A 117,005-nucleotide genomic window follows, 5' to 3' on the forward strand; every position below is an offset into this window, starting at 1 on the left:
TGAGAACTCAAGAACCATGTATTCATCTTCTGACCTGCTTTTTCAGGGTCATGGGGGTCTGCTGGCATCCATCCCCAGCTTTCATCTGGCACTAAGCAAAGGGAACACCCTGGAAAGGGCACCGGTCCATTGCAGGGCAAACACAAACAGAAGGACAACTGTAAAGTTGATGTTTTGGTTTATTCAGACAAGGTTTTTCAGGAAATTTTAATCTCCTGACATGTGTCGACTGTCAACTGTCGCCTTTGATGTTCCTTTGAAGTTCCAGCGAGATTGATTTTGTCTTCTTTTTTGAATAGTAAAGTTCAGGTTTTATTTAGACAAGATTCCTCTGAGAAAGACTGGCAGTTGACAGTCGAAACATGTCAGGAGATAAACATTTTCTGAAAATACCTCAACTTTACTACTCAAAAAGAAGACAAAATCAATCTCGCTGGAACTATTAGAAAGACAACTGCTCACACTCCCATAGAAGATTCACAGACTCCATGTAATCTAACAGATGTTTTTGGAGAGAGGGATGAAATTAGAGTGCCTGGACCATGAGGCAGACCACAATGATTCCCCACTCAACATCCAATGAAGCGCAACATAAACTACAGCAGATAATCTAAAGTATTCACAATGAAAATAAACCAAGAACTCCTAGAAAACAACCATGAAAAACTAAAAAAGAGGATGGGTTAAACATCAAAAACACGCTGTGATCAAGCTCACCTTAAATAGTGAGCGTAATCAGAAAATGAGGAACACTTGAGTGGAAACAGGAGGAATGAATAAACCTCTATGTACTTACACACTGACATACAAAAGTTGCAATGCACAATATGTGACAATAGCACATACACAGACATAAAGACTAGACTCTACAATGAAATATCATCAGTAACAAAATCTTAATTGATCAACCTTAGACACACAAACTGACAAAACACAAACAAATCCACCGATCCAAGATCACAAAGCCATATTTCATTTCAATGATTTAAAGGTAAGTTCATGCAACTGATACTGTAATTACTTTTGCTAAAGAATGCTGTCTGTCTTTATTTGCATTGTTAAGTACTCCTCCAAGCCAGTAGGTGTCAGTAGTTAATATAGACTGCAATGTGATAAAAAGAAGAAAAAAAAGCTTTATGCGTTGCCAAACCCACGTTGTGTGGCTTAAGAACCCAGGTCTAAATCAAACAAATAATTATTATTACCTTTATTTGTCATGTTAACTTAACGTGGAAGTGCGCTGCACTTGAGAAAACTGGAGAGTTATAGGGTTTTCTGAGATGGGAGGGAGCTTGTGTTGCACGTGTCGACACAAGCCCATGAGTTGATTTACAAAGTAGATCATTAGTTAGTATTCATTTTTTTTTTAAAAAGTAAGTATTATTAATCAATCCAGCGGACACTCAAGACAGAAAATGTTGACAAGCTACTGTTTCTTGCTCAAACCCTGGAGACTTATGCCTCATGTTCTGAACTTTTCTTCATATGCTGTAATTGTTTTCAGAGAGTTGCACTCTGTAAAAGTGTATTTATAGTTAGCCCATAGTAAATTTTAAAATTTCGGGGTAAATGTTATAGTATTTATCATTATTCTTGTGTAAAGCTTTTCTGTTGCACTCTAAACTGTTCATATACTTTTTTTTTTTTTTTTTTTTTTTTTTAGTTAAATAAAATTACAGATGTTTTTTCTAACATGATGAATAATCATAATTAAAATTTTTTATTCAAATAATTGTGTTGTGGCAACATAGTGCCGCACAAAAGCTGTAAAATGCAGATCTGCAGCAAACAACTATCACTGACTTTAAATGTGATTATTTATGTTGATGTGATTGCACTCGAATAAATGTTGCTCAGGTTTTCTTTCTTACCTGATTGCACACACACAGTGTTTACTGGGGTCAGCCAAGGACAAGAGAGGCAACAACTCTTCCCAGTCTTTGTGCTTCAGGCAGCTCTGCCTCTGCCTTTGTGCAGAGTTTTTCCAAGTTGCTGAGCAATAGGCTCTGCTTAAAGGCTGGAGACAGAAAACTCTTTCCTCCAAGAGAGTTGGATATAATTATTGGTAATTGCTACTAACTGTGCATTTACAAGTCTACACTCGTAGTTCATACCTGTCATTTTCAGCAGCACAGAGTCTACAGTGCAAACCTGTCATTACATGCACAGAGATATTCCAGCAGTCAGTCAGGAGTGCGACCAGAGTGTGTTCAGACCAGAAACCGTCAGCAATAACTGGTGGCTACAATATCTGAGGATAGATGTGGTGTCTTTGCACCTCTAGAAGTAGAACAGGAGGCAGAGCATTCAGCTACCAGGCTCCTCGCCTTTGGAACCAGCTCTCAGTCTTAGTACGAGAGGCTGCTACTCTCTCCAGCTTTAAGGCTAAACTCAAAACCTACTTATTTGCTCAAGCATATACCGTATAATAGCGTTAACCTAAACTAGGAACAAAGCCCTAAACCTAAAAATAGGAACTAAAAACTCAGATTATATAGTAGAACGCAATCCACCATCTACATTCTACACAGTCCTCTAATGCAGTGTTTTACAAATGGGGGTATGTGTACCCCTAGGGGTATGCAATGGCACTACAGGGGGTACTAGAGAGAGAGAGAGAGAGAGAGAGAAAGTACAAATGAAAGCATTAAAAATATGGGGTTTTATAATGTTTATTTTTGGTTAAAAATGATAAACTGACTAAAAATTACCAGCAACACACAAAATGACATCAAAGACACACTAAATGAGAGAAAAAATATACTGAATATTAAAAAAGAACAAACAACAAAACACACAAAATTATGCCAAAAACACACAAAATGACAGGAAATACACACAAAGATGTTTAGAACACGAAGTGAAAATAAAAAAAGTCAGTCTTAGTCCCACACTAGGCGGGAGATGACCGTAAATGATAAAAACTATAAAAAATAAATCTATTCAGGAAGCAATAAATACTGTTGCATACTTATTTACAAAATGAGATGCTTTAAAATGTGTGTTATCACTCATTTATTTCATCATTATGCTCTATAGTATATATATATACTGTAAATATATAATTTTCAGCAAAATGTGTTAGTCGTACAAGGGGGTACTTGGATTCAAACGTTAGAGAAAGGAGGTACTTAAGCCTATAAAGTTTGAGAATCCCTGCTCTAATGGGGTGCAATGGGTACTGTCCAGGCAGACACAGTCGTGCCGGGTTGTAGTTAATCCCCCACTTCTAACCCTCGTTGTATACCCAGCATACTGTCTACACACCATACAACACCATACTCATTCTCATTCCACTAACACAGTCTAGCACCAGGTGTTTCCATGCAAGCACACCTGCTAATACTGTAACATGATTTTCTGCAGTCTGTGCCTTCTCCTCGCCCTTCTCCCTTTTCTGTTTCAGGTGTCTTGAAGCTGGAGCTAACGGTTCCTGATCTGTGGTTCAACTAGTCTGGTCTGGGACACTCTGATGTTCTATCTCTCTATCCTGTTCTGTCCACTAACCCCAACCAGTTGAAGCAGATGGCTGCCACCTCTGAGCCTGGTTCTAATGGAGATTTCTTCCTGTTTAAAAGAAATTTTTTTCCTCACAACTGTAGCTGATGAATGCTCATGTGGGTTTTTGCATAAGAATTTTATATTTTGATAAGTGCTACGAGATGACTATTGTTGCAACTGGCGCTATATAAATAAAGTTGAATTGAGTTGAATTGAATTGAGGCAGCCAGCTGAGAGGCAGAGTCCCTCTGTCGTCACGGCAACATGGTGCCAGGACAATACTGTCCTGTGTCCTCCTCTGGCAGCGACAATAATAATGATGTGATGACAGAACGATGGCGAGAGACAAACAGCTGAGACCATGATGCAGCAGATAAACTGATGAGTAATAACACAGATGTCTAGGGAGGATAACTCAGCTCTTCTTAAAGGTTGATGTTTCTGCACTGGTTTGAAGTGAAGGATGTTTGGTATCTGAGCTGAACTGAACTAATTCTTTGAGGATACATGAAGTGTGAATTGTGCAAACAATGATGGCTCTGTGCTCTGGACTGACGCAGCAACACATTTCTTAGTCAATTCCACTTTCCTCATCTAATCCATGACCAACTATCCTGCAAATTATTTGAAAACTATTTATCCCACTGATATGGATTTGTAGCACAAGCCAGCAGTTTATAAGTCAAGTCTCAACTGGTTTAAGATAATGTTCATATATAAAAAAAAAAAAAAAAAAAAAAAGCTTTGTTCAATTTTCTTCGATTTGGGGTCAAATATATATTTTTGGTCATAGCAGCTGTTGTCAGACAGGTCATCTTGGACTTAAATTGAAGCTTATAAACTTGGGAAGTTTTTCATGTACATTTACGGTGGTGATATGAACAATAAAATGCTTAAAAATGATCACATTGTTGACATTTTGTCAGACGGACAGACATTTTTTTGTCGTTTGGTGTATGTTGAGGGTGATATTTGACAGCAAAAAAGCAGCAATCCCCAGAATCTTTTTCTGCTACTTTCCCCTATGCGTCAGGATACATCATGGAACATTTTAGGGTTATATGAACATTTATGTAGCTGCAGTACCTTAATATTCACAATTAAATTATTTCAACAGATGCTCTTTCCAAAAAAGGTGTTTTTTGACCAAACGGGGCCAAGTTGGGTGTGATCGTTATCAACTCGTAATGTCCCAAGATACGTATATGATAATAGGACATAATAGTGGGGAAAAAAGGTAGCAAAAAACATCCCGAGGAGTGGCCCTGACTCCTAAACAGCTGTCAAAAAACATGACAAACAATTATTTCCATGTCAATTTGATTCTTTTAAATCTTTCTTTAATCTTTTAACAGTTAAAGTAACAATGGTGTGGCTAAAACAAACAACAGTTACATGGGTCCTGTGAATAAAGCAGATATATCTGTGAACTAATTACAGCATTGATAACCTTTAGGGTTATATTAATTTACATCTCATTGACTTAAAAACTGTGAAAGCAGGCGTGAATGTGGATAACTTTAGTTGTCGTACAAAAGATAAATATCTGTGTTGTGTAATCAGCTCGTACAAAAGTTGGAATTTATGTGTCTTGGTTTGATTCATTGGTTTCCAGTTGAATATGTGGAAAATGGTTGCAAAAATGTTCCAGCTCTAACTTTCTACCACCATGTTTACTGGTTTATTTGGCTTTTTAGTGAATGCTGTATAAGTTTGATGTTCCCTTTAATTAACAATATTTTTTTATAAATTTGTTATGGTGAGGTGACAGATTGAAATATATCCAGATTTTCACATCCATAATATAGAACAATATAATAATTTATATGGATATATATTATTTTTTAAAGCTTATCTGTCACTTAGACTCAAAATACGTGTATTTTTGTCATTGTTTTGTGTTTTTGTCATTGTTCTTTGTGTTTTTGTTGTTTTTTTTTTTTTTGTGTGTGTGTGTTTGGATTCAATTTGTGCATTACTTTGGAGCCACAGTGCATATTTTGGTGAATTGTTCGATTAAATTGGTGTCATTGTATTGTATTGTGTGTTTGTTTTTATTTTGTAGTTTTGCCATTCTTTTTTTTTTTTAGTAAGTAGGTATATTTTTCCATGTTGTATATTCTTCTGTAATTTTGTGGGTTTTTAAGTGATTTTGGAGATTTTTGTTGTTTTGTATGATTTTCAAGTCATGTTGAGCATTTTTGCTGAAATGTTTATATTTTTGGAGTAATTTTGTGAATTTCTTTGCTATGTGTATTTCTCTGTCATTTTGTGTCTTTTGGAATCAGCGCGTCATTGCAAAGTTACCCATTAGTGATAGCTGTGTCTGTCCGATGTTTGTTAGAGAATCCTGGAAACCAGTTCTTCCTAAAGGTGGGCGGATCACTAATTCCCAACCAGGGGTACGTGTACCCCTAATACTTGGAAACATAAATCAATCGATTTAAAAAATAATATTAAATTGTTACGAGGCAATTTTTTGGGACATATTGACAACAAACTAACAATATTGCCAAATAAAATACTGACCTTTCTTGTAATTTATCAAAACAGGATTCATTTATGCTGTAGAGGCCATTTAACAGTAGGAGACAATAATTGGTTACTGATGAAGTAATCACATAAAAGTTGCATTATTTGTCCTTAAAAAAAAAATAATAATAATAATTTTAAACGCACTGTATTCTGTTTTTGGATTAGGCCTCAGGAAACAATGTTAGAAACCATGTTAACTCTTTTTAGGGAACCAAATTTAAACATCAAAAACTAACCAAGATATATACGGTCCTAATAGAATTCTTGCATTTCTGTTACACCTTTTGATTTCTGTGTAGTTAAAATGACCAACATCCACATCTGCTTTCATCTTTTGCCAAAGCTGTAACAAACAATAAAGGGTACTCTGTGCACGTTCAGTACAAACCTCTGGTGAGCTAATTTCAAAAAACAACATGACACTGACTCGGTATATCTTATTTAAAAAATGTGTAAACAATGAGCAGATAGACAACAGCACCTTCAGTCTGTCCATCAGTAAACCTTTGACAGTCCTTCAGGATTAATACTATATTTGTACATTTTAGGACATCTTCAGGTCTCAGAGTGAGGTATCAGGAAAACAACTGTCATTTGTGAGGCCAAACGGACTCATGACTCAGCAAAACCTCCGTCAAGTCTAACGGCGTCACTTATCAAAACAAGTGCCGTCAAATGGTACGGCCTTAGGCTTCAAAACAAAAGTCATCAGACTCAATGGCCTCAGGCCTTAAAACACGACATGGCGTTTTATTTTGAAGGAACCAAAAGTACACATGACAAAATAAGATGAAAAGATGTTCTTTCCATTCATTTTTTTAAAAGTAAAGATACATTACCGCATTGTTTGATTAATAAATACTAGGGATGTAACAATTCACTCAACTCCCGATACGATTTGATTCACGATACGATTCTCTCACGATTTATTTTACAAAATGGGACTGTACACAAATGACTGAAAAATATTCCTTTATTTTTTTGGGAAAAAAACTAGAAAATACTGTACTATTTTCCTTTTATTTTTCATTATCAAAAGAATCCCTTGATAAACTATTCAAAACAATGCAATTTAACTAAAAATAAATCTTGAATGAAATAAAATAAAGGAATAATACAAATGAAGAAGAAGCCCATTAATTTTAATTCTGGTTCTATAGTAAACAATGCAAAACTGCATAATAGTTCTTTTTCTTTTTAAAAGTGCAACTGAAAATTTATTTTGTGCCTTAACAACTGGACTTAAAAAAAAAAAAAAAAAAGTCATCGAACTGATTTGCGTCAGATATTTGCTTGGACCAGCAGAGGGCGCTGGTAACCCAGTGGTCGGTTGGCATGCAGATTCTTGCAGTGAAGAAGAAATGCTATGCTAGCAGACAGAGCTAATAGAACGTGACTTTTACAGATATTCAGGTAATATTACAGATGTTTTTTCGGTGCTAAGGAATCATTTATGAACATGTTTATGAGTAGATGGCGGCCAAAAAGAAAGTAGTAGCAGATTCTGCCTGCCGCATACACTGCTGGACAAGAGAAGGGATAAATATATATATATATATATATAGCGCCCTCTGCTGTTTAAAAAAAGTACTGCCGGCAGACACGTCACACGCTGTCAGTGAGACGCTTCTGAGGAAGGCGAGAGACATCGCCGAAATTGTCAAGGAAAAAAGGAAAAGAGCAACATACAACATACTTTTCAATTTAATGTCTGAAAAAAGAACCAAAAAACGTCTATTTTTGTCCCATCATATCCAGTTGTACAATACTCGACTTACTTCAAACTCCAAATTAGTCACTAAGTGTCCTAATGCCAACCATTTACAAATGTCTGTCTTTTTTTGGAGCTTTTAATTTATGGAACAAACTGCCTAGAGATCTGAAAGACACGCATATTTAAAAAATCTTTAAAATCATACTTTTACCAGTCTCAACATCTGTTGGTGTCATGAAAACGTGTCTTGATGTACTGTCTTTAATTTTTTTGTTCTTATATGTACTACTTTTTTTTTCTAAGGACCTAAGGAAGATTATAGCAACCACCACGGTGGAAGCTAATGGGGATCCAATGAACAAATAAACAAATGACCATGAGTCAGTTTGGTGTGACAAATGACAGAGGTTTTCCTACGGTGAAAGCTCACAACACAACACAGAATGAAGAACCCCACAACACAACAAAATACGCCCTGAGAGCTCACAACATAACACAGAATGACGAACGCCCCAACGCAACACAACATGAAAGCAGTCCGGTAAAAATCCACAAAGAAGAATGAGGAAAAGATCAGACCCGTGAAAGGATCGGGCACTGACACCAACGTTAACGTCACTCTTCTTTGTGGATTTTTACCAGACTGCTTTTGTGTTTTGTTGTGAGCTTTTGTGTTGTTTTGTGGGGTTTGTATTTGTGTGCGCTTTTGTTTGTGTTGTGTTGTGAGCTTTTATGGCCACCGTATTTTCCTGATACCTCACTCTGAGACCTGAGGAAGTCTTAAAATGAAATCTTACGGTACTTTTGTCCCTCACACTGACCTCAGCACTGAGTTCCCACAGCAGAGTATGTGACCGGGGTGGGAGCCTCCCTATGGATGGTACAAAAAGGAGACAGCTCCAAGTCAGTGGTGGCACACTCATGCACATCACTGGTGACAACGACAGGAGATTGAGGAGTGCCGCACTCATCGCAGCAGCAGCAGCAGCAGTCCAGGAACGCTCTGCTGAACGGTTGGCACAGGCAGAACAGCAGCACCGGGGTGACGGCGGATTTACAGAACAGCAACAGCTGACTTACCAGCTGCAGAATGTCCATGGTTCTGCGAGGAACCCCAGCTGCCATGTAGGTGCTGATGATGTTGCAGATGTTCTCTGGGATGATGCAGAAGCCGTAGAGGATTGCCAGGGCCACCACGGCACAGTTCATCTGGCTTTCCAGCTGGATTTGCTTCTTGGTCCCACGGATGGAGGATCGCTCTGCGCAGCGGATCTTCCGAGCGGTGACCAACGAACTGAAGATGGTGAACAATGTCGGCAGGCAGAAGTAGCATCCAAAATACCACCAGAGGCGAGCCCCATCGTAGGTGAGCCCCAGGACGTACAACGTGTCTGGGAGATCAGTGGAGATCCGGATCACACAGCGCTCACACGGGGACACACCAGGAGGGTCCCCTTCCTCAGTGACCCGCTGTCGGATCAAGAGCTCGGGCAGCGCCAGCAGCAGAGCTCCCACCCAGATGACAGCCAGCTTGGCTGTGGTCGACACCCAGTTCTCGATCATCTCGTAGTACAGCTGCATGTTGGTGGCAGCACGAACACGATCGATGCACAGTGCGCAGAGCGTAAATGTTGTGACTCCCAGTGATGCCACCTAGTGGAACATAAGAGATAAAGATGTTGGAGAAAGTCTGCCGTTGCAAAACTTTAAGATTTTAGGGAAGTTAGTTAGGGATTACAATAGTAAATGGTCACCTCATTAATTACCACGAGTTTCCAGCTCAGGTAAATATCTTTGATTTTTATTGTTGGATCAAAGCTGTGCAAATTCTTAATATATAAGGCATGTCCAAGCTACTATAATTATAATTTTTTAATTATTATTTTTAACAAGTGCCCGTTGCAAGTATGTATTCATATAGTGGGAGGGGCTGTGGTCAAATCCCAAACTGACAGATTCTGATAATCCCACATATTTAGCGAGTGCAGATGGGTGGTCAATCAGATTAACTCCTAACCTCAGAGACAGGAAACAGGATGCTAATCCAGACTCCACTCTTCACTTTAATGTATACAATACACCAGTCAGGCTTGTATTGTGAGGTGTCAATTATTTTTAGAATCAGTATTTCAGGCCTGGGTTCATTAGCATTTAATTAAAAGTATCGATTTGTATTAATTTAAAATGTAAACAAAGGTAACTAGTATTGATTGATTTAAAAGTGGTGGAAATGACTACTTTAGTGCAGGTTCTGTTGTTTGTTGCACAACACAAGGTTGCTAATCTTGTCAATAAAAGCTGTGAAAACTAGGAATGCACCAAAATGGAAATTTGTGGCCGAAGCCGAACAAAATATAAGCACTTGGCCGAATACCGAATATTGAATGAGGTTGTTAAGTTTTTCATTATTTTTTTAATAGTGCATAAATATCCTAGAATAAGATTTTAGACATGTTTTTTAAAGAAAGTAAATGTTTTTTGAATATTCTGAATATTTTTTAGATATTCCAGTAGCCTTTGCTTTTCAAAAACAGCACAACAAAGTTTTTAATTTATATTAGCCCTTCAAATGAAACAAAACATGCATTCCAAAAAGTGCATTAAAGGGGAGGTATGATGAAAAAAAAAAATCACTTTGTAATAGGTTTGCTACAGTGATATACATCGCTTTAGCCTCATTCAGAGGGACAGAGTTGAAAAAGTTCTGTTTCCTCCCTTGTTATTCCACATTTTGTAAAAAGTCAGCTCCAAACGGGCGAGTTGGATTTTGCCGACGTTGGCAGGTGACGTCACCTAACACGCCTCCTAGAACGTGAGCTCCTCCCTCTCCAACTATCTAACAGCTAAAACAACACTGCTCTTTAATATAGAATATATATTATACTTTATTGCCATATATGTAAATACAAACTGCACTACTTTTTCTGCTGCCAATCGCGTTGGGAGTCATTGCTTGGAGCCACGGACCCATTGGTTACACACATCAGCTGTTAGCACTCTGTGCTAATGCTATACCAGCCTATGCAGCGAGACCCTACATTGCTTGTGAACTGAGGGCGAAAGGATGAGGATGTTTACGGATTCGTGACTCACAGCACTAACAACGGACTTGGTTGTGGAATTGGACAGCTTCCAGCTTTTTATGTGACGAACGACGGAGAGCGGAAAGCAGAAAGGAGACAGTCTGCCTGTGTTTGTGGGCGGAAGGGAGGAGCTGCTGCTGCTCTGGTTCTGCAGCAACGCGCACACACTTTTCCAACTCAAAATCACTGCACGTTGTTTTATTGTGTCATTGCGTCACACGCTACTATTCAGCCTTGCTTTTAACTCACTAAACCGAAGGCCGAATGTGGCTTTTTTTTCCAATTGTTGGCCAAATATATTCGACCACCAAATAATTGATGCATCCCTAGCAAAAACCAAAGAGTGATATGTGTTATAACTAATAATTAGTAAAAAATGGCTTATATTAAGATATATAGCGATTTCTGTTTTGGCGATGTAGAAAATTACAATATTGCCGATATCAATAAATTATTTTATAGCTTATATTGTATTAAAATACTCATTTTAGGAGTCACTGCTTTCATGAAAAGCAGTTTGATGAATTTCTGAGTGTGTCCTAACCCAGACCTTCCCCTGAAAAAGCCACACTACAGAACTCACTCACACATGCTGTCCCTTAGAGCAGAAAAAAAGCCAAAAGTGGCACATATTGTGCAGCTGTTTATTAATAAATGTGCCTGTGTTTCATTTTACAACAGTAAATGTAACAGTCTTTCTGTTAAGACTTTATTGGGTTAAAAATATAGAGATTTGTGTTGTATTTCGCCATTTTTAGAAAAATATATTGAGATATGAGTTTTGATCCATATTGCCCAGCTTAAGATGTTACTAGTTAGCACATCACATGCATGCTCACATAGATTTGTCATCTTGCTGCATTTATTTCACAGTACAAAACAAACAAATAAATAAACTGTGATGTAAACTTTCTGCAACAGTGCAAAATCAGATATTATAATGTTCCTCATTCACCCAGTACATGTTAATCAACTTTAAGAGTAAAGAGTTACACAATGTAAAAAATTAATAATGAGACTGATCTAAATATAACAGTCGAGTTCATATTTGCTAACCACAAAGGGGATGTTTCAACTTTTAGGACCATTAAAGGCCTGCACAGGTTTCACATTCCAGATGTTCAACCATGGACACATGTTCACAGGGGTGGGGCAGCAATTTTAAAAGTGAGGGTGTTCTAAGTGTGGGGCAACTGTCAACTCTTATATTAGTTTATTAAATTAATTTACTGAAACCATGATAAAGTGGTGATGCTCAACATGTGGCTCGTTATCTTTTTGTCTTAATTTTAATTATTATTCCCCCAGAAAACCTTATGAGGAAACTTTTTAACCCCCTTTTTTAAAAAATAAAAAAAAAACTATTTCTTTAGCCATTTTGCAACTGCATTTGTCTTATTTTTGCCCCTTTTCCAAAGAATTTGACATTTTTCACCCCAGATTTTAGCTTCCTTTTACCAATAAATATCCCTTTTTCCTAATTTTGTCCATCTTTTCAAGTTCTTTTTGACACTTATCCAATTTTTGTCTAGTCTTTAACCATTTTTCATCTAAATAAGCTATACCTTTTGCACAATAAATAAAAAGTTTCCTTTAAACCCAACATTTTGCCTCTTTATGTTTCACATTTTTGCCCTTTATCACTATTGTTTGTCACATTTTGCTTATTTAAGCTACCTTTTGCCATACATACCACCTGTTTCCTCTTTTTTTTGGTCAATTTGTCTTGACATTCTTGACAGCTTTAGGCCAGTTTTAGTTACTTTTCACTGTTTTCTTGTCATTTTTTGCCACCTGTTACAATTTCTTTGTCACTTGACGTTTTTATACTAATTACTGTTAACGCTGTTTACCTTCTAAAATGGCTGGTTGTAATCACTCAATCAATCTAACTGGACCAATATGTTTTCAACCATGAATCGTTACATGTATAAAGTGATGGGGAATAACTTTTTGTTTTTCTGTGAGATGCGCCTGTGTCCGTCTCTCTGACCTGAGTCTCCTGGACCCCAATGCTGACTCACCTCCAGGTAGGGGATGATCCTGCAGGAGAACTCTCCCAGGAGCCAGTTCTTGGTCAGCTCGTGGAACACCACGAGCGGCAGGCAGAAGAAGATGATGGTGAAGTCCCACAGCGCGAGGTTGGCCAGCAGAGAGTTGGAGATGCTCCTCATGTAGTAGTTATGACACACGATGCACATGACCGACACGTTTGAAAGGATCCCCACACTGAAGATGATGAGGGCGGTCAGCAGCACCGCGTAGGCCCCGTAGGTCTCCGCGGTCACCGGGTAGAACGGGTTCCTCACCTGTTTGCGGGTGGGCTGCCCGGGGAAGACCGGGGTAGCGTCAGGAAAGTCGGGTAGAGAGTATTCTCCATCGTAGTCACTGACGTTCAGTCCAAACGGAGGTTCGGGGTCCTGTTCCTGCGCCATGGCCACGGACTCGCTGCGCTTTGATCTGCTCCACTCAGGAGTCTCACTTTCATTCTCACTCGTGCGTAAAACTCCCTGATCCTGTCGAAGGCGCTTGTCCCGGTCATCCGTGAGCGCTTGGGAGGACTGAGGCTTTGCACTAACCACCCAAGACCAGGACCAGGACCAGGACCCGGAGGCGGGCGCACTGTCACCGCGCGTCCCTCCATTGTCCTCCCGGAGGACTGCGCGCCGTGCCCGGCTGTGCGCATTCCTGTCAGCGGCGGTGGCTTCATAATGAGGGCTGAAAGTGGTCTTTGTTCGGGGCCAGTGAAGATGAGCTGCTACGGCCTCGACGCACAGCCACACGCACAGCAGCCTGACGGGCGCGCGCAGCATCGTGGTCCTGTTTAAACCCGGAGACGAGAAGGACTTAGAATTATTATCCTGATCGATGGATCCATATCTCCAATGTGTCGCTCACACTCCGGCGCGTCTCTAGAGGCTCCTGCTCAAAGGCATCACGGTACAACCATTAAATACTGATGGATAGTCGAGATTTTTTGGTTGGGATGTGACTTTAGACGAGCCCACTTTAGTCCAGTTTACTTTACGTCCAGGAGTTCCGCCGTAAATCCGCAGAAAGGCTGTGAAATGTGTCCAGAGCTCAAACCAAGCTGCGTCTGAGGCTGAAGTGTGGAGAGGAAGAGCTGAGGATGATGATGAGGAGGAGGAGAAGGAGGAGTGTAGGGGGGGGGGGGGGGGGGGGGGGTCAGTCAAAGCTGCTCTGATCCGATAATGACCCCGACAAATCTCACACACTCCAAAAACTAATTCAGGGGACGTTTAGTCATAACTTAAATATTTATATTGTTGTGAGATAAAAAATCAAGTTCAGAAATAATGTTAGACTTTTTACTTGTAAGTAAGTAAGTAAGTAAGTAAGTAATATTTATTTATATAGCACCTTTTACAGACAGGAGTCACAAAGTGCTTCACAATACATACAGTGCATACAATACAATACAAAATACAGTTACTGTCACAAAAAATATGATGTAATTGTTATCTTATTGAGTTCGGATGACACACAAATTATGCCTATTGATACAATGTACAATCATGACTTTTCTGAGTTTAAAATGATCAGTTAATCAAAAAAATATAAAATTTTAAGTTCATTTGACGTGAAATACAACTTGATGACGTATAAACAGCCGGCAGTTTGCCTCTCAAGCGGACCAGCGCGAGCAGGGTGTAAGGCTCACGGAAGCTGTTGTGAATGGTAAGTAATTTTATTCTTAATCACACATATTTGTATTTGTTCAGAATTCTGTTGGTGAAAGCCTACTGTAAGACAAAGAAGCAATATTCTATCTCTCCGAATGACGGGCGAGACAGACGCTCCGGTTAGCTTGCCCCTGCGTTTATGCGGACCGCAGTCCGGTTGTAAGAAAATCAAAAATCTCCAACTCTCTTAGAACTTTGACTGCTTTGTAGACAGGCACCACCATGGAGGAGCCCACCCACAAGGCAGTCAAGGTTCTAAGAGACAACCACACAACCAAGGTTGGAGGTTTGAGCAACTTAGCCTCCTCGGAAACACAAGAAAATGCCCTTAGAAGTTAGGACAGGGATCAACTTAATTAATAAGTTCCTGTTACTTAGAAATGTGTTTATTGTGACCAAAAAGCTACTTCACCATACTTAAAATATAATGTTGGATCAACTTAAATACTTGCATTCATGTTGACAATTTTTAAGTTCCTGTTACTTAAAAAATTGTTTTATTGTGAGCAAAAAGCTATTTCACCATACTTAAAATATTGCTTTGAATCAATGTAATTCTGCCAGCAGTTGGCTCAACTTAAAAATTCTAGTGGAAACTGTTAACATTTTTTTTTTTGTTGACCCAATGTTTTATTTATTAGAGTGCACTCTGCTGTCACAATGCGTAAATACGAAAGAAAAGACTCCAAACTAGTGCATGTTTCATATGAAGCATTAACACCACAGCCAGCAGCTCTAAACTCAAAGGTGAAAAGAGTGCTGATAAATCCTACTGAAGTAGAAGTACTGTTACTTGATAGAAATTGTACTGAAAAGTAAGTCATACATAAAATACTGAAGTACAAGTAAAATGTGGCTCAATTAGTACTCAAAGTAAAATTTCACCCCCATCTCTAGTTTTGGTAATAAATCTTGCCACGGTTCCCTTGCATAGAGTAAACATCTCATGTATAAACTTAAAAAGGAAGAGATTGCACAATAGGAAGTTAATTAAATTTCCACTAAGGCATCTGTATAAAAAAAAAACTGAGAATACAACCTCCATTCAATGCTGATTTGGCACCGTGCATTACGAATAATATGGTTGATTGGAACTATTAAAATCAAGTTAAACTTTAAAGGAACCATCAAACTTTTTTTCTTACTTGACACTTTTGATTTGTTACGAGTGCTAAATTTAACAGATTTAATTGTTTCCATGTAGCATTTTTCTGTAAGTTCTTAAAGTAAAATTCAATATATGGAATTTGCTGTTTTAAAAACCGTCATATTATTGAAGGGACATTTGTTTTACTTTTTTACTTAAGTACATTTAGTAGCATGTACTTTTTTATTTTAAATTTTACTCAAGTAAGCACGGAAGCTTATTTAATTAATTTGAATGAAAAAAAAGTAAACTTTCTGTTTCTAAGAGTAAAGTTTCTGTTTTTAGGAGTAAAATAAATCCTGTTTTTATGAGTAAAAAGAAGAGCATGGAAAAGAGACGCCACTTTGGAAGGCCTATGCAGAGGGCTCTACATGTCTGCGTACAGCACGAAGTATAAACCAGGCTTCAGAGAGTCAGAGCCACAACAGCGAATTCCAAGAAGAGTGGTAAGCGATGTCGGGATGTACAATTGGGCTTAGTCTGCAAAGCCAGTCGCAAAAATGATGTAACTCTAGCTACTGTTAGCTTAGCTAGCTACTGTTAGCTTAGCTAGCTTACTCGTTGTGGACTTGAGTCGTGCTTGCTCGATAAAGAACTCTCCCATTATCACCACCTTCTACCTAGCGTTGTTAAATGCAATGTAATTAAAGGATATTAGTTCCCAGTTCTGAGACTTGACTGTATCACATGAGAAATGTAACATTCCATTGTTCCTTTAGGGGGTTGCTGTATCGACACCCTGATTAACATGATGGTATAGCCAAAGGGCAAGTGTGAACATCAGCCATCTAATCGCCAGCAATATGCTGGGGTTCGGGGGTGAAAAATCCAAGAAGTTATTTGAACTGAGTCTTCCTAGAGCCTGCAAACTGGCAGCATGGAGAGCAGCATGCTATCCTCAGCCCAGAATCCCCCCAGCTTTCTACCACCTGTGTGTGTAGGGAACGGTTGGTTGTAAGATTTTACTTGTGACTAACTTAGAATTAAAGATAATTAGAAATAATCCTGTCATCTTTCCTTGAAGCTGATCGTCAAAGAACTGGGAAGGTAGAGGTAATAAAAACCCTACATAATGAATTGCACATTTATTTAGCCTGCTTTGTACATTCATCGGTCATAGCGAGTAGTCTGTGGATGACTTGACCGTCTCCCACTGTCAGGTGTCACCAATATTAGGCTGCTTCTAATTTCAGCAAAAAATACCTCCTTTCTTGTTCATCCTTGTCCTTCCTTATGCTTTAAAATGTATAAGACGGAGCAGTTCCAGGTTTGATCAAGTGAAATTTAACACCCCTTTAAGATGTTTTAATGCCACTTGTGCCACAAACGTCAATAAAATGAAAAGGAAGGATGAGGAATGAGGTAGTTTTATGAATTAGGAGGCAACCAACTCTAGCCTATAATTAGTATTTACAGTATTAATGCCATGTAATGTCCCTTAGTGCTGCCGGGGCAAGCCAGCCTAAGTTCATTGGTGTGTTTAAAAATAAAAATCATGTATCAATTATATTATCTTTTATTATGTTATCATTAACAAGATGCCAAAAAAGAAAACAGAGCTGTTCCCGAAGCCACAGCACCCTCTTGTGGTACAATGTTGTGAGAAAATGGACACAAATGGTAACAGAACACAATGAGCAATGACAAAACAGAGCTATTACAATATCACTACCATGATGATGGGCTTCTGATGATATCAATGTAGCCACATTTATTTAACAGCAACCTCACAGCCCAAAAAGTATTAAATATTTTATAACTTTAAGACTAACATAGGATAAGAGAACCTTTATACGTCCCACAGTGGGGAAATGTCAGTGTTGCAGTGCCCATCACAGAACAATAGGAATAGAAGAAGCACTTAAAGCACAATAAACAACTAAATGCTAGAGAATAAGTTAAAACAACAAAGGGCATCAATAAGGCCACACCTGCGTGGAAAACATGAGGTAGCTAATCAGTCAGAAACCAAGCACACAGACATCACTGGGGTGGAGCCACAAGCAGGAATACCTGAAACACAGACAAGAGTTAAACACAAGACTCAAACAGAATAAACAAAGACACAGAATAACTGAAAGAGGACCACAAGGGCTAAATAACAAAACTAAACAGAACCTGACAAAAAGCAATAAGCAAATAATTATTTTGCTAAAAAATCCTGAAATGTTTTTCTTATGAGTTAGTCTTAGTTATTACACTGTGGAAATTTCAAACCGTTCCATCCATACCCTCTCCAAATTCTAGACTTATATATTATACTACAAAAACAGATCTCTTAAACGTGGAAAATCTTCATAATGCATTATAACTACCAATTGTCATCTGTTGAAAAATGTAGTTATTCCATTTAATCACTTTTTATACTTTTTAATGCATTTATACTGTGTGTCTGTGTGTTTTAATAATTAGGCCTTTGTTAATCATTTGTATTTTGCAGATTGAGCAATGGCTACTTCATTTTCCACTCAAGATTAAAATAAGGAGCATTTGTATTCCTGAAGAAAACATAAATAAAATGCAACATGAGTGGGTGAGCTTGTATAATAACTAATAGCCTACTATTTTTGAATACTGTTCAAAACGGATTGACTCTTCGGTTGTTGGGGAGGTGGACGATGGAACATTGGCAAATTATGTTCCAGCATATGGGGATCGAATTGCTTTAAGGCGCTTCTGTGTTGAAAAACAACAAAAAGGTGGTAGTGATACAAGATAAAATGTCCTTGTTGGAAAAATTTAAGAGAAAAATGGAATAAAAAACAAACAGTTATTTAGAATCGGATGAATAGCTATCTCTGCAGCCCGCACCAACACACCTAAAAACAACCAAAAGGGCTTTACAGACAACAAGGAAATAAAGATTGGATGGTTACATGGCAAAAAAAGGGTAAGAAAACGAAATAGTGGAGGAACTAGGGTTATTGACCCTTCTAAGAAAGCAACTGCAAAAGAGATTTTATCACAAGCCAAGACATTATTTCTTCCCAAAAATAAATCAAAGATTGGCATGTGGGAAGAGTTTATTCCCTCCATTGTTGACTTTCAGAAATCACCCCTCAATGAGAATGTTACAGTGTGAGAACTTTATGAAGCACATACATTTAGTATATTACGCTTTTATTTGTTAACTAAGACAAATGCTGATGCCATCTCCCTAGAAACATATTTAACCACCAATGTGCCAGTTAAATATGCTTGAAATGTGGCAAGAAATGAGCAATTAACATGTGCTGACCACATGATCATGTGTTATCAAATTCAAATTACTTTTTGTAGCCTTCCAAATAAAAAAGAATATTCTTTAAATAATATTGTGTTCATGTAAACTGAGATGTGTAAGAATTTGAAGATACAAGATACTGTTTTATTTCTTGATGTCAAATTATTTTATTTTATTTTAAACTGTTTTCAAGTTTCCATTTACATGATCAACAAAAAGCAAATCAAATTAAATCAAACATTATTCCATAGGATTTTAACTGTATAGAATTTAATACACATTGTCTTAATTGAGAAGGTATTTTTTCGGCTCCAGGAGGACTTTAATCCCGGTGAGAAGAGGCAAAATGGTTCCTTTGAGAGTAAAGGTTGCAGACCCCTGACCAGGGGAAAAGGGTTCGGAGACTCCACTATAAAAGCTGGTGCCTCTGAATTTAATTCCATGGGGTGAAGCAATGCTGATGCTAAGTTATGCTACTTGTAGTATTTCCCACATTAATTAATTGAATAACACTGGTTGGAGCGGCCAGGATGGACTGGAGATTCCGGTCAGAGAATCAGGAGGACTGGATGATTTAAGAATGCTTCTTTAATGATTACAGTTGATTGTTCCAGAATGACAGCGTATACTTTCATATAGGTGCATATGTATTTGTGTATGTGTGTGTGGTCTGGAAATACAATAAGAATGTGAGAATGAATTAGCAAGATAATAACAAAGATAAACATAAGAACACAACATTTACCCAGAAGAAACCGAGCTACATTAGCAGCCTGCACATGCACATATATCCATATCTCAGATCACAGCAGACAGGCCTGAATAAACCACTAATTAAAGCAACATGTCTGTCCAAAGAGCAATCAGTGTCAGCAAAATATACATAAACATCAGCAATATATGTTCAAATGTAAATTAAGAACATTTAAACAGTAAGTTAACTTACTTTAGAACAGATGACGCACACATGGTAGCTCTCAGAAAAGGACATGGAACAATGTGCAATACTTACAGAGGCAAGTGTAGAAAAATAAAAAAAAATAAAAAACATGTAACCTGTTGTTATGCTTTGCTGTTATTTAAACATTTTTTGTTAAGTCTTTTAAAATGATACAAAAAAATGACCTGTTATTTGTAGTGGGATACTTACCTGAACCTAAATTATGCACACCTGGCCCTTAACCTAATTGATGATTGACAGCACACCTCACCCTGGGAAAGAAAAAGAAAAAAAAGGCTAAAATTACATGTTTAAAGCCTAATGTGGCGTTTGTATTAATAAAATGAAACCTAATTTAGCCCTAAATTGCAATTGTTTTCTAAATTTGAAGTCTAATTTGACCCTTTTTGCTACTTTTTGTTTTAAAATACTCACCAGAATCTGACTAAACCCTAAAATCTTTAGCCTAAGCACAGGTTCACTTTTGTCAATGTTTTAAACTCAGCACAGGTTCACCTTTGGAAAAGAGGCCCCCTTGTACCCCAATAAACCCAAATAGGGAGGGACAAGACTTTGGGGTAAAGAAAACGAGGCACAATATTATGACAAAAAAGTCAGACAAACAAAGGAAGAAAAACTGAAAAAAGGACAAACAGCAGAAGAAGAAAAACTTAAAGCCAAAAGAGGATAGAAAGGGGAGGAATTGTGGAGGAGAAATGAGAAGAAAAAGTAGCTAGGGAGAAAGAAAAGAGGAGGAGCTAAAATGAAAGCAAACATTGAATGTACACAGAGGAGGTGGACGCACTATAAAAGGGGAGACACACAAGGTTGGACCACAGATGACGGGAAACATCGAGAGGGGAAAGATGGTTTAACACCAGAGGGGAGTCCTATGGGACACAGTGTGTTGAGGGCAAAAACAGCCACACACACTCAGCAGCTAACACACATGGTCAATGGCGTCTGATGAAGGCGAAAACACGCCGAAACGTTACGCAGATGACCACGAAATTAAAAGCGTTTAGCTTAATTTTTTGTACCCCTGCCACCTTCGGGTGGTAGGTTTTTTGGAGTTTTGGGGATCCAGTCCTGGCCCATTATGGACCGTGCACCGCAGGCCCTCACTTTTAGTGGGGGTCTGCACACTCACCTTCACCTAACCCTAACCCTAACCACTGCTTGAAAACTTAATATAGACACAAAAACATTAAAACATTTTGCAAATATCATTCAACTACGGTACGCCGGTTAAGTCAACTATTCATCAGCATGCATGGCTTGAAAAAAAAGGGTGCGACCAAATTCTGTGTTGATGCGACCAACTGAGAAAGTTAGCCGCACCAGTGCCACCACTGGAAAAGTTAGTGTAGAGCCCTGATACACAGCAACGTCCAGCAGGTTAGACTTCTGTTTACGCCTGAACCAACGCATCAACCTGAGATGTCTTCTTAAAGTTGACAAACTGATGATTATCCCATCGAACGTACTCAACGACAGTAAGACTTCCCAGTGCCGTAAGCCCAAGATAAAATAAAAGTGGATTAAATTGAATAATCGAGGCATGGTGCAGCTCTCAGCACCAAGCTGTGATTATACTTTAGTAAGAGGTTGTCATGAAAATAGAACCTTTACTGATAAAAACAAGATTTATTTTACTCATAAAAACAGAAACTTTACTCATAAAAACATGATTCATTTTATTCGTAAAAACAGACACATAAAAACCAAATTTTTTTCTCATAAAAACAGAAACTTTTTTTATTCAAGTGAATGCAATAAGTAAGGGCGCAATTTCAATACTCTTACCAGTCATTTTTTATTCAAGTACCTATACTTTTACTTGAGTACTAAAAACTAGTACTTTTGCCACCTCTGGAATTGAGGACTGTCATGGGAACCAGGCTTTCCTGCTTTATCCGGTCACTATAAAAGTGTCCAAAGGCCATGAGCACGAGTTATCCCAGGATCCTGTGAAGCTGGAGGAGTTCCTCGAGAGTCAGGAGAATGAAGAATCCTTTAGAAATTCGATGCGGGCTGAAGGTGTTCAGATCAATGATGAGAACATTGTAACATAAGCAGTCACGTTGTCAGCTATCCTATTGTTCCCATTTTCATTCATTATGTCCCAATAATTGATAATAATCCTCTAAAGTAAGACGCAGGTGATTACAAGAGAACTAATGTTTTGGTTCCACACTGCTGGTCACGTGACGAATTAGGGAACGCTGTGATTGGGTGAGTGTGTCACGTGACCGCTAAGGTCACCTAAGAAGGGACTTAAATTGGCACATTTAAATATTTGTAGTCTGAGAAATAAAGTAATTGATATTTCAAATATTCTATCAGAAGGTAATTTACATATACTAGGAATCTCTGAGACTCATCTGAATTCTACCTTTGAAGACTCTTCATTATATATACAAGGGTACAGCATATATAGGAAAGACATAAATGCAAGGGGTGGTGGAGTTGCTATCTACTGTATATACAGGAGCAAATACCAGTAAAAATAAGAATGGATCTAACATTAAGCTGGCAGTGAAGCATTATGGCTTCAAGTCCACATTCCATATTTAAAGCAGTTACTGGTTTATTGTTGTTACCGTCCACCCAATGCATGATGCATGATGCTCAGAAATGTGGTCATGTGCTGCTGTAATAAATATAAAAGCTCTACAAACAGTCCAAAACAGAGCGGCTCGTTGTGCACTTCGGTGCTCACTGAGAACTAATGTAAACTGGACGCATAATACACTGTCATGGCTCAAGGTGAAAGAGAGACATACAGCTTCTTTAATGAATTTAACCAGAATTATAATTCCAACTAACCTTCCAAATGCACTGTACAAAGAGTTAAATTTTAGTTCGGATCATTATTATGAAACTAGACATGCCACGGAGGGCAGATTTAAACTGCCCAAAGTGAGAACCAACAATGGAAAAAGTACTGTAATGTATAGAGCCATGTCTGGTTGGAAAACTTTGCCAAGTGACATTATTTATGCAAACAGTAAGTACCAATTTAAAGCCCTTTTGAAAAGGCTTTCAAAAGGGCTCATGTATTAGTTTGATTAGGCCAGTTGTGTGACCAATGGTGGTGTAATTGATTAATTAATTCATTAGACCATTATGCTACTAATGCTGTCATTAGATTCTCTCTCATGTATTCAGTAATAGCAAACACTTGGTCCTTTGTACATTTGAGTGTGTGTGTGGGGTGGGTGGGTGGGGAGGGGCGGTTAACTGTATCACTTGGTGGTGAAAACTGGTGTAAATATTGTTTTGTGAGCAGCATGCTGGATTGACTCCAGAAAGAATAGCTGTACTCGTTACAGCTAATGGAGATCAAAATAAATACAAATACAAAAAATGTGACATCCAATTAAGATGACATGGTTTTTGATGATGGGAAGAAACCTTTATTTTTCTCTTCTCTTCTTCTCTGGCATTCACATCCTTTAACACTTTTTGAAAGGAGTGCATATTTGTGGCGCTTGTGATTGGCTGATTTTTCATGGTGAGTTACATCGTTCCTTCCGCTGTGAGAGACGCTAAAATCTCAGTTACTAATCTTACAGAACGTGTAACTGTGTCCCATCCAGCTGCTCTTTAGGAAGGTAAACTGTCCTATTCAGTCAGTCACTGCACGCCTTGATCCCGGTTACGCACTCTGGGTGGAGCGGCCTTGAAATGTGGGTGTTCCCATTTAATTCTGGCTTCACGTGCATTCTCCTAATTCCTTTGGTCTTTTTTACCACCTGTTTTTCCCAAAAAGAAACTGCCCCTGGTCAGTGCAGGGTGTCAGCCTGGTCAGTCCTAGTGGCAGATTGTGCAATCCTGCTGATTGCTGATGTACATATGAGCTCTGTAGTTTATTCGGCAGATAACATTGTCCCTGAACAGTTTTGAGCTCAGCCTGCTGCTTCATCATCTTCTCAGCTTGATCAACAGCTTTCTGCAGACAAAGCTCGTCCTCGGTTTTCCTGATGTGTTGTTTGAAACTGTATTGGTCCTCGAATTTATCACTCTGAAGTTTGATGCACAAATCTTGAGATATCTTAAGAGCCTCTGTCATTTGATTGAGCAGTTTTTTGTCACAGTTCTCCCTGGTTTCACTTTGCAGTTCAATTTGGAGCTTCTTACTGGTCAGTCGCTCCATTTCCAGTTTGTGTCTTAGTTCCTGTTTTACCGGGGCTTGGAACTTCTCATGTGTTTGCCTCTCAACTGTTTTCTGAAGCTGTGCAATGGTCTCATCTTTCTGAGAGATGATCTCTTTCTTCCTTGTGACCATGTCCTCATGATGCTCCATCAGTGCCTTAACATCTGCGTTTTCTCTCTTCAGAGTTTGCATATTGAGCATCAGTTGCTTAATGTGTTGCCTGTTATCCCGAAGCTTAGCTTTGGCGGCCTTTGTATCATCCAAACTTTTGTTCAAGACCAGTGCCTTCTCATTTAGTTGATGTTCAAGGTCAGTGATTTGTTTGGATGCATTGGAGAAACGAGCTTTTTCCCTCTTAATGGCATCCTTGAGTTGAGATTGAGCATCACGTTCTTCAGTCAGCTGCTTCTTCAGTTCTTCAGTTTGCTCCAATTCAAGTCGGAGAGACTCTTTTTCAGTTGAACGTGCATCCAATTCATTGAGGCAACTCATCAATGTCTTTTCATTGGCTAGGCTTTTCGTAAGAGCTTCAATCTTCTTGGAGAGCTTATCTTCTAGCGTTGCGATGATGTCTTCCAGGGTCTGACAAGTTTGCTCCTTCACACCAAGCTCTGCGGTCAAGCTTTCTACTTGGGAATGGAGTGATGACTCAGCACTGTTCTTGACAACAATCTGACTCTGCAGACGCTGGTGAGAGATGAGCAGATTTTGAAAATCCTTGTTTTTATCCTCAAGGCTTTTCTGAAGTTGAACTATTTTCTCATTGGCCTCAACATTTTGAGCTGAAAGTGTTTTGATTTTAGCTTCATGTGTTCTGCCCAAATGATGGTTCTCCTCCTGCTGTTCGGCAAGCCGCTCCTTCAGAGTCGTAATTTCAGCCGAATTGACTTGTTGGGAGGTCAGCAGCTTGAGAAGTTCTTCATATTTCTCCTGAAGCAATTTCTGAAGTTCAATTATTTTCCTATTGCCTTCAACATTTTGAGCTGAAAGTGTTTTGATTTCAGCTTCATGTGTTCTGCCCAACTGATGATTCTCCTCCTGATGTTCGGCAAGTCGCTCCTTCAGAGTCGTAATTTCAGCCGAATTGACTTGTTGGGAGGTGAGCAGCTTTAAAAGTTTGTCATCTTTCTCCTGAAGCATATTCTGAAGTTCAATTATTTTCCTATTGCCTTCAACATTTTGAGCTGAAAGTGTTTTGATTTCAGCTTCATGTGTTCTGCCCAACTGATGATTCTCCTCCTTCAGAGTCGTAATTTCAGCCGAATTGACTTGTTGGGAGGTGAGCAGCTTTAGAAGTTTGTCATCTTTCTCCTGAAGCATATTCTGAAGTTCAATTATTTTCCTATTGCCTTCAACATTTTGAGCTGAAAGTGTTTTGATTTCAGCTTCATGTGTTCTGCCCAATTGATGATTCTCCTCCTGACGTTCGGCAAGTCGCTCCTTCAGAGTCGTAATTTCAGCCGAATTGACTTGTTGGGAGGTGAGCAGCTTTAGAAGTTCGTCATCTTTCTCCTGAAGCAATTTCTGAATTTCATTTATTTTCCTATTGCCTTCAACATTTTGAGCTGAAAGTGTTTTGATTTCAGCTTCATGTGTTCTTCCCAAATGATGGTTCTCCTCCTGACGTTCGGCAAGCCGCTCTTTCAGAGTCGTAATTTCAGCCGAAGTGACTTGTTGGGAGGTCAGCAGCTTTAAAAGTTTGTCATCTTTCTCCTGAAGCATATTCTGAAATTCAATTATTTTCCTATTGCCTTCAACATTTTGAGCTGAAAGTGTTTTGATTTCAGCTTCATGTGTTCTGCCCAACTGATGATTCTCCTCCTGACGTTCGGCAAGTCGCTCCTTCAGAGTCGTAATTTCAGCCGAATTGACTTGTTGGGAGGTGAGCAGCTTTAGAAGTTTGTCATCTTTCTCCTGAAGCATATTCTGAAGTTCAATTATTTTCCTATTGCCTTCAACATTTTGAGCTGAAAGTGTTTTGATTTCAGCTTCATGTGTTCTTCCCAAATGATGGTTCTCCTCCTGACGTTCGGCAAGCCGCTCTTTCAGAGTCGTAATTTCAGCCGAAGTGACTTGTTGGGAGGTCAGCAGCTTTAAAAGTTTGTCATCTTTCTCCTGAAGCATATTCTGAAGTTCAATTATTTTCCTATTGCCTTCAACATTTTGAGCTGAAAGTGTTTTGATTTCAGCTTCATGTGTTCTGCCCAATTGATGATTCTCCTCCTGATGTTCGGCAAGTCGCTCCTTCAGAGTCGTAATTTCAGCCGAATTGACTTGTTGGGAGGTGAGCAGCTTTAGAAGTTCGTCATCTTTCTCCTGAAGCAATTTCTGAATTTCATTTATTTTCCTATTGCCTTCAACATTTTGAGCTGAAAGTGTTTTGATTTCAGCTTCATGTGTTCTTCCCAAATGATGGTTCTCCTCCTGCTGTTCGGCAAGCCGCTCTTTCAGAGTCGTAATTTCAGCCGAAGTGACTTGTTGGGAGGTCAGCAGCTTTAAAAGTTTGTCATCTTTCTCCTGAAGCATATTCTGAAGTTCAATTATTTTCCTATTGCCTTCAACATTTTGAGCTGAAAGTGTTTTGATTTCAGCTTCATGTGTTCTTCCCAAATGATGGTTCTCCTCCTGCTGTTCGGCAAGTCGCTCTTTCAGAGTCGTAATTTCAGCCGAAGTGACTTGTTGGGAGGTCAGCAGCTTTAAAAGTTTGTCATCTTTCTCCTGAAGCATATTCTGAAGTTCAGTTATTTTCCTATTGCCTTCAACATTTTGAGCTGAAAGTGTTTTGATTTCAGCTTCATGTGTTCTGCCCAACTGATGATTCTCCTCCTGATGTTCGGCAAGTCGCTCCTTCAGAGTCGTAATTTCAGCCGAATTGACTTGTTGGGAGGTGAGCAGCTTTAGAAGTTTGTCATCTTTCTCCTGAAGCATATTCTGAAGTTCAATTATTTTCCTATTGCCTTCAACATTTTGAGCTTCATGCATTCTGCCCAAATGATGGTTTTCCTCCTGCTGTTTGGCAAGCCGCTCCTTCAGAGTCGTAATTTCAGCCGAATTGACTTGTTGGGAGGTCAGCAGCTTTAAAAGTTTGTCATCTTTCTCCTGAAGCATATTCTGAAGTTCAGTTATTTTCCTATTGCCTTCAACATTTTGAGCTTCATGCATTCTGCCCAAATGATGGTTTTCCTCCTGCTGTTTGGCAAGCCGCTCTTTCAGAGTTGTAATTTCAGCCGAATTGACTTGTTGGGAGGTGAGCAGCTTTAGAAGTTCTTCATATTTCTCCTGAAGCAATTTCTGAAGTTGAATTATTTTCCTATTGTCTTCAACATTTTGAGCTGAAAGTTTTTTGAGTTCAGATTTATGTGTGTTGCTCAAATGATGCTTCTCTTCCTGCTGTTCGGCAAGCTGCTTCTTCAGATTCTCATTTTCAGCCGAATTGACTTGTTGGGAGTTGAGCAGCTTTAGAAATTCGTCATCTTTCCCCTGAAGCCTTTTTTGAAGTTCAATTATTTCATTTTTGTTCTCAACATTTTCAGCTGAAAGTTTTTTGAGTTCAGATTCATGTGTCCTACCTAAATGAAGGTTTTCCTCCTGCTGTTCGGCAAGCCGCTCCTTTAGACTCTCATTTTCAGCCAAATTGACTTTTTGGGAAGCGAGCAGCTTTAGAAGTTCATCATCTTTCCCCTGAAGCCTTTTTTGAAGTTCAATTATTTCATTTTTGTCCTCAACATTTTCAGCTGAAAGTTGTTTTATTTCAGATTCATGTGTGCTGCCCAAATGATGGTTCTCCTCCTGCTGTTTGGCAAACAACTCCTTCAGACTTTCATTTTGAGCCAAAGTGACTTGGTCAGAGCAAAGCAGCTGTTGAATTTTACAGATTAACCCTTCTTTTACCAAATCTTTGTCTTTAAGCTTTTTCTGAATTTCAATTACTTTCTTATTTCTTTCAACATCTTGAGCGGAAGGCTTTTTTATTTCAGCCTCATGTGTGCTGCCCAAATGTAGGTTCTCCTGCTGTTCAGCAGGCCATTCCTTCATATTCTCATTTTCAGCCAAAGTCACTTGGTTAGAGAGGAGCGGCTTTTGAAATGTACAGCTTGTCTCTGTGTTCAGTTTATTGTTCTCTTTCCCCAACTTTTCAACGATTTTTTTCCAAGCAACATTTACTTCAGTGTCTGTTGCATTGGCTACAAAGTTGTCCTCCAAAAAGCTCACTAGTTCCTCTTTCACATCCACATGCTCTTCATCACTCGGATCATCCTCAGAATCGTAGATCTGTAAGAGCTCCTCCTCCTCCTCTTCTTCCTCCATCTCCTCCTCTTCCTCCCCCTCCACCCTCTCCTCTTCCTCCTCTTCTTCCCCTTCCACCCACACCTTCTCCTCCTCTTCCTCCTCTTCCTTCTCCTCTTCAGCTTCTTTCTGTTTGTCCATCTCCCACCCACCTAAAGCAACACAGTGATTTGTCTCTTTGCGAGCATTTTCCAATTTGTGTGTCTGACTTTTAATTTCTAAACATGCTTCTTCACAAGCTGCAGATTTGTCCCCCACAGAGCTCACAGGGTTGCCCTTAGGCTTCTCTGCCATCTTACTGTCATTCCCAGTGTCCTTTTTGTCCATTATAAGTGTGCTTTTCTTGTGCATGGATCAATCTAAAAATAGTAGACCCTAAAAAGTAACTTTTGGCTTTCTTTGCAGTGCTACAGAGCCTTGAAATGATTCCACAAATTGACAGAGTTCTATGAGAGACTTGGAAGGCAGAGTTCTTTTTCTCGTGGGCAGAATTGGCCGCATCATCACTATGGCCTTTTTAGAATGCAGTAGTTGCCATGACATTTTGGGCCCTGGGTACAAACAATCTTGTTGGGCTCCTACTGTAAGTTATGTACACTTGTTTTTTTTTGTTTATAAGTAATATATATACTAAGCAAACAAACTTGTAAAAAAGGTTAATAAAAGGTAAATATATACAGAATCTTGGGGACACACTGGCCACCTACTTGAGTTGCTGGCAGCAAAATTTTGTCTTCAAGGAAGTTTTTCTGGAGCCGAAAAAAAAAAAAAAAAACCTTCTCAATGCAAACAACACAGTGTATAAAATTCTATAAAGTTGAAATAATATCAAATAATTTTATGAGTTAATGAATTTAATTTCTTGCAACATATCAAGCAATCTATTTTCTTCCAGAATAGTCTTTTTGTTATCTTACCAGGGATTTCATCACAACTCAAGGTTAGCCACAGGTGCAAGTTATTGCACAATGTGATTTATTTTTAGGTTAACAAATTGTTTTATCCTAATTTTATTTGAAGTTAATGTCATTATTCATCAATACCCTCTGTAAGAAATAATAATTAATTATTTTATTAAGTTTTTGAACGCTATCTAGAGCCATTGCAAAAGAGTCAAAGAGCCACATGTGGCTCCAGAGCCGCAGGTTGCAGACCCCTGCCATAAACGCCTTGTGACTTTATTGTTGTTGAATTCTTTTGACAACTTTTTCCCCAAAGTTTTCTTGGCATCCCTGATGCCGTTTGCACTGCCCTGTCATGCTTTGGTGTACTGCTGAGTATCCCCGGATGTAAATGCAGTACTGCGATGCTGCTGCAGCAGGGAGCTCACATCCACTGTCAGCCATGTCTTCTTGTTTCCAAATACCTTCACAGCTTTTTTCATAGTCACATCACAAATGCATTTACTTACAGTCCCCTCCATAAGTATTGGAATGGCAAGGTCAATTCCTTTGTTTTTGTTGCATACTGAAGACATTTAGGTTTCAGATAGGGAGGAGAGACTCAAGGTAGGAAATGGAAAGGGTGGGGAAGAGTTGATATTTTAAAGTGAAATGTGAAGTTGTAGCTGTGCATATTGTGCTTTTTGTGTTGTGTAATCAAGCCAGTCTGGTGACAAGTGTGAAGCTTAGGCATAATGGTGGTGGCTGTGGACAGAGGGAAGGAGGGAGTGGTAATACCTAAAAGAGGTATTTCTAGCTTTAGTTATTGTTAAAGTCAGCCCCCAATCCCCACCCCCAAAAGCCCAGCCAGCACCGGCATGCAGCCTCGAGGCAACAGAGCTGCAGACCCTGACCTTGCAGGGACCACCCCGCGTTGCACCCGCAGGCATGCAAGGGCGCAGTCCGCACCACCCACCGTGGAAGACCCCTGTCAGGACTGGCCCAGCCAGCCGGCCAAGTTTTCCGGACCCCAAGAGCACCCCCCACATCCCAGCCCACAAACCGGCCACAGTCATTCCCCAATGGAGAGGCACTTCCCTATCCCATGTGAATGTTTGTGTTTAGCGAATGCGCAGGTGTGTCTCTTGAGTCCACTCATCCCTGACTGACTTGCATATTTTACCGACACATGTTTTACAGGCAGTAAAATTGGTGCTAGCACCATTAAACTCCACTCTCGAGAATTTCTGTAACAGTTTCCCCGCCAGTTCCGTGAGCTTAATAGACAAATCATTATTTTTCACTTTGAGCTGCAAATTCAAAACGGAAGCACCGTTGACTTCTGGGCCATGTAGTTCTTTTGACTTGCGTTAACGTGTACGCTTATGGAAAGAAAACTACAAATGGTGGTGCATCAGTCCTAGGTTTTTGTCCTATTGGTTGGTTCCGCTCCCGTGAACTTTCTATCCTGTACCATCCCAATCACGTGATTAATAGTAAAATTGACTCCCAACCCCAAAAAATGTCAGCCTCTAGTGCATATCACATGGGCTTTAAAATCATAATTTATGATCATAATATTACTTGAAATATACCACTTAAGTCATGTCTTTCATCTAGGGGCGACTACTGAAATGATATAATCTCAGGCTCATGGCTTCAACATTTCACATGTTTGTGGTTGTTGAAATTAATTAACTATTCACTATTGACTTTTTAACAGTCACAGTGTGTTGATGGGGGTGCAGACCCAAATGCAGGGACGGAGGTGGAGATCAGGTGCATTATACCAATATTTGTTGTTCTTTTAGGCATGGTCAGGCAAGCAGAGATTCACACAGATGGTCAGTCTAGGGAGGCAGAGGTATTCAAAAACACAAAAAGGCAAAACCAAGAACACCGTGTGAGGGTAAACAAAAAAAATGTCCAAATGCACGGAAAAAAAACACTGGAATACTAAATAAAAAAACACTTGTTTCCAAGAATTACTGGCATGAAACCGAGCCCAGGTAACAAGTGAAAACGTAGTATGTCATAGCATTGAATTGAGACAAAGCCTCCACATTTATACACAGAGCAGTTGGTTAATCAATTGCAGCTGGTGACCATTCACCAGCAGCTTGTGCCCAGCAAGAGAAAGCTGCTGGGTGGGAGGCCAAGAGTTCCTGCCTGCCCTACAAAATAAAACCCCATCCTGACAGTTTTGGTCATTGATTTTTTTTTTCAAATTGAAAAACTAAAATTAAAATTCAAGGCGTATTTCTTTGTCAGGGTCAAGAAGGGATAAACAAACATTTAAAAATTGGTTGATTTTCAATTTTAGTTTCTATAACCAAAAAACCAAATACCAGAGGACAAAAACATAAAAAGCCAGTTTTTCATTATGGGGGAACCGGAAGTTGTTCTTTTCAAAATAAGTGCACATATATAAGGACACAGCTTTTTTTCTGACGCCCAAATATATGAATTATCTCCACTAGTGCAGTGCCCTTAGAAAGTTCATCTTGCTATAGAAAAGTGAGAGGTTAAGTAGCTTTTTCATGGATGGTTTACATGGGAGCTTTAATTCCTCTTTAATTCAGAATAAAAATGAAATCTTCTTTAAACTGATCCTGTAAACACTTAATTCTTAATGCAAATATAATTTTAAATTAAACACACACGCAGGTAAAAAAAAAAAATTGGCTCATCATCTATATATATTGCACAAAAGTCGGAGTGGACGGGGTTTTACTGCAAGACGTGAGGAGATTTTTCACAGAAAATGGTTTAAGGTGGCTCACTGATATACTGATATATTCCTCGTCTTCATATTAATGCACACAGCAAAAGGGAGATTCAGGTTCTAACCTCATTTATTCCAACTCCAAATGTGCATCAGTGAGTCGCAACTGTAGTGACCCTAACACTGGGTTAATCACTACTATGAACCAATATTTAAACCCCCTTATAGCTTTTTCTCTTCGTGTTGCAGGCTATCACGTACACGTTTCCATTAAAATGTACGGCCCAAATTTAAAAATTTCAACAGAAAAAAAATGCAGTGTGTGATTTGAAATCTGAATATCATTCTTTTTCTGCCCCACATGCAGAGTCACACCTGGTACCCATCACTGTGCAGCTCTTTGCTGTAAATGTGGCTCCTTTGTTTCTGTTCAGGGTAAATGATCTGTTTATTCTCACAGACCCAAACACACTGTCGAGTACATCAGGCTTTATGACCCTTTCCTTTTTACACACGACACACAACTTAATTCCCCTGAAGCTTTGGAAGACATTTTGAAAATTAAATGAACAATTTTGACTTTAAAGAGAATTTTGGGGTTAAAATCAATGCACACAATTTTTTTTCCTGCAATTGACCAGTGTTGACAGAGATACTTCAGAAACAGACACTTTGCGACGTTAACCACTGGTTTTGAGTCTTTAAGGCTCAGTTGAAACGTTTTGTGCATTTCCTGACACAAAGGAAGTAACCATTGGAAGTTAGAAAGTCACGCATGCACACAGTGGACCACAATAATAAAGAGCAGAACTACCAAATTAAAGTTATATTTTGCTTTATATCTTTTGAGTAACTCAAAAGCCTGTTGTTCATAAAAATTAGAGAATGCGGGTTTTTTAGATTTTCACTTAAATGTTTCTCAAGTCAACCAAGTTAATGACTTTTTAAGGGTTACGCTACATTATTCATTATTTAGAAATCCTGAAGACTGTTCACACCACTGTTTAACTCAATAACTGTAACACAGATACCCCAAACACCCCCCCCCCCCCCCCCCCCCCATGAATCATATGCCTTCGTCATTTTTGTTTTTGTTTTAAATTTTATTTAATCTTAATCTTTTTCTAATTTATGTCCGTCCCACAGTTGTTTATTTGCACTATTATCCTATGTTCGTATTTATTTTTGTTCCTTTCTGTTTACTTTTGCTATTCTATGGTGTTGCTGCATGTGAATTTCACCTATGGGGAACAATAAAGGCTGTGATGGACTGGCGCCCTGTCCAGGGTGTACCCCCGCCCAGCGCCCTATGAGAGCCGGAGATTGGCACCGGCAGACCCCCGCGACCCTGATAAACGGGAATAAGCGGGTATGAAGATGGATGGATGGAACAATAAAGTTTATTCTATGTATTCTAATTAGGGAGGATTTTTAAAAGCATAAATACAGTGGAAGGAGAACCAATAAATGTATTTTTCAGTCAGGATCAATGTGAAAACCAAAATATAAGTTAAAGATGATAAATGGCTAAAACATTCTTATTATGGCCTCTGATGGTGAGAAGAACTCAATACAAGTAAAAATAGACTTTTATTTTGAAATGTAACAAAGGTAAAGTACAGGTGCTGAAACACACGTCAGTATAAAGTTTAACAGTAACAAGAACAAGTTTAATAAAAAAACAATAAACTAAAGTATTGCCGCTTCATGAGGGGTGGGGCCAGACCCAGAGGGGTAGGATTCAGATGGTGGGGGGCGGGGTTTGATGATGCCAGTGTCACAGATCTGATAGCAGGTCTGTCCTCGTCCTCCATCACACACAGTGCTGTACGCCGTCAGACACATGTCCAGCCATGGACGGTGAACTGGTAACAAGATGTATGCATATATATATATATATATATATATATATATATATATATATATATATATATCTCAATTTCTAAACACATATATATATATATAAAATAAAAAAAGGTTGTATTATTTTTTGTACTATTCTTTTGCTTAATTGTGACCATAACTAGCCCTACCTAGGGAAGGGCAAACCAGGCTTTATTACAGAAGTCACCAACCTTTCTAAATCTTTGAGCTACTTCATAGGTACTGTATAGTCTGCAGGGCTACCAGTGAGAAAAGCATTTCTTAAATACTACATTTTCACATTTCACGTTAAGATAATAAGGGAGGCTACCAGTAACTTAAAAAGGTAGGAAAGGTTGAGGTTTCCTTGCATTTAAAAAAAAAATATATCTTATATATAGGATGCCACTAACCATACACTAGACCGGCAGCACTTAAAAACCTTTGTCACAATGTTTCAGTGAAAATAAACATTTAAAGATGATAATTTAATGCTAAAACGTTATCAGGTGAAGCAGTATTCAACTCTACTAAGTACTATCTACAGTACATCTGTCATATGGATTAAACTTTGTGAGTTGTTGATTCCTGGAAAGTAAATCACATTTTAGATGAAGGTCATTGGTGACAAAAAGAGGGATAAGAGCAGAGCCATATTAGGTTGCACTGTTAGTACACCGTGAAGCTCCTAAGACACCCTTACAGCAAACACCTCACCCCAGGCCGTAGCGCCGGGGGCACAAAATGACTTTAAAAACCCTACAATGACTACAAAAATATGCAAAACAACAACAAAATTACACAATACGAGAACAGAAAAACACAAAGTTACTCAGAAACACCAACAACAACAAAAAAACACACAAACCCACTTTAAAAACACAACTGAGTCCTCAGAAACACAAAACAACAACAGACACACACATAACAAGACAAAAATTACAAAAATGCACAAAGTGAAAACAAAAATACATACAAAAACATTAACCAAAACACACTAAAAATAAGTACAGGAAAGTACAGCAAAAACACACAAAAAATGTGAGTTTGGAATAACTATATCTAATCTATATCACCCAACCCGACTATTTACTGTCAAAAATGTTTCCATGAAAAATATAAATGACAAAAACAATAGTTTTAACACTTTACTGTGTGAGGTCTGAAACACAATGCTTTGTGTGTCTGCTGTGGGTTTGTTTTACTCACCATCGCTGCCCCCTTTAGGACAGAGAGCGTTCATAGTTCGACTGATGTGGTCCTGAGCTTCCTGATTGGCTGCTACATCTTCTGCTGACACATTAAAAAACATCTCCTGGCCAAAGAAAGGAGAAATCACTACTCACCTCCTCAGACAGTTAACTGCACACTTCCTCTGGTACTTCCAGCTTTAAACTATTGATCACTGAGTGGTTTTTCCAGGTCCCATTTGTTTTCATTTTTGCAACATTTGTTAGGTGTTAGATCTGTGCTTCTTCAGATAAAGTCTTAAACACTGTAGCTACTTAGCAAACTGTGACTGTACACAGAGAGTGAAGCAGTCTCTACAGAGGAGGAGGCAAACCCAATCCTGAGTCCTTAAAGAGGCAGTATTCTGAAAATATCACTTTATAATGGTTTTGCTACAGTGATATACATTCCTTTAGCCTCAATCAGAGGGCCAACGTTGAAAATGTTCTGTTTCCTCCCACCCTTTTTATTTCACAATTTGTTTCCGCTCCAAACGGACGAGTTGGATTTTTAAGCCCTTATGAGTCATAAGGGGTAAACTCCTCCTCCTGACAATCCTGACTCCTCCTTCCCGATTAGAATGCGCGCTCCTCCATCTCAAACTACCTCAGAGCTAAAAACAAACATGGAAAGCAGGTTGATATCACAGTTAATATTTCTACATTCAGTATATAAATATTCTAAAGTGCAGCGTGAGCGCTCACAATCAGTTTCACTTTTAGTAGCCGTTATACCGCCTTGTATTGCCTTTCTGGGATGATCTGACGTGTTTGTGACCCAATGTGATGCAGCGGTTAGAATAAACAATGATCTATTGTCTTAAATGGACTATTCCTGTGGTCAGAAGAGGTGAGGATGAGAAGAAAGTGACTGTTAACTATTTACTGCTGCTATCATAAACACAAAATCTGAAGCAGCGTTTGTCGGACTCACAATCACGATAGCCACTTAAATAGCCATGTGTTTTACTGTAATGTGCAGTTTTTTGGCTAAAAACAATAACAAGAGTGAGTAGATAACAAATAACCCTCTATGGTAATAAAGCCATGGCGTAGAGTCGGCGTCTACAGACAAGCTGACTCATGAAGGTCCCAAAACAGCCTGTTTTTAGAAGCGGTCGGAAAAGGACTTTTCAGAGGCTAAAACTCCAGAAAACAGGCGAGTTTGGGAAAATAAACCTCAAATACTATATTGTTGGGGTTATTAGAACAAATGGAGATGGATGAAAAATAGTATAATACTGGACCTTTATTAAACAAGGTCTGACACTCACCGCGTGTTTCCACAGGAAGACATCAAGTGTGTCGGTGGCGTCCTGCAGCTGCAGCTCCATCAGGAGGACGAACTGCAGCGGCTGAACCTGGAGAGCTGTGCAGCAGAGATGTTAATCATGTGTTTATGACAAAGAAACCTGGAGATCACTGCGCTGTACGCCGATGACTTTACAGCAGAGGTGTAAAGGGTACTGATATATCCTACTCAAGTAGAAGTACTGTTACTTGATTGAAATTGTAATCAAGTACAAGTACAAGTAAGTCATACATAAAATACTCAAGTACAAGTAAAAAAGAAGCTCAATTAAATAATACTCAAAGTAAAAGTTATTAATTACTTTCACCCCCAAGTTTATTGTTGGTAATAAATCTTGCCACGGTTCCCTTGCATACAGTACAGTAAACATCTCATGTAGAAACTTAAAAAGGAAGAGATCAAAAGTACCACAATTAAAACTTAAAATAAATAAAAAATCTAAATGTACAATTCTTTTCAGAACAAAATAAAAACAATGAGTTCAATTAAAAAAAGAAACAAAAAAATCTCACTCTCTAAGAATAGCTATGAACTCTAAAACTGAGAAAATAACTTCCATGCAATGCGGTTCATTACGTTTAATCTGATTGGTCGGCTATGATGTGATGCATTTGATTGTTGTCTGCTCATTTCATTTTTTGTAGTTTCACAATGTCCGTTGATCATTTTAAAACAAAAAAAAATAATTTACTCAGTAATGCTTGGGTGTGGAAATGTAACCAATTACTTTTCTTCTTTTAAAACATACTTAAGTACATGTAAAATGAAGTGCCCAAAAAATAAACAATTAACAAGTAACTTCGGTACTTGTAATTGATTACTCACTAGATGGCGCTATCTGCCTAAATTTGAACATAGACATGTAAGTCGCATCATTGTATACGGTTTTTTTTAATGGAGAAAAATCACTAACTATTAGTGGTGTGCCAAAATATTGATACAATATAATGCGATATTTCGTCTTGCCGTACGTTATCGATATACTGGCACCAAATATCAATATTATTAAAAAATAATCATATTTATTTTATTTTTTATATATTGCAACATACAAGACATGACAAAAACAATATATTAGAGGTGTCCCGATCCGATACTGATATCGGTCCGATATCAGCCAGAAAACGAATATCGGATTTTATGGGACTGCATCTAGAATCACCGATACAAGCTCTCTGATAAAATTTTGCGCTCCAACTCTTCTATCCATAGGTGACTGTGGTTCACACTCCAACAAATAAACCTACTGTTGATGACTATTGTTCAATGTAAAAGTAACATCAAACCTTTTCTAACATTCCACACTACAAAATAAATAATAAAAGTTTGTATGAATCGTGCTGATATCGTATCGGATCAATATCGGTATCAGCCGATACACAAGGATGCAATATCTGTATCATATCGGAAGTGAAAAAGTCCTATCGGGACATCTCTACAATATACAGTATATATACATGTTACACAGAGATAATGCAGTACATACTGTACACAGTACAATGAGACACTAGGTGAGGAGTGTATATTTACAAGTGTGTGTGTGTGTGTGTGTTAAGAAGAGCCACTGTTCAGTATACACTTTGTTTTACTTGGCTGTCATTCATGTGAATTTCATGTTCAATGTTTTGTAATTCCTGTGAAATGGATTCAGTGCAGTCAATACATTCTGAATTTCTTCAGTGACACAGATATCGTGATGTATCGTGGATGGAATCTCTCGCAATATATCAATTATCGCAGAATTTCTGTATCGTGATATTATCGTCATCGGTGTCGCAACAGTATCTTATTGCGAGGTACCTGGCGATACCCAGCCCTACTAACTATACCACAGAAACTACAGTATTTAAAGCAGATTGAATTCTCTGTAGTTTTTTGGGGGGAATGGTCCGTCTCTTCTTCACCTCCTGGTTTACACTGACACTTCACTAAATATAACAAATGGAGCCTCACCCTCTGCAATGACCTTCTCATCGATCACATCCACTCCCTCACAGCTCGGCTCGCTCACTGCAGCAGCCTCGGAGCAGCTTTTACACCTACAGTGAACGCACACACGCACACACGCGCACACACACACACACACACACACACACACACACACACACACACACACACACACACACACACACACACACACACACACACACACACACACACACACACACACACACACACACACACACACACACACACACACACAGAGGATATTACAGTGAGTCAAAATTACTGCAGGAAGCATTGACACAATAAATCAGCTTCACAGTATCGCCTCGACTGTGATGTAACACATTTCAAACAAAAACGGATGAAAATGAAAACAAATAAACAAATCTCAGCAGAAATATATATAAAAAAGTCAATTTCAAAATAATACACATTTGATTAGTTCGACAAAGGATAGGAAGAAGCCTCGGCTTGTCAAGTCCTCTCCTACCCCATCATTCACCACTAACAAGTGCAAAATCAAATGAAATAAACTAAATTGACAATACAAATAAATACTCCAATCAAGCTATTAAGAAAAACAGAACAAAAACAATCCGTGCGCCCTTCGTTCTTTGGTCATTCTATTTTAAAACCAAATCAAAATAACAAATAAACAGTGTGGTTATTTTGTTTAATGGATTTAAAACCAAAACAGAAATACAGAAAAACCAGATAAGCAGTGTTTTTCTGTTTTTTTTAAAAACTTATTCTGTTTGTGTGACGGGGAAATTAGAGCGAGAACTCAAGTCCGCTGCACCTCCCTCGCCAGGTCCTGGACCAGGATATTTCAGCAGTTTTCTGGTCCTGCTCGTGTTTTCATTCAGTGTGTGGATGTTTTAGCTCGTAAAAAGCTGCTCAAGTTTATGTTTTGTTTCGCGGTGTTACGGTTCAAATAGTATCCAAATAAACTAATGACCGACTATCAACTGTGAAGCTGGTGTGAGGAACAATAGATGTTAGAACTTCTACCATTTGACACTTTTGAAAAAACAATTACAGCTTTTTTGAGGGCAGTAAAAATGTTTATTTTGCACGTTATAAATAACGCTAACGACAGCCATCAACACACACATGGAAGTTGATCAGAAGAAACGAGGAGCACCAGTAGATTCATTACACCACATCTGGTTTCTTGATTTTGATTTATTTATGTATTAATAATGTTTCAGTTCACCAGTAATGTTACTTATGCGTTGTTTTTTTTTTATGTCCAGACCAGGAGCAAAAGTCTGCTCAGTCACCAGTTTATCTGGATACTATTTGGACCGTAACACTGTTCGGTAAAGTTGGCAGATCTTCACAGATTCGGACTTCCAGCATCGACACACAAATTACACCTCTGCCATCGATGTCAGGTGGAAAACATGATACAAGATCATTTTTATCAAACCTAGCAGAGTAAAAGTCCGTCTGGTGGTTGTTCTGTGTGGTGAGATTAAAATGAAGCCATTTTCCTCTTTCTGGTTTTAAATTAATGAAACAAAAATTTGGTTTTGAAACGAAATAACCAAAGAATGAAGGGTACACAAATTAAAAACAAACAAAACGCACAGGTGCCATCAACAGCTATGAAATTTACATTCTCCATCTTCATTTCTGTACTCTTTTTTACAGTCTATGTGTACACGTAACAATGACTATTTAACCTCTGTGTCGAACATTCAGTAACTCTGACTGTTGTGAAATGAGAGAAGCTGTAACCCACACAAATTACAAGTTTTTTGATTGCCTATTTTTAGTTTTAGACTTTTTAAAGCTGCAAATAGACAAATTAATTTATGGATTTGAAAGCCACATTTTCAACAACTGGGGAAAATTATTTTACAGGTTTTACAAGTTTTTGCTTCTCACCTTTGTCCAATTTTACAGAAATATCATCTTTTGAGTGTTAACAACTTTAGAATTTTTAAACATGCATGCCTCATCTATAAATCTCTTCATGTAAGGAAATATCCACAAAATGAGCTCTTCTCAGTCGTGACACTTCAGAGAAACATAAACCACTGCCCTCTGGTGTCAAAAATGTGATATGACAGCTTTCTGGTAAAGACATTTTCTTCAAACTAAAAAAAACTAGGGCTGGAATTTAAAAATGTAATTAATCTAGACTTTGTCTCTAATCTCGATTTATCTGAATTAATCAGACAAAGGTTCTGTGCTGTTTGAAGTGCCCAAAAAAAGAACAGTATGGTTACAGCTGTGGTTTATACAAATAATACAAAGTGTGTTGGATGTAGTTAAATATTGTTGACCTGTATTTTATTAGCTGCTTGGATTTTTATTTTTGATAACCCATGGTCTGTCATGGTGTCACTGTCAATATTAATATCCTAATAAAGAAAGTTACTGACCCATAATATCTCTTCCTGCCTCTGAACAGGAAAGGAGCAGGCCAGTCTAGTAGTGCCAGACGACCTTCAGATGACCTCACAGGGATGATGTTCTGGTAACCGTCAGCAAGTCGACACGTTTCCTCTAAACTGGAACCTGTAAACCAATGTTTCAGAATAAAAGCTCTGCAGATGAATGCAGGTTTTGGTCACACAGTAAATCAGGGCTACCCATGATGTAGATGAGCTCTTTGGCTTTCCCCTCAGATAGCAGCTCTGACGATGAGTGAATATGTAAAGTTCTGTTGGAGGATCCGTGTGAGATTCCTGGGAGGTTCACTTTTCCTGACAATGCCCAAGACGGGGGGCTGCAGAGCTCAGCATTCCGGGAAGCTTCAGAGAACACACGGTTCACCACTTCATCATCAGGAACATCCTGTCTGCAGTCACAGAGCAATCCACACCATACGTTCATGAACAGGGACCTAAACAAGGGTGGACGTTTGATTTCACCTACAGGGATGAACACTTGCTGCAGTAGAGCTTCAGAGCCTGATGGAGTCTGTGGGGTTTGAAGGAGCTCAGCTGCACTCTGACATGATGAGATCCCAGTGGATCATTGCACTGCTTTAACTGGGACAGCATCACCGTCTCAATGTTGTGAATACAACGCCTCTCTGACCACAGAAAGACCCAAAATGTATGAGTGAAATATGTATTGAAACATAACTTTTATGACCCCAAACACGGTTGAGGTCAATAATTGATAGTCATTTGCAATTATCCTGTTTTCCTTTTCCTAAATACTTTATTAATCCTTGAAAGGAAATTACATTACACTCTGTTACTTTAGGGACATACTTCTCACACACACAGGCCCGAACCACACACATGCACAAACAGGACCTGCACATGCATTAATGGAGAGATGCTTTTACAATGAAGGGAGCGCACCAGAGCAGTGTTGGGGTTAGATGCCTTGCTCAAGGGCACCTCGGCAGTGCTCGAGAGGTACCCTGGCACCTCTCCAACTACCAGAGCAACTTCCATTTTTTGATCCGCACCGGGACTTGAGCCGGTGACTCTGGTTCGCAACCCATGTCCCTACAGACTGAGCTATTGCCGCCCATAATTATGGCATAATTATAACTGTAATTTAAAAAAAATCTGTTGCTGTTGTAATTGTAATTAAATTATAATCGTGTTTAGATAATTGACTTTGTAATTGTAATTGCCATGAAAATTGTATAAAAATTGTCAATTATAATCTACACATATGTAGTTAACAATTATTAAAAGGTGTTTCCATTCAAGCTTTCCCACATTTTACCATTTACATTTTTTTTTCTTCAAATTGAGGGGTATACTGAGACAAAAAAGGCTCAGTTGTCCACACCAAAATTATGAAAACCTATATTTTCATTGATTAGGAAGCCTAACAAAGTAACCAATACTGTAGATAGAAAAGAAATTAGATGATAGATATTTGTTTTTAGTGTATTTTACAGCTGATTTAGGATCCGTTATCATAAGAGATGCTAACAGAAAGCTAACACGAGAGGAAGGTTACCTTTTATAAGGTTATTTATTTCAGGCTCAGTAATTGTAATTAAATGTAATTGAACTTTAGTAATTGAGAACGTAATTGTAATTGACTGTGAGGATTCAAAATAATTGTAATTGGAAATAACACTGGTCACTGTAATTGTAATTAAATTGTAAATGAACATGGATCATTGAAACATAATTGTAACTGACCCCAACCCCGACCACAAATATTATTTACACATAATTAGAATACATTATGAAGACAATAATGTGTGTAAACTAGGGATGTCCCGATACAACTTTTTCACTTCCAACACGATACCGATATTGCAGCCTTGAGTATTGCCAATACCAATATCAAACCGATATCAGCACAAATCATAAATATTTTTGACTTATTTTGTATTGTGGAACGTTAGAAAAGGCTTGATCAAGTGATGTTACTCAAACAGAGAACAATAGTCAGCAACAGTAGGTATGAGGAAAAACTGACCCATTTATTATTAACCAATTGCTTACATAAATGTTAACCTTCAACACAACATCTACAGTATTCTACAATTGAATAAATATAATATATATGAAAGATTTTAGATGCAGTCTGATAAAATCTGATATTCGTTTTCTGGCTGATATCGGACCGATATCATTATCGGATCGGGACACCTCTAGTGTAAACAGCTTTTATAAGATTACAGGCAGGATGAAACACTGCACTGCTGTTTCATACCTGTGCAAGACTCCACTGCTTCATCATCTATAGAAAAATAAACAACCACATTTAGTTATGAAACACACAGTCATAGGTACATGCTCATAAAATAAAATAAAGATGCTGAGTTAAGTGGTTGCCAAATTATTTATGTTGCTAAACCCCTTTGAAGAATAAAACATTTTTAGTAAGTTAGATATTTTTTGTAAGTTCTCCTGTACTGTATTGAAAAAAAGAAGAAAAAAGTATTTTCTTAGAAAAATCACTTTCTCTTTCATTGCATCACAAATCTGAAAAAACATGTCCACAAATTTCCCTCAACTTACCAGGTTGTGATGGTTGTTTTCGATGTCTTGTCTACAATATCAGGAGCATGGTTAGTACATTAGTGAACGCAAACAAAGTCAAAGTAAAGATGTTTACGATGAGGCTACTTTACGGAGTACCAACATTTAGAAGAAAAAAACCCATTCAAACTACATGTCTGATAGCTTGTTAGCTAGGTGTGGAACAGAGATGGTTCAGGCCAATTATAGGACACTATATCAACAGCCTAAGGATCTCAGACTGCACCAATTACCAGCCTGTCATTGTCCGATCCTGTTAGATCTCAGAAGCTAAGCAGGTCTGGGCCTGGTTAGTAGTTGAATGGGAGACCACTAAGAATGCCAGTGGGGTGACAGTCACCCCAGTGGTATCTGTCATTGTTTCCCTGGGCAAGGCACTCCACCCACATTGCCTATGAATGAGTGAGTGTTGGTGGTGGCGCACTATGGCAGCCTTGTTTCCGTCAGTCTTCCCCAGGGCAGCTGTGGCTACAATAGTAGTTTACCACCAGTAAGTGTGGATGAAAAGAATAATCCCTTAATTCTGTAAAGCGACTTTGAGTGTCTATGATAAAGCGCTATATAAAATTGATGCATTATTATTATGAAAGTGATCCTCAGTAATAGTGAGAAATTACCAGACCCATAAAACAATACCAGAGACAGATGGATTTCAGATACAGTACTGTATGTTCCAATGGCCAACTCTCATATGGCCCAACATATAAATACAGTTATCTCAGAGAGGCCCAGTGTCTATACAAAGGACAATTTGCGTGTGAATAAATCTTAAGATGCTTATAATTATGTACATTGTGGTCGTGTGCAAAACCTTAAGTTTTATGACACGGGTTCAGGGTTTTGTGCTTTAGGGGCAGGTGTCCTGCACAGCCAGAGAGAGAGAGAGGCCTAAAAAGAAAACCTTATGATGTCTGAGTGTATGTACACAGAGATCTCGGGTACAGCCGAGCAACCTTCGGAACCCTAATTCGGCCCGTTTGTTAGGCTGGAGCCATAATCATCATCTTCTTTTGGCAAATAGATGACATCCCCTCGGGATTAAATACAATTTCTATTTCTATGCATTTTGTCAGTTAGTGCAGTTAACACCACAACAACTCCTTGTCATTATCTTTTTTTTTTTGCTAGACTCAGCTCTTAAACAATAAAAAATGTGCCACTTTCTGCCCCCTGGCTGCGTGCGCATATCTGCGATGACTGCACAGAAATCTGTCCACAGTATAGACTGGGCATGTTGTAACTGCTCCAGGAGCTCCGCCCACAATCAAGACATTTGTTGAATATCCAACCCAGACGCATGTCAGCCAAATCCTCAGGGTTTAGTTACTCTTTAAGTGCAAAGTAAAAGTAGCTCTTCAAAACAAAAGAGGCTTTGAAGAAATACTGAGTTCATCAAATGCTTTATCATTTGTAATACTGAACAAATTAATTTAACGTGACCATAAATCTGATTGAAGAAAGTTCAAAGAATGAACAAACTGTGAATTTTGTGAAAGTCACCTAAACATTTGGTTTAGTTAGTTTTACAACCATAACTCATAGTACGAGGTTTAAAGATATTTTCTGTTTCAGCTGGAGAAAAAAACCCTCCAAGACACATTTTTAGGTTTTCACTGGTTATTTCATCTTCAATGAAGCGTGCAATGTTTTCTGAAAGCCCAACTGATTTAAGACGCTCGGAGCAGGCTCCGTCCATCAATCCGTCAATCCATTTCTCCTTTCATCAGAACAGCAAGCAAATCATCTGCCCAGCGCTGCTGGCAAACGTGCTTCAGAATTCCTCAAAGAGCTGCAGACTGAATACCACACCACTCATCAGCATTAATTGCTACACTTTGTAGTTCTGCTCGGGAATGTAAATATTTACTGTACACTGTGAGGAGACATGCTGGGTATACTGGGAAAAGTGCACAGCAGGGCTAAAAGCTCTTTGAGGCTGCGGTCAATGCTGATGTCAGCATGTCAGTGATGAAAGCAGAGCAAAATGTCTGAGGGTTACACAACTCTTCATAGTTTACCTATACTAGACAATAACTTTGTGTTACTAGGAGCTCCATGGTCAGGGATAGATAAGTCCACCCGACTTTCTTTCTGTGTAGAATTTACATGCTCTCCATTAATAAAAACCAGAAAACCAGTCAGTATCTGGTGTGACCATCATTTGCCTCACGCAGTACAACACATCTCATTTGCATAGAGTTGATCAGGTTGTTGATTGTGGCCTGTGGAATGTTGGTTCACTCCTCTTCAATGGCTGTGTGAAGTTGCTGGATATTGGCAGGAACTGGAACATGCTGTTGTATACGCCGATCCAGAGCATCCCAATCAAGCTCAATGGGTGACAGGTCTGGTGAGTATGCTGGCCATTCAAGAACTGGGATGTTTTCAGCTTCCAGGAATTGTGCACAGATCTTTGCAACATGGGGCCGTGCATTATCATGCTGCAACATGAGGTGATGATCGTGGATGAATGGCACAACAATGGGCCTCAGGATCTTGTCACGGCATCTCTGTGCATTCAAAATTACATCAATAAAATACACCTCTGTTCGTTGTCATAACATATGCCTGCCTATATCATAACCCCACCGCCACCATGGGCCACTACATCCACAACGTTGACATCAGCAAACTGCTCACCCACACGCTGTCTGCCATCTGCCCTGAACAGTGAAAAACGGGATTCATCAGTGAAGGGAACACCTCTCCAACATGCCAGATGCCATCGAATGTGAGCATTTGCCCACTCAAGTCGGTTACAATGACAACCTGCAGTCAGGTCGAGACCATGATGAGGACAACAAGCTTGCAGATGAGCTTCCCTGAGACAGTTTCTGACAGTTAGTGTAGAAATTCTTTGGTTATGCAAACCGATTGTTGCAGCAGCTGTTCGGGTGGCTGGTCTCAGACGATCATGGAGGTGAACATGCTGGATGTGGAGGTCCTAGGCTGGTGTGGTTACAAGTGGTCTGCGGTTGTGAGGCCGGTTGGATGTACTGCTAATTTCTCTTAAACGCCTTTGGAGACGGCTTTGCGGTAGAGAAATGAACATTCGAGTCACGGGCAACAGCTCTGGTGGACCATCCTGCAGTCAGCATGACAATTGCACGCTCGCCTCCCTCAGAACTTGCGACATCTGTGGCATTGTGCTGTGTGATTAAACTAAACATTTTTAGAGTTTCCTTTTATTGGCGCCCACCCTGAGGCACACCTGTGCAATATTCATGCTGTATAATCAGTATCTTGATATGCCACACCTGTGAGGTGGGATGGATTATCTCTGCAAAAAAGAAGTGCTCACTAACACACATTTAGACAGATTTGTGAACAATATTTGTGAGAAATAGTTATTTTGTGTATATAGAAAATGTTTTAGATCTTTGAGTTCAGGTCATGAAAAATGGGAGCAAAAACCAAAGTGTTTTGTTCAGTATATAAACTGAACGTAAATATGTTATCTATGAATAAAGGGACTAGTGGTTAAAGAAGCAGGATTGTAATCCTAGGCTTACTGGTTCTAATCTCCCTGGTCCATCACTGTGGGATGTTGATCAGTCCCTTATATTAACCCTAACTGCTCCCTGGGCTCTACACCGTGGCTCCCCAGGGAGGGGTTAAATGCAGAGAACACATTTTGTGTATTCAGGTTTACATATAAGACAATAAAATACAATACATATTCTATATTAAACCGCAGTGTTTGTTTTATCTGTGGGGTAGTTTGAGAGGGAGGAGCTCACATTCTTATACGGTAGGAGGAGCCAGGATTGTCACAATGCGAGAAAAATCCAACTCGCCTGTTTGGAGCTGATTTTTACAAAATGTGGAATAACAAGGGAGGAAGGAAACAGAACTTTTTCAACTAAAAGGATGTATATCGCTGCAGCAAATAAATTAAATGAACATGTGAGTATGATAATCTGTATGTTTTGTGATAGACTGACTTTCATGTCCACCTATCTCAACTGAACTGGCTTGTGGTGTAGGACTCATTTCAAATGTAGTTTAATCTCAAAAGGGCCAAAACAGTACTTTCAGTACAAAATGTGAAATTTTAACATTCTATTCCCTCATTTTCATTCATAACAACACAGCAGAGCAGCTTCATACCAAGGGTTTCAGGAGGAGTGCACCAGATATCCATCAGTTCTGAGTCGCTGACACCGCTGTCATCTTTGTCCTTTGAGAACATCTCGAGCGCACTGCAGACACATGTAAGAAGAAGCACTTCTAGTTCGAAAACATGGCGCTAGAAACGGACCAACGCTGACATAATTGCAGGAAATAGATTTAAAAGTTTGAGAATTGTAAGTTAAAGACTAAGAATGCTAAAACTTAAAGAAATGATACAATATGTATTTTGTGTTCTATTTTATCAACCTATTTCCAGTTTCTTGTCATGTCTGAGAGTATTGTAACATGTTTTTATTGGCAGTTTGTCAAAGCAGCAAAGCTTGAATCAAGGCTCAGATCCTGGTGTACCTCTTGAGCTCTTGCACATCCTGGCTGTTTTCTGGAAGAACTTGGATCCCTCTGCCATAGGACGTCCCCCCGTGCAGGTGAAAAGCCAGGTGATCATGTTCTACTGCTTGGCTGCTGGTGAGCCCGGGCACTCTGCTGGATCCTGGGATAGCTCGCAGGTTGAAGATCCTCAGGAAGGTTCCCGGCTGGGGCAAAAAACAGCTCGTCAGTATCTTGTTAAATGTGTTTTTGCTCTAGACCAGGGCAGTCTAATTTGGGGCTCGCGGGCCCATGTTTTAAATGTGTATTTTTTGATATTTTTTAAAACATAAAAAAAATGTAATACAGTACAGTGATTTATAAGAAAAAAATATAAAGCTGATGTCCAATTACATAATTTTTCTTGAGTTTTAAAGGATTGTTCAAGGCAGGGAAAAAGTCGTGTTGATCGTATAGACGGGTATGTTGTGTTTCATTTTGTAGGATTTACTGTATATTGCTTTATCTGATCTATCGTAAAGTCTGTATTACGTTGGCAGCCGTTTTGGGAAGGCTGACAGTCATCACTGGAGTTTTGGGCAGGGCACTGAACTCTCCCCCATCCCCAACTACCAGCTGAACTCTCGGCTCTGAACCATAATATCTGACTTATCAGAGGAGAGCAAAGTCTTCGCCTTCTCTGCTTTGGCCCTCTACCCCCCACCCCCCTCCCCTTTGTGGTTTTTACCTGTGAAAAGCGCTCAATAAATAAAGATTAGTTACAACAATGAAAAGAATTTGGGCACCGCTGCTCTAGATTTTTAGCTATTAAAGGACTGAACCTTTGAATTGCAGCCATATAAAACAACAACAGGACTTTGATCCATCATTCAGAGAATACTGTATATAACCTCATCCCTTTATATCACTCTGACATTCCTTTTCTCACCACAGCTGCCTGATCTATTCAACTCAGTGTCCCATTCATTTGTCTCACTCGATCAATTTCCACCTATTTCCAGATCTATTTTCTGGCCAAAAAAAAAAAGACTCAGACATGGAGCTCTACAAGAAGACCGAATGTGACCATGTGACATTTAAGATGGTAAGGGGATGCACTCGGGATAGAAGATCTTAAACATAGCCTTTAATTGGGAGGAGAATGTGTTCAGAGACACAGAAAACCATAGCAAAGGACAATAACATTCAAACTAATAAAGCTCAGGCCAAGGACGGAAGAAATGGAGGCAGATTGTGACGGCCTCATAAAGAGGAATAAATAATAGATCAAACAGAGCCATTCATAGTCTATATGTTTCACAATAACATTTAATAAGTTTACTGCATTTTGTCTTCACTGTATATGCTGTATTCCATTATCTATTTCTTTTTACTCATTTCTGTCAGGTTTTATTAATTGACACAAAAATAACATCAAAATGACACCCAAACCACACAAAACAGCAGAAAAATACACAAAACAAATGAAAACATACACAATAACGACAAAAGACACAGAATGACTCCACAAGTACACTTAACAACAGAAATAGACAAAATGACAAAACAAAAAAGTGAGAAAAAATACATATGACTCCAAACCACAAAAAATAACAAAATAGTTTCCAAAAAACACATTAAAACGAGAAAAAAATACATAAAATTAAAAGAAAAAAAAAGAGAACACAAAAGTACAAAACAAATTAACAACAAAAAGACATAAAAAGACTCCAAGTGTCCTGTCTTGTATTGTATTGGTTGGTATGAGATTATTGGTCAATAATACTGACCCTTTAACAAAAAATAACATCAAAATGACACCCAAACCACACAAAACAACAGAAAAATACACAAAACAATTGAAAACATAATGACAAAAAAACACCAAACAACTCCAAAAGTACACCTAGCAACAGAAATACACAAATTTACTTCAAAAATACTAAACAAAAATAAACAAAGTGAAAAAAAAAATACATATGACTCCAAAATACACAAAATGTTCCAAAAACACATAAACTGAGAGAAAAATACACAACATTTAAAAAAAGAACACAGATAAACCACAATTACACAAAAATAACATCAAAATGACACCCAAACCACACATAACAAAAAATACACAAAACAATTGAAAACATGACAAAATACACAAAATTACTCCAAGTGTCCTTTCTTGTAATGCTTGGGATGACATTATAGGTGAAGAATACTAACCCTTAGATCAAAAAGTCCCAAAATTGTGGCCCATCTCTGACTTAGACGATTGAGATCCTTCTTGTATATTTTTCTACAGTTTGATTCTCCATCAGTAGATGGGGATGTTGCTCCGAACAAACAGCCCATGCCTGGCAGGTGATTCAGAAGCTCCTGAAAGGACTCCCTTTGGATTGGAGCATTTAAGTTGTTTGTTTTTTTTTCCTCTAAGCTTTCTGTCACGATGAGCCTGCGGCAAATCTGTCCTCACGCCCCATCATCAGAAAATTGCTCTCGTGATCGAGCATCAGCGGTACAAGATTTTATTCATATGACAAGGCCACTACACATACATTATGCTGGGCCTTCAATGCCAATATTACTTAAACACAGATCATTTGAAAAAAACTTTAATGAGCATCGGCCTGTTGTGCAGAGTTGATGGAAAAAGATCAACTTAGTGATGTGTGAGGATTGAATAATGGCTGTTCTGAACCCACGTGAAGCAACCGGAGGTAAATAAATCCCTGAGTTGAATTAAACGAATGCTTAGCCTTGAGCATTAAATATGGAGCACTCTTCCTTCCATCAAATCAGGGATTAGAAAAGAGGCAAGGAGAGACATTGTGTGCAGATATGATAGGAGCATCTTCAACATCACGACTTCGATACAAACTATGCATCAGTGACTACGTTTGACAAGGCTTTGCTGCCAATCCACACTGTAAAGCTCAAATACATCCAATACCTGCTGACACATGGAGTTTCTGTTTGCAAGCTGCAGGAGGTTCATATTTGACAGAAATGTGTGTTTGTGTGTATAAATATCTACATAAATGTCAGGATGTCTTTTATAAAGTCATTTAGTAATTAGTACATTAGATCAAAATAAATAGATACAAAGCAAAAACTAACATCCACTACAAATTTTCCTGCACGTTGTGGATGTTTGTGGCTCTGTGAACACAGACAGACAAAAAAAAATGTGTGTAACATCTCCAGAAACCTTTACAAATACCAAATAAAGCAGGATAATTAGCAGTGGAACAACAGTGAGAATGCAGACTTTGATGCTTAAAGCAAAGATAGTGTTGATATCACATCATTTCACAGTCAAAATGATTGAACCATACTAAAAAAATGCAAACACGATATTTAGCTTGTTAAATTGCGGTTGTTAACTTGATGTTGTTCACTTTTGTTTTAATCATTTTTAAGCTAAAAACCCCCGAAAATGGCTAAAGCCACATTTCTTTCTTTGCAGCCCTCCAAACGTTAGGGATACCTGAAAGGTTATACTACTGAGAACGTGGCTATTGCTTTCTGTCCACTGTATTGAAAATTAGTTTTTAGTCTATATATTTGACCTACTTTGAGGTACCTCATAAATTTCAAATGAGCTTTATATAAGACACGCTGGCCTTTACTCATGTATCAGGATGAGATGATGGAAACTTTTGTTTTATGCTGAAACAAATTTTTAAAAAAAACAGCAAAACATCAATACCAGGCAGCAAATCAAATACTTTTTAACCTAATTATATATATTTTTTTTAATCTATTATGATATCAGGTCTTTGAGATAAACTTTTTATCTGGAATTATTGGGTATTAACATCTGTTGATTTATCTATTTATGTGTCACCCTCTCTTATATCCACTGAAAAGATGGCATGGGCAGAGTATCAATCCATAGTGATGTAAAACAGAAGATAAATGTCTAGCCTGAGCTGAGGCTAGAGGGGAAAGCATTAGTTGCTGTAATTAATTATCTGCCTTTTAATTAAAAACCAAAATGTGCATCTGTTTAATACAGCAATAACAAACAGTCTGATTAGAAATATGCAGTTATTATCACCTCTTGTATTATATAAAAATGTAATTGAGAGGACTCTAACAAAAAACAATAATCATTTGTTATTTGGATGCTCCTCTGCCCTATTTGTGCACATTTTAGCCAACAACTCTTAAAGTCGAGGACATTAAATGCAGAAGAAATCTGCAAACAGGATGGTAACACAAGAGAAAATGATTAGTTTAAATATAGAGAATCATTCAGACTCCCTAAATCCCTCTGAGACAGAAAATAGCTCCGTCTCCATAGGAGTTTAGCAAAGTTTAGCACTATTTGAATTTGGAAACAGGTCTAAAGAGTATGACTATAAAGCTGAGAAAGTGGCAGCAGGAGCGCAGACGGTAGGGGCAAATAAAGACTGGGCCATGTGGCACCGGCTTTCATCTGAACCCCCTCAGCTTTCTGTTCGTACATTATATCATCACTGCCGACCTATACAGAGCCAGGAACACACAAATAAGAGGCAGATTTTATGTTGAGAGAAGCAGTAGCAGCAACCTAAACCTAGACGAGAATATCAGTAATTGAATGAAGTCACTGTTGATCTAGTAATTTTTTTGTATTTTAAGTCAGAAAACTGTTTTCTTTTGTCAGCATCTTGACCATATAAAATATGGTCTATCCTACTTACAGTATGTGTCACACTTTTTGCTTGAGAATTTTATGGGCCAGACTTAAAGCTGCAGTATGTAGAATACGTGAGACAGGTATGGAAACAACCAGGCTCCACCCTCCCCTCCCTGTTTTGAACATGACTTACTTCCCGGTTCCCTATCATTCCAGCTATTATTCCATCTGATATCAAAATTCAGGGTAATCATGAGTAACCCCTCCCACCCCCTTCATGCCCTGGAGGTGATTAGCAACAGCACCTTCAGTCACAGACTTATGGCACCAAAGTGTAAGTCTGAGCGCTTCAGTAGGACCTTTGTCCCAGCTGCTATTAGACTCTTCAATGCACACAGATAAAAATATCCACCTATGCACGTTTCTATGCACTTTTTTATGTATTCATGTATGTATTGTATGTGTCAGTATTAGTTGTTGTATGTTTTGTAATTTGCTGTTTGTGAAATGTTATATGTTCTTGGTCCCCCTTGAAAACGAGATGTCACATCTTAAAGGGCTTTCCACAAATATGTTTTAATTTTCAAATGTGAATGATAGATGTATGTATGGATTTTATTCCATTAAGAAAAATATAGTTAGACCAACATCTGGCCTGTTTGTTGTGCTTCTTGACCAGTCAATCATTATTTGATTGCAGAAATTATTCCATCAAAAAGCAGCTCTTTCCACTTCCTTTTCTTTTTCGAGGGTGGAGAAACAGTAGAGCAGCCTGTAGCGCACATGATCTGTACGGGAAAACTCGAGAATCCACCGTCTGCTCATTGCCCGACCGCCAGGTCAACGCCACTGCTGTCTGCCGGTATTAGTGCCGCTTGGTAGTAACTGCTTGGTGAAAAGGGTTTTCTTAAAATTCAAAAAGATCGCTCTGGGATTTCATGACCTCTCATTGGGACGAGACTCAACAAAAGAGCTAAAAAGTGCTGGTGCACATGCTGGGAAAAAGAACTGTTCTATTCACACTGGCTTCTGAGGGGAGAAGCAAGAAATAGGCAATAAAGTCATGCAGATTATGGCATGACTCAACAACACCACCATTTGTGCTGGAACATCAACCCAGTGGGGACGGGCAAAAATAACTCAGAGGTGCCAGACAGGCCCTGTGACTTTATAAAAAAAGCAATTCAAAAGTGTAGCAACAACAATCAGTCAAGAATAGTTTTAAAGACGAACTACACGAATTTATTATAACAGGAATCCAGGACTAACCTTACTTAGTCACCCAAAGTAGACATTATACACTGATGCACACAGAACTAATGCAGTGCATTTTCTTACATTTTTTTTTATAAGGGGGCTCTGCTAATTACTAATGACATGATCAATTGAAACTATGTTTATTTAGGTTGTCATGGAACACCATTTCTCATTGAACCAGATAATACTGTACACCAAAATACAATACAAGAAAATGAGGAAGTGTGAGGAATGAGTCTGTTTTTACGGGTATCTCCATATCATGATTGGTTCCTGATTTATTGCAGCATCCTTTATTTTTTAATAGACACCAATGGCATTTTTAATAGGTTTTCAGGTGCCACAAAATACAAATTTAAAAATGCATTTTGCTTGAAAGACATACAGTAAGTATCTAAGCTGAAGTTTACATCCTTCCTCGATTTCCACATTTAGGATTGCTGCTCTCTGGAGCCCTTCCCAGTTTACACATCCTGTAATTGCACAGCAGTCTATCACAGTGCTAACACATAAACATTTTTAGTACTTCAACAGACATTGTTTTGACTGCAAAAGGAAACTCAAGTAACAATCTGCTGGCATGTTTCCAACATTACATTTGTAGTTTTTCACAAAGATTTTGTAGAAAGTAAACCTTCTAAACCTGATCATTTACAAGCTTTCATAAGTGTTTCTTCCACATAAGGGGCCGGACCAGGTAACTCAGTATTTTTAAACAATTCACCATCAGAAACTGCTGAGTGTGGAGCATTTGAAGCTAGAAATCAAGCTAATGCTAAAACTAAAGCTAAAGGAGCAAACAGCCAGTGAAAACAGTGAAAAGAGCAAAGCGAAAACATTGGCGTTCATGACTTTGTACATGAATAAAAAGCTTCCACTAATGAACAAGTGACTGTAATACAGTACGTGTGAGAACAACTAACCTGTGCCATGTTAATTCTGTCATTACCCATTGACTTTGTTTTTAGAATGTTTGACTTTCAGGAGCTTTTATCTTGTAAACTGTTGCAGATTATTCTTACATTTATATTTCTACATTTAAATATCTACAAAGCTGCTGCATTTGGACATTGTTTTAATTTTTACACTACAAGGAAACCTAAAACTCAGGACACTTTATTGGTCATTTAAGATGTTTTTTTTTAGTTTGTCCTGTAGATAATTATTTTATCCTGTCATTTTCTTTATTTGTTGAACCAAAATACTGATGTGCACTTTATTTTTTGGCAAAGAGCTGAAACAGGTCTGCAGTGTAACCTGATGGACAAATTTAGTTTGTTTTTAAAATACGAATAATGAAAGACTAAAGAAAGTGATATAATTTAATATTTTTGGACAGCAATGTTCTAAACTTTTATCTATATTTGAGACAACTACCTCATGCGCAGTTAAAACAAGTCTGTATTGTTTCATGGATAATGTTTAATGTTTAGCAATAAAATAAGATTGGAATATTCAAGGTGTATGGTCTTAAAAAAAAAAAAAATTGGGATCGGCAGGTCAGGCTTTTAAAAAAATCAGTGCACCCCTACATTTTTGTCTTCAATGATTAAATGTGGCTTAGTTTTATAATTATGATATTAACTGTTTTTTTTTTTTTTTATTGCTGTTGACCATCCTCCTCTTCCCTATTTTAAAAACAAGGGTCTTAAGCTGCTTTCAGACCCAGATATTCCGGAGCTTGATTAATGATGAATAAATTTACATTTGAGTTTGGATTCACAATCGCTCTAAACTGACAGGAAAACCGTTGGTTACAAAAGCTGTTCGTTTTTTTTTTTTTATACCATCATTTAAAATCATATAGTGTTGATTGACTTTATGCAACAAAAATTGTAAACAAGAAAATGCAAAGCAAGTCTGACCCTCGCTTGGTAAGGCAAACTCAGTCTTTATTAACTGTTGTCATAGTTTTATGTGTGACTTCACAGCTACCTCCCACACGCTGGGTATTCTGGTGTCTTTCACATCTGCATTAAAGTCTTAAGGAAAAAGTTCTTTTCTCATTCCATTGAATCTAAGTGCTGCATTTGGCCCCGTAGACCAGAAGATTTTGTTGCAGACTGCAAACATGAGATACGCAGATGACACACAACTATATCTAATACTGAACTAATACTGATGAGTGAATACTTCCTTCAACTGCTGGAGGACTGCTGTCAGTGAGTATCTTGAGTTTCAATCTTTAAAAACTAAAGAACAAGTGAAACCTGAAACCTTGGTGTTCTGATTGGCTCTGATCTGACATTCAGCAGTCAGACCAAATCAATTACAAAACCAGCCTAAAGAACATCTCCAGACTGAAAGGTTGAATGATTCAGAAAAAAACTGGTCCATGCTTTTATCTCCAGCAGACTGGGCTATTGTAATGGTCTTCTAACAGGAATCCCCCAAAAGAGCATCAAACATCTACAGCTGGTTCAAGACGCTGCAGCTCAGGTCTGAACCAGAACAAAGGCTCGTACACACTGCAGGCAAATGTGACCTGTATCTGATCTGTTAAAGACAGTCTGAACAGCACAATTCTGATTTTTTCAAATCCGACTCAGGTCACTTTCACATGTGGTCCCATAAAATGATCGTTCATGACTTTGAACAAGTTCAGTGTACATTGAAGTGTGCAAGTAAATTGACTGACACGCTGTGTACATTGCACCCTGACCTTCACCCTGAGTCACCTCATTTTGGCACTATCTACCCATTATCAATACAAGCAAGTGTTAGTGTAAACACTTGTTTAAAAATTATTGATAATATGTGAAAAAAAAAAATCAAAAAGAATTGAAAAAAAAAAAAACTTCAATATGAGCTTCACAGATTAGACAATACTCCGACTCTCACACAGAAAAATCTGATCTAAGCTGTATCATCGTAATGAATGATCCGTTCAAGAATCGAGGCCAGGCACAGACGCGGGCGGTGTAATGAAGCATTGGTGTTAAAGTTGATTCTCAGCTCGTGGCTATCACAGTGATACTTTTGCAGCTTGTCAAGCACTGGCTGGAGCCATTTCTGTTGCTGCTGCTTTCCATTTTTTTCGGGTGATTCAATCCCTCAGGCTGACATGAGGGTTCATTTGTCTCTGAGGTGTGTTCATTAAACAGGAAACAACGTGGGAGTAACGTGTGTGGCCTATTAACTCACAACCCAAAGCACGCAAATTTACAAAAAGGACACAGAAATGCGCACTTGGTCAACCATGAGCACTAAAAATAAGATAACGAGCACACTCGCTCACAGCAACTGACTCAATGTGATGCTGTTAGAACAACTATAAAAGGCTATGCTTGTCACTACAGGTTTCCAAGATGTGGTCTTTTGAGACAAGGCAACACTTGTGTCCATCCAGCTGGACAGTGTAAGCTCTGTCTGCAGTGAACAAGAGTCGATCACATGACAAAAGGAAGGATTTAATTCAGAGGCTAACAAGTCTGTGAAAAGCCTTTATGACACATCAGTGTTCACCTCATTTATCGCAAGAAAAACAGCATTTGAAGCAAATGCGAGATGATGCTAGTGAAGGAAAACCTCCTCAGCGGACTAGACTTCTCTGAAATATTACAGTGAGATAAATAATGTATATTCTTTGATTCATTTTAACCCTTTTAGGGTCCTGTTTTTGTCTTCTGCTTATCTTCTTTCATGTGTATTTGAACTCTAGAGCAGTGGTTCTCAAACTTTTTTGCGCAAGTACCTCCTTTCTCTTATTTCTGAATCCAAGTACCCCCTTTGTCCAGCTCCAACATTTTCCTCAACAAACTATGAACAAACAACAACTATAGAGCACAATGATGGAATAAATGAGGATTAACACACAATTTAAAGAATCTAACTTTGTAAATAACAGGAAAAAATAGTATTTAGTGCCTCCTGAATAGATGTTTATCATTTCTGGTCATTTCCCACCTGATGTGGGACCAAGACTGACCTTAGTATTTTCAGTTCATGTTCTAATCAAGATCATTTTCAACATCATTATTATAGTTATCATTTTAAACCAAAAATACACATTTTAAAATCCCCATTTGTTAATTTACCTCTCCTTCTCACAAGTACCCCCTGTAGTGCCATTGTGTACCCCTAGGGGTACACGTACACCCATTTGAGAACACTGCTCTATAGGTGGGTCCTTGTAAATTTAGTTGCATATTTTTTAATTCAATAAATGAATAGATAAAAACATAGCACTAGTCCAATGCTACAACAAAAAACACCAACCAACAATGTTTCACTTGTCCCATCCTAATTTACAAAAACCTCAAATAAAGAGCACTAATGTGTGGGTGTGCATGCAAAGAGATTGCACACACTGTTTTTAAAGCTGCTGTTGGTGATTGTGGTTGAACAGAAACCACCCTATTTAAATGAGGCTTTTGTGCTCATGTTTAAAAGCAGAGTGGCTGCAAGTACAAAGCTAGTTTTCATCCGTAGTCCTTAGGCAGGCAAATACATAAGAAATGACAACATACTATAGAATACAATACAATACAACATAACACAATACGATACAATACAGGCAGCACAGGGAAATGTTCAGAGTCTAGTGGTCACATGACTGGTTTCTTTTCAGCCGTAGTTTGATTTGGGTTTTAAAGCTGACCAGTGTAGGACTCTCCCATATGTGCAGAGGGAGACTGTTCCAGATGTTAGTGGCCCTCACAGAGAGAGAGTTCTGTCCATGGGTAGTTCTTCTGAAGGGGACCTCACAGTCTCCTCTGGAGGAGGCCCTAGTTCTCAGACCACTTGAAGTCTTAGGTTTGAAAAAGGCAGACACAGGAGGTGGGGCTAGTCCATGTAGCGCTTTGTAAATGAAGCATATATACTTAAAGTTGATAAAACATTCAAAATTTAGAAGATTGTACTTGTTTAAAATATTGCATACATGAAACGAATTAGGTTTTTGGACAAAAACTTTAAGAGATTTTTTATACAAAGATTCAATTATTTTCAAATTGGTATCAGTGGTGAGAGACCAACTTGTGATGCAATATTCAATATGGGATAAAATCATTGAATGGAGAAACATTCTAGCTTCAAATTTTTAAGGTGAAATTTAACAGTATTGGCAAGTTTTTTTTACATGATTTTTGAAAGATAGAGTGGAGTCAAGTGTCAGACCAAGATATTAGTGGAAGAGCAGCCTCTGTGTTTGTGCGAACAATACGATCCATCCGTTTATACTGTATATCTATCCATCCAGTCATACTCACTGTGATTCCATTAAAGCCATAACATACTTGATGGTTAGCCTAGCCTTCTGAGGTCACACAGCAGGCTACAACCTAAGCCAATATAGTTTGTTACAGTGTGTCATATGCATTGAGATGTAAGCTAACTGCATTACTATAGTGGATTTAACTTTTCTGGATTGTGGCGGTAAGGCACACTGCCGTAAAGGGTAGGGGTGTGCAACATACATATACATATAGAAAAAGAAGTGCATTTTTCATAATAATGCACCTTTACAGAATACTGTCTTTCTTCTAATGCAGTATATTGGTAAAATAAATCAAACGCAGGTAAAATACATTTGATTTTAAACTTGTTTGAAGAAAAAAGCCTCTGACAGCTCTGAATTTTCAAATTTCTATTTAATTTTTCACAAAAAGGTTGGCAGACCTTTCTCAGTGACAGCCTCAGAGGGGTACTTATTCTGATCCTTCCATTGTCCTGGTTGAACGGAGAGACAGGAAGAGAAATAAAGGATTTGGATATTTCAAGCTTGTTACACATTACTAATAGGGCTCCTTAACACGACTAATGTTTTTTGAAAATCTGTGATTAAATGTAATTAACTGAATGTATTACGTAATTGGGCTTCTTAACAATGAATTTTTAACTGACCTGTAATGGGAAGAAGGTTGTGCTTGGTTTTGTGGTTGAGATGTGAAGGACGTCACAGATATGGTTGTCACTTTTGTTCAGTGTTTACAGAGAGCATGTCTGCTCACAGATGTATGTTGAGCCAAACAGACTCATTTGTTTTACGTGGGACCTCATCAGAAGTAACTTGTCATTTCCAAGCTTCATCACACTGCATTTCGATCAGTTCTAAATGCAGACTCGCCTTTACTTCTTCTGCATTCATTGAAAATGAAGCCTCAAACATTGTAATTTCCTTCTCAATGACAAAAAAGTCATGACAGCACCAACTGACTTCTGTATAAGAGATATGAAATAAATATTTGATTTTGGAGAAGAAGTGTGCAACATTGAAGTTGCGCAGTTGTGAATCGCTGAGGCGGAGCTTTGCATAGAATGCTTTAATATGTGCATATAGCTGTGGTACAAGCTGATTTGTTTCCTTGTTAAGGGTGTTGAGATGATCAGTGATTAGTTTTGTTAAACTTTGTTATAACACGGGGGAAAAAAAAAACTATTACTGGGTTAAGCAAGCTTGCCGTCATTTGCTTCACCTCCAGTTATAGCAGTACCTATGTGACATCATATTCACATGTTAGCAGATTAAATCATTTGCAGTTTAAATTGTTATTTAAAGATCAAACATATACATCAAAGAAAAAACCTAAATTCTAAATTTCAAACCATAACAACTAGGGATGTAACGATTAATCATAAGGCAGTTAAAAATTGATTCATAGGTATCACGATTGCCATCGATACTTTGAAAATTGAATCGCAGTACTTTTTTTAAACAGCTATATATTTATCCCTTCTCTTGTCCAGCAGTGTACGATCTGCTACTACTTTCTTTCAGGCCGCCTTCTACTCTTAAACATGTTAATAAATGATTCATTACCCCTTTAGCACCGAAAGAATATCTGTAATATTATGTGAATATCTGTAAAGGTCACGTTTTTCTATTAGCTCTGTCTGCTAGCATAGCATCTCTTCTTCACTGCAAGAATTTCTGCATGCCAACCGACCACTGGGTTACCAGCGCCCTCTGGTGGTCCAAACAAATATCTGACGTAAATCAGTGAAATTACTGTTTTTTTTAATTTGTTTTTTTTTTTTCTAAGTCCAATTGTTAAGGCACAAAATACATTTTCAGTTGCACTTTTAAAAAGAAAAAGAACTATTATGCAGTTTTGCATTGTTTACTACAGAACCAGAATTGAAATCAATAGGCTTCTTTTTTCATTTGTCTTATTCCTTTATTTATTTCATTCCAGATTTATTTTTAGTTAGCTTTCATTGTTTTGAATAGTTTATCAAGGGATTCTTTTGACAATGAAAAATAAAAGGAAAATAATACAGTATTTTCTAGTTTCCCAAAAAAAATAAAGGAATATTTTTCAGTCATCATTTGCCTACAGTCCCATTTTGTAAAATAAATCGTGAGAGAATCATATCGTGAACCCAGTATCATGAATCGAACCGTATCGGGAGTTGAGTGAATCGTTACATCCCTAATAACAACCTTTTCACACATCTACGATCACATCTGCCACAGTTTGATTCTGCACTCTCTTTCTGGAAGGCAGATTATTTATTTCCTGGTTAACACAAACTCTACGGGGACACACTGTAAAGCTGTAACTGCACAGGTGTGATCGCAGATAGAGTGAGGAAAACAACACCTTCTTAAGGTTGGCAATGACATATGATCACAGTATATCGAGCGGCATTTTATAGCAAAGATGAAGCATAACTTTTGTGATTAACAGTCAGGGTTGTGTTATCTCTGAGACTAGCTATCAAGTTCTGTTCAAGCAAGAGTTTCCAAATCAAATCCTAGAAGATCATTGAAACAGCAAAACCTTCCTCAATGCCACTCATTTGATCACAACCGCATTGTAGCAGATTTGCTAACATCTCAAATAAAGGACGAAAAATCACTCACATTCTTATAAACTTTAAATGTGCTGTTTCCTTTCATACTGCTGGAGATTTTCTATTCCTATATTTCTATTCTATATTCCTTATTAAATTAAGCAATATCACCTGAGAGGGAGTGCTGTTGTGGTGAAATATCAGCACTGGTGGGATTCGGTCGTAGGCATGAGGCCGCAGGTAGATAATCACACCAGTGTTGATATTCAGCACAACAGCCCGACCTCCAGTGTGATATTGCTTTTATACAATAGTTCTACAAGCACATTTTATTAGTCAACAGTGTTGAGCAACAAGAGATTATTGATTTCTTTGTTAATTTAATCATTTATTTGGCTCCCCCAAAAATAATAGGTCCACAACGGGAAGGGAGACAAGCTTGTTGCCAGGCAACACACAAACATTTTACAACTGACAGTTGACAAATGGCTATTTGAACACCTAAACAGCAGAGGGATCATGTCTGTAAAAAGTCCCAGTGCCATTGCTGCTCTATATCAGCACTAATGGAATGTCTCTTATTCAATCAAATTACTTGGACGGAACAAACTTTTGTAAAATGAGCATTTTGCACATGTAAAGTGTTCAATGGGGAGAATGTAGGACAGCTAAGTCAGCAAAAGCACAAAATTAAATTTGAAGCTGTTGAATTGGAGGTTATAATGCAATAGAGCAGCAGGTGCAGTTATTTCTCAGCTCTGAGCAGATAACTGCACAGACACTCACTTCTTTAAATGAATATCTTTAATATACTGTAAATACGTGAAAGTGCTGTCTGTTGAAGGGACTTAAAAATGTAATGTTTTCTCCAAATTCATATTTGCCTTTATGCATTTTAATGTTTGTATGCATTTTAATGTCTATACGGTCCTTCTCAATGATGCTGCTGGTATGCAGCACTTTCACTTTAAGATAACGCTTAACATCTTTGGGGTTTAACATATTTTAAACATTAAAATAAAATAGTCTTTATTTCCAAAACTTTTCCAAAACAGTTAAATTATTCAATGACTTTTCAAGACGGGAAATCGGTTTTTCAAATTCCATAACTTTTCCAGGAATTTCATGATCGTGGGGACTCAGCTAAGGGAACATTGCATTAAAAGAAAAAAGTAGTGCCACAAATGCGACTTTTTAATTCTACCTGATAGTAACTTGCAGTGTATTTTCCTTAGGCGTCTACCAATACTATCGCTCGATTTCAATTATCTTTGAAACTTCTTTTTTGATGCCAAAAATGTTGACTCGAGCATTAAACAACTGTTCTATTCATTGCCTTTTGTTTTCTTCTGTGTCTTCTCCTTGCAACATGGACATTACCACCTGCCTGTGAACGTGTTGCATTCAAAAAGTCAAAAGCGTCACAATCAGTTCCAAATTTGACACATTTGATTGTGAATTCCTGTTTTCAGTGCGCCACATCTGATCTGCCCACGTGAATGGATTTTGCCTGTTATGATACCTGCTTGATAGACGCAATCCTGATTGCATGGGGTAGTAGATGCCCTGCTATGTCTATCAGCGTGCATAGTGACGGTTACACACATTTTTACAGGTGCAGATCATTTGAAGAGCTGCCGCTTGATGTTACAAAGATGCAGATTTGTGAAAATTCAGTTTCAAAGCAAAAGGTGGAGTAAAACTTCAACTCCTTTATCATCACAGAAGGCAATTGTAAAGTGACATGCCACAAGGATCATGATGTTCCCTCAAATGATAGCACTGCAGACAACATAATGAAAGGATGTCAAAGATGCAGTGAACATACTTAGGAGACAATCCGAGCTTGTTTTACACTTTTAAATATTCAGATCACCCCGTGTCAACTCACAGACAAGCTGTGACTGAAAGAGAGCAGTCATGCAACGGGAAGTCGGGAAATGTGGCTTTCTCTGTTGAAATATCCCCATAAAGCTATTATTTGAAATAATTTAGGGTAAATGTCCTTGTGGTCGAAAGGATAAATGAGCTCCCACTGTCTCGGCTCGCTCTGCTCCATCACTTTTAGCAGCAGGCCACTAATTATCAATGTGCTTGACAAGTGAGGACAAAGATTTGTGCATGCTATAACTTCAGAACTAACTTTGAAAAACTGCAGGGATAATGACACAACACTGAAAATCACAAGAAAACTAACTAAAAACACCAGTGTTATTAATGAAAAAACAAGAGTCCTTTAACAAGCATCAAATATGCAAATGACTCATATTTTTAGAACTAAAAGATTTTAAACTAAAAAGAATAAAGACAGATTACATTAAACTAAACCAAACAAATCCCACATGACACATCCACCTAACCCAGGGGTCTGCAACCTGCGGCTCTGGAGCCACATGTGGCTCTTTGACTCTTTTGCAATGGCTCTAGATAGCTTTCAAAAACTTGATAAAATACTGTAATTAATTATTATTTCTTACAGAGGGTATTGATGAATAATGACTTGAAAATTAGGATAAAAACAATTTGTTAACCTAAAAATAAATCACATTGTGCAATAACTTGCACCTGTGGCTAACCTTGAGTTGTAATGAAATCCCTGGTAAGATAACAAAACTAACAAAAAGACTATTCTGGAAGAAAATAGATTGCTTGATATGTTGCAAGAAATTAAATTCATTAACTCATAAAATTATTTGATATTATTTCAACTTTATAGAATTTTATACACTGTATTGTTTGCACTGAGAAGGTTTTTTTTTTTTTTTTTCCGGCTCCAGAAGGACTTCCTAATCCTGGTGAGATTGGGCAAAATGGCTCCTTTGAGAGTAAAGGTTGCTGACCCCTGACCTAACCTATTGCAGAAGTTGTTTAAAGTGCATTATTTGGTTTTGGAGTGCCCTGCAATGAAAGCTCTTCTTCAATCCATTTCTTTTGTTATTTTTAGTGTCCTGTAACATCTGCCCGATGGCAGCAGTTCATGCACCTGTTGTTGAGCCTCTGAAAAATGAGAAATCTCCCATGGAAGTTGACCAGGTCAAGGTGACAGCTGCTTTGGTGAAATCCACTTTGTGGATATTTCCTTTATTTAAGTGGTAAACACTCTACTGGCTGAAAGTTTGATTTCACATCACTGTTTTGACATGCGCATAAAAAAAACTGTGTGCATGCTAACCTACAGAACTACACCATAAAATACCTACAATCTGACCAACATTGTATTAATGAGCTGGTTGAGAAACTAAGAAATAAGATAGCAGACTTTGGCAGAATTTGGGTCTGAATACATTTTAAATGACTTTAAAAGCCCTCAGAAATACTGAAATTATTTGCCAAATTGCATTAAATTAGATCGAAAGGCTAAACTATACAATGGCTATACTTGTGGACTTAACCTGCAGAAACTTTGCGTGTGTATATGTGGATATACATTATTTCCCACTGATTAGAATGATGCAGTATTTAAGATCATAACAGAACATAACATAACCTAACCGTTAGACCGGACATGGGTTCGTCTGTAAACGGTCGCGTTTATTGGTTCAAGAAAAAGGGAAGATATTCAAATTCTGATGTAGCTGGTTATGATTTACAGTCCGCATAAACAGGACTGAATCATAACATAACCTAACTGCTAGAGCGGACATGAGCTCATCTACAAACGGTCGCATTTACAGACCTTCTAGTCGCTGTTAGCTTACCGATAAACGGGAAGAGATTCGTCGCCTTTATAATAAGTGTTGACTAGGCCACTGGGAGTGAGGCCCAAGGCCAAGGCAGGCTGACTTGATAATAATGTATCATGTTTTTCTGCAGTCAGTGCCTTCTCCTCGTCCTTCTCTGATGTGAAGCTGATGATGGCAGTTCCTGATCTGTGTTTAACGGCTCAACTAGTCTGGGACACTCTGATGTTCTATCTCTTTATCCTGTTCTGTTGGTCCTTCTGTCCACTAACCCCAACCAGTAGAATTACTGTAGATGGCTGCCACCTCTGAACCTGGTTCTGCTGGAGATTTCTGCCTGTTAAAAGTTTTTTCTTCCCACTGTCGCTAAATGATTGTTCATGTGGATTTTGTTGGTTTTAATTTCCTTATTATAATTAATTTTATATTTTGATAGCGCTATGAGACGACCTTTGTTGTAATCTATGCTATATAAATAAAGATTGATTGATAAATTAGATACAAAGGCTAAACTATAAAATGGCTAAACTTGTGAACTTAACCTGCAGCAACTTTGCGTGTGTATATGTGGATATGTTATTTCCCACTGATTATAATGATGCAGTATTTAAGATGCAGTGACATTTTGATGTGGTCCTTTAACCATGGAGCTGAGAATTGGTATCAGTCTAACAAAAAAATACTAAAATCTAAAGTTGACTTTAAAGCTGCAGTATGTAGAATTGTGAGATTTGTATGGAATCAACCACGCTCCCCCCTCCCTTCCCCGTTTCTAATTCACCGGCATCCTTGTGGACGCGCACAACTGTGGAGCTTTTAGCGACATTTTTTATCAATAGGGAATTAGTGACAAATGTCTCTGGGATTTGCTTCTCTTAGTTTTACATGTGATCTATCCCGTCTGTAATCACTCTCCTTCTGACACCATTGCACTTTACTAAAGATAGGACGTGAACGCGCATCCACTTTAGTCGGGCAGAGATTACAATAGTAACACCCCAAGACAGCTCATGGAGCAGTCTGTAAAAAGATCTCTGATTAACTAAAAGTCACGTCACACTACTGGATTTCTAAAGCTCAACTACAGAGCAAAGAGAAGGAGCAGAGGTCCAGAGTCCTCTCAGAACATTTTGAATTACAACATGTTCAAAGGTTAGTATAGATTTTTAACCAAATCAAGCGAAAAAAAAAACAACTTATAAACTGCAGCTTTAACTATAAAACCATGAAGCTTCTAAAATGCAAATAACGTAAAATTTTAGTGTGAAAGAAATCAGCGGGTACTAAACACACACATATCTGTATAATATGGTGAAAAGCAGTTCTTTCTGACTCTGTGGTGGAATGAAAAAGACATGCTTATTTGGTCACCATTTAAAATGCTTGCCACCTAAACCCTAACAGTGGTCATATAAACCTGAAGGACAGATAACAAAGAAAACAAGCATAAACAGACGTAAATCAACTAGTTTACCTGTTTAACGGACAAATGGTAGCACAGGATTCATAGTGAAACAGAGCAACACAAAGATAAAATCATGTGATGACCAAACTTAGCATCATCTGATTGTTACATCTGTTCAGGGGAACTTCTTCGGTCTTACCTTTAGTTGTCGCGCAAACTCCACGTGGTTGTCGTAGACAAGGACGTTGGCAATGAGATTTTCTTTATTCTCTGAAAAGGACACTGGTCCTTCCACTGAATCTGGTTCAACGATCACCTTCAGAAGAGTGTGAGGACACTGAGATCCATCCCAAACCTATAACCCAAAAAACACAGAACAAAAGATAGCTTCAAAACTTGAAAAGGACTCATCGGAGCAACTAAACATAAGTGTGCACCCTGCTTCATGATGTATATAAATTGATATAACCATGACCCTCATCAGGTGGGGGTTATAGACAATAGAAGGTCAGTGTTGGAGAGAAAATGCAACTATGTCGTAAAAACAGGGTCTTTCACTAGGAAGGAAAGATACTCCATATCTATCTAAAGGATAATCAAGAAAAGTTTTATTTCTCAAATCCATCTGTTGAAGACGCTTCGATTTGAACCCTAAATACAACACATCACAGTGGGACATTCAGAACATTGGGAAAATATGTTAAACAGTGTGAAAAGAATTACACTTGGGAACTACTGTTAGAGGTCTAGTTACATCACAGGATGCTGCATAGATGAATCCCCTTTAAAATGTATTTTAATGTTATTTAAAAAAAACTCACAAATATCTAGTATCACTGGAAATGTGTCCTCTCAATGATTTTTCTAGCTAAACATTATTATTGAGAGTCAGCTGTTTCACTGCCAGTAGGGGCATTCCAGATGCTTCAAGCTTGGGTTTGGGTCCTTTTGCATTTTGATTGGTTAACATCTTGTATTTCCCTTGAAGCTGATAACATTGATCTTTTGCTGTGGCCAGTGTTTATAAAACCCCACAAAGCAGATTTTTAATATTAGGAGGTTAAATGTTTTGGGATTTTTTATTCCTCAATTTTTTGGGGGGATTAATGCAACAACCAATGTCATCACATATCAAATATTCATTACAGACATGTTTTAACTCAGTACTGGAGGATCCCAAAACTGCAGGTTTTAACAACAACAAGTTTGTAAAGAGAGGCTCATTAGTTTTCTGCAGACGTGCTCGATGACACCATTAGGATATAGATGTGTATTTAAGGCTATTAAAATCTTGCAGGATTGCGGTCCTCAAGGAGCTCATTTTGACGTCCCTGATCAAGTGAAGTTTAGTCTGTACCTTTCCTCCTATTCAGAATCATTTAATGCTGTATTATAAATTACAAATTGTTTTTAGATGTGTGATGATTTACAGATTTAAATTCCAATAACAATCATTGGAAAGCACACTTCCTCGATTAAAACCTCCTCACACCTAATAGTGAGTTTTGTTATAATGCCAACATTATCATGTTTCTTCAATGATTCAAAAAGACATTATTACTAATACCTTTTCTTAGGATCCCTCTGCAATATCTCATAATTTCCCAATAAAAGGTTAATAGTCATTAGGTTTAATGAATCCTTCCCCTGAGGCCAATTTGTATCAGAGGAACGACAATGTGAAATTTCACTCAATGCAAGAGAAACACATGGATGTGCCCCATTCTCCCCCAAAGGAGAATTATTATCAAGAAGAGGTAACAGGGATCTATCCTCAAACTCTAATGATCATGACCTTTGAGTATGATATAATGAGCCAATCTGTACAAAATGTCATTATTTTCAATGGACGATATGTGATGTATACAGTGTTTTGTTAACACTCATTTAACACTTAACTGTTAAATAATATATATATATATATATATATATATATATATATATATATAATCACTTCATTACGTACACCACACAAATGAAGTACAGTACAGTATAACATTCTTTGAAAAAAGAGCATGATTATTTTTTTTGTGCACAGACTCAAAAAAGGAGGTGAAAGCTTCCTTATGACTTTGGTCGTTATAACATGACATGATCTCATCACACAGAGATGTCTGCTGCATAATCATCATGAATCACCAAATCTTAAAGGATGCTCTATGCCTCTACAGTCTTCAGATCTCAATGCAACAGGGCAGAGATGGGCAACTTTTATCACAGCAGGGCCACAAACAAATGATTTTCTGATCCGAGGGCCACATTATCAACATTAATGTCAGCATTTAGAATAATGACAAATCTGAGCATTAATACAGGGAAGGACAATACATTTGTGTTGTCATTGCATGTGTTTTTGGTGTAATTTATTGTCTTATTTAGTTTTTTGTGGTCATTTTGTGTAATTTATTTCTCATTTTGAGCTTTATGTTGTTGTCTTGCATGTTTTTACTGTTGTTTTATGTGTGTTTTTGAGGTAATTTAGTGTATTTTCCTCTCATTTTGTTAGTTTTTTTTGGTTGTTTTGTGTGTAATGAGCCAATTTGTGTGTTTTTGTTGTTGTTTGTAATTTTATAATTTTTCCCTCATTTGGTGTTTTTTTTTTTATTGTTGTGGTTGCCGTTGTGTATCTTTGAAGTAATTTTGTGTATTTATGTTGTCAAGTATATATTTCTGTAATTTTGTGTCTGTTTTTAACTCATTTTGTGCATTTACTGCAGGGGCCGCTCAAGTTAGAGCGAGGGCCACACGTGGCCCCCGAGCCGCCAGTTGCCCATGTCTGCAATACAGTCTATCGCATGGAGATCTGACTGAGGCCATGGTGTTTCAACCATGGCTGATGAACCAAAAATTGCTGTGAAATATTTTTAGTCTGAAGAAAGACGGCTGATATAAATACACATTCTTCACCTAACAATCTGTTGTGATTTGCAAAACATCCTTTTAAACTAATGTGAGCCTTTGCGTAATAACGAGCTCAGAGAAGCTCTAGAATTTGGTGCGAACAGACGGCAGCAAACGAGCACTCACTGCCAAATCCTGTTGAAATGCATTTCCTTCATCAGTCTCAAAGGTGGACACACACACACACATACGCACACACGCACTTTTCTCTCTCATTTGTTATTTATAAACCATGGCGCTAAAGAAGAATGTGAACCCAGGAAACGGCCTCCTCTTCACAAACACCTACATTTTATGAAAGTACGGCAACTCACATGATGAAAAGCAAACAGGTGAATGTGAAAAAGTATGATTTGAGCTGACTTTAACATCTTCAGAGGGAGTTGCTTAAGTGCTGCTGCCTAACCACAAGATTATCTGGTCTTTTGCTTGGTGCTTGAGAAATTCTCTTGATTGAAGTTTTCACCTTTTCAGTCAATATTTGGAATTAGACACGAAGGCGCTCAAAACAAATCACATAGTTCAGTCGTCCCCAACTTCCTTAATCACCAGGGAAGGCTTTCAAAAATAGAACAGTCCCATGGCAGTCTGGTACGGATGACGACGAACCTTTATTTACCCTGAAATACAATTTGTTTTAGTCTACTGTAAACACAGAAAGTATAAGAAGAAGCCAATTGGAAATCTAGAAAGTAGTACACTCAGTAAAATCTTCAGAAACTTGATTCAATCTCTGCGGCCTGTGGGGTTGGGTGCACCTGATCCAAAGGAAAGAATGTAGTCTCTTTGCATCTTTGCAGAATGTATTTCACAGATCTTAAAGCCAAGATCAAGAAAACTGACTGTTGTCGGTCCTGCGAGTTTAAATCAGCAGTTCGATAACCTCAACCTGTCAGCGGGCGATTATGTTATTCAACGTCAAGACTGAGTCAAGAATTTTGGCATGTTCTTTGATCAAACTCTCTCATTTAATCGTCAAAAATAAAAGAGGTCACTAGATTGGCCTTTTTTCATTTCGATTCTGTCGTCTCAGGACGCTGAGGTCCTAATTCATTTGTTTGTGTCATTACGCTTAGACTATTGTAATGTGCTTCTGTCTGGGTTGCCCAAAAAGAGTTTCCATGTTCTACAGATGGTACAGAACGCAGCAGCTCGAGTTCTCACTGGCTTCAATAGATATGAGCATAGTACTCCTGTGCTGGCCTCTCTTCACTGGCTACCACTTCAGGTCAGAGCAGATTTGAAGGTACTGATGTAAACATATAAAATTGTAAATGGCATTGGGCCATCTTATCTTACTTTTTAAATATGTTGACCCCATATGTTCCAACTCAGAGTTTGAGATCCCAGGAGACTACAGGGCTTCTGAAGGTCCATAAAAAGAGGGGAACGTGCTTTTTCATTTCGCGCTTCAATGCTATGGAACAGCCTACCTGCTGAAATTATGCTAACTGCCTCCATTGATGTTTTTAAGGCAAAGCTAAAAACATATTTGTACAGTGATGTGAGTCCGAAAATTCCTGTTTTTATGTATGTCTTTCATATTATTGTTATGTTTAACGGCTGATCTATTTGATGTACAGCACTTTGATTGAAAGTGCTCTATAAATAAATATATTTTTATTATTTTAATCATGAATCATTGATGCTTGCAAAAGTAATACAAAACTATAAAAGGTTGCAGTGGAGCATCTGAGGTCACAATTAGTTGTGTTTCTTCCATTTTTTGGAAACAAAAGTGACACAAATCGGCACATTTTCATTCATTCATTTAAATGTTCATGTCATATTTGACTCAAGACAACCATTTACTTATATCTGCTATACAACAACAGTGACCGTGTTCATCCGTATACTCACCCTCAGCAGGGTGCAGGTGGTATCGATGGGGGCTTTGGCCAGTAGCTGGCAGGTCAAATCAAAGTAGGCTTTGGGCTGAGTGGCAGACAGAGGAATGGTAGTGGAGGTTGCAGAGACGATAGAATGGCTGGCTGCCCAGGCCCGCAGCTCCTCCACCTTCTGCTGGTCCTCCTGGTGAAACTGGAACGAGCGGCTGGAGGTGCGTGGCTCAACAGCTCGGCCAACAATCCCATCAAACGTCACCGCCGCGAAGCCATAAGCACTGATGAGTTGGATGGATTCCTCGTAGGACTGAGTCTGTGATGAGACAGGACGTTATTCATCAATCATCTGTCAGAATTGGTATATAGGAAAAAAAAAAACACATTACTTTGACTCGGTGGAGACGAACAATGTCTCCAACTTGAAATATCTGCGGATGGTCTTCCCGCTTGTTACAGAAGAGTGTGCATTGGATCTTGAGATTAGATTGATCAGTAATCTTCAAGGTAGAGCACCAGTCTGCAGAAAGAGAGACTTTGGTAAACAAAAAAGATATAAACAAAGACAGTCGCAAGGCAGCAGTGGACCCTTGCTATGCTGATTCCATTTCGTCTTCACCGCTGCCTTTAGCTCAGCCAACCAGCTTCTATTGCTAAGAATCTATAGTCCAATTATGAAGACAAAGAACATATAAACTACAGAGGAGTGACTAATAAAAATCCATGTTACGACATAAAGTATCAAGCTCAGAAAAAAGAGAATCCGTTGGAGAATTTAGGTGTAAACACTGTATATGTGTGTTACTGTTATTACTGAAAACTAAGATTACACAAATATACATTTCATTTAAGAACAGACTAGTGTGTAAAAGTAAATTCCTGGAAGAGTGCTGTCCCGCAGATGTGTTTCTTCTACAACAGTGGTTCTCAAACTTTTTTGGCTCAAGTACCCCCTTTTCTCTTATTTATGAATCCCAGTATACCCCTTTGTCTGACTGCAACACTTTGCTTTGACAACTATTTAAAAAAACTATAGAGCATAATGATGGAATGAACAAGTGATAAAACACATTTTCAAGAATTTCATTTTGAAAAACACAGATTTAGTTGCTCCTGAAACTATACATTTCTATAGTTTTTATCAATTCTGGTCTAAGGACTGATATGTTTATTTTCTACTCTTTCTCAAGTATCCCCTGTAGTGCCACTGCATACCCTGTACTAGGGGGACACGTACCCCCATTTGAGAAACACTGTTCTACAACATACATGAAAAACTGATGAACAAAAAAAAAAAAAAAAAGAAGAAAAATTTCAATTTTTTTTGGCAACGTTAAAGTAGATTTCTTTCTCCTTCTGTGGTAATATCATCATCTAAGTGCCGTATAATAATTATTATATCTGAGATTTTAAAGTTGGGAGATTTTAAGAGTTTTTGACGAGGACCCAACTTTCTGGAGTTTGGGAATTGCTACCAAATAGATGTAATACATTAACGTTTTGTCTGCTGTTTGTATTGTTTGTGAACAGGGATAGAGAAACTTGTAAAAAGTAAAAAAGTATCCACTTAGAACCAAGCTGCAGCATGACTTACGGGTGCCCCGGGACTTGTGGGGCAGCTTGAAGAACACCACCACTCCATAAACGTTGACAGTTGACGAGAGTTTAAGATTGTCCAGGCGGACATACGTGTACTTTGGAGCCTTGGTTGTCTGGGAGACCTGTGCAGGTACAGAACTGTGTCAACTGAAGTCCAAAGAGTGCAATTTATAATATTTAACAAATTTAAGTGTCGAAAAATACAACAAAGCAATAATCTAGACCAAGATTTACAACCATTGAATGAACATTTTGGCAAAAAAAAAAAACAACTGCTGAGAACAACACGTTACAGGAGTTGAGCATTTCTTTGTCTCCGACCTCAGCAGAGCATGTGGAGCTTCGCTTGCTGGCCTGTGGTGACTTTGAGTCTGAAGGAGACTGCGGATGGTAAACCTAAAAAAAATAAAACAAAACAAAACAAAACATGAGACAGAGGCTGCATCTGAATTGTCCCTCACATTTCCTTTCTTATCCACTTTTCCTTAACCCCCGTGGATGACGTCACAGGGTTAAGGAAAGGTGTTAGGAGACTTCCTAAAGGAGTTAGAGGGAAAGGTTATTGCATTTTTTTTTGACAATCAGAAGCATTTCTACTAGGTGACATAATAATCCGACGGCGGTGAAGGTTAGTGACGTCTGCTGTGGTGAAAAAAACTACACATTTCTGAAAATTGACGACCAAAAGCACATTTATAACACTTTCCCTTATGCCTCTAACTGCTGATATAATCTCAAATATCACAAGGTTTGAATGTAAATCAAAGGTAAAGTGGCTACAAGGAAAAAAAGTGAAACTAAACGAACACCACATTCCACTCAGAAATAGGAGCTAAAAATTATTCTAATACCTTTTTCTTGAACGACAGAGTGCTCTGTTTTATGTCAGTTATGATCTGGTAATATGGGTTGCATATCATAAAATAAAGATTCTATATCTTTTTTAAGTTGTTCAAGGCATATCATTGTAATGGTAATTTACATGATATGCACCCCTTTTCAGGCCCTATCCACTTGGGGACAAAACAAAAACGATTTCCCCTAAAACGGGTAATTATGTGTATGTCCACATGAAAAAGCAAAAACTGCTGTTGTAAACATTAAGGGCTTCTATGTGGTGCTGTAACGCTACCACAGGAATACACCGAAACAGGGAAGAAGACATTGAGAGAAAGGCAGCATCTATTTGCAAGCATGCCGGGATTAGGAGTGGAGTTTTTTTTCTTATTTTTCATTATTAAGTCATAAAGAGAACCACCAGATGATCTCCAAGGCTGTGCTGCAGTTCCTGCATGAGGCTGGAACGTACGGAGGATCTAGTCGTTACAATAAAGACCAGTGGAGGGCAGTAATATGCCTTGTGGTGTCCATTCAGCCGTAAATACAGAGGAAGAAGAAGAAGGCATCCAAGGATGCGCATAAAAAGAGGACAGATATGGAGACAAAGACATGACAGGAGATTTGCTTGTGGACTGTAGAGGTAGAGCTTCTGCTTTGTTGCTATTGTTACTGTTGTTGTTGTGGGGGGTTGCGCATGCAGGTTTAGAAAGAGGTGGGGCGGGGCTATGGCTGCATTGTTTGCAGAGTATGCGTATGCGCCGACCGCACGGCGCCCCAGTGGGTGGCGTTCAGACTTTCCAAAAATCTGGGACCCGTTTTCAGAAATGATTGTATTTTGCTTCCAAATCATCATTGCCGTGTGGATGCTAGTCTTAAACAATAAAAAACTTGACTGTTTAGACTACAACCAGTCTCTGTGTGGACGGGGCCTCAGTCTTCGCGAGTTTCCGTGAACGCTAGTATTAAAGCGTACTAGTATATAGTACGCTTTAATTGGTGTCGCCGCAAGGCATTGTGGTCAGCATTATCTGGTCTCATTTGGTAAAGGATGCATCAGTCTTAGGCTAAAGGAAGTTATGAAGGAAGTATTAAGCCTCCTTTCCTTAGCTTTAAGAGAATTTGAATGCTCCTTATCATGGCCACCACTTAAACACTTCTGGGGATTAAGGAAAAGTGGATTGGAAAGGAGATAGGAGGGACTATTCAGATGCAGCCAAAATCCTTGTCAAAAAGGATTTGAGGAAGTTTGTGACTATTTGCAAGCACTAGCATGCTCTGGCATGTGCCAAGGCTCATTTAAGTGTTCAGAGCAATCCTTTAGTTGTTCATTATAAATATTTCATTCATTTGGAGGAAGCCTGGAGAAAACACTGTATGTGTGAGAAGCAGTAGTAAAACCATGTTGGTCCAGCATAAGTTGACCTGACATTACATCAGTAGCAATGCTGATCCTCAAAGGCTGCATGTAAATGAGGAAATGTTATCACACCTCTCTCTACAACAGTTCACTAAGCTGCTTTGTTGAATTTATGAAGAAGACAGGGCTCTACACTAACTTTTCTCAGCACATGAATTGGTGGCAACAATTTTTGTCGTTGTCCCCCTTAAGCCAAGAGCTTTTAAGTAATTTTTATCCTATTTAGACATTATTCATAAGAAAATCAAAATACAAAGGGCTAAAATAAGCACAAATATTTGATGAAAACTCAATTTGCTATTTTGAAATTGATACCTGGCCATTGTTTTCTTTAATGCTTTGCACTGGTTCTCAGAAGCACAGCACACTAACCTCAACTCTGTGGTGTGTGCAGCAACTAAGAATTTGCTCAATTTATTAGTGTTTTCCTGACATTTTGGTTAAATCTAAAAAATTAAAAAAAAATTAATTTGATAAAAAGATTCTGGTGTCCACATGGACTTTATGTGAAAAAGTTATTAAATGACACGGAAAGGTATATTGATCATAAGAAATCAAATTCATATACCCCATTCATAATGTTTTCCTTAGATTTTGGCTTATTACGTAATCAAAATGCATTATTGGCTGGTGACAGGGGAACCTTGAGCTGATACATAAGCAAATTTCCACTTCTAAGACGAATAAACTTGCACAAACGCAACAAGATGAAATTTTTTTTCACTCACACTGCAAAAAAGGTTGCATAAGCGATTATTCTTGTCGCTGCCTGGAGCACTGTGTAGACTTTAGTGAGGCCTCTTCTTCCCCAGTCAGATATATGGCCAGTATCGGCTGTAAGTAGATGTATTTAACCTATTTGTGTTCAACTATGTTTGTATTGTAATTTTAAAATTCTTTCAGTAGGTTTAAATGTTTTTAATACATGTTGGAATAACAAAAATATACAAAATGACTAAAAAATGCAGAAAATAATTAAAAAAAATATACTACACAACAATAGTTCTGAATGCTGACATGAATGTTGATAATGTGGCGCTGGGATCAGATGATCCCATTTGTGTGGCCATCGCTGTGATAAAAGTTGCCCATCCCTAGTCTGCAGCGCATGGTACCGACTGAGAGCCCTTCACCAATGTATCATGACAGTCTCTGCTGATCTAAATCATTTGGATGACAGAAACTTTAACACATGATCATTAAACAACTATTATGTAACTTATCTTGTCTGCAACTGTTCTTGTGAAAAAATGTTTTATATCCGTACAGCACATCTCACATCGGGATAGTGTTATTTATAGTTATATACAGTATATATATATATAGATATATATTATCATTCTCCCAAAGAAGGGCTGGATATTCTTAGATCTTGGTGAGATTTAGACACACAAATACCGTCAATGTCTCACTTGCTACTCTGTGTAGGAAAGTGGAATATAAATGAGAAACGAGTGATTAATAAAACCCTCCTGACTCATCACTTCACCAAGGCTCTCTGCGTTTCCAACAGCTGTGCCACTGATATCGTCTCAACAAATGGAGGGATGGTTTCTCTGGGAAATTCCATTGTTGTCTCGTACCAACACACAGCACCTCTAACAGATGGCGCGGGGGTTCATTTCTCTCATACATTCTTCACAGTAATGAATAAAAATGAACGAGTGCAAAGCTCTTCGTATGGCTTAATCATTATAAGATATGTGACTTTTATGTAGTGTCATACATCATGCTTAAACTTTGACGCTCGACACTTAATTCTATAAAATGTGACATAACAGCCCGTGCGCCATGCTGCAGACCCATCAGTGATTAATGGAAATTCTGGGAGGTAAACTTCTTTAAACTGTTTATGTTTACATTGGAGCTAAAACTTCTCCCAAAGAGGATGAGTTTTTAAAAAACTAGATTATAGAAATAATCAGTACATTTTCCTTGTCTGTCTTGTGTAGTGGTTGCAACACTTTGCCATTTTACAGGCAGATTCCACACAGGCTTTATTTTTTACACATTTTAATCAAGTTTTATTATTAGACCTTGCTGGAAAATGTACCACACATCCTCATACTTCTCACCTCTTTTCCTTTACATAGAACATCTACCAATGATAAATACTGTATGAATAATGAATGAACAATAAAACCAGACCAACGCATTATTGGGGGGGAGTTGGACTGGGGGACTTGCCTGTGGGCAAGAAGAGAAGGCACATAATTCCAGCACAGTGATGGTATACAAGTGTTTTTTAAATGGGGGTGTGTCTACCTAGGTGTATGCAATGGCACTACAGGGGGCACTGGAGAGAGAGAGAGAGAGAGGGAGAGAGAGGTCAATTAAAAAAATAAATGAATAAAAATATGGGGTTTTAAGGGAAAACACAGAAGCCAAATCCGCTTACAGCCATATTTGGTGTACGCAGTGATGATGTCACTTTAACTGTCTCAAGCCAACTTTGTTGCATTTTTACATTGCCCAGAGCTCCTACGTTTATAAGTTGAATTAAGGAAGTATTATTTTTGATACTGTTACAAACAGTTAGATACAATAGGATCCAATCTACAAATCTTTTATTATTATTATTATTATTATCATTATTATTATTATCATTATTATTATTATTAAGGTGCATTCAGCACATTATAAATGCTAACATTTTAATTATATTACAATTACAGCTTTGGATCTTTAATAAAGGTAAGATAGGATGCTTTTACTTAATTATAGACCTTTCTCATTGCACGTGTGTGTAGCTCTGATTACCCTGGTGTCATGATTTTTAATAAAGGAAGGTACATCAGAGGGATGAGATTAGATAACGGCTTGATTAAATGCTGCCGATTTAAGAGACATCTGATTCCTATAACCTTTAAACGCCATCAGGGATTTGAAAGACAAAGGCTGAGCTGTTTACAGTGAATAAACCAACGAAGTGTCCTTGGGCAAGACACTGAACCCTAAGTTGCTCCCAGTGGTCGACCAGCGCCTTGCATGGCAGTCCTGTCCCACTGGTGTGTGAATGTGAGAGTGATTGGGTGAATGAGCTGATATGTAAAGCGCTTTGAGACTGCTTCAGTGTGGTGATAAAGCGCTATATAAAATCAAGTCCATTTACCATTTTTACAGTACTTTCCCCAACAAATGTGGTGCAAATGAATGCATGCTTAAATTCATGCTTTAATATTCTGCTTAGAAAAAAAAACTCACTCCATAAATCCAAGCTATTATTATTACTATTTTAATTAACATCTGGGAAATGTGAGTCAGCTCATTCTGCATGCCAGAGTGGTGGGTTCCTAAATGTGGCACAATAGTGTAATACCAGGAGCAGACAGGCAACACATTTGGAAATTATTTGGCATTAAAGAGTGACGAAATCCCAAAACCACAAATGGATTTGGTATGAAGTAGTTCTGTTGATTGATCCGAGTCCAACTCTTGACATATTAGTTGAGCTGTCAAAGGATTAATTGCAGTTGTCTATTTGCAACTACATCCCCAAAGTTTCTCCAAGACTTTCTGACACATCAACATCTAGAATTATGATTCTTGTTTGAGGTTGTGAGATGTCACGGGAACATCTAGAAACTGAAGGTTGTGAAGGCTACATTACTAAACCTCCCTCCCAATAAAAATGATGTTTTGAATATGTACTAATCCAAACAATATACTGTCAGCCGAGTACGGAGGCTTCAAACGATAAACATACATGTATGAGTTCTTACATAAATGCAGGCGTCGGATTTGGACAGCAGCAGGTTACAGGCGTGGTGGTTGTCCTTACGAACTGTGGGAGATTTACCCACCTGGAAGCCGCTAGCTACCACCACATCCTGCAAAAAAAAAAACAGATAAACAACAAAAGGAGAGCATTCAGCAATTACACCAAGAGTGAGCGTGCGGGGATGATATTCATCCTTTTTCCCAGAGGGAGGACTGATTAAAGCCGACGATGTGGAATCCTGGAAATATAATGCGGAACGTCACAACAAGCTGAAGATGATAAGCTGGTGTGAAAAGAGGAGATTGTCTTTTATTTTGGCGTGTCAGCTGCCCCCCCCCCCCCGAGATACAGTAGCTTTTATTGCAAGCACTCACGGCTGACAAAAGAAGAGTAGATAGTCGAAATAATCATGTTGTCGGCAAAAGCAGCCTGACAAGACCTCAGAGATCACACAACTACTGTATGTGTTCGTGAGACTCGTTTCCATCAACGTACCACTAACGGGGAAAACCAAAAACAGCTTCACTGATGTCACTGTGAGTCAATTGTAATCGTGTAATTGATATTTAAAGGCAGGGTAGGGGATTTTCTCCAAATACACCTTTTTAAGTTATTGGTTGAAATTGTCTTTATGTCCTGACAGAAATTAAGAACTTATGTGCTCTGAAAAAGGAGCAGCTGTAAACCTGTAAAAACTTTGACTAATGAAAAAATACGATTCATTTTTTTTTTTTAACCAATCACGTCTCCCTGTCTCCCTGCTCGTACTCTACCCCTTGCGCGCACGAGCCCACACTCAAAGCGCGTCACCGGTGACGGACTTAAAACTGAGTTTTTATACATATATTTAATGATGAAGTTTAGTGTTTACTTATTGCTGAATGAGACATCAGACAACAACGTTTCTACGCAATACAAGCAATGAGCTTAGATCCGCTTCTGGAGAACCTGCACTCGTGCATGTGAGTAAAACAGAGCACAGAGGGGAGGGGGCTAAAGGCGGAGCCATAGGGGAAGCTACATTTAAAATCATGCTAGCTTTCGAAAATCGTTACCCCGCCTTTAATTACAATTATTGCCTAATTATAATTGTATCTTAAAAAATCTATTTGCTGTCGTAATTCTAAGTGAATTGCAATTTACTTTAGATAATTTAATTTGTAATCGTAATTGCCATGAAAATTCTATAAAAAATTGTCTATTACAATTTAACGCAAAACTGGGGAACCATGTTACAGTTCTATGTACAGTTCTAAACATATGTAGACTATGTATTATTAAAATACAGTATGTTTCATATCAAGCTTTCCCACATTTTACCATTTAAAAAAATATTGAAATTGAGAGATATACCGACACAAAAATGCTAAGGAACCCACAAGAAAAATATCAAACCTATATTTTCATTGATTATGAAGCCTAACAAGGTAACCAATAGATAGGAAAGAAATTAGATGATAGATATTGATTTTTACTGTATTTTACAGCTGATTTAGGACCCGTTATCATAAGAAATGCTAACAGAAAACTAACTCAAGAGGAAGATTAACTTTCATCAGGTTATTTAGTTCGGGCTCAGTAATTATGATTAATTGTAATTGATTGATTGAACATGGGTAATTGAAAATGTAAACTTAACTGAAAAATGTAAATGACCCCAACCCTGTCGTGAGTAAACGTCTTACAGTGGAGTCGAGCCTTTTGTCATAAGTCTCAACTTATAGTTCAAGTTACAAATTTTTGACAATTATTTTTTACGCAAATCAATATAGTTTGAACAGCTTTCTCTCAATAGACGCCAATACTGGATATTAAACTTGGGTTTATTTAGTTTACTTTTGCTATTATTTATTTCTTCTATTGATAAGCTTTAGATGTGCATTAGGGAACTTTAATCATCATGCAAGACTATGTAGCGTGAGATTTTGCGCTTGATTTATCTGCGTCTATCTACTACACTTGTTACACATTCAGCCACCCGTTTTAGTTGGAAAATATTGCGTAAAATGAATTATAATGTCCCTAACCTTTGGGTGAGGGTTTAGTACAAGATTTGACATTTCCGTCTTTTTGCTACTCATTCTACCACAAGTTTAGAGGGCAAAATTGCATGATATTGTCCCAAAACATGCATGTGAGGGAATATTCAGTGTCATATTGCCAATTACGTTTTGGAAAATAAGTTCCATATTCATTTTCAAGTTACCACAAACAATTGAAGGCCCTGTCCATTTTTAGCTTGAGGATAAGTTTGAGTTAGAGAGAAGAGATTCTGCCTGAAGTGAAATTGTATGTTGATCAGGTATGACTCAAAACTGAGTAACCTGTGTAAATATTAAACAATTGATGTCAAGCTGATAATAAGCTCAAATGTCCAAAGCTAAGATGGGTGTTTCTTAAAAAGTCTCAAACTCAATCAATAATATAATACAAGACAAGTTATTTGTAAATGTTTTTATTCTTGTTTAATTTATTTGTTGGGATAATTAGATTATTTTATTCTTCAATACTATTTTTCCAAATAAAGTTACATTATGTCTTTGTATTATTCTACATGGTAATTCTATGTTTATTCAAAACTAGTGCTGGGCAAAATAAAGATATATATCGAGAGTTTCTCCTACACGAAATATAGAAAGAATATTGATTATATCACGAAAATCCTAGTTATAGGAGAACTCCTTACAACACTGAGACGGACGTGTGTGTCCAATGTCTACCAGAAAATTAAAAAAAAAATTCTGAAAACCAGTTCTTTCTGAAGGTTGAACTAGTCTCTTCCATCATCTCCAACAGCATCAAAAGGTACAATACGAAATCTGAATTTTTTTTTGCCATATACAGGATGTTTGGTCCTCCAGGGGATTTGCATAAATTAAAAAATATTATATTATTATTATTATTATTATATAATGTTCTGCTCTTTGAGCAGATGGAGTGAATGTGTTTTGAATATAATTATATTATATTATTATTATAATATAATATTTAATTCAAATGACCATGACATACCTCTTGATTTAAATAAAATGAGAAGGTTTGTGACTGGTGTTATACAATATTAATGCAGATAACCGACTACAAATTGAAATAAGACCTGCTTTTCATAGACCTTTTTTAAAATAAAGCTAAGTGTCTCTGCATAAATTACCATGTAACTATTTCTCACTCTGAGGTCGGTTGAGGAGTGCCTCAACTCCTGCCAGGTGACAAAAAGTTGCAGCAGAGCGCAGAAGGTGACACATCAAAAAATAACTTAAACTGCAAATTACAATCACCTGCAACACACCCCTCATTACTGTTTAAACACTAGCATCAATGTCTCCATTTCCAGCTGTGCTTTCATCACAGTGTGTGAAACCTGATTCATAGACCAGGTGTGCAAATGATGCTGGTTTCGCTGCTGGCTGGAGTAATTGCTAACAGTATATATATTTAGCTTTTCCATGAGACACTAGTGTTAAGACCATTGAGGCTTTAAAGACCTTGCCTAAGAGGCTACGTGATCACAGAGTTCTGACGGCACAGAGCTACAATCAGCATCAGTTGAACATCACATACTTGATGAGAAACTTACTCCCTGATTGACAGACTGACTAAAGCTCTTGGCCAAGTCTCCGAAGAGGACAATGTTGATGGATGGCTTCTGGGATGAGTCATCCTCTGAAAAACAAAAGCAGAACAAGTGGAAACAGTTTAAAAAAGGCTGGGAATCTTCATCAGGATGGTGACGTCTTCTTGTTACTTTGCAGCTATGGTTAGATCAATCCATCGCACAGCTCCTTGTATTGGGAGGACAGGACATCTACGCTTATACTGGTAGAGGAGCGGAAGGAAATGGCAAGAGAAGGGAGGACATGGTTCATAGTCTGTTCCTCTACATGTTGACATTTCTTATCGTCTTCGAAGCGTCGTTTGATAAGATTAACTTTGCAATGATTGGGGTTAGAAAAGGAGTAGCGTCGGTCAGACAGCTAATCCACAAATCCTTCTACTACCCTGCACTAGGGCTTGCCGATATGACCGTTTTTAAATGTCTCAAAATTTTCAAGCTATATCTCGATATACAATATATATCTCGATATTCTGCTCTACTCTATATACTCTATACATATTGATGTTTTCACTGTGATGTGAGGCAAACCCTAAAAATAAAGTAAGTCAGTAAAGCCACATGTCACACAGGGACCTTTATTAACAGAGGTGTAGAGAAAAATTCCAAAATTTAGAAAACAAATTATGTACATTTGTTCACATTTCAAAAACTACTTCGGCTGACCAAAGTGCTGTACAGTTTTTTATTTATCAATTAATTATCAATTATTTATTTATTATTACTGGTAATTGTGAATTTATCATACTATTATCAAAAGTGGCATACAGAATATACTGTATAAAGTTACCACTCCTCACACGCATACATGCACGCACTTGCACTTGAAATAAACGTGCAGTGTGACGGTAACAAGTTGACACGGGAGAGGAGAAATAGGTGAGGATTTGCGGCTAATGGAAACAAATGTATTGCTATTTTAACGCAAAATGAACTATATTGATATAAATGAAATTGTCCCGTGTGATATCGTGCTTATAAATATATCGATATAAAATAAAATATCGATATATCAGCTAGCATTACACTAGCATGGTGAGGTAATGAGTCACGTACTGTAAATATATACAGTGTATAATGGGATGCACTTTACAATGTATAGGAAAGTATCCGGTCAAAAGACAATAATCTAAAGGATGAGATAGTTTCATACACAAACACACTGCGTCTTCAAAGCATTTAATTTGCATCGCTTGATTGAAAAAACATTCATCATTTTGCAAATCACCACACTGTATAGTTTAGTTTGTGATATCTCAATTGCTCCAAATTTACAAATTCAATGAACCTGAAATAGGCAGGGGCTTGTTTTTTTTTTTCTCTCTCTGCTTATCACATGACTGGAGTCAACTTTCAATAAAAACTAAGAATTTCTCACAAACAAATATTTGCAAGTTTTGGAAAGATTGCAGTGACGCACCGAAAATTCGGCCCGGGAGATCTCTGCCTTTTACCTATTAGCCATTTGCAGGCGCCCGGGTAGCAGTTGGATTGGGGTTAAGGGACTTGCTCAACATCCCACAGTAATGGCATGGGTGAGATTCAAACCAAACCGGTGACCCTCCGATTACAAGCCAATACATCCTCAAAACATCTAAGCACTAAAGCCTCTTCTAAGCAGAGGTTGAGAAGGAGCAGTGAGTGAAAACAATGAAAAGTTCACTCTCAGGTGTGATTTATGTATCTGTGTCACGTCGGCGCAATAGCTTTCATAATACGCAGTTTTAAATATAAATTGTTTAAAGTGACCTGTGCTGAGCCTCATCAAAATATATGTGGGAACAGTTTCTGGTTCATCCTCATCTGCATATGACAGCTTGTTTCACTCTGGAGTAGATCAAACTGTGACTTTACATTGGACATAGTATGAAAATAGTTGAATCACTGTGACCAACGTGGACAGAAGTCTGCATGTCAATGTTTTGATTAATCGCGCAGCAGCAGCTGAGTGATCACAGCTGCTGCTGCACGACGCACGAGTCCATGTGGCTTCAAATGTAACTAAGTCCATATTTTTAGTGCAATATAATGTTTCACTTTATCGGGGCTTTGCAGCTATTACAGGGTTAGAAGCGCGTAAGAGGAAAAGGACTTACGCACACCGGAGAATGCGCGTAAAGCCAGCTTTGAATGGGGACACCCACATTTAAGGGCTGCTCCACCCAGAGTGCGTAACTGGGATGAGGGCGCGTAGTGACTGACTTAAGTACAGGGGGAGAATAGCACACAGCCAAAAACAGCGCTGCTGCGCAGCTTTTTGGACTTACGCACATAGGAGAATAGAGCCCTAAATGATTTGTGGCTCTTGTTGTTTTATAGGAAGGGCTACTATGGTTCTTTGATGTTGAAGTTTGTCGACCCATGTCATATACCACAATTCTTACAGCTTTTATTCTGCTCTAGTATATTTTATGTTGACAGAATGAAAGATACTGCACTCATTGATGGAGCTGCCACATCTGAACGACAATAGGGAAGACTATAATTTGTTGTTGTATTCATATAAGCTTCTATTTCCTCAGGAAGATAGCAAAAATATCAGATTGGGAGGACTTTTAGATTTAAAGGTGTTTGATGATAATAAACAATAGAGGAAAAGGTGACAAAAGCAGCAGTACAAAGAGGCTAAAACTGGCACTGCACCAGCAGCGCCAACATTGTTCCATAGTGACAGCCAATTGGAATCCCATAATGCAGCTGCAGACACAATCGGCGTGTCACTGATTCTGAATGAATCAAAGTCTGGATGTCACTGCCACAATAAAAGCCTGGGCTTTGTGAGGCTCTGTAATCAAGCTGCTCACAGATAAGAAGGCAGCAGACAAAAAAGCAGTGACACACTGATCAGCATCAACTTCGCAATTCACATTCGTTAAAGAGCTTACACGCACGCACTCACACCTGGATTTGTACCTAACAAAAATAAATATATCAGTCACACGTAGACGCAGGTGTGGTGTAAGTGAAGCTCCAGCGATCAGGTGCGCTTACAGTCTGTGTCATGACATCCGTCCATAGAGTGGTAGTGACTGTAGTGTTAACACTCTGAGTCAGATCATTGCTGTGATTGGACAGGATACAAGACTCAACACTCACACACACTTGGAGACGTGCACACGCCTGCACGCGTAAGCGCCTAATATTTTTGTGTTTGTATTTACATATCACGCAGACGGTGCTACATAGTGAAGCGCACCTGATCGTTGGAATTTCACTCACGCCACACCTGCCACAACACCCAACCACTTTATTTAGGTAAGTTTAGTGAAAGTTAGGCAGGCAGGTGCACGTGTGATGGACTGGTGCGCATGAATTTAGAAGTGATCCACCCCCCCCACACACACACACGCGCCAATTTAGTTTACCTCTTAATTTTTTTTACTTGTGAGTCATAAACCGCTTGGAAATAGTATGTTGTGGTAGAACGATTTCTCATAGCCCAAAAAGTACTTCATAAAATAATAGCCGATTCAAGGTTCTGGATACGTGAGGATCACAATCATCAGCAACATTAAAAGTATTTAAATAGACCGGTCTCAACCATCTCTGTATGTGCCCCGCTTTGTGCTGCAACCTTAGTAAAAGCCCCTCAGCAGGTGAGGAAATAGCAAATCAATTGTATTTAAGCACACAGGAGATTTTGAGCCTTTTATTTAAGATCACAGTAAATCAGGCAAATTGTGTTCATGAATGAGTCCAACACTTGCATTTGCAGTCCAGAGCGATACATTTGGTTTCTGTCCCAATCAACTGGTGTCCTACAATTGTCCCAGAGTGTCCCAAATTGTCCCAGAGTGTCCTCAATTGTCCCAGAGTGTCCAACATTGTCCCCCATTGTCCCAGAGTGTCCAACATTGTCCCCCATTGTCCCAGAGTGTCCCAATAGTAATGTATATTAACGTAATCAAAAGCCCACAGAGCTCAACAGACATCTGCAAAATCAAACTGTAGCTACCAAGTGTAGACACAAGGACAATTTTTACCTTGGATGACTGTCTTCAGGATGAAGTTATCAGCAGCTGACACAACTAGTGGTCCTTTATGAATCACTTTTCCCTGGAAGAAATAAAGGAAAAGTGCTCAGGTTGACGACACACTGAAAGGCATTTACTGTAGCTATAACTGAAGAAAAAGGTCTATCAACTGATCAAAAGCACAAAAAAAAAAAAAAAAAAAAAAAGACATCAATGCTAATGATGAGTGTTACTGGGAAATGATCTGTGAAACAGAAGGTGATTATTCCTCTGATTTGGTTTTCATAAATACATGAACAACATTTGCGTGTAAGAGAACAAATCTGTGGAGGAGAACATATGGAGGCAGTGAGAGATGAATTAAAGCAAAAGCTAGACAGAAAAAACATGAACAGCAGAGGGACTGCTTGAAATATCTTTAACCAAGTTAATCCTATTTCCCAATTCCCACCCACATCAGCTTTATGGACCACCTATTTAATTTCATTTAGTCTTTTACCAAATGGCTTTGAGTTTAATAAAACATCCTGAGTGGTCATGCCACTTCTGACCTGAGTCACATGTTCCGAGTTTGTCCCCGGCAGCATGATTTTGGGAGGGAATATTCAAGACAATCTCATTTATATGTAAAAAAGAACATCAGTCCAAGTCCCGTTACAGCTTTATTTGGGGTTGAAGCAGATATTTCAGTGACACCTCATCAGGCAGTGGCAGTTGCCTTTATGACTTTACTTGCAAGACGCTTGATACTGTTTAACTGGAGAAAGTCAGCTCTAGTATTTAAGATTTGGGTGGAGGAAAAATCCTGCCAGGGTTATCAATGCCTGCTTTGCTATCACCATTGCTGTCCTCATGCTTAGGATTTTTAACTGTGTAAGAAAAAGAGCTGGTCAACGTGTTCCGAATTGCCCCGCCGCAGAGGAAATGCGCCCGTCGAGGAGACACTGGTGCCAGGAATGCACAGATGCCTTTTGGCCAACTTTGAAATCATAGGATACAGCACTTAATTCTTTCACATGCTAGCTTTTAATACGGATGAGTGAATTTACCGCTCAGTAATTGTAGCTAAAGAGTTAGCTGCCGCTAGCGTCTCCTTCATATGGGGAGAGATTTGTCTCAAAAATATTCACAAACATATTTACAATTTTCACATGTATTTTTTAGATTCTCACATGTGCTTTTCAGATCCACAATATATTCACAATTTACATGTGTTTTCTCATTTATGTGTGTGTATTTATCAAGAATTATCATGTGTAAATCTTCAATTGTGTTTGTGGATCGGCCCGTGCGTGAATGTATTTTTGAGACAAACGTAACGCAGCTTTGCTCAGATCCACACACAGCTGCTGATCCACGTGTGTCTAAAGACCCTCCATCCACTAGGGGGCAGTAATGAGGAATTTACCGACACAAAAACAGATACTGCAAGAATGTCTAATAATGTTATTGGTATTGACAGCAGTGTCACCACAATCACTGCAGCCTTCCCTTGTCTCTTGCTGATCATAGTATAACACTTGGTTTGACAAAAATACTTTTTTATTAATGTGTATGGATTTTTATTAGTAATAAAATTTAACAACAATTCAATAATTTCACTCTAATGTACTGTAACTCTATCCAACCACCAAAGGGGTTCTTTTGATCACACTACAACACTTGATTTGTTAAAAAAAATACTTTTTGATAATATGAATGAGTTTTTATTAAAAAAAAAATAAAAATAATGAAAAAATAGTAAAAATCTATTTAATCAATGTAAACATTCTGGTTTCAATAATCAATTAACACTAAAAGAGAAGGTGTCCTATTTCTATTTCCTCCTATTTGTCATACTTGAGGTGCAGCTGATGCTCTGCGTGGTGAGGATTCTAAGTTTAATTACTATACACTATCATTATTTGGCCAAACTGGTACACTGGGGACCTATGCTATTTTTACTCTGTTGTAAAAAAAATATAGCATCACATACATCAAGGGAAGTGTCATCAAAAACATTTTTACAAGTAAAAAGCCATTAAAATTATGAGGAAATACTTTGTTAAACCAAATGTTGTACTATGATCAGCAGGAGACAAGAAAAGACTGCAGTGATTGTGACGTCATTAGATATTAATCTTCAGCAGATACCTCATTACTGCCCCCTAGTGGATGGTGGTGCTCTAGACACATGTGCATCAGCAGCTCTGCATGTTTGAGCGAAGCTGCGTTACATTTGTCTCAAAAATCAATTCACACACGGGCCGATCCACAAACGCACTTTGCTCAGCCCACAAACACGATTGAAGATTTACACATAATAATTCATGATGAATACACACACATAAATGAGAAAACACGTGTAAATTGTAGATGTATTTGTGGATCTGAAAAACATGTGAAAATCTGAAAAACATATGTGAAAATCTAAAAAGTGCATGTGAAAATATATTTGTGGATTTGAAAAACACATGTGAAAATTGTTGATCTATTTGTGAATATTTTTGAGACAAATCTCTCCCCATACTTTAAAGCACAGGAACAATGTTGAGCATGCTGATGGCTCGTCTGTCTGCTTGCTCTGATGCAGCAGCAGGATTCTCAGAGGGACACGCACGCACGCACGCACGCACGCACGCACGCACGCACGCACGCACGCACGCACGCACGCACGCACGCACGCACGCACGCACGCACGCACGCACGCACGCACACACACACACACACACACACACACACACACACACACACACACACACACACACACACACACACACACACACACACACACACACACACACACACACACACACACACACACACACACACACACACACACACACACACACACACACACACACACACACACACACACACAAAATCCAGCCTGGGATTCCCTGGGCAACATCATGAAGTTTAGAAAACAAAGTGAACTAACCTTGACATATTTGTTGGCAGAGTCGGTGCTAGTGCTGATGAGTGAGATGGGAATATTGGTCAGGTGTGCTGGTACCTGGGCACCCTCAAACAGAACAGGCATGGTTTCACTGAGACCTGAAACATATTAAAACAACCACCACTTACCACAGATGCTTGAACATGAAAGATAGTTCTAGCCAGGGTTGGGGTCAAAGACATTTATTGGTTACAATTACGTTTTCCCGTGTTCAATTACAATTCATTCACGATTACAATGACCAACATTTTTTCCAATTACAATTAAAGTACAACTATTTTTTATCCTCAGAGTCAATTACAATTACATTCTCATTTTCTAAAGTTCAATTACAATTCATTACAATTACTGAGCCTGAAATTAAAAAAAAATATTAAAAGTTAACCTTCCTCTTGTGTTAGCATCTTTTATGATAACAGGTCCTAAATCAGCTGTAAAATATAGGTTTTAATATTTTTGGTGTGGGTGTTTGAGCCTTTTTAGTGTCAGTATACCACTAAATTAATTGTTTTAAATAAGTGTAAAACTGTACATAGAACTGTAACATGGTTTCCCAGTTAAATTATAATTGACCATTTTCTTATAGAATTTTCATGTCAATTACAATTACAAAGTCAATTATCTAAACTCAATTACAATTTAATTAGGATTACAACAGCAATAGATTTTTAAAATTACAATTACAATCATAATGCATACGCAATAATTGTAATTTACTATCAATTACATGATTACAATTATAATTGACCCCAACCATGGTTCTCGTCAGATAATCAATGACCTAGTAATAATCCCATTGGTTAGCTTACCCTTTTAAACCTGGTTGAAAAAAACCAAGAATTAAAGTAATGTAAAAACTATAAATCAAGAAGATGATTTAGTGAGATAATGTAATAATGTGTTTAGTCAGATATTCTTTCCAGAGGATGTGTGAGGATGCTGAGAGTGTGTCTTCACACTGCGAGCTTAGGTTGAAAGCTCAGAAGAACCACAGCTTGTAAAAGTCAACTCATTACCAGGATTTACCATCTGGCAGGAAACATCAGATCTGTGTCGACACCACTGCAGAGAAGTTAAAGCCTGTGAAGCGTTTCAAAGAGAAACCCAGAAAACTGGTGTCCGTGTTCCTACCAGGTTGCTCAATCCTTCCTGTCAAAGCTCATTTGCTTGATTTCTGGCACATTTGAATGGAAAGTCCCTTGGTGGTACCTCAATAACCAAAGATGGTGGGGCTGTGAACTGCCTGCGAGGCAGATGAGCTGTTCAGTCTACCATTAAATCAGCTGACTCGGTCAGGCAGAAAAGTCGGACAGGAAAAAAAACAGAGAAGAAAAAGCAGAGGTGAATAAACTTTCCTCAATTCAGATCAAAAGCGCCGTCGGCTGGAATTAATGTACGATGAAAAAATAATTCATGAAAGTGAGGATGTCCTGTTATTACAGGTTCACTTTCTGTAGAAAACATAAGACAGTTCACCTAGATTAAGGGACGTTTCATGTTGAAAGATAAAAATTCTTCAATTATACAGACATAACAGTACCAAGTAGTCCAGTGCTTCCTACTGTAGTTTAACCAAAAAAAATATTCATAAAAGTAGATTATTGTTTAACCTAAACCTGAACAAGGGCAACATTTGAACATGAGAAATAGTAAAAACAAAGGGCAGTGAGCTGAGCAGGAGTACCTAGCATTGCATGTAGTTTGTTAGACTGTCAGCAGGAGTCAGGTCAAAGAGCTCCATCAGTTTCCTGTTGCTCACAGACTGATCCCTGCAGTGCAACGACAGCTGATTCCTGCCAAATATAAGACAGGCCACCCCAGGAAGTCTGCAGCCATCACTGTTCCTCAGAGCATCCATCCACTAAAACATGGCACTCAAGCTGCTGTGGGATGCTCATTAAGTCCAACGATGACTCAAGTTCATCAACACATTGAAGTTCAGAAGGGGAAGAGTTGCTTAGGGGTGCGGGGTAAAACACAGGAGTCACAATGCCGGTTTATGAGGACAGAGCAGGGTCGGTCGCTCAGTGGTGGCGATATATATCTCTGACCCACTTTGTTCATCGAAAAACCAAAATACAGACGATAACTGCAGCCTGTCAGGGTGATAAATTGTTTTGGAGCTGCTTCTGAACTGATTTAAACTCCTGTGTCAGCTGGGTTTGTCCAAGCAAGGCAGCAGAGTCATCAGACAGCTGCTGATAGCCAAACTTTATAACGATAATTGGACCCGCGATGCCAAAGTGCTAATGAACCAACAGTGACTTACGAGGATGAAAGTGTCTGACAGCATGAGCTGGTTAATTCTCTGGTTTGAAGTTTGGGCTGAACCCCACAGCAGTGAGCTGGTGCCACATTTCCAGTCAGAATCAGATTGATGTGCGTAACTGGGCTAAAAGCTGCAGCATCTCATAGCACTGTGTTAAAATCAAAGGTCATTCAATAGTCAGGACAAAGGTTGGAAAGCAGACATATTCAGTGACTCCTGAAAATAGTGACAATGACACCAATGACAGGGTTCCTACACCTTCAGTCAAATTAAATTAAAAACTTTTTAAGACTTTTTAATGCCATTTGAAATTAAATTAAATTAAAAAGAATGCCACATCAATTACATAGGATTGGGGTAAATTTTCTCCAGTGTCTTATTGGCAACTGCCAATAAAAACAATCTTCATTAGACAGGCAATTTCCCCATGTTGTTGAAAGTTGCTACGAGCATGACGAGCATCTGCACAGAATCCCGCTGGGACCACTTCACAATTTTTTGGAGTTTGTTTCGATGTCGTGATTACGCTATGCTATGGTAAATTTTATATATATATACAGTGAAGAAAATAAGTATTTGAACACCCTGCTATTTTGCAAGTTCTCCCACTTAGAAATCATGGAGGGGTCTGGAATTTTCATGGAAGGTGCATGTCCACTGTATGAGAGATAACCTAAAAAGAAAAATCTAGAAATCACAATCTATGATTTTTTAACAATGTATTCGTGTGATACAGCTGAAAATAAGTATTTGAACACCTGTCTATCAGCTAGAATTCTGACCCTCAAAGACCTGTTAGTCCGCCTTTAATAGTCCTCCTCCACTCCACTGTATTATCCTGAATCAGATGCACCTGTGTGAGGTCGTTAGCTGCATAAAGACACCTGTCCACCTCATACAATCAGTAAGACCCAAACAGTCAGCATGGCTAAGAGCAAAGAGCTGTCCAAAGACACCAGAGACAAAATTGTACAACTCCACAAGGCTGGAAAGGGCTACGGAGAAATTGCAAAGCAGCTTGGTGAAAAAAGGTCCACTGTTGGAGCAATCATTAGAAAATGGAAAAAGCTAAACATGACGGACAATCTCAATCGGAGTGGAGCCCCATGCAAGATATCACCTCGTGGGGTCTCAATGATGCTAAGACAGGTGAGGAATCAGCCCAGGACTACACGGCAGGACATGGTCAATGACCTGAAAAGAGCTGGGACCACTGTTTCCATGGTCACTGTTGGTAATACACTAAGACGTTATGATTTGAAATCATGCATGGCACGGAAGGTTCCCCTGCTTAAACCAGCACATGTTAAGGCCCGTCTTAAGTTTGCCAATGACCATTTGGATGATCCAGAGGAGTCATGGGAGAAAGTTTTGTGGTCAGATGAGACCAAGATTGACCTTTTTGGTCATAATTCCACTATGCGTGTTTGGAGGAAGAAGAATGATGCGTACCATCCCAAGAACACCATCCCTACTGTGAAGCATGTGGGTGGTAGCATCATGCTTTGGGGGTGTTTTTCTGCTCATGGGACAGGACGACTGTACTGTATTAAGGAGAGGATGACTGCAGCCATGTATTGTGAGATATTGGCCAAAAACCTCCTTCCCTCAGTCAGATCATCAAAGATGAGTCGTGGCTGGATCTTCCAACATGACAATGACCCAAAGCACACAGCCAGGAAAACCAAGGAGTGGCTTCGTAAGAAGCATATCAAGGTTCTGGAGTGGCCTAGCCAGTCTCCAGACCTAAATCCAATTGAAAATCTTTGGAGAGAGCTGATAGTCCGTGTTACTCAGCGATAGCCCAGAAAGCTGACTGATCTAGAGAAGATCTGTGTGGAGGAGTGGGCCAAAATCCCTCCTGCAGTCTGTGCAAACCTGGTGAAGAACTACAGGAACCGTTTGACCTCTGAAATTGCAAACAAAGGCTACTCTACCAAATATTAACGTTGGTGTTCAAATACTTATTTTCAGCTGTATCACACGAATAAATTGTTAAAAAATCATAGATTGTGATTTCTGGATTTTTCTTTTTAGGTTATCTCTCATACAGTGGACATGCACCTTCCATGAAAATTCCAGACCCCTCCATGATTTCTAAGTGGGAGAACTTGCAAAATAGCAGGGTGTTCAAATACTTATTTTCTTCACTGTATATATATATATATATATATATATATATATATATATTTTTTTTTTTTTTTTTTTTTTTTTTTTTTTAAACTAAAGTTACCATTTATTTTGAAATGTGAAACTAATTACAATCGTAAAATCATACTAATGTGTTAAAATTTAAGACTTTTGAAACATTGATTTAAGACATTTCAATGACAGTTAAGGCCTTATTTTTAGATTCATAAATTTCAAGCCTTTTAAGACTTGTTCAGGATCTGCGAAAACTCTGGTATAATAGGTCGTTACCTACTGGTTCCCAGTCACATATGAAGGGTTATTATTACATGTATTTTAATGCTAACAGTTGATGTAAAATGAGTCACAACTCCAAACACATTTTTGACACCACTTAGGTCTAAAGCTAAATAACACTTTGTTGCTATGATATAAAGCGAATTCATGTGATGTTTTTGTATCACTTTGAATATTGTATTTGATCTTTTTCTAAATGAAAAGTCAAGGCAATGGATTTCTATAAAAAATGAATAACAACAGTAGAAGGAATACTTTCAATAAGCCTGAGGCCTTGGTTGTGTGGGTGTCCATTGTGCACCAACTATAAAAGGCAGGAGAAAGATTTCTTGTTGCTGCTGGTGATTGTGTGAAAAATAACCTAATTTCCATGAGGGAATAGCTACTGTGCTCTCAGTCTCCTTTTGCACTGTACTTGGTAGGGATGGACGATATGGACTAAAAAAATTATCCCGATAATTCCTAGTATTTATCACGATAACGATAAACATCATGATAAATAAAAAAAACTATAAATAAATAAAACAATTCACAACTTAAAGTGTAAACAAGTTCCTTACAAACACAAATACATTTGAATACATCAACATTAGACACATTAAAAAAGGATACAATAACTGCTGAGCTGACTCAAAAAGTTCATGAGCTGATATTTTATGGAATATATCAGTGCATGCGGATCATGCTATTAGTGTATGTATGTCATTCATTTATTTCCTCACTTAAAATAAAATTATTTTCTAAAAAAAAATTAGCTCATCAGTGTTTTTACTGTTGCTGAATCTTGTTTCATTTATCTGATAATGAGTTATTAATATTATTGATTGATAAATAAAAACTCTGATTTCCTATAATTAAACCAGATCAAGCTGATGATTTAATCATTCAGTATATTTAGGTGTAATAATCTCAATAGTTATATTAGTCTAATGAGACCAGCTTTGTCTGAGAACAAATTGGGATGGATGAATAGTTATTATTCATGCTAACATTTATTTCACACAACGTATGACATGTTTAGCTTTTATCCTTCCATACAAGTGTTTAATCTGACCATAAACAGATCGGTGGCTCTCTGTGTTCTTCTAATCTTTTTACTTGGTCTATTCCATATATGGAGTGGTTAGCATTAGCTTTTAGCCCAGTCTGTTATGTTGGTGTGTTAGCTTAGCATAGTTAGCTTTAGTTAAGTTTCCAATTCATAATCGTTGCTACAGGTTCATCTCTGTCCCCAGGTTTGTGGAACTTTGGGTGGATGTGACGGAGGAACTTGGATTGGTTCACTTTGTTGAATGGTTGTCTGGTTTTAACCAAGTAGCGGTCCATAATATATCGCAGCTCGGCAGCTTCAGGTAGCCTGACGAGCACCACCGTCTGTGTGTGGTGTGAGGGCTGAGGGGCGGGAGCAGTGGTGGTGCACATCGCGGCTGCGGAGGTTTTGCAGTGGAATTTTGCTGCGGAGCTTCCGTGAACAGCGTTCTGCTCCAAAGAATATTAAGTTGTTGACAACAAACAGGGGCAGTTGTGGCCCGTGGAACAAGGTTTTTAGGGGCATTCTTGGCTAAATTGGGTAATTGGCTAAAATGGCCCGTGGCTCTCGCTAATTTCTGACATGGGAATTTATCGTTTATATCGTGGAATTACATATTCTTAGCGGTGAGAATATTTTTGACAATAAATCATAAACGATAAAATATCGCACATTCCTAGTACTTGGTCAACTTTAAGACTAAACAATACAAAATATTAGGTTTTCAGATGTCAAAAGCTGTACTAAAGCTTGACGTATTAGAAAAGATGTTGGTCAAAGTATGTTAACCATGAACAAAGCTGAACTTGAGCAGACGCCCCCACCACACATTTGGTGTGTGACGTTTGACGGACTAACACAAACGGCCAGCTTTCATGAGTCCTACGCTTACAATAACAAATTAAATTAAAGCATAAATAACCAAATGTTTGCTGTGCTTAGCAGGTAATTGTGTGGATTTTATCAGGTCGGAAACAGCCTGTGAGGAGAGGACAGAAAGCGCATCAATGGAGAACAGCGCTGCAGAATTCCATTTATTAAAGCTTTTAAAAACCGTACGCCGCTCCTGAGTCACAGGCTTTCTGCAGGAAAGCACAACAAAAGCAAGAAAACATAATGACAAAAAACAGTTGCTTCCAATTCAGTTGTTTAACCACTCAGGCAGAATTTCAACGACCAAAGCACATCAAACCTATGGGCCGAATCTAGTTGACGTCTCATTTGATTTATGTTACCAAAGCCAATAAGTCTGATTTAAGGCAGAATGATTTTGGAAGAAAATATAATTGCAATTTTTTTTTATTTTTCCTCAATATTGTGATTTAATACCCAATTGATATTTCAAGGTCCTCAACAAACACAAGCAATAAATTAATCTATTTTATGATAAACAATATTAGACTGCTACATAAAATATTATTTCTTATAAGTAAGGCTGATGTAAAGAGAAAGGCAAATGAAGCATAAATCAATGTGAAAGATGGTTTATTTATTTACATCAATTGCAGTTTTAAACTTACTCAATACTTCAGGGAAACTTGTCAGTCAGATGGATGAAATCATAGCTTCATTCATTAGGCCTAGATTATGCTTCTGGGTAGGGATGTAAGATTCACTCAACTTCCGACACGATTCGATTAACGATACCAGGTTCACGATACGATTCTCTCATGATACCGGGTTCACGATACGATTCTCTCACGATTTATTTTACAAAATGGTAATGTAGACAAATATTCCTTTATTTTTTGGGGGGGGAAAAATAAAAAATACTGTACTATTTTCCTTTTATATTTAATTGTCAAAAGAATCCCTTGATAAACTATTCAAAACAATGCAATTTAACTAAAAATAAATCTTGAATGAAATAAAGAAATAATACAAATGAAGAAGGAGCCTATTAATTTAAATTCTGGTTCTATAATAAACAATGCAAAACTACATAATAGTTGTTTTTCTTTTTAAAAGTGCAACTGAAAATGTATTTTGTGCCTTAACAATTGGACTTGTCTGCACTGTATTTACGTCAGATATTTGTTTGGACCAGCAGAGGGCGCTGGTAACCCAGTGGTTACACTTTTAGATGAGAAGAATATATAGCGCCCTCTGCTGTTTAAAAAAAAGTACTGCGATTCAATTTTCAGAGCATTGATGTGAACCGTGATACATATGAATCAATTTTTAACTGCCTCACGATTAATCGTTACATCCCTACTTCTGGGTCACAAGCTATGCCGATGACGTGATTCTGTGCTTGACCATTCAAAGTTCTGTGTCTATAAAAGTGTGTCCATAGGGCTGTGAAATTAATTCAAATTTGATTACAATTTTGATCATTACACCCAACGATTACAAAAATAACAATCGAGAAAAAACGATTAATAAAAAGCATAAAAATAACACACATTGCCTCTTATTAATGGGCATGAATTGTGCATGAATGTTGGTGGTGGTCAGGGGGGCCGTAAGCGTGAAATGGCAGCCACGCATCTGTCAGTATGCCCCAGGGCAGCTATGGCTACATTGTAGCTTACCACCACCGGTATGACTTATGTGAATGAATAATGGTTTCTGTACGTGCTGTGAGTCTTGCTATATAAATCCAAGCCATTATTAGGTTCCGATGTCCCAGAATGGGACAGAGGAACCTATTGTTTTCGCTATTATATCGTTTTATTATTATACCCCGCCCGCCTTTGATCGCTAATTCGACCCCCTAAAAATGCCCGAAAACTCACCGAAATTTGCACGCACCTCAGGCCTGGCGAAAAATTTGATAATTAGGTGGCGTGAAAAAAAAACGGACAGAAAACGCACGCGTAGCGTGCGTTTTCGCCGCCAAAAAAACGATGGAACCGCACGACCGCCAGGTTTGACCGATATGTACGAAAATCGCCACGTGTAGTCTCCGCCCCAGAATGAGCAAAAAGTTACATTGTGACCCCGCCCAAAACCAAACAGGAAGTCAGCCATCTTGGGTCAAAGGTCAAAAATGGCGTTTCGCCCTCGAAACGCATCTGCGCGAACTAGTCTGAGGGGATTCATCCGATTCGCTTAAAACTTGGCAACACCACATAGGACCCATTGAAGATGAAAAGTTATCAAAAGAATTTTCGTATCTGTCACGGTTTGGTCGTGGCGCCGCCACAAAAATGCAATGCTAATTTTCGTTAGCACGCAAAAAATTCCAAATCTCCATAACTCTGACACACAAACTTCGATCAGCTTCAAATTTCACACAAAGGACATGTGCCCAAGCTTGGTCATGACTGCTTTGAAACATTTCCCATCATGCCTTGTGTTTTCGACCGGTGTCATTTAAGGTCATGTACACGGTTAGCATCAACAGGACGCCGTTCTAGGAAAAAGCTTATAACTCTAGAATGCAATGTTCAAACTGCTTCATTTTTGATACACACAATCACTGTCCAGAGCTAAACAACAAACGATAACCAATTTACCCACAATGCCTTGCGTTCTCAGAGGGCGCCGCTTCTGTGGTCGTCCAACACGAGCAGCTGTAGCGGACAGACGATATGTCGTGTTGACTTCAAAACACTGTACGATGAACCTACACAGAGGGGAGCAAATTCCTATTGAAGAAACAACAGACTGTGGTCAGTAGGAGGGGCCTAAAATATCACTGGAAAATTCTTCGCCATCTGTGGTCGTCCAACACGAGCAGCTGTAGCGGACAAACGATATGTCGTGTTGACTTCAAAACACTGTAGGATGAACCTACACAGAGGGGAGCAAATTCCTATTGAAGAAACAACAGACTGTGGTCAGTGGGAGGGGCCTATAATGACACACGAAAATCCCTCGCCATCACCACGCCATAAATACGAAAACGCTTATAACTCTAGAGTGCAAAGTTCAAACTGCTTCATATTTGATACACACGATCACTGTCCAGAGCTAAACAACAAACGATAACCAATGTACCCACAATGCCTTGCGTTCTCAGAGGGCGCCGCTTCTGTGGTCGTCCAACACGAGCAGCTGTAGCGGACAGACGATATATCGTGTTGACTTCAAAACACTGTAGGATGAATCTTATTAGATGGAAGCACATTGCTATGGAAAATAAACCAGGTTGTGAAAAGTGGGAGGGGCCTATCATGACACAGGAGAATCCTTCGCCATAACTACGCCGTTATACGAAAACGCTTACAACTCCAGAATGCAAAGTTCAAAGTGCTTCATATTTGATAGACATGATGACCGTACAGCCCCAAACAACAAACGATAACCAATTTACCCACAATGCCTTGCGTTCTCAGAGGGCGCCGCTTCTGTGGTCATCCAACACGAGCAGCTGTAGCGGACAGACGACATGTCGTGTTGACTTCAAAACACTGTAGGATGAATCTTATTAGATGGAAACACATTGCTATGGCAAAAAGAGCAGGCTGTGAAAAGTGGGAGGGGCCTATCATGACACAGGAAAATCCCTCGCCATAACTACGCCGTTATACGAAAACACTTACAACTCCAGGCCGATTCCCAAATCCCCAACAGTGGTATACGTGACCGTGGGTTACCGCCCCCGGCCACTTCATCGGAACCTATGACGCCGCTCGCGGCTTTAATTATTATTATTATTATTATTATTATTATTATTAATACTAAATTTGAGTTGTTTAATCAATGCGCATGCAAGCTCCCCCGCCCCTGCCCCTCTCAAAGCTAAAGCTAGCCTGCAGGGTGAAAAGGGGAAAGTTGTTGCTAGCGATCTCAAGACATGGCAGGAGAAATGCAGCAAAAACTAAATAAATATATCTTATATATTAACACTTAGGGTTTGATGATGAAGACCTCGAACAAAGACACATCACGTACAAGAACTGTTTTGTTATGTGTAAAAGTGAACATACTTGATTTCAGTGTTTTAAGGATTTTATTAATGTTTAAAGAATATATTTTACATTGTTTGGTACAAAACAAATAACTTTTTGGTTGACAAATAATTGCTTGAATAATCGTGATTTCAATGACAAAAATAATCGTGATTATTATTTTTTCTATATTCTAGCAGCCCTAGTCCCTACCCCGGGAATGAGGCTCACTCCTTGGCCTCTGAGGTCTGGGGCTGTCCCTGTTCCATTTTTAGTAAGATTCTTACTGTTCTGCAGTGTCCGCTTCTGTCGAGCCTGAGTCAATTGAGCAACAGGTGACTTCTCTCTCCGCCTGCTCACACAAATCACGTGACCAATCAAATCGCAGCCTGTAATAACGATCTGAAAACATCCTTGGCATAGCATGTTCTTAGTAGAAATACTATTGATATGTGCACACTGTGGAGACAAGCTGAACACTGCTGAATATTTGCTATGTCCTCAGATTTAAAGATTAATAGGCGAAATAAACTCGCTATATTATTTTCTCAATATGGTTTGAAAAGAAAAACAGTACTGGGTTAACATCACTGAAAAAAAATGCCACAAGCGCTCTTTTATTTGTTTTATTTACTTAATCCTTCCCCCTTTTCGGACAAGGTATGAATATCTATGATGTTATTTAGTTGTCTCTTTAATTTTTATGCCTGAGCACTTTGTATATTTTATTTTAGCAGCACAATGTTAACATTTTGTGCCACTTGGCTTTTTCCTTTCATTAGGGATGAAATGCGTGAGTAAACTCTGTAGTGACTTCCTTTGGGGCAGGTCTCAATTGCTGAAAGCAGGTTTTTTATCACTGAGCCATCCAGTACGTGGCCCCTTTAAGACAGTCGCAAGAGACACCAAGTGAAAGGCTCCGCGAGCTGTCTTTGACCCACAATATTGTCTTGATGGTAAAATACAGATATGATTTATGTTCATTTCACCCAGCCCTAAAATAAACCAAGGTGAAAACTTTGTTTACACTTTATCAAAACTAATCTGTCTGTCCTGCAGGAGGTACAATGATGCACTCCATCTGAGCTATGCAGATACGTTTAATCCCTGCCTCACAACAAACCCATCTCTCATCGCCTTACCCTATGGGTTAAAAGTGATAATCTGAAACGCTTTGTGTTCACACAGAGTAGTTTCTCTACTGGAGGCCACGCACAGAGGAACCCTCTTTTACCAACAACAGATAAGAAGAAATTGGGGCTTGTTCAGTAATGAAAACATCAAGGATAAACACAGATAAACATGGCTACAGTGAGCCGCCCTTTGCACTTGTAATAAGAACCAAACGTAGTGTAGCAGAGACAAGCCTGAGCTAAATAAATAACAGGCAGGGGAGACTAAGAGATTATAAAACTGTATCACCCAATGGTTATCTCAACTCACACAGCAGCTATATTAATAATAATAAAATGGCTTCCATGCAAGAGTCCATCTTCAGTTAGAATAGGTGTTACAAATATGTAGCACATATCACAAATGGTATATGTTACAAGTATGGGATTTAGTAGAAGTAAGGGAGTGTATTAAAGGAACAGTTGATAAATAGTCGTCAGGGCAGAAGTCAAGCTAAAGGTTAAAAGAATAAATTAATATAAATTACAATAAATTAAAAATAAAAGTTAATTGTTCAATAACTACAACGACAAATGTAGCAACTTTTGATGGAGACTTTTGCACGCATTAAAACATGGCCCAGGTCAGTCCTCTTTTTAAAGTGATACATTTTTTATTAGACTTTAGTTTGAATATTAATCTGTTTCTACAATAATTACTCCTATGACAATAAAATAGGTAATTCTAAGCCAATTTACTGTAGTAATTACTCCCTAAATCATTTGAAAATGTGGTAAACACCACATTTATTAAAATTTTGTCTCTGCATTTAACCCATTTTTCCCTGAAGGGTAACAGTTGGAGGCACCCCGGTCGCATGTTTGGGAGTTAGGGGTGTTTCCCTGTGACCCTCTTACAGGTGGTAATCACACGTTTTTACGTGTGTTGGCAGAACTTGCAAAAAATCATATTACCTGATGCATAGAAGTCATACGGGAACTGGTTGGCTCTGTATTTTGGAGTTTGAGATGAATTGTGTAATTTATTTTCCAGTTTTAATCTGTGTTTCGGGGTGGCCCCTATCAGTGCCAAATCCTTTCACAGGCTTGATCCTTTCAGATCTCTTCCACGCACGCCCGAAACGCATCTACATCCGGTCGGCCTATTTTACGGCAGTTCGTGTACTATTTAAAAGGTTGAAACCCTGCTATTTAAGAAAAAATAAAAATGTATGTTTTGAGTGAATTTTGATTTATTTTGGTTTTTCTTTTATTTTCTGTTTGGTTTTTGATTGTCAACGTTGTGTATTGTGTTTTCATCCATTTTTGTATACATTGTCTTGTGGAGGTTTTTCTTTTTTGTTTAAATTGCTAATTAAACACACCACAAAAAAAAAAAGTCACATATTTGCATGCGTACTATTAAAATATTTAATGTCATATGGTTGGTTTACATTAAAATATCAAGTCCCAGCAAATCTGTCATAAAGATTGCGAGTAAAGGAAGTGACATGGGCGACCGTGGCTCAGGTGGTAGAGGGGTCGTCTTCTGATTGAAAGGTTGAGGGTTCGATATCCTTGGGCAAGACACTGAACCCTAAGTTGCACCCAGTGGTCGACTAGTGCCTTACATGGCAGCTCTGTCACATTAGTGTGTGAATGTGAGTGTGCATGGGTAAATGAGCTGATATGTAAAGCACTTTGGGACTACTTCAGTGTAGGGATAAAGCGCTACATAAATCAAGTCCATTTACCATTTATCATAGTCTACGCGTATGCGTTGAAAGGATCCAAAAAGATCAGGCCTGTGAAAGGGTTGGACACTGACAGCCTCTTCAACATTTTGTTTAGCTTAGGACGGGAGAGGGCAGGTGGTGCAACGAATGAGCGGTCCCTGGACACATTTCCCCAGACAAACGTCATTCGCTTCTGGCATTTCATTCACATGACGTCAATTTCCACATTTAATAGTGGTTTCTGTTTTTAATGGTCGAGTCCACAATTCCATTAACAAAACATGGATTTCATAGGGCGCTACTACCTATTACTCACTGCTCAATATACTTGTAATTGGTAAAGTCAAAGTCTGCCCAGAGAATATGAAATCAAGAAGGCAGTTTCATGTCTGTTTCCCTATTGAAGTAAGGAAAGCCATCATAAAAGTTTGGTGTCTTGGGGGATTTCTGGTTCAGGATTTGTGGCTTTACAGCTAAGTCTCAAGCTGTCTCTGCATTCTGAGTAAAATGTCTCTGTAAATCTCAGTTAAAGCTAATATATTTACTTTCACGACACTATTCTGTCAGAAAGATGCAGAAGAGAACACAGAGAAGGCCAGGAATTAATTCATTCAGCCAAACCTTTGAAAAATGACAGCCAAAGCGATGAGGACCGGGAACACATGTCAGACAAAGAGTGACGGTCGGGTTGAAACGCTGTCTCACAGGACTTCTTTTTTCATTCTTTGACAAACAGCAACTGTGTGTCAGAATCACCAACTGTCCTGTGTGCTTGTTCAGCTGAAGCCTGCAGCGCTCACTAAGACACAATCCTTATTTGCATAATCTTTGTCTCCCTCTTTAATGCGAGTAAGAGACTTTCAACACAGATACCCAAAAACTGAAAGAAGAAAAGCAGAAAAGCGATTGAGCGAATAGTGATTGGAAGGAAAAGGGAACAATCAGCTGACTTATAGGATGTTGACTGCATCAGGCATCACCCACAGCCAAAGTGGTGCAACAAGGTGATACTTAACAGTTGACAGCACCTATATGGTAGGCTTGGGCGATATGGACCAAAATTCATATCTCTATATTTTTTCCAAAAATGGCGATACACAATATACTGTAAATCTCAATCATTTGAATTCAAACAAGCTTTTACCAGAAAGACAATTCTGGATTATATTTGCTGATGCAAAATGCCTCACAGGCTAAAATATCATCACAGTGCTTTAAGAATGGAAAAAAAAAAATAAATAATAATAATAATAATAATAATAATAATAATAATAATAATAATAATAATAATAACTTGTGCGTGTATCACAAACATGGGCAACTAGCACCCCCAAAAGTAAATGTACATTTCTTGTCCAAAAACAAAAGTTGAATCATATATTATTAGAAAAAATACTTTGAACCAGAGTTTCAAAAAACAATCGTCACAAGTCAGTCAATTTGATATTTGTTTCAACACAGAGTGACTTGAAGTCCCGAGTTACCCGATCCCGTTAGATCTCGGAAGCTAAGCAGGTCTGGGCCTGGTTAGTAGTTGGATGGGAGACCACTGAGAATTCCAGGTGCCACAGTGGGGTGGCAGTCACCCAGTGGTATCTGTCATTGTGCCCTTGGGCAAGGCACTTCACCTACATTGCCTTGTATGAATGTAGTGTGTGAGTGAGTGTTGGTGGTGGTCGGAGGGGCCGATGGCGCACTATGGCAGCCTCGCTTCCGTCAGTCTGCCCCAGGGCAGCTGTGGCTACAATAGTAGTTTACCACCACTAAGTGTGGAGTGAAAAAATAATGCCCTAATTCTGTAAAGCGACTTTGAGTGTCTATGATAAAGCGCTATATAAAACTGATGCATTATTATTATTATTATTATTATTATTATTACCCGGGGCAGTGCCAGTTTTCAGAGTTATGTCCCGTGTCCAGGTCGACTTCCCCCAAAACCATTGATTTGTCCTGGTTTTCCACAAGTTCAGTCCTGTTTGTCACTTTATTAAGAAATGTATGTCTGTTGCCGCTGACAGAAAAGACCCTGAAAGCAGCAGCACATTCAGCTTAAAAGTCTTCCAAGGGTTTGCAACTCGATGCTGATTGGTCGATGGCATTGACCACATTAGACGTTTTTTTTTTTAACTGATCGCCACTTTAAATTGGGTTCAGCAAGAAGAAAAAAGAAATGTCATTCATGTGACCTTTTTTTTTTTTCATTACAAATAATTATTTAAAAAATCTGTCATCTTCTTTGGTTAAATTACTGTCCCGGTTTAGAGTTTTAATAATCTGGTCACCCTATTTCAACGGCACATAAAAGTACAACACGACACGTAGTGTTAACCTATGACAAAATATGCATCCAAAGTTTTTATTTTTGTTTTTTTTTTATTTTAAATGGTTGGATGGATAGATAGGTTAATCTATTTTAAGCCTGTAAGCAAACCACAGCTAATTTAGCCTTTGCTTTAGCAGTGCCATGCTATTGTTATTACACGTTTATTTACAACAACGACACTGTTTCATATGTAAAGAGTTTTCAAAGCCACACAAGCAAAGAAGAGCACACCAACAATGTCCCCTGACTGTAAAGTGTGTGTCGGCTTATTCGGCATAATGTGTAAAACCTAAAACAGCATTAGTGACTCGTATTTATTTTTGGAGAAAATCGTAAACTGATACAACACTGGGTTATGGCACAGATGAGAAATAAGTTAGTTAGTTTAGTAGCACACCGAAATTTAAAAAAAATAACATATAAATAAAAATAAAACGTTAAAAAGGTCAACTTATCGTGGTAAACACTGGGCCAACAATGCAACAAAAACATAGGATTTCCAGATGGAGTTTGGTGATACAGCCTGAATATAAGATTCAAGCCACTACAAAACACCGGAAACACGTCAGCTGGATGTGTAACATGTGCCTGTTAGATTTATAAGTAATAGCAATTAAAGTCGAAGAAATATAAAGAATATAAAACGCATAAACTTACAATTGTCGGAGACACTCGTCTTCCCTCGCTGAGTTTTTGAAATGACAGGCTGCGCAACGGACGTAATGCGCATGCGTGGAACTGACGTCACTATCACGTGTGATTTGTAAAAAAAAAAAAATAATAATAATAACAAGAATAAAAATATAAATATGAGTGCATTGGCTTCGAATCTCTAATAGGTTTCAACAACAATGCTTCTAATAAATTATACCACCAAGCCATTTTATCTTGGTGTAATTTACTTTATCTCCGCTAAAAAGCAAGTTTATATAAATAAAAATCAGTCGAGAGAGGCATACTTTTTCTTGAAAAACTTATTTGATGAATCTTGTTATGAATACTTTTTTAAAACAAAATATTTTCCTGTCACATACTGTAAAGAGTTTAATTCAGTTTTAAAGGCTATTCCTTTGGGTACAATTGAACTAATCAAATGTCACTTAAAGTATCATATCAATCAGTAAAAAAAAACATGTAAAAGGAAAAATCCTTATCCATAATTAAAAAAAATAAAATAAAAAAGAAAATGCACCGAGAGTCAAAGCAGTTTGGATTTTCTCAGAAACATGAACCTCAGAATCAGAAATAGTTTAATAGTCCTCGGGGGAAATTACCTGAATTATAAAATGAATAAATAAATAAATACTTAATACTTACTCATACAACAACTCAACAATTGCAAAATTCCACATACATAAGGCAACGTTCTCAACTGTGAGACTTGTTATACATTACTTCCACTCTTTGTGATTTCCTGGTTTGCTGATTGTCCTGACTAACTATTCAATTAATAAATAACAATTCATTCTATGTATCTATTTTTTTTTAAGCGTACATTGATTGATTTTTTTGGACCCTTTTGGAAAAGTGAAACAGCTATGATTAGAGGCACAATACATTAGAATTAAACATTAAATTAAATGTTAATACATCATCACATACATATTACCCCAAAAGAACTGACTCGTTCCATAAAAGTAGTAAGGAGGGTAAATAAGGCATAGAGAATAAATGAATGAGGAGTTATAAAGGTGGGATTGTTGTTAAAAGTGTGTCCTTTTGCCCACAGTGCAGTGAATTGTTAATAATTAATAAGAATCCTCTTAATCCCCATTAGGTTGACTGAACTTTTATACCTGCAATGAAGGATAACAGGCAGAACTATGGTGCTGGTTGCAGAAACATCAGTGTTCCGTGTTACATATTATCTTAGCTCTGAATAATCACTGCTATCATAGCCATGTTACATTATCAACAGAAACCCCGGGAGCTTTAACAATCCGATTACTGACTGTTTAATTAAATTGAAAAATGCCAACACTCAGAGCAACTGATAGAAAACAGCATTAGCAGAAGGATCATTACTCAGCATTAATGAGTTTACAGAAAGCCTTCGCAGCAGAAGGCTTGAGGTTCGGCTTTAGACTTCAAGCATCCTCCTCAGTGAAGAATACCACCAATAAACCACACGCATGAAGCGGCTGTGTGACAAATGTAAGGCAGGGACAATCTTTTAGGTCCTTTTTGTCCCTGGTGCTGTATGAGGAATAAGGAGGGTGGATGGATGCAGTTCACAATGGCCTCAGGTTCATGGGTGATGTTTCACGCAGACTGGACGTGAGAATCTGACTCCAAAGCCCATCTGACAGATACTAAGCAGGTCATCAGCCCGAGTGACCAATTTTGTCTCATCTGACCAGAATGATTACCCTAAACTATGATCTTGGGAATTTAAAGTAAAGGTAAGAATAAAAAATATTTGTTTATTTTTTAAAGGTCCAGTATTATGCTATTTTTCACCCATCTCCAATTGTTCTAAGAACCCCAACAACATAATATTTGAGATTTATTTTTAAGGCAGGGGTCACCAACCTTTCTAAAAACACAAGTTACTTCAAAGGTACTGAATAATCTGTAGGACTTCCAGTTTAAAATACATTGAAATTAGGGATGTAACGAGTAATCATAAGGCAGTTAAAAATCGATTCATAGGTATCACGGTTGATATATTGATTTTCTGAAAATTTTTCTTGCTTCTCTCGACGAGGACAGTCGCAATCTCTGTTTCTCACTTCCCTTCCATTCTTATCTCTCTCCCAGCTGCTGCTTTGTCTGGTCTTGTGAGCCTAACAAGAGCCTCTCCCTGTAACTCATCCAAAAGCGGAATACTGGAATTAATTAGTTGGTCTCTCAGTGCTATCGATCAGTTTTTTTCAACGAAAAGAACCGGGGGTGGTGAACCGGCATGTCCAAGCGGGACGTTTGTGGCTGAATACACACTTGACCCTTGGAACAAGTGGCGAGTTGTGTGTCTGTCCATCCTTTCCGTGGAAGACGTGGAGGACATCTACATGATTGGAATAATGATAGTAGGCATGCTGCTGATCGGAGCTGGTGGCTTCCTAATCTATCGAAAAGTCCGTACTATGCTGGCGACTGTTTTGGAAAAGCTGCCAGTGATTTCTGAAGGATGTAGCAGGGCTCTGAACACTCAGACTCATGTGTTGATCGATATCAAAAGCAAGCAAGAGCTGCTTTTGGATCGTCTACGCGTTATGGATAATAACTGGGAGAAGTTGGAGACCCGGCTTGGAAGTGGAAACTAGGCCACTCATTGGATTACAGCAGAGACCCAGGACAGAAGGCTATTGGAAATTGACATAGCCTGTATCAAATCACATTGCTAAGCTCCCTTTCGGCTCCCCAGCCAACAAGGCTAAAGCCATGGTTGTCTCAACTCTTATCAGCAGGAAGTTTCTGCAGACGGCGGCTCTTAACTCCACTTCCCTCCCCCCGCTCCTTCCCTACATTCCCACCTGGAACTGTTGATGCTGAACTTTTCCACACGTCATCTGGTTGTCAGTAACGCAGCTACAGGTCTTCAACTTCAAATGCCTCGTTGGCCATCTTTCCCCACCTCCCATCCGCAGCTGCATGGAGGCGTGGTTGCAGCGCCCATTGGCAGCACGCCCATGTCCCCAAACGGCTGGAATCCTGCTGTTCTTCCCACCTGACCCCCTCCCCCAGCCAACCTCCCACCCAACCTTTCCCACATGCCTTGTCTCGAGTTGTTTGACTGTGTCATGCTTACATTTATGTTTGCGGAGGCGGTTTTTCCTGGTTTCACACTGATTTCTCTGTTTAGGGAAATCAGTTTCAAACTGGCAGTTTTTTTCCCCTCACCCCTCCTCTCCTCCTGTTGTTGATCCCTTTTTCACCTAAATATGTGGGCGCCGCAAATGGCTGCTCCGGTGTGTTGATGTGTCTTCTTTCACTGCAACTACCAAGTAAAATTCCTCGTATTGTTCTAAAGTGTACCTGGTCAATAAAGCTGATTCTGATTCTGATTCTGAATCGCAGTACTTTTTTATATATTTATCCTTCTCTTGTCCAAATTCTGAGGCTGCGGGCGGAATCTGCTGCTACTTTCTTTCTGGCCGCCTTCTACTCTTAAATATGTTCATAAGTGATTCCTTACCCCTTTAGCACTGAAAGAATATCTGTAATATTACGTGATTATCTGTAAAAGTCACGTTTTTTATTAGCTCTGTCTGCTAGCATAGCATCTCTTCTTCACTGCTTTGACGTAACTGCATGCCAACCAACCACTGGGTTACCAGTGGTTGGTTGGCATGCAGTTACGTCAAAAGTACTTGACGGATTTTGACAAAATTGAAGACAAAGATGAACTTTATACCATGGAAGATTCCATTAAATCTAACAGGGGATCCGGATCAGTATTCTGATTCTGGATGAGTTTCAAAAATCAATCAAAAAATCCCTATAAAACTCTCATCATTGGCAAAATTTCAAAAGTTTATATTTTAGTTCATAATTCAATTCAATTCAACTTTATTTATATAGCGCAAAACACAACAAAGTCATTTCAAAGCGCTGAACAAAATATAAAGTTCTTAGTAAAAAAAGAAAAAACCCAACAAGATCCACATGAACAAGCATTTAGCGACAGTGGGAAGAAAAAAACGGGTTCAGAGGTTCTTTGTGAAATTTCACGCAGTATTGTCGGTTTGGTTCCTCAATTAGCCCAGTTTCATTTGGATCTGGAGTGTGCATTTCATTACGAGTTTAAAAAAAAAAAAAAAATGGGTGCAACCAACTGTATCATTATAAATGGGGATACAAATTTCATACAATCCTTTCAAGTGTGAATAGTCATGTTACCATGATCAGGATCACTCATTCAGATAATAATAATAATGGCTTGAATTTATTGTAAATATCCAGTAAAGAGGAGATTTGGCACTTGGTGGATGTTTGTGCACTCTGTGTTCTTGTTTTCAAATTTCATGACTTTCATATTCTTTTTAACACATTGCCACATGCTGGGATATCAGGCTGTTATAGTTTCATCACATGCTGTTCTCCACTCTGTTTATATGCTGTGACTATGACAATAAAAAAAACTTCTTCAATATTGAATCTCCAAAATCAATGTGATGCAGTTGTTTTTACTTTGGCCTGAAAGCAAATTTCCACAAGTTACACACCTCCTCCCTTGGCCCCAAAAATGTGTTTTTAGATTCATTTGAGTCTATAAATTTAATGTGGGAGTGAATGCATTTGGGTGCCTGTGATTGTTTGCGTTGAATGGATACATACAGGGACTATTTAAGTAATTAAACTAAGAAACAAATTACATAAGTCATCACTGTGAGAGCAAAAACAAACAGGCCAATGACAATCTTGTAGAAGGAGGATACACCCTTCTCATATTAACAATGTGCTGCAAACTGACTAAACAAACAGCACCAAATCATGATCGTAAACCAAACGGCCTGAGGGTGTAAGAAAAGGAAGAATGAAGAAGACACAGCAAGTATGATTTACAGTCATTCATAACTACTACAGATAAGTTCTATCGCATTTGCCTCCTTTGCACAAAGACCTTGAGGGTGGATTGTGTTATTACGTCTTGTTGCAGACAAACAGACTGAGGCATGGATGAAACATAACCCCAGGCTGTCCACTTTGTAGCCAGAACTGGTTTGATTAACGAACAGTAAAATCTAATCCAGTTGGAACTGCCCAGGGCCTATTAAGTTCCCTCACAACAAGATTTTCATCCAGTGATAATGCCAGATTTAGGTTTTTGGTAAGTGATAAGTCAATGAACAAAACCTGGATTTTTGTTTCTATCGGATATTTAAATGACAGCATGTTCCATGTTGATTTTACCATTTCAGATGACCTCACACACGAGTGTTAGAGCATTTTAATTAAGAAACTAGGAACTAACTAGAGGCAATTCAAAATTCAGTCTGCAGTAAAACTAAAACAGAACAAACAACTCTCGATTGTCAAATTCTTCAGCCGAAAGTGTGTCGGTTGAAGCAAAGTTTATACATACCCACCCCCATTACAACAAAACAAAACAAGGTTCTCGAGATAATATCGCGCACACATTTTTTTTTAAACTTATATATTACTATATTCAATATATATTCTGCACAAAATTTATATATACAGTTTATACATGCACATCAAACATATATACGTACGTACACATATATACACACACACACATATATATATACATATATATATATGTATATATATATATATATATATATATATATATATATATATATATATATATATATATATATATATATATATATATATACACATACATGAATGTACATAATGTGAATATTATACTATTTCATATCTACGACACAAATGTCATCAATTAATTGTCGTGTGGCAATACAGTATCACAATAAATACCTTTTTTATTATGTTTATTCAGTATTAATATTCTTTATATAATTGTATACATATTATATATTATTGCTGTTTTAGGTAACATTGTTGCTCTTCTTTTTATACTTACTAATGGTATATGTATTAAAAAGCTTTTTAAACCAGATTATGTTGGTGTGATGTTGTATTTAATCCATTTCAGTGTTGTTCTAGCATATTGTATCTTGAAATGTATTTTTCCTCTTAAATTATATTCCCCTTCTCTCTCAAAAAAATATTTTCTGCGACCCTTTTGGAAGTGAACCTTTAGTTGTTTAGTTATATTTATATATATTTTATATTTACATGACATCAAGTTCCTGTCTAAATTATTAAACAACAGTTACCAAATCGTGACAGATATCTGTGAAGGTGATGTATTGACTTCATCAGCAGACTGATAAATAATAATAGTCTTTAGCTTAAGCTGCTGATAGATGAATGCACGAAAATGGCTACAAACTAAAAAATAAAAAAAATAGAAATACATTTTTGATTGACGTTTTGATAGTTCTGGGGCTATAACTATGGCTATACCATATGTTTCAGTCTGGTGCACAGGTTTACTTAGGTTGTTAGCTCTCAGTTATTCTTTCAATCAGTGAAATAAACCCAGCTCCACTTTGAATGATGAAATCGCAGAATACTACTTGTAAAGAGTTAATTGCTGTGCGTTGCTTGTCTGAGAGCTTTACCCAGTGGATCATGTTCTTATCCAATGACATGTAAAATTCCATTTCAGGAGCCTGCCTTCACATCAGTAAGATATAGAGGGTCTGGGTAATTACACCAAGAATCATAAAAGATATCAAATGCAATCAGGCAGACAGGGACAACAATAGAGGCTCAGCAGGCATTAAATCTTTGATGAGCTCAACATTTACGACAGACCTCAAACTACGGCATTGTTAACTGTCAAGGATTACAGCAGCAGTCTTATTCAGTGTCCAGCAGTGTATAAAAGGGCCTTTATACTGCTGCATGGGTTCGTCCATTATTGTTTTACTACTTTCATAAATAAAACCAGCCTCAAATAGATACCTTTAATCAAGTCAAACTTTGCCGACATGCATTGTCTACTGCTGGTGAGTCATACTATACACCGCATTGAATGTGTTTTAATCGCACAATCCATTTTTTCTGTCTGACATTAACTCCTCCTACACTGTTTGTCCTATTTTGACAAATAAGCAATTAAAAAATTCAGAAAGTTCCCGAGATTTATGCTATCTCTTGTGTAATTTGTAACTTTTAAACTTTTTGATTTTTGTGCATTTTTTCCCCATTGATTTCTATTGGGCATTTCAGACTTTTCAACTTTTTTTAAATTGTGCTTTGGGAACTTTATAGTGTTGCAAATACACAATAAGAATTCATTGTTTGACTGATTTCTGAGTTATTTGAGGTGGATATTGGATTCCTCTATGTATGGCTTTGTCTCTATTCCTGTGAGTTTATTAGACAGTTGTTCACTAGTAACTAGGCTCTGTGGCTTCATCACATGAGGGCAATCAACATTTAATTGTAATGAAATCACAAGGTTACGCTTCCTTTTCCCCTACAGGTTCATGGTCTTAACATTTCACCAATAGTCCTGACAGTGGTGGTGGATGGGGGCGGGTGTCGAGAGGTGTAACAGTACTCGAGACCGGTCTTGGTCTCCAGACCATAAAGTCTATTCTCGGACACAAGAGCATTTTTTCGTGGACTTGCTTCAGTCACGAGAGCAGCACTGATCTTCTCTAATTCAACTTCAATAATGTGATAATAAGGACAAGCACTTGGAACTATTCCTGATTCAATATGTTGTACTTTACTGATTGTTCTGCCTCCTTGGAATTCTTTTCAAGTGCCTTATGTGTCAGACAGCAGCAAAAACTCATACATTAGTCTGTCTTATTTTCAGATATTAAAAATCATTCTAATCTTATCAGTGGCTTTTGAATACATACAAGGTTTTATTTTGTGAAGATTTGACATTTTTGCATGTTGTGCTTTGAAAGAGTTGCAGACACCTTGTTTTTGTGTGTCAAATGTATTTAAAAGAGACAATGCTCTTTAACTGTTCAAGCTTGTCATTGTTTTTAAAATTGATGGTCTTGGTCTTTACTCAGTCTCAACTCCCAAAAGTCTTGGTCTTGTCTCAGTCTTTGTGTATTGTAGTTTTGGGCTTGTGTTGGTCTTGGATAGTGTGGTCCTGAGTACAACTACTCTAGCAACAGATGCTCAAGATATTTAACTGTATAATCAGTCTCAGCCTAGTTTATATGAAAAATAAGGAAGTAGAGCAGACACAGAATCTTTGAACCCTTGGCGGATCTCTTTTGTCTTGCTGCAGTATCGGCACCTCGTCCTCAGAGAGTCATTAGTCCAAGTGTCGAGCCTCCAGGAGGACTTGGGAGGAATGGAGCATGGCCTTTATGACTCGCAAGACCTGAGTTGCAGGTATAATGAGGCTGAAGAGGTGGATCATTATGGAGCTGGTAAAGGAGTGTGAGACAGGTGAGTCAGTGTTTGACATCATGTTTGGCAGCAGGAGAGTACTGTGTTCAGGCCATCAGACAGACTGAAGGAAGTTCTTTTATATAGCTTTACATCTGCACGGTGTTGACCAATCAGCAGCTGTAGAGTGGAAGAGCATGGTTGATAACTGGACTCAGTAACTACATTCAAGTGCAGATTCACTAAGATCTGAAATAAAGGAAGGTAAACCAGTTGCGTCCCTAAATCCTTTGGTGACGCAGTTTCCTTACCAGCTGCGAGGAATCCACTAAGATTGCAGCAATGATTAGTGGAAGTGCAGAAGTGGTGGAGACCGGCCTATTTAAATGTGTTTTACTTGTTCAATGTAGAGACGTGAGTCCGCAGAAGCACACAATGACATTTGAGGAGGTTAAATTGGAGACAGATGGACTTCTCTGTCTGCTGCACAAACATTTAATAATGTCGAAAACTCAATAAATAAATAAAAATGTGAAAAACCAACAAAAAACAACAGCTTTAAAACCTAATGACATTTCCCCCCTAATTTAATGTAGCTGCTCTGCCAGGTCCTGTACCTTTGCTCTGGTCAGTCCATGAAAAATTGAAGCTATTGATCTGAGTTAATACAGCAACACAGTCTGTCAATCAGTCAATCAGCACCATTTGAAGATGATCTACTGATCATCATCCAGCAGGTCTGAGATGTGCTGTGTCACCACACTCTCATATGTGAACATTGTGCCTTCACTGTGTAAATTACGCATCTCATCAGCTGATTCTGGCCTGATGCTCCTTCCATCAATGCGACACCATAGTTTGACGGACAAAACATCACTGAAGCGGTGCGTCCATAGCATGCACAGCATTCTCTCTCCACAGCAGCGTCACCAGACTCCACACACGCACCGCCACAGGTGTAGGGCTGCAAAATTTTGACAAAAAACCTAAATGCAATTATGCTGACAGATGTTGCGATTGCAATTCGATTTACAATTTTTAAAAAACATTCTATACATTTAAATGCATATGCAGCAGCATAACTGCTCCGATGAGTGAAAATACTAATTGCTGCTTTTATATTACAAGACATTGTCACTTGTCAGTTAGCATCATCTTCAAGATGGCGCACATTAGAACAACATACATAATCTACTTTCCAAAAAATAACTTTGTAAATAAAAAAGCTGCCTTGCCTTAAGTTGCAGTAAACTTGTCAAATTGTAAACTTTGCCAATCTCTCGCTTACAAATAAAAATATAATGGCAATGGCATAGGAACAAAACTATCCAAAAGTAATAACAAAAGTAGTTATAAAACTTTGTTGTCCCCTGGCATGAACGCTGCCAGTATATAAAACTGTTTGCTTTAAAGAACGCAGTTTAGTTAAACAAGAACAAAAGCTGTCTTATACAAGCAAAGAAAGTGCAAAATGCTCGTTTCAAAAATGTGTACAGTAGTGCTGCATTCTTACAGGTTTTTTTTGCTAAAAACACCAACATGTCTACTATTGCTGGTTTCAGACATGAACGGTCACATGTTACTATGTTGCCAATGGCACTGAAGAGAAGCTCTGAGGGTGAGCTTGTCACTGGCACACACAGATACTTCTGTTAGACAAAAATCACACTGTGAATTCTCCACCTTCAATGATTGGGGCCATCAAATAACTGTTCAGTTCAGCCTCAATCATATCCTCCACCTGCACAGCAACAGTGGGTGTCTGTTTGGTGAACAAGCATTCCAGAGTGCGCAATTATTTCTTCGCAGTTGTTGCGGTGTCTCTGCGGACATGAGGATTTTTGTCCTGTAAAAGGTAAAATGGTAAAAATACATTGATTATTTACCTTATATGTTGAATAATCTGAACTTTAAAGCTTCACTCTGGACTGATGTTGTCTGTTTTAAACCTTGGGTCAGAATGGATACCACATCCAGCAGCTCCTGTGAGGCAGGGTCATTGTAATTCCTCTCTAAGGTAAAAGATGACTTTTTGACTTGACTTGTTAATTCAGCGTCTTCTTCCTTTTCTATCAGAGTTGTGTGTTTTAACAAATGCAGGACTGGTTTAAGATATGATACGTTTACATAATCTTCACCTGAGAGGATATCGGTAAACTCTAGGCATGAGGGCACCGTTCATGAACTCTAGAAATTCTAGGTCCGGTTTTTCTGTCTTCAGATAGTACCTGGGTCAGCGCTTTGTTTTGCTCAACACCATGTCTACCATTCTTTGCTTTGAACCCCAGCTAGTTTGGCATTCAGTAATAAGAGAATGCTCTGGAAGATTCAGCTCTTGGGGCATCAGTCAGTTTGGTTTTCTTTTCCCGCTATGTGAAAAATGTCCAACTAATTATTTGCAGATTCCTGTTTCTTGCTTGACTTGTGGTTCGTTTTTCACAGTATTTTACTATTTTCTGATGAAAAAAAAGACAAATAGTGTAGTTCAATAAAACAACTTCAATTTCTCCGCACTTGTCACCAGACTAGCTGAACTGATGCAACACACTAAGCACAATTTAAAATTTCTCACTTTAAAACAGACAACTTTTTCCCACCCCTTCCATTTCCTTAACCAACTCCCTCTTCCCTGTTCCCTTCCCCTCACCTAGGTGTAACACTGCCCTCTCTTTTCATATCCTCCCTTTAATAAAGTTTTTCTTACCCTTCCTTTGGGAGGGCTGGTGATGGTCACAATTTTATGCAATAAAAATAAAGATTGCACTTCTTGTAGTGTTGACCTTCAACAGCAAATACAAAGTAAATGAATGAATAACAACTATGTAAGCAACTCTCAAAGATACCTTAATAACTAAAAATCAATTATATCAAGCAAACAAACAAATTAAGTTTAAATACACAAAAATAGACAAAAGACTGGGGAGGAAAACTTACCAATAGCCAAGTGGTGCCTGTGGCCAAAAAACTGCAGCCTCATCCACTCATTTAGCTCCACTGCTTTAATTGATGTTAGCGGCATTGTCTGTAGTGATGCACGTCTGATTTGTGTCCTGTAACCATCTCTGATTGGCCAGCAGCCCGGGAAGGCGGTTCTTGGCACTTTTGATTGGTGAACATACATATCACTCAAATGATGAAGACGGGAGAAAAAACCTCAACGTCTGAGGTTACGTTATCGCAGTAGTGAAAACCTCA

General features: G+C 38.3%; 3 protein-coding genes and 1 long non-coding RNA gene across 6 annotated transcripts; 1 reads left to right on the plus strand and 3 right to left on the minus strand.

Annotated features, from left to right (window-relative positions):
* Positions 1 to 7,517: 7,517 nt before the first annotated feature.
* Positions 7,518 to 13,942, minus strand: gpr37a (G protein-coupled receptor 37a). The gene is made up of 2 exons (XM_028449610.1): positions 12,858 to 13,942; positions 7,518 to 9,403 (listed from the first exon to the last, which is right to left on the minus strand). The coding sequence occupies exons 1-2, from the start codon at positions 13,644 to 13,646 to the stop codon at positions 8,573 to 8,575; spliced, it is 1,620 nt and encodes a 539-aa protein (XP_028305411.1). The 5' UTR covers positions 13,647 to 13,942; the 3' UTR covers positions 7,518 to 8,572.
* A 9,565-nt stretch (positions 13,943 to 23,507) lies between these two features.
* LOC114465127 (intracellular protein transport protein USO1-like) lies at positions 23,508 to 27,094 on the minus strand. Of its 2 annotated transcripts, none has more exons than XM_028449937.1 (2): positions 26,833 to 27,094; positions 23,508 to 25,245 (listed from the first exon to the last, which is right to left on the minus strand). In XM_028449937.1, the coding sequence occupies exons 1-2, from the start codon at positions 26,986 to 26,988 to the stop codon at positions 23,599 to 23,601; spliced, it is 1,803 nt and encodes a 600-aa protein (XP_028305738.1). In that variant the 5' UTR covers positions 26,989 to 27,094; the 3' UTR covers positions 23,508 to 23,598. The 2 variants fall into 2 exon arrangements, with proteins under 2 accessions (XP_028305738.1, XP_028305739.1); XM_028449938.1 differs by lacking the exon at positions 26,833 to 27,094 and adding an exon at positions 25,261 to 25,458 and having other exon boundaries at positions 23,508 to 24,879.
* LOC114465128 (uncharacterized) lies at positions 25,248 to 25,678 on the plus strand. Its single transcript, XR_003674281.1, has 3 exons — positions 25,248 to 25,285; positions 25,392 to 25,486; positions 25,593 to 25,678. It is a non-coding gene; the product is annotated as an uncharacterized LOC114465128 (long non-coding RNA).
* Positions 27,095 to 33,733: 6,639 nt separating the features above from the next.
* pot1 (protection of telomeres 1 homolog) lies at positions 33,734 to 105,667 on the minus strand. 2 transcript variants are annotated; one of them, XR_003674347.1, is made up of 19 exons: positions 105,603 to 105,667; positions 89,193 to 89,308; positions 86,282 to 86,354; positions 82,263 to 82,348; positions 78,687 to 78,794; positions 73,029 to 73,103; positions 72,703 to 72,829; positions 71,498 to 71,628; positions 71,128 to 71,424; positions 66,566 to 66,721; positions 47,712 to 47,896; positions 47,340 to 47,431; positions 42,901 to 42,927; positions 41,140 to 41,299; positions 40,854 to 41,062; positions 40,644 to 40,779; positions 38,257 to 38,342; positions 34,972 to 36,360; positions 33,734 to 33,764 (listed from the first exon to the last, which is right to left on the minus strand). XR_003674347.1 is itself a non-coding variant. In XM_028451058.1 (19 exons), the coding sequence occupies exons 2-19, from the start codon at positions 89,292 to 89,294 to the stop codon at positions 34,964 to 34,966; spliced, it is 2,259 nt and encodes a 752-aa protein (XP_028306859.1). In that variant the 5' UTR covers positions 89,295 to 89,308; positions 105,603 to 105,667; the 3' UTR covers positions 34,704 to 34,963. The 2 variants fall into 2 exon arrangements, 1 of the variants encoding a protein (XP_028306859.1); XM_028451058.1 differs by lacking the exon at positions 33,734 to 33,764 and having other exon boundaries at positions 34,704 to 35,077; positions 36,266 to 36,360.
* Positions 105,668 to 117,005: the final 11,338 nt, after the last annotated feature.

The sequence above is a fragment of the Gouania willdenowi genome, chromosome 6, assembly GCF_900634775.1.
Source record: "Gouania willdenowi chromosome 6, fGouWil2.1, whole genome shotgun sequence".
Taxonomy (NCBI): domain Eukaryota; kingdom Metazoa; phylum Chordata; class Actinopteri; order Blenniiformes; family Gobiesocidae; genus Gouania; species Gouania willdenowi.

Bases quoted from the DNA above. Each gene is read 5' to 3' on its own strand.
- LOC114465127 (XM_028449937.1), bottom strand. From the start codon at position 26,988: ATGCATGAAGCTCAAAATGTTGAAGGCAATAGGAAAATAATTGAACTT. The intron at 25,246-26,832 runs GAGGAGAATCAT...ACGACTCTGAAG, and splicing joins AGCGACTTGCCGAACATCAG to GAGGAGAATCATCAGTTGGG.
- gpr37a (XM_028449610.1), bottom strand. From the start codon at position 13,646: ATGCTGCGCGCGCCCGTCAGGCTGCTGTGCGTGTGGCTGTGCGTCGAG. The intron at 9,404-12,857 runs GTGAGTCAGCAT...ATGTTCCACTAG, and splicing joins GGATCATCCCCTACCTGGAG to GTGGCATCACTGGGAGTCAC.
- pot1 (XM_028451058.1), bottom strand. From the start codon at position 89,294: ATGCCTGTTCTGTTTGAGGGTGCCCAGGTACCAGCACACCTGACCAAT. The intron at 47,432-47,711 runs GTACACCAGGAT...ATGTGTCTGCAG, and splicing joins GATGTGCAAGAGCTCAAGAG to TGCGCTCGAGATGTTCTCAA. The intron at 38,343-40,643 runs GTCAGTAACTTT...CGTTCACTGTAG, and splicing joins GGCAGGAAGAGATATTATGG to GTGTAAAAGCTGCTCCGAGG.